This window comes from Marmota flaviventris, chromosome 5, assembly GCF_047511675.1.
Source record: "Marmota flaviventris isolate mMarFla1 chromosome 5, mMarFla1.hap1, whole genome shotgun sequence".
In the NCBI taxonomy this organism is placed as follows: Eukaryota; Metazoa; Chordata; class Mammalia; order Rodentia; family Sciuridae; genus Marmota; species Marmota flaviventris.
The window spans coordinates 18,975,364-19,119,542 of NC_092502.1; the positions used below are offsets into that span (position 1 = coordinate 18,975,364).

General features: G+C 35.2%; 1 protein-coding gene across 5 annotated transcripts; it reads right to left on the reverse strand.

Annotated features, from left to right (window-relative positions):
• Positions 1-5,827: 5,827 nt before the first annotated feature.
• Positions 5,828-94,224, reverse strand: Gabrg2 (gamma-aminobutyric acid type A receptor subunit gamma2). Of its 5 annotated transcripts, none has more exons than XM_034636345.2 (10): positions 94,118-94,224; positions 67,112-67,254; positions 65,523-65,590; positions 61,950-62,170; positions 58,792-58,874; positions 57,827-57,964; positions 14,853-15,005; positions 9,780-9,985; positions 7,497-7,520; positions 5,828-6,103 (listed from the first exon to the last, which is right to left on the reverse strand). In XM_034636345.2, exons 1-10 carry the CDS (start codon positions 94,222-94,224, stop codon positions 5,828-5,830), a joined length of 1,419 nt encoding a protein of 472 aa, XP_034492236.1. The 5 variants fall into 5 exon arrangements, with proteins under 5 accessions (XP_034492236.1, XP_034492235.1, XP_027794453.1 ...); XM_034636344.2 differs by having other exon boundaries at positions 14,853-15,002; positions 67,112-67,263; XM_027938652.2 differs by having other exon boundaries at positions 67,112-67,263.
• Positions 94,225-144,179: the final 49,955 nt, after the last annotated feature.

A 144,179-nucleotide genomic window follows, 5' to 3' on the forward strand; every position in this document is an offset into this window, starting at 1 on the left:
TGCAATAGCAGAGGAAAAATATGGGCTCAGAAGTTCCCCATATTCCTGAAGCAGCTCCAGGCTGCTTGGGCCTGTAAATCAGTGACTGCCTGGGCACTCTTGCTGTGGGACAAACCAAAGGGCCAAGACTATTAACCCACATTAACTCCCAGAATATAACTCCATAAAGGGCTTATAAAGCCAGTTGGAAAGATTTTCATGTTGAACATATTACCCAGCATAAAATATATGAGACTCTAATATTCTTTAAGTTACCTTTTTCACTCATGGGGGTAGGATTCCCACTTGAAAAACTTAGATTTCTCCTTTTTCTTCAGAATTCCTAATGACCAATCTGCAAATAAATAAACTTTCTTTTGTACCACATGTGCAAGTGTGTGGAGAATTTTGCTAGTACATTTCCATTAATTTCTCTAGATCCATTGTCCATTCCTCTTTATCATCTGTGCCCCACCAGAGGGTGACCTTTCTGGCCCATATTATTTGGATTTCCTTGCCCTTTACTTTCCATTTGCCTAGAACAATTTGGTATTTGTCGGGTAGAAGAAGAAAGAGTTCTGGGTGCTTAGTCCTCCCTTAATCCCAGGAGCTTATTCTGGGTGCTTACTCCTCCCTGATCAACAACTATTATTTTTACTGCTTTCTCTAAAGTACTGTAGCTTATCCTTTCTCTTTGTTTATATGATTAGGGTGATGTGCTAGGTAGAATGATGGCCCCCTAAAGATGTCCATAAACTAATCCATGTGAATGGTAAATAACTTATGTGGTAAAAGGAACATTGCAGATATGAATTAAGAATCTGGAGATGAGGAGATTATCCTGGATTATACAGTCTCAATGTAATTACAAGAGCCTACATAAATGGGAGGCAAGAGGTCAGAGCTAGAGATGGGATGAAGGAAACATTTGAGCGATGCAGTGGCTTGCTTTGAATTTGGAAGAAAGGTTTTAGCTGAGGAATACAGAGACCTATAGGACGTGGAAAAAAAAAAAAAGAAAAAAGAAAGCTCTGGGGGAAAAATTGCAGCCCTGCCTGCATCTTGACTGTATCCAGTGAGACTTTCAACCTTCAGATATGATAATTTGTATTGGTCTAAGGCAAAATACTAATGAAAATTTAGTACAGTAGCCATAAGGAAATTAGCTCAGGTGACGATGGCTTTCCAGTATTGGTAGGCACATAATACTGTACCATCCTTTTACTGGTGGACCTTAACCTGACCTACATTGTCATGAGTAATCCCCTCATTCATTGTTCTTCAATATCTTCTGGAATGTACCACCTGATTTCTGCCAGGATTCTAATATGCATATGCATTTTGGTATAGCAAAGCCTATATTTAGGGATGAATCTGTGGTAGCTATAGTTTCTGACAAAGACATTTACTGTAGCATTATTTATAACAACAAAAATAAGAAATAAAGCAGATTTTTAGAAGCAAAAGACTGGTTACCTAAATTATGGTAGAGCTGTATATTATAATAATAGACTTCTGGAAAATGTTTATGTTACATAGATTCATACAATTTGTGTAAAAATTAATCTACAAATCAAATATGTCCATATCCGTATCTATATTTGATTATATCTACCTATTTTATCTATGTGTTTAATATGTAGAGAAGAAAAAATGTTATATGATAGTTTTAGTGCTTAACTTTTGCTGATGGATTGACTAATATTTCTTCCTTGTATTTTTTTTCACATTTTATAAGTTTCTCACAAGTTTTTCATAGTAGTCATAAAGGAAACATTAAGAAAGTTATAGGACCTCTTCAAATATGGCAGAATGTTTTGCATTATATAAGAAACACTTTTCTGGTTTCACTTATGGTTAATGTAGTGCTTTCTTCCACCTAAAGCTATTATGTGCAGCCCCATTATAGTTACATGTATTTATTTTTGTATTTTATCATATCACAAACACTTTAAAGCAAAGAAGGCTTGAAATTGTTCTCTTTCTGCATCCACAGTGCCTTATTTGGAGCCCATGGTATGTTTACTGAAAGCTTTCTCTTGAATTAAATTTATAGGTGCTTAATCAAAATTTCTTTGATAAAGGACTTAACTCCAGACCCGTAATATGTACAAATAACAGAAAAAAAAATTGTGGTGCACATTTATTCAGCAGAGAGGCAGAATATAAACAGCCTGATTTAAAATGCAAATGGGCAGTGAATTATTTATATCATATTCTTGTCACAGCATTGTTCATTTAAAATTTGTTTACTAAGAGGATTGTACAAATGTTAAATACTCAGATGAGGTAAACATTAGGACTAGGCCACTCAAAAATCACATCAAATATTGAAAAAGAAAAAATAAAATGCATATTGTAATTCAGTAAAACCAGAAAAACCTCATGGACCAGGTACAGACTGTTGAGTCTATTGAGTAGGAAAAGAGACTCTAGGAATAGGACATATTTTTACAGAAGAACTTCTAGGTTGTCCCCTTTCTCCTACACATTTGACTCCAATCCACAATGACAAAGCATTAGAGATAGCAGGGTTTTTTTTTTGCATAATCCCTAAAGATCACATCATTTGGTTCATTTAATTAGACCTTCATCACAGACAAATGTTATTGCAACTAACAGAATAATATTGAGACCAAAAAAGGGATGAGGGCCATTCAATGAATCTACACTCAGCCAAAAATGAGGCATTAAATCAGACAGCAGGTAAAACCTAGGTGAAAACTATGTCTACATATCTAGAAAGTGAGAAATGGGTGTTTAAATCAGATATAGGAAACCACAAGGGGCCAAGAAATTGGCAGGTAGAGAACAGTTACAGTAGCTTTTCTAAAGAATTATTTTATTCTTGGGAGAATTTCAAAGGACTTCAGGAATCTACAACACTGTTGCTGAAGCAGGGATAATTAACTCCCTATATATCTGAGTTTCAGAAGGGAAATTCTTTGGGGTTATTTGAGCCTTAAAAATCACTAATCTGGGGGCTGGGTTTGTGGCTTAGTAGTAGAGCACTTGCCTAGCATGTGTGAGGCACTGGGTTTGATCCTCAGCACCACATAAAAATAAATAAGATAAAGGTATGTGTCCATCTACAAGTAAAAAAAAAATCAATCAATAAAAATAAAACCTAATGTGATGTGGAACATTTTTTTTCAACAATTGTTGAAAACTTACAGTTTAAAATAAGAGTTGCAAGGCAAATCTTCCTTTAAAATGAAATGCCATGAGGCAGGGTCACCTTAAGGCACATCTGTGACCACTGCTTCATTCTTTCAGTGGGGTTGATTTGTTGGAGGAAGAAGGAGATGGTCATTGGTGAGTGGACAATATTGGAAGAAGGGAGAGAGCATCTGTTAATTGTTACTTTATGGGGTGTCATTGTTACACCCAATTTATAGTTGGGAAAACAGAGATTCCTAAAGGCTGAGTTTGGGACCCCAACTTTGTCAAACATCAAACTCCCTATTCTTAACTGCATCAAAAATCTCAAGGCATGAGCCTGACCTTTACTAACTTCATCACATTTACACATTCCTTCTTCATCATATGCTCCAAATGCACCTTAAATCTTCTGAAGGCAACAGAATCACCATGTAAAACATCATCACATAGCTCACAATTAGAAAGGAAGTTAGGGAAATGAAACTAGAAAGGTCACAATCTTTAAGAAAAACAGTCCAACCAGACGAATGAGATGCTACCAGGATTAGAATGCAGCATTTTTATTGTAAAAGTCCACATTAGGCAATTCCTTTTGTGAAAAGGCTTTCAATTACAGAGACAGGGTGCAGCTGATAATTAAGAATTAGATTATATATACTATATATCCATGTTGCCAATACTATGCACACATTGGAAAGCTAGCTTTTTTTAGTGTCCCCATTACAGAACACGTTTCAAGTTGACAATAATAACATGTTTCTCACCATTGAAATTTGCCAACAACTCTCCCAAAGAGTCAACATTTAATATCTTGACGATTTAAAACAAGAAAATAATTCATTCTATTTACATTTGTTTGAGGTTAAATATGAGAGCACTGATATATTAAACGTTGCAAAATTGGCAGCTAAATGTATTTCAAGATTCATCCAGATGACTTTACATGGTTTTATATTCACAAAGTCTCTCTCTTCTTTCTACTTTTTTTCAGATTATCTATAAAGTTACACTAGCTATTATTAAACTCTGACTTAGAGCAATGATTGCATAAAGAAGAACCAACAAAAGGTACTATTTTAGAAAAATAAGGACTCAGGTAAGTATATAAATATAAGACTCAATTCATCACATTTGACGTCTGGGACAATCACTTCATTTCATTACAATATAGTCTCATGGGGCCACAATCATAGGCTCAATGACCTCCATGTGGGCCATTCATCTTTTCATTTGGTTTTTAGTTTAATCTCTGTATACTTTTTTCACAGAGCATAGAATTCTACATTCTGAATGACAGTCAGGTATGAATCTTGCTTTTGCCTTGCGTAAATTTGCAAATAGAATTTTCAAGGGGTCAGAATTGACTCACACCCAAACCTGGAAAAAAATAATATTATAAACTCTATGCCCTCTTAGTCATTTCTGTACACAAATATAGAACATAGATACTATTTTAAAAGGAGTGCAGACTTTACCTGAAACAAATTTTTGAAGATGAACGTACTAACCAAAGATCTTTGGATCCTCTGTGGTTATGTCTACAAAATCAAGCATCACTTGACAGTGCCAACATGAATGGATGAATCACTCGTTCCGGGGCAGCACGGAGAGATTCACCAGAAGTTTATGAAGGCAACACATCGCAAATCATATTTATTGAGCACTGACTGTATGTCAGATATTATGCAAGGTACTGAGGACCCAAAGAAGAAATGACAAGGATTCTGCCCACAAGGCACTAACAGTCACTAGAAGCAGATCTTGAGATGGAGAGTAAGTCTGCTATGATCTATCACCCTAACTGGAAGAAAAAATAGCGGCAAGCACATATGATTACTTTATAGCTTATTTGTGAAATTGGGCATATTTAGAGTTGGCAAATGTCAATTATTCAGCCTATATTTTACTCAAAGTGTTTTTTAATATGCCATACAAGAAATAAAAAAAACTGAGTCTTCATGCATGAGGGAGAAGGCAATGGAAATTCCTCCCTCCAATTCTAAACCCAAATCCTTATAATTACATTCATGATTCTCTTATAACTCAAAGACACAAAATAAAGGACAATACTTTATGATGATAACTTCAATCCATTTATTTTGGCTCTAAAGAGATGCATGCATTAAACTTGAAGCATTCTACATTATTGAAATATTTACATCATTGTACATGTGATGTGGAGGAAATTTTCTTCCTATCATGGAATGAAGGAATAAGAGATTTCTAGTCTAGGCTTGTGATTATTCTCAAATGAGGGAGTTCATTGTGTTCATTATGTCCAAATTTACCACAACTTGCCCCCAAGTGAACTTAGGATACGGTTTTGGACCTTGGTATCTAATTGTTTTATGAATCAAGTAAGGACTCTGGTCAATATAAACAGGAAGAGCTTTCACTATTTCAGTTGCTATAGATGAAAAATACCTTGCTTGTTTTCAATTCTTGCTCTAATTTTCCTTTGCCTTGCAGGTATGAAACACAGCAAACATTAAAGTTCAAATTATACTAACCAAAGGAGAGTTGGGCACAAACGATATGACATTGTACGATTTACCAGGTTAGGACATAGAAACAAATTCAGGTCATTATCAACCACACAGGGGATTTTTGAAGTGGACTTAGAAGAGACATCTTATTTCCATGAGATTCAGTGAATAAGATCCAGATCAATAAAACCCATACCTCCTCACAGGTAAAGATAAGAGACCCAATACACCAGATTGAACAAGCAGAAAGCCGTAGGGAAGAAGATGCGAGCATAGGAGTCCATCTTGGCGATGCGGATATGTATTCTCCCGTGTCTCCAGGCCCCTGTGCGGCAGTCTTCAAAGCAGCAGAAGAAGCTGGCACAGTCCTTGCCATCCAGACACTCGTACCCATACTCTTCATCCCTCTCTTGAAGGTGCGTGGCATTGTTCATTTGAATGGTAGCTGACCTTGGGCGGATATCAATGGTAGGGGCCTGAGACAAGGGTAGGGAAGGAGAGGAATCCAAGTTAGTTACACTTGAGAAATCCTGGACGATTTTTCCATAATGTCACCAATGTGATGATGAATCTGAAAATGGGTACTCAGGAAATTGCTATGACATCATGATCTACAATGGTAAAATTGAACTTAGAAAGAGAACACATTTGCATATTTCAAATATTGAGCTTAAGCAGTGCAGCTGAAAATAATATCACCAAGCTAATAGCTAGAGCAAGAATATTGAACACCAAAAGAACTCAAATTTGAAGATCTAAATCAAACTACATGGAATCTTATTCTATTAATTATTAGATATGAGGTTGGTTACATGAAGGCTAATGGTATTGCATGTGAGTGAAACAGAGAAATAAAAATGCATCTATTTTGAAATCAAATTTTAGGTCATGCTTATTTATAAGGCAAATAGGAAATCGTTACACAGAGCAAATATATTAAATGATGTTAATAGAAAATGCTAATATATATGTAAAAATAGAAGTTTCCTGATTTTATGCCACAGAGGGATAGTTTATGTTTTTAGAGAACTTTGTGTGACATTCACCAGTTAGAAGCTTAAAATTATCAGCAATATTGACCTACATCTGAATGAAAATTAAAAAAAAAAAAAAGACGTAACTGCCTGTTGAACGTTTAAGCATATGAGGAGGAACTAGTGCCAAATGACTACATGTTAATCTAACCTTTGCTGCAAGACCAATAATAAATTTGCTAAAGGACAAAAAGACTTATTTAATGTTAATTTGACTGACTTAGCTTTAGGATAATATAAACACAAATTCTAATGTGTCTAAATCAGATATTAGAGTTGAGTAGAAATCTCATTGCAGTATTTCTCAGAGCCAACAGCCCTGATAATTAACTACCCTAGAAAGAAAGTATCGATGTTTAAACTCAGCCTTTTAAAGGCAGTATTCTTCAAAAAAAAAATCAAAAGTATAGTTAAGGAAAACACAGATTATATATTAAAAAACACAATATTTTAGATTCCATTCTTAAAACTAAGGTTTATAGAGTTAAACTTTACTTTTAAAAGAGTCTGTATGTGGTAAAAGTAGCCAGTAGAATTGGATCCCAAGTGCATCCAAGGAAAGAGGATCAGATTTGTTTTTGATGTGTAAAAAGACCTTCTTTACATATGACATCTCTCATAGGTCTGATAGCTTTTGAGCTTGATATAAGATCAAAACCTATGAGAATTAGTGAATAGTTGTAGAATCAACTCTAGAAATCTACAAATATTTCTGTTATTTTTAGCAAAATGCTTAAATTTCTCCTTATAAAAACATAAATAAAACACCATGGAAGCGTTAATAGTTAAATTCAGCAGTGGCATGCAGTGAATTTCCATTCCAAAAACATTATACCTTGAAGGAAAACATCCGAAGAAGCTTTGGGTTTGTAGACAGAAAAGAGAATAGCATTTTTTTTTAATTAAAAGAAGGAAAGGGGAAAAGAAAAAAAAAGAGAGAGACAAAATAAGATAAATTAAAAATACATTTTGAAAACATAGTAAGTAAAAATGAACTGAAATTATAAACACAGAAGGAATCTTCTGAGCTTGGGATAAAGTATATGCCTAAAGTTGGAAAACAGAATTTTGTGATATTAGTGAAATTTTCAATAAATTAATCCAGTTATCTGACTGCAAATTCTAGTGTTGTTCAGCTGTGAGGAAACTTCCTGTTATCTAGTTTCCCCATATGGAAATACTATGTATTTATCTTCTCACTGTCACCAAGGAGACCTGATGTTAGTGTTGGTGAGTCCTGATACGATGAGCCAAGGGTATATCAAACAGAAGGATGAAATTTCGGCTGCTCACTCACCATGTAGCTTTGGTAAATTAACAAACTGGCTTAAAAGGAAAAAATGAATAAAATTACCTGTTTGTTTTCACTTTCTCAGGTTTTTAAATCCCCTGTCCTTTCTACCGTCTTTATTTCTTCTGTTATTTCCAAGACCCTGGTTAAAGGAATCCATCTGTGTCTAACTCAGCAACAAAATCCACTCTGAAGTGACACAGCTGATAGAGAAGGCCAAAGGACTTCTAAAGGGCTCTTCAGAATTCAGGTGAGAGCCAGCCCTCCCATCCTTGTGACTCTGGCAGGTAATAATTCTGAGTGTCAATGGAACCATCCTCTTGGGGGACAATGAAATGGAAAGTGAAGGAGGGAGAACAGACAAAAACCAAAAAAAAAAAAAAACACAACACAACAAGGAAATTAAAATCAGGAGAGGAAAAAAAAATGTAAAAGTAGAGAGTAGCAAAACAGCTAGGGAAGGAAAGACTGCATAAAGCATAATAACATTTTGAAAATTAAAAATAAGCATTTCCATTTTTGCTAATCATCTAGAATAATGTTGCTTCTTTCTTTACCTGCTACGCAGTCTCATGGTCAAGTAAACATGAGCCAGTTGCATAAATTCACCTGAGTTTTGGAGATGCATCAAGCTATGACCTATTTCAGTCAGATTCCCTCATAATTTAGCTCCCAAAGTCCATGAGTCAGATAGCCACTGTCATGGCCCTGGAGGCCCTCAGAGCAGAGGACCAGGAGAGGCTGTAAGTCAAGGAGGCAAGGGCCATTACCTCTGCCCTCTCTTGGAAGGGAATGGACTTTAATTCAAGCTTCTAAGAGCCAGATACTGCACTCAAGTGGGTTACCTACCCCTAACAAAGCATAACATCCACAATAAAAGAGAATTGTTTAGGCATTCATAATTTTGTCTAATGTTTAGTGCAAGTGGAAATCATCCTACCTGTTTCCAAATCACATTGACACTGAAAGAAATTCAGGCTGGTAACTGTATAGACCATTAAGAGCATATATCATTACCAGCTACTAACAAAGGATTTTCATGCACTTTTTGGTAATGTTTTTGTATTTCATTTGTTTACTTCCATTACCGTATTTATTTTTCAGAGCAGCACCAGAAGATTTATTTTGAATAATATTAAATTTATCTTCTATATGAGAAAAGAAGAGAAAAATAAAAATATGGAGGCTTAGTAACTAGCCCACACAATAGTGAGATATTTGTTTTAAAAACAAAGAGATGCATATTAAGTATGCAATCAGTAGAAGTCCTCAGCGGGCAATGTACATGTGCATGCTCAGGTACACAGACACACACACACACACACACCACACACACACACACCACACCCATATACACACACGCACGTACGCGCACACACACATTTTTTGCAAAACTGTTATGAATCTTGAAACTTCAAACCCTGTGACTTCTTAGTGGAATACCTTGGATGAAAGTTTTAACTTAAAACATCAGTAATTTAAAAATATTAAAGTTGGGCAAAAACGTGAAAACCAATAAAACCTAGAGAGTAATACTAATTAGAAAATAGTATATTACTCAGAAATGGATTTAATCCTCACAAAATGAAGAAATCAAGTAATTACATTTGCATAAGGAGTCTAAGAGAATCAGGGCTCTCTCAAGTAACTAGTGGCCATAAATGGATCTATTTATGATCTGGTCAAATTCACACATTCTGTTTTCATCTTGAAGCCCAAAGTGCTGAGCCTTAGCATGCAGATAAGGTAACAGAACCAAACTAAGACAAAACCAGGTAAACTTCCTGTATAAACATTTCTATGGTACCAATAGGACATGATACATACAGGATTTTTCTTCTTTTTGTCTTTGTCCTTGCTTGGTTTCCTATTGCTGACAAAATAATGCAGGGTGCCATACTCCACCAATGCAGAGAAGACAAAGATGAAGCAAACAGACACAAAGAGATCCATTGCTGTGACATAGGAGACCTTGGGGAGAGATTTGCGTGCAATGGTGCTGAGGGTGGTCATTGTCAGGACAGTCGTGATACCTAAAAAGAGGCACAGTAGAATTGATGGTGTTATAGTATCAGTACATTGAGTAACTATGTTACCAAGGAGACTAAACTTGGTTTGTGTCTTCTGATAGACAACTTCAGTGGTGGGAAAGGAGATATAACTGAACTTAATCCACTCTCGCCATGAATATTATTATTATATTTTCACTATGCAACAATTATTGTGACAAATACTGAATATATACTCGAACATTTTCCAAGCAAACCAGCCCATTCCACTAGTTGTTTTGTGACAGGGAACAAAATTAAGACAACCTGCTGCAACAACCACAAAAAGGTGACAGTTTCCTCTATAAAACCTGTGTCGTGAGTGGAAAAGGTAACACAGCTTCAGCATTCAAGTTGTTTCTAGCTCTTTCTGTAGAAACTTAGTTCACCATCTTAACCATCCAGGTATTGATTTTCCCATCATTTGAACTAGCTCCTTGAAAGCCCACCTTAGATTTTATCATTCTAGGATTCTAATTCTGCATATCTTGTAGTGACTGGAAGTGTCTTTAGGTTTTTCTAAAATAGTAGCTCTGTGTCTTTATTTTCTCCGGTTTTATGATTTTTCTCATGGGGGAAGAAAACCCACAAAGATTCCATCATTTATTGATGGCAGATAACAGTTATTGCTGCCCAGGAGACTTCAGAGGAAAGATCAAACTTTGGAAGAGGAGAAGAGTGATCAAGCAAACTGTGACTATAAATGTCATAGCCCTGGTATTACACTGCTCTTGAGTATTTAATAATCCACTTTTTTTCCATTTTCTATATTCTGTGACAATGGATATATCTCTTGATGGCCATTGTAACCCCATAGTAGAGCATAGTGCTGGGATTCAATAAATACTTGTTGAATGAAAAATGTGACATAATGTATCAATAGATACTATATATGTGAAAGACTCAAGAGGCTCAGCCTACATTTGAGAATAGTAATTCATATTCACAAAATGTAGGAGATAGTCAAATTTCTTTGGCAAGGTGCTATGTCAAGTGCTTTATATATTATTCAAGAAAATCTTCCTAATTTCCTATGATGTGTCCTATAACTATTACCTTTTAATTCATAATTGAAAAACACAAAGCACAGGAAGAATAAACACTTGTCCAGGCTGGTAAGTGGTAGAGATGAGATACAAACCTGGGCAGCCTGACTTCAAATGCTATGTTTTGAACCACCACTGTTTCATTTCCATGAACAAATGGAAATATATGAATGATATGCAGCATGAAGCATCAAAGTGTTTGGAGCCTGTGTTAGTGAATAATTCTTGATTGAGGAATTATTATAGGCCTGGGGGTCTTTCATGCTGTTGTGGAGAAATCTTAGGAAAGTTCGAGTTTCTCATCTACCAGCAGAGGATGGAAGGTGGGGAAGCAGTGGGAAATTTCATGAAGCTTTGGTTAAAATTAAATTAAATAATGTGCATAAAACGTGATACAGTTTGGATCTGTAAAATGTCCTTCAAAGGGCCTGGGCTTGATTTTTCAGCTTGGCTCAACTGGAAGATGGTGGAACCTTTAGTAGGTAGGATCCAGAAGAATGAAGTTAGGTCATTGAGGATGTGCCCTTGAAGAGCATATTGGACCACTGCCCCTCGGTGTCTTCGTCATTGGTTCCTGGCTGCTGTGAGGTGAGCAGGCCTCCTCTGCCATGGACTCCTGCCAGGGTGTACTGCGCTGCCACAACCAGAGCACGGGCTCTAGTGACCAGGGACTAAAATAAACCTTTCCTCCTCCGAAGTTGATTTTTCTTGGGTATTTGTTACAGTGTTAGAAAGCTTATCAACACAGAGTAGCAATATTTCGTAAAGTCTCAGTAAATGTTCGGTAAATTAAAAAAAATTAATTTTTTTAAATTAAAATTAAATTTTTAAATTTAATTTAATTTAAAAAATTAAACTAAATTAAATTTAGTTTAATTTTTTTAAACTAAAAAAAAAATTAGTTAGGTTATCTATGCATTCATTAAAGTTGAAATGCTTGATTATACCCAATTACAGCTCATCTTTTTTGGTAGAAAACTTAAAAATTAAATTGGAGCCTTGGCCTTCATTTCATGATCAGGCCTCAAGCTACACTTGACTTATGAAAAGTGAAAACCTCCGTGTTTGTGGTAGATACCAAAGATGAGTTCATTTTAGAAAACCTGGTGTGTGACAGTTTAAGCAAAACAATTCCAACATGCAGATTAAACACTGATCTTGCGCATTTGGAAGATACTATTTAGGTTACATGGAAGTCAATCAATCACAACCATTTAAGGTATAGTTTGAAGAATCACCATATGATAGTTTTAGAGAGCCACCTGAAGCCACAGGAAAGAAAGTGGCTATGACATCAAGAATGAGAAGTGATGACAGAGTAGGTTTCGTCTATTCACTCACTAACAGTAAGAAAGCATTTAAAATCCAGTTTTGCTAAACAATGACATAATTCTCTTACTGGAGGTAGATGGAAAATACCCATAGGTTTTACCAAGTCTTCCAGTCTTGGCATGAAGTATCCTTCTCAGGAATGTTAGCCCAGCTCAGATTACTTTGGTAAAAAATACCAATTGGCATTTTCCTCTTTTTGTGCATCATCATTGAAACATAATCGAACCTCATCAGCTACCAGCTGTGTAGCTACAGTCAAGTGTTATAAGCTCCAGGATGACCATTCCTTGTGTTCTGATGGTCTAGGCACAGAGAATAGCACATGTCTCTGAGCAATGTGAGCGTATTTATCTCACTCAATAAAGAACTTGGCTCTGACTGTTCTTTGGCAATAAGGTTAAAGTTAGCAGGTGTTCATGCTCATCTCATTTAACTCTCTATGATGAACACAGGAAAAGATAATGGAACTCAATGAAATCTAGAGCAATGTTCTAAAAGGTGACTTCACATTAAAATCGACTAATTTTTTTTTTTAATCCTAAGCCCCAGGCCATGCCCTTGACAATTTAAATAAACATCTTTGGGGACTATATTAAAGAATCTTACTTTTTAAAAGTGGTCCTAGTTATATAAATATGTAATTGAGTTTAAAAAGCAGTGATCTAGATGAGTGAGACAGCAAAGTTAAAAGAGCGATATTGGCTCAGGCTGGCTTCTCGACTTTACCATGACCAGCCTTCAGCAAAGCTGCCCACCCAGAGCAAATCTATGTTCCATTAGCCAAGGTGCAATTTTATTACCTATTGGCTGTGTGACTTTATATAAGCTGTTTAACCTTGCAGCATCTTTACTTCCTTAGCTTAGCTCTAAAAACTTTTATGATAACTTGTGTTGTTATCATTGCAACTTCTTGCAGTTGTTTCAAAGAGTAACGAAGGAATAAAGACCATATTAAACATGATTGACATATTCAAAAATGATCAAGAAATAGGAGTATGTATCAGTAACTTGCTGAAAAATCTGGTCTCCATTTCTTAACTCACACATCTTCATTCCTTCTGCTAATAAGCCAATGAACACATTTCATGAATGGTTGAAATGATTTATCTAAGGGGCCATAAAAGGGATTTTGACCAACAAGAGCCTGGGTTTCAAGAGGAGAGATTGACTGAAATATTTAGCTTAAAATATATTGGGGAAGAGGGTAAGTTAGAATCTATCAATGTATTTGTCCCATCAATTCAATGAGATATACATTAATTGAATGATCATTGAGGTACCAGCTATGTGCCAGATAGTACACTGGAGACACATGACATTTACATTCTGATTTGCAATGACATGTAAACATGTCATGTAACACCTTCTACTCAGTGACAAGTATTAGTCCTAATGTATTAGGCTCAGTGTATTCTGAGTATGTGTCAGCATGAAGCATGAGACGAGATATTTGAATTGTTGAATAGGACTTGAAACAAAAAGTACTGCATATAACAGGAAAAATCAAAATAACTTCATTTCGAAACAGATGGGAAACTAAATTAGGTTTGGAAGAGGGCAGATATGCAAATGTTGTCTTTCTTCCCAGTAATCACTTCTGCCCTCAGTTTAATAACCTAGTACAGATCATTTTGTCAGAAAATGACTACATAGTAGCTATCATTTCTGAGTCTTCACCCTGTTCCATGTGCTTTGTGCATAGAATACCTTACATAACCCAAAGAGAACCTGCAAATTAGGAATTGGAAATGATGCATGTTTTACATGTGAGGAAACTGATGTAGAGATGGAAGGGCATTCCAAGGTTATATAGTGTGTGTGACTGAAAGTCCAGATTTGACTTCAAATCCCCAGTTCTTACTTATCACTTGATATCACTTCTTTAGCCAGGGAGTTGGCAAAAGCTGTGGTTCTAGGTTTCACGTAGATGATGAATGATGAGAGGGTATTGTGGTTTTATAATGACATTTCCCTTGCTATATACTTAGTTAAGTCTTTATAGTTTCATTCATAAACCCAGACTCCAATGCTCCTGTGGTTTTGTTTTGATTTAGTCTATTTAACACTTCTTCTCCAGGTGAAGAAAAAGACATGGAGAATCTAAGGTAAATATCATCATATATAATATTTGGAGAAAACTTCAAATAATCTTAAAATTGGTCTTTTGTCCAAAATTTCACAGATAAATGTGTTTTTCAAAAAAATAATCTGTTCAGTGGATCTTCTGTAAAGAGCCAATTACTTCTAATGTCATTGCAATCACTGTAAAATGAACACTATTTTTAAAACCATTATTTAAAAATAATTGTAGATAAACATTATTTTTTAAAAAAATGTACTAACTTTCCAAAAGATGAAACAAATGGACTTGTATATAATTGCTGGCTGAATTTTGAGCAAATAAAGAGTAAATAAAGATTTCTTGCGTTGTGTATTTATCTTGGGACATCATAACGTAAAGAAATGTAACTCACCTAAAGATGTTCTGGCTGGAACAGCATCCTTGTTGATCCAGAAGGATACCCAGGACAGGACCACGATAAGCGTGCAGGGTATGTAGGTCTGTATGGTGAAATACCCCATTCTTCTGCTCAGGTCAAAGTAGACAGTCATGACCACGTAGTCTCCTGGAGAGAAAAGGAGAGATAGAAGTACCTATATCAAAAGCTGGAAACATTTAAATATGAGCAGACTATCTAACTCTCCGGAACACATTTAAATGGAGAGGATTTTTAAAAATATTTTATTTATTGTAATTTGTTATATATGACAGCAGAAGGCAATTAAATCATATTACACAAATAGTGCACAATTTTTTCATGTCTCTGGTTGTACACAAAGGAGAGTCACACCATTCATGTTTTCATACATGTTCTGAGGGTAATGATATCTGTCTTTTTCTACTGCCTTTCCTACCTCTATACCCTCTCCTTTCCCCTCACTTCTCTTTGCCCTATCTAAAGTTCATCTATTCCTCCCATGCTGCCCCCGCCCCCCCCCCCCGCCAATTCCCATTATGAATCAGCATCCTTATATCAGAGAAAACATTCGGCATTTGTTTTATTGGGATTGGCTTATTTCACTTAACATTATATGAGGGCTATGTTGAAAACTCTCTTCTAAACACTGGGTTAAAAAAAAATACAGTGGAAATTTGGGAAATTAACCCTGATTCTTTTAGAAGCCAAGTTAGCTACTAGGTGGAAGAAAACATTTTAAGGGCATTGATCATATTTTCTTCTCTCAGATGACTTTTGGTTTTTAATCTTGTTATCACATTTGAAACACAATGTATAAAATTTTTGTTTACTTACTATTCTTGTTTTTATGCTTTGCCTGTCTTGCCTGCAATATGGTATGTTCTAAGTTTTGTAACCTTTTCCTGCCTTTCTTAGACTTTTATCTGCAAAAACCAGAGAGGAATATCTAGGTGCTTCACAATAACAAATGAATCTTTTACTCAGAATTTATAGCCAAATTCTTATGGTGAGACATTTTCCTCATATTTTTACTGAATCATATGATTTTTTATTAGAAATTATTTTAATTTGCAATTGTTCATTCACTCGGAAGGTGAATGTTGCAATACCTGTCTTTCCTATTGCATGGTACCTGAAAAAGTTCATTAAAAGTACCCATTTTAGGGGCTGGGATTGTGGCTCAGTGGTAGAGTGCTTGCCCGGCATGCACGAGGCACTGGGTTCGATCCTCAGCACCACATAAATGTAAAATAAAGATATTGTGTCCACCTAAAAAACTTTAAAAATAAATATTTTTTTTAAAAAAGTACCCATTTTAGTTTACCATTGTACAATCTGTACTGGGCATCTTGCTTGACTCTAAACAGGTGCTCAGTAAAATTTGTTGGATAAATAAACAAATGAATGGATTCATTGATAAATTTAAAATTTAAAGAAGAAAATACAAAAAACATATCATGAAACTTTTGGGTTAAAATGGAATTTATGTAAATAACCCAGGACATACACTGCTTAGAAGTACTAAGGAACTGAAGAGTAACTACATAGCTATGCATGAGAATAACTTACTGTAAAACAATTTCAAGTCTCTTAACTTTATTAAATCATGATGTGTATATTGTTGTTTAAAATCCACATCCATCATTTTGTATCATTCCATGTAAAATTCTAAAGCATTTTGATTTTCAAAATTACAGAACATAACATGGAGTTACATCTCAGTTACAGTATATTTATATTTTCTATATATTGTATGAGAACATTAGTTTCAAAGACTGTATTTTGTGCTTATGACATGAGAGAAATACATGGGAACACTTTTCAAATTTTGCTTTCCTATTTTCTTTAATAAATTATATATTACATATATGTATGTATTTTTAAATATTTATTTTTTAGTTATAATTGGACACAATACCTTTGTTTTATTTATTTATTTCTATGTGGTGCTGAGGATCGAACCCAGGGCCTGGCACATGCTAGGGGAGCGCTCTATGCCTGAGCCACAACCCCAACCCAATAAATTATATTTTATCCTAAAATACCTAGATAATTAAATCCAAATCATTTGCCTGAGCATAATAACTAGGCATTGTGCCTATGTTGACTTAATCTGAAATCAGACACCCTAAGAAACTTCATGCAGAGGAGTTAACTTTGCAAGGTATCACTATGCAGTCTAGTTCTTTGCCATTTTCAAGCTTTACCTGCTAATCTTGCAAAGGGCTGGGATACAAAGCCCTTTAAGCCCTCTTTGAGGGATCAAAGCCTCTCCCTCGGCACTGCCTTTCAGTAGATTCATATCTCACTATGTGTTTAGGCTAAGCCTGGTTGATGCAGTAATCACTACCTGGAGCAGAGTGGGACACAAGGCTTCCTGAGGGACATCTGTACCCTCTCAAAGATCACTGAGTAATAACTATTTAGTTTAGCAATAACTATTTAGTTTATGCCTCAAAACTTGAAGGTAGAAATACTTGATTAATGATAAGTAGATTTTATCTGACTCCTTGAGATTATGCTTCTGTGTGCTAATATTTCTAATATATAGGTCAAGTTATAGCATTTCATAAATCAGTGTAGTCTTTGCTTTGTCCTAACTTCAAATAGAATAGACATGGGATATGATTGAGGAGTAAAAACATTTTATTTGAGATGGCCTCTATTAAGTCATCTTTCTCTTTTCATTTCTTTTATCAGAATACCAAAGGAAAATGCAAGGCCTCTTATTCTGTATGAAAAACACAAAGAAAGAAAGAGAAGGGGTTTTCTTTGTTGTTGTTGCTTGTTTGTAAATTTATTTATTTATTTTTAAAATGTCATATATGGGTACTTTTTTTTTTGCTATTTTCCAAGTTCTTGAGTTTCTCCACATTTTAAATATTTAAATTAAAATTTCAAAATTTTAATATTTTAAGTAAAGCCTCACAATGTTAGTACCTTCTTTTCTCCTTATCATGTACGGGAATGAGTGTCTGCACTTCTACCTTAATGATCTGACTCTTTAAAGGTGAACTTTAATCTTGTTCAATATTAGCAAGATAATTATCTCAATTCAATTCTCCAGTTCCCTTTAAGTCAGGGTCTAAACTTCCATAGTGCACTTATCTGTGAATTTCTATTATGAGGGAAGAGCTTCTGAGCACCTTTCATCTTTGCCAGCAAATCTAAAGCTTTTCTACCAGTGGATTATGGATTCAAACTTGGGAACAAGCTGTTTAAAAGCAAAGCAGTTTCACAGTGACAGCCCGATGCCTGTCTTATCTTCAAGGCCCTGGTGTTTTTTGTATTCTTAAAAACTCTTGGGCTGAGGAGCCTATAAAGTCAAATCCCCTTAAAGTGCTGCATCAGTGATTTCCCCAAACCCAAAAGGTTTAAATGGCCACCAAATCAAAGGTGTTTATTTTAGACACTTCAAATTTATTCTTCCCATTGATTTGTCCTAACATTTGGCTTTTAAATTTATAGTCTTTCATAAATTAGTTCCATCTCTACTTTGGTCAAGACTTAGACTGAGCATGTAGTAGACTTTGGTCTATTAAGCATGTAGACTTTGGTCTAGATTTAGTATGTACATACTTAGGTAGACCATGTTTGAGCTCAGGAGGCATAGCTCGGAATGCCCATGAATGTCCAACCATCTCTTTCCTTAATTTATTCAAGCTTCTTATGTCTAGTTTTATGAAGCAACTATCAATGTCAGTAACACATGAGACTTTAATTCCTTTTTTAGCTATAGTGTTAAAAAAAAAATCATAGGTACCTGAATCAGGAATGGTGGCACATAACTGTCATCGTAGGGACTTGAGTCACTGATGGAGAAAGATTGTGAGTTTGAAGCCAGTCTCAGCAATGTAGTGAGGGCCTAAGCAAACTGTCTTGAAATAAAGACTATGAAGAGCTGGGGATATGGCTTAGTAGTTAAGCACACCTGGATTCAACCCCTCTTCAGTACCAAAGATGAGAAAATAAAATAAAACTACATAATGAGAAAGCAATAAAATTCTGAACTTAATAGTGTGTTTAGCTTCTTTCATAGATGAAACCTCAAAAACTTAATGATTTTTACAGGAGATAATTATTTGTCTCCATTGGAACCCTGAAATAATAATAATTATTTTCTAATTACCAATAATGAGAACCTACTATATGCAGACACTGGGCTAAATGATTTGCATACATCATCTTAAAATGTCCTAAATACTTTGTCATGAAAATGAAAAAAAATAAGCCTAAGATTTACCTGTGTTTTGTTCTTCTTCCATCATTCTTAGTCTATTTTAAAATAATTAGAGCAGATCATATTCCACTCTGTTAACTTTACAAGGTGTTATAATGTATAGTCCTTTTTCTAGTTTCTTCTTTAAATCAACAATATTTTTAAGCAATGCTATTTGTATGGCACTCTGTTAGGTATATGGAGATTAAGACCTATGGGATCTAACAACTGATTCTAAACTAAATAGGTTAAATGGGAACAATATTGTTCTCTCTCTGGAACCCAGACAGAGATGTGAGACAATGCATCAGATCTATTCCATCATTCCTCATTAGACATCTGAATCTGAGTCATAATTCTGGGCAGTTGATTTTGACTACAGGCAAACAATAAATTTGGTTGGATTTTCATTTGAAGAAGTCATTTTCTCAAATTAGATTTATACCTCAACCTAACACACAAAATCAATTTAAGATGGACCAGAAATCCAAATTTATGAGCAAATATAAGTACTACATAAACATAGAATATCTTTACAATCTTTATGCATGAAAGGTTTTATCAAGCATAACATAAAATATAAAATTATGAAAAGGCTTAAGGTGTAAAACTCAGAAATTATGTTTCCTAAATAATTCTATACCTGGTTTTAAAAGGCAAAATACCACACTTCAATGAAATATTTTTAAAAAAATCAAAGGCTCATAATCACCGATACATAAAGAGTTCCCATTATTCACCAAGAAAAGAAACCGAAATTTTTAACTAAGCCGAAATAAAAAGTGAAGAATTCATGGATACTAAATGTACGGTGATATTTTTAACTTCAGTAGTGATCAGTGAAATTCAATGGAAAATAATATTTCATTTAAACTGTCAGAGTAAGGAGGAGGAGGGAAAAACTGACATGTAAAGTTCAGGCCCAATATGATGTGAACAAAGGGCAGAGCTACATATGTTTGGGGGTGGAGGGAGAACACAGAGATGGTACATACAGAGATGCAACTTTTTGAAAGAGAATCTGAAATTATTTATTTAAAAAAACACAGTTTACTCTTACATTTCTGCAGGATCTTAAGTACCTATGGGGAGGGGGTGGAAGAACTTTTATATATTGCTTTTCATTGGGTCCCAAGATTTTCTCAAGATCAACTGTGTGCCTAGAAGTTTGAGGAGGATTCTCAGTCCTTGGGCACAATCTCAGGCTTCGAGTTGAAGAGATCTAGAACATGATTAGGGAGGAAAGGCTTCCACATTAATCAGCTGCTAGCTTCTATGCATGTTGCCTCCAAGGAGTTTCAGCATCTGTCACCTATATCCACCTTCCCAGGGGTGGTTTAGCCTCTCACTAACTATTCTGCAATACACTCAGTGTTTTCGCAGAAACCAGACTATGAGAAGTCAAGGGAGGGCAAACAGAGCCGCGTTGTAGCCTTGCCTGTCATGGGATTCCTCAGGCTAAGAAAGCCATGTCAGTTTACCTTTCCTACACAATGGCACCAGAGCTCCAATAAAACAAACAGACATTAATTGATCTCACACCCCACCACGGAAGTTTCTGGCAAGCACCTTTCTGAAAGTTCTAACTAAATATTGCCAACCTTCCCAAAATTTAACCAGGTCCATTTTCTTTTCCAAAAAAAGAAAAAAAAATCCACTCTATATCCTGGCATCCAGGTAATCTATAATTTGACTCTTACCTATCTAACCTATGTCTTTCGGTTTTGTTTTTCCCTTCCTGTTCTCTAAACCTTAGCCAAAGGAAATTCATCATCTTCATTTCACGCTTCCGGTGACTCTTCTGCCTTTGTTTTTCCTGACTTCAGCTCTCTCCCAGATCCCTAAAAAACGTCACAGCCCTCTTCCCGTTCAAAGATTCTGGCCATCCACATCAAAACCACCAGCACCACTACACACACGAATTTCACAGTGTATCTAGGCCTGAGCTGTCTAAAATGATAGCCATCTTAAATAAAAATTAATATTAAATAAAATTTAAAACTTCACCTCCTCATTTGTGTAAACCAGATTTCAAGAGCTCAATACTACACATGCCTAGTGACTGGTACATTGGGGCAGTGGAGTGTAGTTCAACTGGACCACCTTGACTCAAAACCCTTCCTCGTAGAATACGGGTTTGTTCTGTGCCTTCCCTTCACATTTCTCATTATAAATGTACATCGCTCAACACATCTGGTGCATTTCACCACTACCCATACTGAACCATCACAACCTTATCACTCACCATTTATAATGTTCCCAGTTTATTTCCAGCCAACTGATTTACTTCCTGCCTCCCCAAAAGAGTACTTTTCTTTCTTTTGTTCTTCTTTGTCATATATTGCCCCCAACTTCTAGAATGTTCTCTGCCACTCTGGTCAAGTCATACACATACACATGCCTCCTATCCTTTCAGTTATTGACCATTTCAGACACTGAAATTCTTTAACTTGACCTGTAACACTTCATATGGTCTTTCCCCTAACTATATCTTCTGCCTCATTTAAAAAATTAATTTGTTTTAATTAGTTACACATGATAGAAGAAAAAGTAGGCCCAAATCTTCATCATGTCAGCCTAGGATCTGACTTCCTTAACAAGACTCCTAAAGTATAAGAAGTAAAATCAAGAATCAATAAATGGGATGGATTCAAATTAAAAAGCTTATTCTCATGGAAGGAAACAACCAATAATATGAGGAGAGAGCCTACAGATTGGGGAGAAAATCTTCACCACATGCACCTCTGATAAAGCATTAATCTCTAGGATATATAAAGAACTCAAAAAACTTAACACCAAAAACAAACAAATAAACCAAACAAATAACCCAATCAATAACTGGGCTAAGGAACTGAACAGACACTTCACAGAAGAAGAAATATAATTGATCAACAAATATATAAAAAAGTGTTCAATACCTCTAGCAATTAGAGAAATACAAATCAAAACTACACTAAGAATCATCTCACTTCTGCCTCATTTTTACTGGTGTTTCTTTGCTACTTGGCATTCTTACAGTTCCTTACATGCCCCACCCAAATCTACTACTTATTGTCTTTGGGACAAGGATATGCCTATACCTCTGACTGTAACTCTAATATTTTTATAGAACTCATACCTTTCATGTTTTAGATCAGTTCATTAATCCTAGCATTCAAAAAGTCATTACTGGGTCCAATGTCTTTGGTAAGATCTCATAGTAAGGCATCAGTAAAATCATAATCCAGGCTATATGAATGATGTAAATACTGGATCACACTCTGGATAATAATCCAGAGCTCCACCTGGGAAAGAGCTGAACTGCTTTTTTAAAAAATATTTTCAGGATCTAGTTACACAGAAGGAACAATGAATTCCTATAATGAATAATGCTTTATTTCAGAATGTCATGATGAAAATCTTGGATAAACTATACAGCGTCACTAATGCCAATGCAGAGATCAATATTAGTTTTTGAAATATTAGATTTTCATTTTATGAATTATTGCATTTGGAAGTTGTTTTTTGTTTGTTTGTTTGTTTGTTTTTTTCCTGGATACCTTGCTGAACTGAATCACTTGAAATGACAATGTAAGATCACGGCTTCTGTTAGCAATATTAACTTCTTGCCAAGTAGAAAAGAAGGGGAGGGAAATCAACTCTATCAGGCTGCATGATACTTAGTGAAGCATTCATTGGATATTTGGCTTCTCTGACAGATTCAGTTATTGAAAGAAAAGAACAAAGCGGCTTGGCTGTTGTGCAGGCCCTTCTCTGTCTTCATGTTAAGTCTAATGGATTTGTTTCCATTTAAAAAATTTCCTGTTTTTATTTTATCTGTTGTTCAAGTTCAAATATTGAAGAACAAAAACAAAAAGGAAATTGGGGAAAATAAAAGCTGTCATTCATGTAAAAGCGAAGCACCATGAATATGCCACAGCTTGCTGGGGAGAGCCTCCAGGAGATTCTGCAACAACCCATTGCAGTGTTGGTTCCACCTGGAGGCAAGGAGACTGGGGACTCATCTGTTTCTTGTGCATTGAGGTTGGCTGGTCTTAATCTCTTAGCTCAAATGGCTGCATTCTCTGGAGAAATGGACTACACTGAGCCATTAGCAGCCAACCCATTAACATCTAAAGGTGGATGTATGAGCTCAAGGACAGAGATAAGGTGGCTGGACGAAAATAGTGTCCACTACAAGGGCGGTCAGATCAGAATAGCTAGGTTCAACATTCCTAGTTGCATCACTAACTGTGTGATTTTAGGCAACTTCTCTAACTCTCCCAATCACATCATCCTTATCTGTAAAATAGGGATAGTAATAGAATCCACCTCACAGGGTTATTGTGAACATACCCAGAATTCACATATCAATCAACTAGACTTGGTGTACCTGCTAGCACATATAAAGTTTGTTCATTCAGTTATTACAAAGTAGAGTGATTGATGTCATACCATCAAGCACCATTCTGTCCCATAATAACCATAGGAGAAATGTTATTAAACATGCAGGAGAGAATCAGAGATGGAAAGGATCTTAGAATGTGTCCTTACCAAGGAATTCTATCCCCTTGAAGACTAAGTAATTAAGTTTCATCAAAGAAGGATACTTCACCCAAGACAGTTTTCTAGAGGCAGAACCAAGACTCTTCCTTCGTAAACCCACACACCTTCTGTAGAAAACAGCCTCTCATTTTGAACCAATGGTTAGGACCATGGAGATAAAGATGAAGAGAAAGTGAAAAGCAGTTATTGTTGAATGTAGTTAATACAGAAAGCTGGTTTGAATAACTGGGGTCCCCAACATCAAACAAATAATAACTTCATTTACTCTTGAACCTTGTGTAACAACACATAGTACCCTTTATAGGCTGGGAACTCATCTGGAAGAACAGCTTGGCAGAATTAACAACTATAAATTTTTCTTCTTGGAGAATAGCTTTGGATGCAAGGAAAATCAGATTTTGCAAATCCTTCAGAGTGTGCTTGTTCTGTAGGTTCACACTATAGGAATTTGCTAATATCAATTTTCTTGTACTCCTCTGTTCCATAATTCTCTTTATTAATCAGTATAGCAGCTTCTCTTCCTCAATCTCCAAAAAAGCCACCGCAGATGCCTAGCCCAGCGTGGACTTTTATAGTTTGATTCAAATTCTGAATCCACCATCAAATTCCAAAAATGCAGCAGGCAAAAAAAACTGAATTAATTCACCTTGGGATCTATATGAATAAAATAACTCTGGCTGAGAAGTCAGAAACTATCGATACAAATGAATATATTTTCCACTCTAATCCACCAAAAGGGAATGCAATTTCCCAGCATAATTAAGTCTAACTCCTGCAAACATCTGACTAGATATTAAAACATGTTTTACATAAGTGCAATGTGGTTCCCAGTAGCAGATTTAGAGCCAGAATTTAAGTACAAGGCATAGTGATAACAAAGGATAATGATAACAAGGTACCTGGACATGTCCACATCATTTAAATTCTCCCAGTAAAATAGTGAGAACAATATTATTGCTAACGCTGCTGTGAAAACCACATTTGCTAATGGTGAGGAAGGTGTTTTGTACTCTTTCAAGCACAGTATATACATAACGTATTACAATCAGCTTCCTGAAGATGGTTGTTTTGCAAAATAACTTCTACAACATTGGTAGGTAAGATTCCTGTTGAGGGGTATGTGTTTTTAACCTTTGTTAAAAGGCTGCAACTACCAGGAATGAGAGGAAAGCAGCTAATCTTATTCTTGTTTGTACCAATTTCATTGTATCTATGAATACTATTAATTCACTCCCAGTTTAATAGAGCTCACAGTTTTGTGCCAGTAAAATTATACTCTTTTGTTCAATTCAGACTCTGAAGTGCAGACTAATTACATATCAACATGGTTTGGTAGTCAAAGGTAACAAAATATTCTTTAATATGTAGTTACTCTTTGTGTAGAGTATTATGTGGCACTAACAGATCTAATTTACCTCTTTTGGAAGTCCCATTGCTGTAGAAATTTTAAAATATGAATTCATGTTTCACTCTTAGCTCTTACAGCTCTCAGACAATATTTTCAGTAGCTCAGAAGAAAGATGTCAATATGGAGCATGTGAAATAGCATGGGTGTTTCTGCTAACTTTGGTAAGAAAGTAAGTCTTCAATACTAGAAATGGAGTATAAAGACTGTCAGGGAAGATCTGCAAAGTCCCAAGAAATAGCGCAATCATTCACTTCTATATGCAGCTAGATAAGTTGAACCAGGGGAAGAACTTTGTGTTCATTTGAGTTCAAGATTATCATTAATTGGTCAGAGTTACAATCCCAGAACCACAGAGGAGGGGTCAATACATAACATTTGCATGCTGCCATAAAAGATTGCACTTCACTGGGCAAGTGAGTGGAATTCCTATCTGTGACTTATGGAAAGGAACAGAATTCCCAGTGGAAGACAGTCCTATAAACAGTCTCCAGCCATGGGCAGCCACACATCCATCTATTCTGAAAGGTGAAAGTTTGTTATTTGCAAAAGCCTTTTGGTACCTATTACTTCCTAGAAACAGGAAACTATTGATGGTGAGATCTGAGATCTTATCCCAAATTAGTCAGGTTCTAATTTGTGATGTTATGGAGTTATTTTAACTAATGAATCTGGGCCTCAGTTGCATTTTTATGTAAAATAGAGCTGACAAAAATTCACCATAGAAACCTCAGAGTTATTGCAATGATTTAATATTTCGTGTCCTAATGGTAGTCAAAGGTAACAAAATATTCTTTAATATATAGTTACTCTTTGTGTAGAGTATTATGTGGCACTAACAGATCTAATTTACAGATCTAATTAAATCACTACCTAAGACTTTATTACTACATGTCTCCCCAATTCTGTACTTGGCTATTATTGGACATATTTCAATAATTAGTATGCAAAGATTTCAAATTTGTGTTAATATTGTGAAAAATATTAAATCAAACTTTATTCCAAACCCCAGGCTTGATCATTATTTTCCATAGTTTAAGAAAAATAAAAGATGCAACAGGAGTAAAAAGGCAGTAAAAATCTTGGGGACATTTGAGTTATGAAATATGGGTTGTAATTTTAAATAGATACATGCTGCCTTATAGATTTGAAAATAAGTATTTGTTAATTCTTATTCTATGTAAATCTAATCTCTATAAATATTTTTCACATTATTTAAAAATTATTTTTATAAAGTTTGTTCCTTTTTCAGATCATAATTTGCTTTATGCAGCATTTAATATTTCTGGTAATGTTTGAAAGCATCTATACTTTAAGAATACACCCACTAAGGCCCATCCTACAACTGTTCACCAAGACTTGCTGTGGCGTGCACTCCTCTCCTGGGTTTTCTCCTGACCTCCTCATCCTTCATGTACCTTGTGTTAAAATAGATACACTTGGCTACTGAGGTATTTCCTTACTGGATGAATCTAGTATCTTCTTCCTTTTATGCTCTATTTGGTAAGTTCTCTTGTGTTAACAAAAGATCTAATGTTAAGAAGTTGCTTTCATGGTCTCAATCTATTCTGACTTTGAGTACTCAATAGGTACAAGCCTGCTAATTCTAAGCATGGCAAATCTTGCATACAAGGCCCTTCCCTGCATTGTTGACTAATGCCAAATTTCAGGCTTGGAGGAAAAATGGTAAGAATTCAAGCTATACTCAAAATCTAATACTAATACTACCACCAATAATGATGGTATTTGAATACTATCTGTCCTATTGATGACGATATCACACAAATGGTGCCAAAATATGGAAAGAATGATTAAAATGATATTAATTATTATAACACTAAACCCAGAAACCTTTTTTTTTGGAGAAATAGGCATGGTATCAGATTTAAAAACAAAACAAAACAAAAAAAAAAAAACTTCATGTTTTCACCCTTTTAATGAACCTGGTATAACTTTGCATTTGAAGCCAGACTTGATTAATCTAACCTAGGCCCTGACATTTTCTTAAAGAAAAAGCTCCATGGAGATTGTGGAACCTAATGTTATCAGAATACCACATTTCTGAAATGTCTTTGAAAGGAGCTGGAAAAAAAAAAAAAAAGAATGTTCAAATTCAGGCAACTGCAGGCAATGGTTGCAAAAGGTCAAATAACAAAATGTTCCGTGAGATGTCAAATCACTCCTGGGGATACTCTGCAAAATTACAGGCTTAAAAACTTGGCCTTACTTGCTCTTTATTCCTAAGCACACAATTTTCAAGTCCTTCCACCTACCCCATGGAATTCTTTCTTTCAGGAAATTTGGTGTTTTGTGATAGCCAAGGATATTTTAAAGATATCCTTGCTAAGATATTTTTAAAAATCATTGCTAGTATATATATATATATATATATATATATATATATATATATATATATATATATATAACTGTATATTATACCATACTTCAGAGTCACAAAGCTCAACTTCTCTCAGTTAGGAGACTTGATATTTTGCTGGGGGGAAACACAGGACTCAAAATTAGAAGAACGAGGTTCTAATTCCTATTTGAGTCTGATTTTGTTGTGTGATTCTGGGTAAATATCACTTCTAGTTCTCTTTTTTCTCCCCTCTATAAAATATAAAAGATTCAATTGGATGATGCATCTATACTATATAAATGTTAAATATGATTTTAGTACCCAATAATTTTAATAATATTGTTATTTAATAGTTCAAACATATTTCATGTTTCATGGATGATGCAGATACCACTAATGAGAGTTATCTAAAAGTTACTTCTAAAAATAAAGTAATAAGACATTTGATGAAAAGTGAAAAACAGCTCTTTCTTAGTTTAAATACTCATTTTTCCAAAACCTTGGGTAAGGTTTGTTCTGACATTTCCCACATGGAAAAATGGGGATGATAGTTGTCCTTTCCTCTTATGGAAAGGATATGTGATAACGATTAAATAAAATGATTCGTGTGGAGTTTTTAAAAAGGGATTGAGATATAGAAGGTGTTTAACAAAAACTACCGATTCATTATTATCCATTTTTTATTTATCTGATGGTTTCAAATAACTGAGAGGATCTTTTGATCTTGAGAATCAAGTTGGATGTTAGAGCTATTTGTCTGGGTTTATATTTACAGTAAGTATCTTTATATTCTTATACATCATGATGCAGGTCATTTTAGGAAGTTAAAACCTTAGTTCCATTTCTTCGTTTTCCATTTTGAAATCTAATCTTGCTATTGGTACACATCTGACCAGAAATCCTCTCTAGCAGTGCAATACGTACTTGGGGTCAAAGACAAGAAAACCAAACTAGCCGTCCTGTTCCACTGAGAAGACTCCATTCCAGACATAGAACTAGGGCCTCACCCCAGCCATGACACAATAAGGCTGTCAGAGGGAGGCAGTGCCCGTGCTCTGTGGGATGTTCACCATGAAATCTTTGCTGTGACTTGATTGTGAAATTAAGTGACATACTCTGAAGACGGGGAACAGCATGCATCCACATGCATTTTCAGATTATACTTGGATTTCAGACCTCTAGGTTGTCTTGGTTTTCAATTTACATGTCAAAGAATAAATTCTAGGGCAACCTGCTACATGGGTGGTGTGTCGTTTGCATTTTATAAAGGGCAGGGATTGGCACCAAGTTTGCTCTGTCCATAGAGAAAGTCTGGTGCAGAAAAAGGCTTTTGGGAAAAAACTGCTCTGAAGGAAGGGTCATGTAAACCAACGTATGTGGGCAACTGTCCTATGGCCGGCTTCTGCTGTTGTGGGATTCATACAAGGGATTATCAAAGCCCTCCAAGTCCACTGTTTTTTTTTTTTGAGTTGGCACTTAATATTTTTTCACAGATGGTATTCTGTGTCTAATCAGCATCGAGAACAATGGCATAATACTCATCTCCTAAAATGAACTGTCTCTGGCTACATTATATTGGGAGTTTTCATTCCCTCCATTGCTGAGTTAGAATTAGAATTTAACCCTGTGGGGTCAGAGCTGAAAGAAAATTTATAGGACATTTTCTTTGTATTATATGTTAGAAAGAAGAACCCTGAGAGGGAGCAGTCACTGCTCAGAGTATAAAACTTGCACCGAAAACCTGGTCACTCAGTCCATCCCTGAATGCTTTTGTTTGTTTTAATACTTTTATTTCAATAAATAAGCTAAGGGTTGTAAAATTTAACCACAGTTCATACATTAAAGATTGATAGTTTTTTTTCCCTCTTCTCCTTTTCCCTAAGTGCCTGAATAAATTTTGGAGTCAACCAATCCTTGATGTGGAAAAACTGCTTTTATAACTTACAAAGAAAAAGAAGGGAAAGCATAATAGCCCTTACTTTTAAAGAGCTCCATTATTTGTGCAGCACAAATGTTCTCAGCATAGTGACAACAACTTCCCAGTCAGCTGATCAAGACAGACTTCTAAAGGAGCATTTGATGTTGGTATTGATAAATGTAAAGCCTAATTGGAATCTGTTTTTGTAAATAACAAGTAAGTTGAAGTTGCTTCCTTTCCTTCTATAGCCATTCATTCAGGAGAAAAAAAATATCATTTCCTTTTTAGGCAGTTTCCATAGGTTGTACACTCTTAAATTTATACACATTAATATATAGCTTCTTCCTCCAACCAATTCCTAAACAACATATAGCATCCAATTGCAAGGGTAAAATAATTGGGATAGTTTGTAAAAACTGACTCACTAGGTAAAGAACATCAGAGAAAAGAAAATATCTGCTGTAAGTTAAATGTTTTCCAATAGTTGCTATGATTGAGAAAACACTCTTGGTGATGTTTTAAGACATATTCTTGGAAAAAAAAAAAGAGAGAGAGAGACAAACCATTCATTTCCTTGTGTGCTGTGTATCAGCTTCTGTGGACTGCTGTAATCTCCCCAAGTGTCAAATTCACCAAGCATACACAGCTCATCTTTTGCAGGAAGGCAAAGAAAATTCCGATGACGTAGACATTCCCCACACACTCTATAGCTTTCTGCTGGTTGGTTTATTGTTCTTGTTAAGAAAAGACATTGATCAATAAAACTCCCTTTATTTTTAGTTCTAAAATAATTTCTTCAAACCACTGTCACTTTAAGTTAAGTAGAAGACAGACCAAATGGAAAAGAGAAAGTATACAACTTAGACTGTTTATATGTAAAAAAAAGGAATCGAGAATTATCTAATTCATCTATTGGTAAAACTCAAGAGTTAAAATTGAACCACCAGGGTTGCACAATTACTTAGTACCAGATCTAAGATATATACAATTCCAGGAGCTTGAATCTGAATTTGCAATTTTCTCAGAGTGACATTTCATTAAAAGCACTTCATATATTTTTTGGTCCATACAACTAAACTAATAATGCAACGAACGATAACCACAGACATTGTGGTTTTAATATCAACTTGTTCAAATCTTTCATCTTAGAAATGAGAAAACTGAAGCCCCTTGTTTCCCATTCTGCCTCCTAGAGAATCAAAAATATTTGTGCTTCTTTGTCATAGGTTGTCAGGTGTAACATGGCAGAAGAGAACGAGTACAGGAGAGAAGGGGTTGGGCATCAGGGAAAATTGATTTTCCACCTGCTGAGAGCTGAGCTTAGAGAAAGCAGCACTTTTCAATACTTATGTTTCCCTCCTAGATGTCAGGAGAAGTGGAGCTAGGGCAATTTCTAACATTGTTCCTTGAAGAGCTGTGGCATCTGATTATGTAAAACAAACCCAGAGAAGGGAAGGGATGCCAGCAAAGAGTCTCAGCACACTTAGTCAACTGTCCTCTAGGGAGAGCCTGACAGTGTGTCTCCGCCTCTAGGAGGAAAAGAACATGACTTGCTGAATGTAGGTTGAATGATCCAGAAGAGAATCTTAGATGAAATCAATACACCCGCTCACTGTGTCTCAGCCCAGGAAGAGAACAAGAGAGAGACAGTTGGAAGAGATCCTCAGCTTGGCATCAGGCCAAGCTCTGTGCTCTCCAAGCAAGGAAAGACATTCAGGAAGTTGGAATGGCAGTTGTAAGAAAAGTGAGTTTTCTCTTTTCCTGGTTAATTTAGAAGACTTAAATAAAAGTATGATAAAGGATGAATTTTATGCTTCATTCTCCCCATTCCTCTGGTCTTGTGCTTCTGGTGCCCTCTGTCCCATGAAACAGAAGTTTCCTTTCCATCTCCTACCCAGTTTCACACAGGGCATCTGCCAGACCAGTTTGGCCTGAGCAACATGCTGCTCTCATCATGGAGACACCACCAGTCTGGATTTGCACCCTCACTCTGGTTCTTGTCAAGTGTTCTAAGTCACTTAACGGCTTGGAATGCCAGATTGTTTGTATCTACACTCAACTGCCTTCTATGTCACATGTCCTCCCTTCGGGATGACTGGGAAGGAAAGATGCATGGCAGAAAGTGTCTAATGATTGATTCCTAACTAGTTGTGGTTTAGAGAGGATTTCTAAAGGTAATGCTTCCAACTCAGCAGAGGAGATCTTGAAGAGTGGGTTTTTTGGTATCACAGTACCTAACAGAAATATATTTGGGAGCCCCCAAACAACACAAAAAATTACACTCTAATCCACCCCTAAGGCCAAATCTCACTATTGCTTATGTCTGGAAATGTGAACTTTCAGCTGTGGTTGGATTACATCATAATGACACTTTTTAAGTGTATGATCTTATCAAAATCTGAATTAGTGATTCCCTAAAGCAAATCATAAAGATGAGTAAATGGAGAACAGACCAAACCCAATATGAACCTCAAATGATCTTAATTTTTTTTTCTTGCATAGTTTAAATTTGGGGGAGGAGATCCAAATACTCCAAATATCTACAGTACAGGCAAAAGTGAAGAGATGACTTTCATGCAGAACAAGAAAAAAAAATGACATGCCTTCATACTCAACACACAAAAGTTTCCAGGTACAAAGATTTGATAACTTTGCTTAAAAAAATCCTTCACAAAATTAACAAGATTTAGGAAAGGATACTCTCTTAATCTTCATTACTTATGTGTCTGTCCTTAGGATTTGTTTCTTCTCTTTCTTTGCATCCTTTAAGAGGAGCACTGGTGAATTCTAATGACGATAGGTGTACAGAGGTTATGGAGCCTGGAAATTACCTCTGGAATTTTTTTGTAATTGTGAATTTTAAAAAAGTTCAAGCAAATCTGTTACTTCTGGTAACCAAACGGATTTATATCATCCAATGCTTATTGATCACTGCTCCCAGAGGTGGAAATTGGAGAGACAAGAGTAAACAAGAAAGTTTCAGCTCGTCATTCAAGTACAGTGAGAGACTTCAGGGAAACAGGCAATTCAAAGTGCTGTTATTAAGTGTGAAAGAGGAGAAATAAAGGGAGCCTAGGAGAGAACATTCTCAGAAGTTGCTGCCTCTCCACTGAACGACAAAGGAAAAATAGGAGCTGTCACATGAAGAATGTTGGGAAAACCCTCTGTACAGAGTAAGCCTGGTAGTTCTAGTGGTTGTAATGTTGAGGGTCAGTAATGGTGAAAGAGAAGGTAGAGAAAGATGAGCTGGGAGAAGCTATGGTGTTAGGGTAAGGTGCTTGGAATTAGTCCTGAGAGCAATGTGGAACATTTCTAAAGCTCTCTGCCGGAATTATCAGGAGTGACTAGGGAAATGTCATTCCAGGCTGCAGATGAAGTCACAGATAACTGTGCTCATAAATACCCAAAACAATTGTACTACACTAGCTACTTTGAGTCTACCATGTCTAACCTCAATCTAACCAGATCACGACTGCCTCAGTTTTTGAACATTTCAGCTCATAGCTCACTATTACACACTCTAGCATCTCTTTTGTATTCTTACAATGTTTAAAGATCACTGTATGATCTATGGAACTCTAACCTTTAAGTTCCTTGAATTCCTCTGGTATGATAGTACAATGATCTTGTCTTAACACAATTTTGTTCACCCTCTTGAATGGCATGACTAACAGTTTTATTTTTTAATTAACAATTGTGACTTTTCCATAATCTCTGTCTTTGAATCTAGTTATTATGTGACAAATATCTCTTATTTATTTCTAAATAACTCCTTCTGGTACTCTGGCCTGCAAAATCTTTTCATTTTACGGAAACTTAGAATCCATTGATTTCATGAACTCTTTATTCTCCTTCATCTCCTCAGGGTACTTTTCCTCCTTAACGCTGTGTAAATTGGATACAGTTCCATACATCTTAGCTCATGTTCATCTCTGTCTTGCAATCCATGATGACACAGTCACCCACAGAGGTTTTTCAAACATCAACAGACAGTTCAGTTTTCCCTGGACTAATAACTTCCAGTTATGCTACCTATGGGGATACTCACCATTGAATTTTAAGTATTTTCCTGAAAAAAAAAATCCAATTCTAGAAAGGATTATGAAGACAGTCTTCTGTTAAAACCTGAAGTGCCAAGTACTGTTTTTTTCCTCTGTATTATTCATTTAATCAAAATAAACTTTGAGATACTTATTATTTTATTAATTTTACAGATGAAGAAATTTCCATTTATAATGAGTAACATGAATGACACACTAAATTGGTAAATTATGGGTTTGTCATTTATTTCAACTACTGAGCCCATCTGTGCTATTCCCACGCTCATCTGAAGAATCACAGCCAGTTAGAAGTTAATGACTCTAAGATAACAAACTATTGTCTTTACTCAGGTGATTTACCCCTGGAGACCTGTGAGATTCCATAGTATTATTTGACCAAGGGGACACCACATCTTCATGAATGTCTTACTAACTTCAGTCAGATGTTTTACTCTGAGCAACTACTATAATCACACATTTATTTTTACATGCCTTCCATTTCTTACAAGAGAATAAGAGTTTCCTTAACATTTATTGCTATCTCTAGTTTAATTTCCTAAAAACAGTTAATTCAATATATTTTTTTTTTCAGGAGCTGTTCCAAGACTGTTGCTTGGGAAGCCCAGGTGGCAAACATTAACAATAAGGAAGGTAGTGCTAAATGCTCCAGGGGACCAAAGAGCATATCAAATATAATAAAGGAGACTTCAAATGACACCTCTGGAAATAGGAATGCAGAAGGCATCACACAGTGGCATGGGGGAAGAAACTTGTTTAGGTAAGACTGAATCACTCACTCAAGGGGAACTTAAAAGACCAGCTTTTCTTAATATCAGAGGAAGCACTTCTCAAAATTTTATTATGCCTGAGAATCATCTCAAGAGTCTTGTAGTATTAAATACTGATTCCAAGGTCACATCTCTAAAGATTCTAATATTCAAGCATTGGGGTGGGGCCTGGAAATCTGTACTTGGAGTTCATGGCAGGAGGATCTGAGGCTACTGTTTCATGAGGTCCTCTGAGTTCTGCGTGATGGAATTGCTGTCCCGTATTTTAACACTTATGAACACATTATAGTACTTGTCAAAAGTAAGGCTAAATAATTACTCCAAGTTAAAAATTCACTTTAGTTAAAGTTATTTTTAACTTTCCTAAAAGTTCTGGAATTCTTAAGTACAACATCCACATCTAAATTTGGATTTTAATATGTATTTGGTTGTTGAATTAAGGAATGGTATTTTTTTTTCCGCATTAGTATCACTCTTTATTATTTTCTCTTGCTTCTATATGGTTCTCATTTCAAATTTTATCCATAGTCAAAATCAAAAGATATGTGCCCAAGTAAATTCTAAGCAGGGCACTAGTACCCATATCCAGTATATATTGCAAAGAGGATTGCCATCAAGTGCAACCAGGTAAGAGAATAAAGGTTTAGGTGCAAGTCTTCTAGGCACTTAATCAATATCCTAGTTGCTGATCCCCAGTTATTTTTACCCCTAAATTACTCCCTGATTTATAAGGTACCACGATTGCATGTGACTGGGATTGGCATTAAATTTCCTGAGTTGCATTGATTTTTTTTTTCATAATAGCCATGTTAACCCATGGTACAATTGCTAAGTGTGGCTGAAAACTAGTAGATTTTTAGTGATATCAAATGCTAAGCCTTAATTTTTTCTCCTTCCCATTTGAGAAAGACCTCATTTTGAAAAGGACTGAAAGCCATAGTGTTGTCTCTGCTAGTTTTTACTAAAAATCCAAGGACACTAGATGCCAACATTGGCATCCAGAGGAGATGCTGGGCAGAAAGAATATCCTTCTTTTATATGACCTGTGGAATTGAGACAGAAAGATTACCAGTCAGGATACTTAGCCCATATTTCAGTCAACTATGAGATTTAGTTAATGGAACAAGGAGAGAACCTGGCCCTTTTGTCTATATTTACAATTTTTTTCTCTTTCCTGAGTTGACTTCCCACCCCTGAAATCTTAGAGCTCGTTAGTGGTAAGGGCATGGGAAACAATTTGGACAGCTCACTCACTCATGGATAGCTTCATACTCTAGCAGACCCTGCTGAGTGATTTTCATGAAGAAGATTCACAACTACCCAGGGTACTAACAAGTTCACAAAGAGCTTAGAAAGAGAGGATTTTTGATCACAGGGAGCTGAGGCAGGCCATTGTTTTTAAATATCTGATCCTTATATTATGTAACCACAAAATGAGCACCATATAGAAGGATAAATAAGTAGTCTTTCCTAAAATATATTATTGCAACTACTGGGGTTCTCAGGAAATTTGAAATGTTACCTGGATGAACTTTTAATGTTTTTTTTTAATGCATATTAAGAAAAATATAACCTTCCACTTTGAACCTGAACCCAAGGATTTATTCTTAGGAATCTTAACAGCAAAACCAAAGTGCAGGCACTCATCTAGACACTCTTCCAATAATCTTGATTTGATATTTATAAAATTCTATGAGAGTGTATGATTTGTCCCTCCTTACTTCATTTGAAGAAACTGAGGCATGTAAAGGATTGCTAACTTGCTTAAAGTCACTGGTGGATGGCTCCAGGCAGTTTGGCTCCAGATTCTACACGATTACACTCCACAGCAACATCACATTGTATTGTGGTAGCTCCTTGTTTGTTAAAAAAAAAGTTTATATAAAAATATTTAATATTTCTATCAAATATTTAAATAATAGTATAGACATCATTATACTGTAATGAGAGTGGAGAATTAAGATTTTGGTTAAGAGTATATTACCAATATGTTTGGTTTGGGTTTGGTTTACTTGATTCTTACAGGTACAATTTTGTAGCATAGCTCTGATTCTTACTAGGATACAGAACCTATGAATTGCATTTAAGTATTCAAATTCCTCCTGAAGTTTACTCAATGGGACTTTCTTTTATCTCTGAGTAACTCCAAACTACTTCAAGTTCTATGAGTATATATATTTTTTTCAGATTTTTAAAAAAGCCTGCGTATCAGTGTGTGTATGTGGTGTGTGTGTGTGTGTGTGTGTGTGTGTGTGTGTGTATGTGTGCATGTACCTAGTAGAATCAACAAAATATTTTAAACTAAAAACTAGGGGAATACAAAACAATATGTATAGAGAAGACAATGCTAAGTGAAGTTAGCCAATCCCCCGAAAACAAATGCTGAAAGTTTTCTTTGATATAAGGAGGCTGATTCATAGTGGGATAAGGAGCATGGGAGGAATAGATGAACTCTAGATAGGGCAGAGGGGTTGGAGGCGAAGGGAAGGGGCAAGGGGTTAGAAATGACGGTAGAATGTGATGATCATTATTATCCAAAGTATATGTATGAAGACATGAAATGGTGTGAATATACTTTGTATACAACCAGAGGTATGAAAAATTGTGCTCTATATATGTAATAAGAATTGTAATGAATTTGGTTGTCATATATAAATAAAAAATTTAAAAAAGAAACAATATGTATTATACTTACTCACTTATACAAATTCCCTTATGCTTCTTTATATAATTTAAAGAACTTGTAAAAATCTGACTTTTGCCTTCAGTGACACAAAAATATTGCTAACTTAGAGAACTAATTTATCCATGCAAGCAGTATAAATGATCCCATAGTTTTATAGTACTTTGCAATTATAAAGTTATTTTATTTTTTTTAATTTTTTATTGTTGGTTGTTCAAAACATTACATAGTTCTTGATATATCACATTTCACACTTTGATTCGAGCGGGTTATGAACTCCCATTTTTACCCCATATACAGATTGCAGAATCACATCAGTTACACATCCATTGATTTACATATTGCCATACTAGTGTCTGTTGTGTTCTGCTGCCTTTCCTATCCTCTACTATCCCCCCTCCCCTCCCTTCCCCTCCCCTCTCCTCTCTCTGCCCCCTCTACTGTCATTCATTTGTCCCCCTTGTATTATTTTTCCCTTTCCCCTCACTTCCTCTTGTATGTACTTTTGTATAACCCTGAGGGTCTCCTTCCATTTCCATGCAATTTCCCTTCTCTCTCCCTTTCCCTCCCACCTCTCATCCCTGTTTAATGTTAATCTTCTTCTCATGCTCTTCGTCCCTACTCTGTTCTTAGTTACTCTCCTTATATCAAAGAAGACATTTGGCATTTGTTTTTTAGGGATTGGCTAGCTTCACTTAGCATAATCTGCTCTAATGCCATCCATTTCCCTGCAAATTCTATGATTTTGTCATTTTTTAATGCAGAGTAATACTCCATTATGTATAAATGCCACATTTTTTTATCCATTCTTCTATTGAAGGGCATCTAGGTTGGTTCCAAAGTCTTGCTATTGTGAATTGTGCTGCTATGAACATCGATGTAGCAGTGTCCCTGTAGCATGCTCTTTTTAGGTCTTTAGGGAATAGACAGAGAAGGGGAATAGCTGGGTCAAATGGTGGCTCCATTCCCAGCTTTCCAAGAAATCTCCATACTGCTTTCCAAATTGGCTGCACCAATTTGCAGTCCCACCAGCAATGTACAAGTGTACCCTTTTCCCCACATCCTCGCCAGCACTTGTTGTTGTTTGACTTCATAATGGCTGCCAATCTTACTGGAGTGAGATGGTATCTTAGGGTGGTTTTGATTTGCATTTCTCTGACTGCTAGAGATGGTGAGCATTTTTTCATGTACTTATTGATTGATTGTATGTCCTCCTCTGAGAAGTGTCTGTTCAGGTCCTTGGCCCATTTGTTGATTGGGTTGTTTGTTCTCTTATTGTCTAATTTTTTTGAGTTCTTTGTATACTCTGGATATTAGGGCTCTATCTGAAGTGTGAGGAGTAAAGATTTGTTCCCAGGATGTAGGCTCCCTATTTACCTCTCTTATTGTTTCTTTTGCTGAGAAAAAACTTTTTAGTTTGAGTAAGTCCCATTTGTTGATTCTAGTTATTAACTTTTGTGCTATGGGTGTCCTATTGAGGAATTTGGAGCCCGACCCCACAGTATGTAGATCGTAGCCAACTTTTTCTTCTATCAGACAGCGTGTCTCTGATTTGATATCAAGCTCCTTGATCCATTTTGAATTAACTTTTGTGCATGGCGAGAGAAAGGGATTCAGTTTCATTTTGTTGCATATGGATTTCCAGTTTTCCCAGCACCATTTGTTGAAGATGCTATCCTTCCTCCATTGCATGCTTTTAGCCCCTTTATCAAATATAAGATAGTTGTAGTTTTGTGGATTGGTTTCTCTGTCCTCTATTCTGTACCATTGGTCCACCCGCCTGTTTTGGTACCAGTACCATGCTGTTTTTGTTACTATTGCTCTGTAGTATAGTTTGAAGTCTGGTATCGCTATACCGCCTGATTCACACTTCCTGCTTAGCATTGTTTTTGCTATTCTGGGTCTTTTATTTTTCTATATGAATTTCATGATTGCTTTCTCTATTTCTACAAGAAATGTCATTGGGATTTTGATTGGCATTGCATTAAACCTATAGAGAACTTTTGGTAATATCGCTATTTTGATGATGTTAGTTCTGCCTATCCATGAACAGGGTATATTTTTCCATCTTCTAAGATCTTCTTCTATTTCTCTCTTTAGGGTTCTGTAGTTTTCATTGTATAAGTCTTTCACCTCTTTTGTTAGGTTGATTCCCAAGTATTTTATTTTTTTTGAAGATATTGTGAATGGAGTGGTTGTCCTCATTTACATTTCAGAGGATTTGTCGCTGATAAAGAAAGAAAACTACAGACCAATATCTCTAATGAACCTAGATGCAAAAATCCTCAATAAAATTCTGGCGAATCGGATACAAAAACATATCAAAAAAAATTGTGCACCATGATCAAGTAGGATTCATCCCTGGGATGCAAGGCTGGTTCAATATACGGAAATCAATAAATGTTATTCACCACATCAATAGACTTAAAAATAAGAACCATATGATCATCTCGATAGATGCGGAAAAAGCATTCGACAAAGTACAGCATCCCTTTATGTTCAAAACTCTAGAAAAACTAGGGATAACAGGAACATACCTCAATATTGTAAAAGCAATCTATGCTAAGCCTCAGGCTAGCATCATTCTGAATGGAGAAAAATTGAAGGCATTCCCTCTAAAATCTGGAACAAGACAGGGATGCCCTCTCTCACCACTTCTGTTCAACATAGTTCTCGAAACACTGGCCAGAGCAATTAGACAGACGAAAGAAATTAAAGGCATACAAATTGGAAAAGAAGAACTTAAATTATCAATATTTGCAGGTGACATGATTCTATACCTAGCAGACCCAAAAGGGTCTACAAAGAAACTATTAGAGCTAATAAATGAAATCAGCAATGTGGCAGGCTATAAAATCAACACGCATAAATCAAAGGCATTCCTATAAAGTTATTTTATGTGTTTTAATCTCATTTAATTATTCAAAGATCCTATGTGGTTGGCAAAATAGAATGTTTTGATCCTTATTTATAGGCTTGGAAACTGAGACTCAAAAAATCTAGAAATTGGCTCAAGTTTATGGAGTTTGCAGGGATAATACAAGGAGGTAACTTAGCTAACTCTTCATCTAGAATTCTCCCAAATCCATTATATAGGCTAGAAAGATGCATTGCTCAAGCAAAATCACAGTAATGGAGTACCTACTGCAACTTCTTATATTTCCATTGAATGGAGAATCCAAGTGGGTAGAACCCTTGTTTAGACATACTATTGCAATTCTAGAGCAACGATCTCAAAAACTGTGATCTATTATCTCAGGCTTCATAAAAAACTCCCAAAGGACTGAGATTGAATGGAAAGTTGGGTTCAAATATCAAATAACTGTCACATCTAGAGTCGGGTCATATTTGTTTAGATGCAAAGCTCATGCCTGGTAATTCCGTGGGCCTCAAATTGAAAGTAAAAGACAGGGAAGACAAGTGAAGCCATTCAATATCAGCTGGCACAGTTATGGAAATACCTCTTTTGCTACTGTGTGATGTTTGAGCAAAGACCCCCAAGAGAACTCCATTTAGCAGAGTGCTGGCTGGCAGTTGGCTCTGTGGACACCTTTCTCTGGGGATCCACAGTGGGAGGCACCAGACATCCCAGGTAGGGATGTGAGAATCCCAGCTGTCAGGTAGAGGGGTGGGTGGGAGTCCCAACCTGCTAAAATGAGCCATTGGAGCCATCACAATTAAGAACTACAATAGCTCTCAAACAAGATAATGATTGTTCTGATACCTTCAAATTATATATCACCATATATGAGGGTATTTTAAGAATATAAGGTATTTTTAGGATAATGATTTCTTCATTCAGAAAGGTAAAAGTGAGAATGACATGCTTTTGAAGCACATGTGTATTGATTTTTTTTCTGGTAGAGTAAAAAATATGAATTTTTTCATATATGATGTTTTGTAGGCATATCTTATAAAGGTCTAAGTAAAAAATTTTGAAAATGCAGTTAGGTCCAGCTCATTATTATTCTGCTGGCTTATGATCTGGTCAAGGGAAATTTATCTTCATGAAACCTATTAGTGCTGTTTGGAGCATAGTAGGCATTGAATGAATAACCAATGAACTGGACTAAATTGACCCAGAGAAAGGAGCAAAACAGAACTTTTTGGTCACTTACTGATGGCCCTTCAGTGTTCCACAGGTGTGCAGTCTCCACATCTGAACTGAGTCTGAATCCCAGCTCTTCCACTTGCTAGCCATGTAGCCTTAGGGCAGTTTCTTCTCCTTTCTTAATCTCAGTCTTTCTGTTTATACACTGACTATATTAAAACCCACATGGAGTAATTGAGAGAACCAGGAACTAAAACTAGGACTTAGTTGTTATTTCATCAGGAAAGAAAACATTCCTTTTTGGATTTTTTTTTAACTTTTCCCCCAAAGTGTGGTACATTTCCTTTAAGGCAATGAAAATTCTGATCCGGTTAAGAGTGAAGAACCCACCTTCCTATCTGATGTGATTTAAATGGGTTCACCCACTGGTTCCCAGGAATCCCTAGTCTGTGTCAAGTCTCTGAATGTTCCCTGGCTTGGTGAATTTCCACAGTAAATAAGACTTTAAGAAATCAGGACACTGACTCATTCAGGTGCCTGTCAGATGATCTCTAAAATGTTCTTTTCATCAGTTAACATGGGGTGAGGAAACACAAGTGAGAAACGAAGTGGCCCTGTTGATCAGCCTTTGGCAAACTCTAGGGGCTGTTTGGCAAGTGCCCTTTGATACGTTGATCTGAATTTACATTGGTTTCTACAGTACATTTTTTTAGTGGCAGAATTATTTTTCTCTTCCTTCTCATCCCTTATCCCTATGTATACCCTTTGACCAGAGGCATTCTCACAAGAATGTTTAAGAACATGGGATTGTGGCACATTGAATCTCATTTAAAAGTCCCCATTCGTCTTATTAGTTATCCAATATCTTTGAGTTATAGTTTTCTTATCTCTAAAAAGAGGATAATAATCATAATTACTTTGAGGGTTTTATAGGGATTAAAAGAGATACATTTTATGAATTGCCTTAGACAGTTTGCTGCATATGTATTATCAATAAATAAAACATGTTATTAATTATTACAATATTGGGTAAATATGAATCCAGGAAATAAACAATTATTCTGAGATAAATATTTAACCAGGTTATCAGTTTGCAAGAAAAAAAATACGCCCTGTATCTCCCAGGCTCAGTCAGAATATAGACTAGCACTAATGCAGAGTTTTGTAATTTTTCTTGCATCCCACTTAGAGGCAGAAAAAGCATTGATTGTCTTGCAGTGAAAGGATTATTCTTTTCAGACCTGTTTCTGAGTCTCTATATGAGGTCTAATATCAAATTGCCTTCCAGCCTGCATTCTCCATCTGACAGTTTAAGTTTCCATGCCCAAGAGTTAAAGGACTGCATTTGACCTGGCCCAGCTCTTTCTCACACTCCTGGGGACTTCAAAAATGTCCGAGGCTAGAGGTCCTTTATTGGCTTTAGGTAGAAACACATTAATCCTAGGGGCCGTGCACATTCCACCTTCCCCTGTCTTTCTCCAAGTGTAATTCCCTTCATCCTTTCTCACCCACGTCTAGTCTTGACCTTTTCTTAGCAGTATGCCCCCTGGAATGGCAGAAAAAGTCAGAATTTTGCCTTTTGTGTTGCTTTAATGATATCCTTGGTTGTTATGGATTATAATCCTCCCTAAGTCCTGATGACAAAATCTGAGCTCAGGACCCCAGGAGTGAGAGACAGGGACTTGAGTCACTCAGCCTCAGTTCTTGAATTGTGACAAGTGATTCATTATTTCCTGTCTCAGTTTCCTTATTGGCACAAATGCCTATCTTTAGTCATAACTCTGAAGCATGAATTAAGAATATCAGACCTACAGGCCTTAGAGATAATTATTACAGCAAAGGTAATGATAATGCTGAGCATATGTGCTGCATTTATAAGATGTTATAACATTTTCACATCCATTATCTCATTTGATTCTCTCCACACATCTCTGAGAAAGAAGCCTGCTAATGTCATACACACCTTACTGATGAGAGGCTGAAGCACAAAGGGATAGAGGGATTTAACCAAGGTGACACAATACACTAAAGGCAGCCTAGGAATGGAACCTGAGATTAGAGATCTGACTTGAGTTTTCTTTCTAAATTCTATGATATTCCAACTAATAATTAATAACTACAAACACCATAAAAATTCCAAGCCCTTTGTAACTTATTCTTCATAAAGCATTCAATGTCAGAATCTTCCAGCAAATGAAGAAATAGGTCATGTTGTTTATGCGATCATTTTTCCTCTTTTAATTTTTATTGTTCTTTGTTCTGCTTTTCCTCCGCATTAGAGGCAAGAGAGAGGACGTGCCAAAGTAAACTTTTAAGTTCTCGAACTTACTAGGAAGGATTGAGAGAGGTCTGTTAGAATGAGATCTGGAAACCAGTTTTGATCTGCTGCATTTCCTGGGAAGCTCTCTGGCAGAATTTATGCAAGCTACTTTACTTTCCCATAGTTTAAAAAAAAAAAAAAAACAAAACTTTAATATGAAAAATAAAGGAATTTGACTCTGGAAGTCTAGGTTTTCATTCATATGCACACTTTTGTTTATTATATGACTATGGCATAGAGTATTGTTAATAACCTGGGATGGAAAATAATAAATTCTGACAGGAAATGAGTGTGTGTGTGTGTGTGTATGTGTGTGTGTATGCATGGGCACACTCACACATGCACATGCCTATGTTTGACAGCCGAAGCCAGTGACAGTAAATATACAAGTCAATGTAATATCACTCTCCCACATCCTCAGGCACTTTTCTTCCAGAGATACTTTATAGGAGAGCTATTAAAAGATTGTTCCCATATCCATCTTGTCTTTCCATGTAGTCTAAATGCAAGGTTAGAAAGCAAACGAGATCTGACTACTGCATCAATCCTTAGCTTCTACAGACTTTCAGTAAAGTATAAATCTTCTTTTCTTTCTTGGAGACATTCTATATGACTGGAATTTTCCAGCATTTTTTGCACATGCACATTTTTATTTCAGTGATTATATTAAGGGAAATATAATTATATTATGATGATATTGTCATCTGTTTTTCAAAGCTATTCATAATCTCCTATGCATTTTAAGACATCTACCTTAGTGAAGACTCACAGCAACTCTGACAGGGTCATTATAATTCTTCTACTTTACAGATAAGCAGACTGAGTGCCGAGATGTTATATGACTTGCCCTGATATATATATATGATATATATATTAAAAAGCTCAACTAGGACTTAAAGCCAGTTCTTCTCTCCCCTAGCCCAGTATTCTTTCCTTTCAAGTTTTAATAAAAAGTTAAATTTTGGTAGTATAGCACCCACATAATTATACCCAGACTGTTCTTTGAGTCATAGATAACAATTCAGTTCAAGGGAAGCATCTTAGCTACCCTTGATCAAGACACTTCTGTTCATACCTCATTGTTATCTTTGTAAAATGACAAGAACATCTGAGGTTAGTCAATTATCAGAACTATGAACTCCAAAGTTATTGCAGGTTTACATAATTTTAGTAAAGTGACTAGAATAACTCATTTGCTGTACTTGAGTTAATAATATGTACTGTGTTGATACAGCATGAAGTTTGTATGAAGTGTCTTGAAATCATGTATTTTTATTATATATGATAAACATATATGTGCACACACACAAACACACACATACACACACAGAGGAACCCCTGTTCATATATGAAGAATTTTTCCTTAATAAATCTACTATATTAAATATCCACTACCTACAAAGAGAACCAACACAAAATGCTGGGGACCCTTCTCAGACTGTGAGTTTAGTCCATGACTCTGGCACTTAACAGCTGTGTGATAATGAAAATAAAAAGGAGTTCTGCCTTCTAAAGTTGTTGCAGGTTTTTGTGAAGTACTTCCCATAGTGTATTTCACACATGCAATGCCCAAATAAACCTGGCATTAGTATCTGCGCTGGCATCTTCTCACCATATTACCACAATGTGTAATGGGTTTACACTAGCAGGTTTTTAGGACCAAGATATGGCTTAGAACTTATTTATTGTTAGCCAATAAATGGAAATTTCTTTTTATACTAATTTTGTCTAACCTAAATACTATGGAACAATTGTTTGGGGCCCCAAATTGTAGCTGATTCATTCCAGTCCTACTAATAACCAGTCACATGGTAATGTTTTAAATTATTAGTAGTGTTATAATTTATGAGTTTTGTCTGTAAACAGAGGAGCATAATTAATTTTAAAAGTGTTTCATAGAGGAAAAGTTTAAAATGGAACCTCCCTTTAAGATTAAATGCAAGAAAGTAATTTTACTTGAAGCTACTCTATTTAATGTTTCCTTCTTACTCAGGACTATTAAAGACAGTAAATATGTTTTCGTGCAAAAATAACAACAATCAAAACAGCCTAACCTTTTTGTTATTTTGTGACCATTCTTTATTAAATCATATTTAATTATTTCCTGCTACTAACAAGAAGATGATTCTGGGTTATTGTTTCTTAGAAATTACCACAGACTAATATCTGTGAAATTGAATTTAGCATAGTACAATATTTATGAACTTGTTTTCATTGTAATTAATAAAGCTGTCTCTGAAGTACAGCAAGAGAAAACCTGCCCATGTTTATAAGGTGGGACATTTCACATCACCCTACAATCATTTTTGTGTTAATATTGTATCTTTTCACTTGTTGCTTCTGAAAACAATTTTACAAAAATAAGAATCAGTAGCTGCAGTTCATTGACAAGGTGAAGTAGGCTTGACCTGTCTCTTCCAAAAGATGGTTCCCAGGCTGAGAAACAATTTCATATCTGGACTGTATTTTCTCTGTGAGTATGTGATCCTTTTCTTTTTCTAGGGTAACTTATCCTGGCATGTGACCAACAGCTTTGAAGACCAATAGAAACTGGAATTATGAACCACCATCCAAGGGCTTTGATCTTCCCCATGGAGTAAAGAATTTCTTTTACCATGGTAATACCAGATAGAGGGCACAGTGTCCTGCATGTACCATTGCTCCTAAAGAAGACTTCATGGGAGCCAATGACCAGGCCTTCTGACTTCATTTTCCTTCTTACATGGCCAGGGCAGGATGTCATTTATGGCACTAAGGATTATACTAATGCAATTTGGGGTTACATTTTTGTAGTTCAAATATTTCTGCCCTTTTTTCTCAATACCATCTCTACTGGGCCTTTCTTGGTGGTATTCTGTGCAAACAGAGTAGCATCTCATCCTATGAACATCAGGCTTGCCATTTGATTCAGCCAGTAGAATATAAACCAAAATGAATAATGTCTACCAAATGCAGACTTTAAAAATAATTTTTCTTTATATTCTTTCTCCTTTAGATGATGAGAATGCTGCATCAACAAATTACAAACATAGGAAGAAGAGCAACATAAATTTGTTGTTTAAGGCACTACAAATGTGAATGTTATTTGATATCATGGTATAGTCCTGCTTAAACTGATCAGTAAAATTGATTCTACCATACCTACAAATGAATAGTTTTAAATAAATAGATGATAGAAAATAGATAATTATAGAGATATAGAGATATGCTGTAATTATAACAGGAAAAATGCACAATAGATAAAGTGATAGGAACAAGGGCACATTTTTCTGAGAACAAATTCAGAAACAACCTTGGCTTTTGAATCATCACTGGATTTAAATCAGAATATCAGTAAGAAAACATGAGTGTCTCTTTAGTCATGTACTACATGATCTTGGACAAGGTCCTCAATCCTCTCTGGATATTTTTCTACAAGTTTGGTTGTACCTGATAATCTCACCTGGAAAATGAGTATTGCATTGTAGAATGACTATGAAAAGTGCATGAAATGAGGCATATAAGGGACTAATAAATACTAACACTGTTGTTATTATGATTACTCTTATTATAGAAGTGGTACTGCCGTGAATTTTTGAATGGACTTCTTATTCGCAGAACTATTTGGCATCCAGCCAAATTTACACAATTAAGTTATTAAAATAAAATATCAAGTAAATAAAGGAATGTCATTCCATGTGCTCTTGATTGCAGGTATCCTTTCTGCTTGAACATACTGAGTGCCTGTCCTTTCTTCACTCTGAAAGTCTTCCTATAGCCACTGGCCTACCTTCACTTCCACCCAATTTCTCACTCACTCTAAATTCAATTGGCAGCCCCCTCCCTCCTCCCACCCACAGTGGACCCATAGTGCTCATGCCAAATTCTCAATCAGACCTTAGCTGACTTACCAGTCCTCTCTGTGGCAATGCCCCCGCCCACCACATGCCACTGAAGAGCTTGGAAGGATAATGAACTTGGGGGGAGAAGAGACTTGACCTCAAGTCCTAGCTGAGCGTTTTACAATACATGCATATCAGGGCAAGTCATTTAACAAATACCTCTGTTAATTTCTGACAAAATAAGACAACATGAGTAAATTTCTATTAGAAACTCTTGGGAACATAGAAAATAGAACATAGAAAATCTCAATATCCAACAGAGTTTGCTAGATAACAGAGCTGCTAAATATAAGTTAATACAGTCCATCATTTTGAGATTAAAAGGCATCATTTTGAGATTAAAAGGGTCCTTCCAAATCAGTCTAGTCTGACTTTTTTGTGTTGAAGAAATTGTGGTCCTAAAGTGAAAAGGACTTGCTCAAGGTCATTCACCCATATGGTGATACAACTAAACGGGCAGCCCTTAAACAGGAGTGGTGCTACTTTATCCTATACCCAATTGTCTCATCTCATTATAGAAAATGAAGAACTGGATTTTGCTGCAGATCAATTGCTCTGTAGGTCTTCATAAAACTACAAAAGAACGAGATGTTAATTGGCAATGCAAGACTGCTAATCAGTAACTTACAGGAAAGTGGCAACAAAGCTTTCAGCTGTTTGATGTGTGAAAAAGAAACACAAAGAGAACTCTATAAGCAAAGCTATCCATATATAAAACAGCACAATATTACTTTTATTTAAAATCTGCCTTCCATGAAAGCATATAGTGAAGATTAACTGAATGAGCTTAAAATCAGTTTGCATTGCTTCTGCTAGCCATCTGAGATACAGCTGTGGCATGTAACAAGCAAGTCAGACCTTCATCAGGCAGGGCCTGGTACTTCTTTGCAACTCATTATCTGTTCTGAGACAAACCTTTCACATTCATAGAGTCTTGTTCTATGATAGACATTCTCTTTTCCTCTTAAAGATACATACGTGCTGTCATTTGAGGATTCATTGTCTCTCATCTCCCCCCCCCGCCCACATTTTCAGTAATGACATGCACAAATACTCTTCTCTATAACAATTAAGTAATAATTCAAGAAGAAAGCAAGTAGCCCTGAAAATGGGAGAAGGGGTGGCAGGAACTTTGGTAAGCTGCAAATTGCATACCCCATATGCTGAGACGGCTGACAACTCTACTCCTCACAAATGTTTTCACATGGGAATAGGGTGCAGATGTAAAGATGTTTAAGGATTTCCTATGAAATTTCTCAATTATTTAATGAGTTCAATAATTTCACTCTGTGCCTAAGGACCCAGGCTAGGTGGGAAATAGTTAGCTGGCTAGCAGTTCACACCCTCTCATATTACCTGTTTTGGATAATTTCCCTTTAAGTAAAATTACAGTTGCAAATGATCTTTAAGGTTTTTGTCATGTATTACTAAAAAGAACAAATAAAAAATTTTGAAAAAAAGATTTAAACCCAACTTTTTTTTTATGTTTGTGTCAATCTAATTTCACCCTTGATTACTGATGTAGTAACAAGAAATCACCAACTAAGGAAATGTGATCATTACATGGTTACACTAGGTGTCCATGATTGCATTATCTCTTTATCAAGGAGCTATTACACAACTCATGAATTACACACTGTCTTTTATATTATTTGGCTCTTCACCATTTAGCAGTGAACAATGGATATAAATGGTGCAAATCAAGGTGCGTGGTCCTATTAGTCGTGTGAGTATCGCCAGAAGAGAAATCATGTTTGGAAACTATTCCAGTGAACATCATTGTATAATTTGAATTTTTCAGCTTTAAGTCTTACCAGAAATACCACTTATTTCTTGAACTCCATTATTCAAAACTAAAAGTGTCATAGAGCTGGTACTGAAGTGCTTATAGGCAAAACAATTAGATAAGTGTTGAGCATTGGAGAAAAATTATGATTGTAAGAAAATGTTCCTTTTTAGTGTAACCTCCTTGTCATCACTCTGAAAGATAATGAATTGCAAGGAGCAGACAATATTGAAGTGGGTGATTAAAAAATGATGGTATGAAAAATTGGACATTTATGTTTAGGATTCTATATTAACTATAAAGCACTATTTCTTCAGCTGAGATATACAGTTATGGTTTGGATTTTAAGTGTCCTCCAAGGTCCATACACCAAAGTCTTGGTCACTAGCCTGTAGTGCTCTTCAGAGGTGGTGGAATCTTTAGGAGGTGGGGCCTAATGAGAGAAAGTTAGGACATTGGGTCCTGCCCTTGAAAGGAACATCGGGGCCCTGCCTACTTCCTTCTTTTCTTTGTTTCCCAGGTACCCTGAGGCTCTACAGATTTGATCCACGACATGCTCCCTGCCATGATGTTTCTGCCTCATCACAGATCCAAAAACTATGGAGTCAAGTGACCATGGAAAGCCCTGAAACTGTGAGCCAAGATGTCTTTTCTCCTTTTAAGTAGATGTTCTCAAGTATTTTGTTGCACCAATGAAAAGCTAATACTTATATACGAAAGTAAACCAAAAAATTACATTACAAATCATATTTCACATATTTGTCCCTCCTGTTCCCTGGGATTTTCTGATCTGTTTCTGCATGTACTTGTAAAAGTGGATGTTTCTTGACTTTCTAAATGAGAGATTACATGAGTAGCAGGTGAGAATTGTCAATAAAGTCTGGTAAGCCTCTCTAGTCTGTATGCCAGCAAAGTATTTTCTGGGCTGTTCTGTAATGGAATGTATAGTAATCTTTATTCATTATTTTCTGGACTGCTATCTGCTGCCTTTTCTCAGTCATTGATATATGTAAGTGTCTATATCTGTAATGTTAAATAGGATTATTTTCTGAAAATACAAAAATAAGATGAAGGAATCATTCAATTACATAAAACTGGGTAAAAAGTACCTGCCCTGAGTTTGTGTGAAGAACATGATCTCAGTTTGCTCACTCTCTATATTCTCACTCACATTTTCATTTGTTAGAAACAAACAAACAAAAACACCATATTTCATGTTTTAAACTAATTTTGGCACAGGAGTTGGATAGGTGCTATCTCTTAGTCATGTATGCTCTTGCTGATGTATCTTTTAAACATAGTGAGATATTCAAGTAAGTTAGGAAACAACAACAGGAAAAAAAATTGAATGCTTTCTTGACCTGGTTGCTTTTGATAGACTATCAAAATAAGAGATTGATTCTTGAACTTATTTTAAATAATATTCATGCAAATCTTTTATTATGTTTATACTCAAAGGATATTTTTCTTTAAGGGACAAATTTATACAAATATACTCCATCTAAGAGTTTCTTAATCAAGACCAGATAGAAATGGTGACCCCGAGGTCACCTTAAGTAGTAGGTGCTAACATTCCATAGACCTTACATATGTTTCTGAAAAATGAAAGGTTCTCATTATCAAGTTTCTGATTTTATTTTGTGCTCTATCTAAAGATAAATTCTATTTATACAATTTAACTTGTCAATGTATACATGTAGTTCTCGTATTAAATGCTAATACCACCTTGTTGAATGTCTCTGTAAAATTAGCTATTATCAAAATTAGGAATCATTTTTTTTCAAATTAATCTATCTCTTCATGAAAGATATAGGTTTGGGTTGTGGCTCACTGGTAGAGTGCTTACATAACATGTGTGAGGCACTGGGTTCAGTCCTCAGCACCAGATAAAAATAAATTTATAAAACAAAGGTATTGTGTCCATCTACAACTAAAAAAAATCAAAAAGAAATATGTTTATAAGTGGCAGGAGATCAAAAATATGAATGTGAATAAATAATGCCATTTCACTGAATACTTTTGAACCTATTACTTAGCCCATCTAAACTTCAGTTTCCTACTCTGTCAATCAAAAAAAAATGATAATACATTTCTCAGAGGCTTGGTGTGGAAATAAAATGGTATCACACATATTGCACAGATGCTAAAACATCAGAAAACCCATGGTCCCTTCCAAGCACAAAGCTACAGTTCCGAGCCCTATTTTGTCTCCATGGAAACATGCAATGCTTCCTTGCCAAGTGAACCTAAGTAGAAATGACAGGTGTCACCTTGAAACCAAACAATTTCTTTGATTTCACTACAAAATCTCTTTCTACCCCCTAAAACCTATTTGCTAAGAGGTAATATAGGGAAAATCTTAAAATTTAAAATTCAAATGTGTGATTTTTAAATGTAATATACAAATCTTCCATATTTGCAACTCAAATAAAGAAAATAAGTTGCCATTTTTGGTTAGCATTTTTTTCTGAAAGTATTTGTTAGGTCACTAAGGACCAAATAGATGGAGAATAAGTATTTTTTTGCCTTGAATTAAAAATCTAAACCTGAAGGAATTTCTTTTTTTTTTTTTTTTTTTTGCATTTGTCTTGCTTTGAAAACAATTAAAAACTTGAAGGAGAACCAGCCTAGGAAAATATTTACACATAGAGAAAGTAACTCTTACATTATGACATCTATGGCATAAACTTGGTTATCCTAGGGGTCAATGAAAAATGCTAAGGATGAGGACTCTAAGGAAGCACCTGATAAAGACGAATTATTTCTATAGATAAGGTACTTGCATGAAGAAAAGTGACTTCCTTGTGGCTGCTCCTTGCCCAGCTCCATTTACATAATCCATACAGTTTCCTCTCTTGAAACCAAAGTTAACTTTTCTAAATTGAAGCTCAAAAATAAAATACAAATTTATATTGTACCATGATCCAAACTCAAAGGATATTTATTTTAAGATATTGCATTATTCCAAGTAATTTGAAAATTTTGGTATTAATTAAAATAGGCTCACAACTCCCTGAAACTCAAAAATAACTAAACACTATGGAATTCATACTATAGTTGTTTAATTTTCCTTTATCATTTAGTGTTTTTTTTTCCCCTTTCAGCCACTTCAGTGAAAGTATACCATTAAATTGTGTCTTTTATCTCCCTCCCCCAAACAGCTCACCTCAAGAATGAGTCAGATAGAGCATTAATCTCCAGGATATATAAAGAACTCAAAAAACTTGACACCGAAATACAAACAACTGAATCAATAAATGGGCTAAAGGGCAGAAGAGACACTTCTCAGAAGATATATATTTGATCAACAATTATATGAAAAAATGTTCCACATCTCTAGTAGTTAGAGAAATGAACATCAAAATGTCAGTTATCAAGAATACAAACAACAGTAAGTGTTGGTGAGGATGTGGGGGGAAAGGCACACTCATACATTGCTGGTGGGACTGCAAATTGGAGCAACCACTCTGGAAAGCTGTATGGACAGTCCTTAGAAAACTTGGAATGGAAGCACCATTTGATCCAGCTAGCTATCCCAATTCCTCAATCTATACCCAGAGGACTTAAAATTAGCATACTGTAGTAACACAGCCACATCAATGTTTATAGCAGCTCAATTCACAGTAGCTAAACTGCAGAAGCAACATAAATGCCCTTCAATAGATGAATGGATAAAGAAACTGTGGTATAAATACACTAAGGAATATTACTCAGCATTAAAAGAGAATAAAACTATGGCATTTGCAGGTAAATGGATGGAGTTGAAGAATATCATGCTAAATGAAGTAAGTCAATCCTAAAAAACCAAGGCTGAATGTTCTCTCTGGTAAGTGTAAGCTGATCCATAATGGGGGGGGGGGGGGGCATGAGAAAAATGGAGAAACTTTGGTGGGGTAAAGTGGAGTGAGGGATGGGAAGGGGACATGGGGGTAGAAAAGATGTTGGAATGAGGTGGACATCATTACTCTAGGTACATGTCACATATGGTGCTACGCTATATTGTGTTCAACCATATAAATTTAAAGTTGTGCTGCAACTGTGTACAATGAATCAAAATGCATTCTGCTATCATATATCCCTAATTAAAGTAAAAAAGAATGAGTCTTCTTAGTTTCTAAATATATGTAAATTCAAACACAGTCTTAAAAGTGAGAATATTTTTTCTATTTTGAGTATTATTTCCCTGGGTGTATATGTTGATGCAGGCACAAAAGAGTGGACTTGAAGTTGGCATTGAATAATGGAATTAAAATGTGCAGAGACTGGAGTAGGTGTGCAACCTCTCTAGGAAATTGCAGGAAGGGAGATGGTAGAGTGGGAGAATGGCAAATAGTGTTTGAAGATAAGGAGTAGGTAGTAGATATTTTAAAAATCAGGCAAAGACCAGGGACTTCATCCTTGAAGCTGGCATTCCTAAAACTGTATTTGTATGCACTGGTGAAGGGGAAGATGAATTTAGTGATGCACAGAGGGTTTTTTTTTTAATTTTCATATGTTATATATTTCTTGTAGTAGAATTTAGGAAAATATGATTAACATATGGAATGTAAGTCCAAAATGTAGGTTAAATACAACAAGGGAAGAAAATAATAGCTAATATAGATGAGTATGATAAAAATTATAAAGCTGTTTCATGAAGCACAGGTGCTTTGGATGCATGGCTAAAGATAATATGGAAGCTTTATTCAAAAAATTGTCACATTTACTGGCCAAAAGGGTCAGAGATTGTGGAGTAAAATAAGTGCCCAAGTAACTGCAATTATGTTTAAAAGTTCATGTTCTTAGTAATAGTTCTGAACTGTTTTGCTGTTAAGATAAGTGAAGGACTCATTGCAGAGGTGTCATTAGGTCATAACAATAGGAAGGTATGGATGAATTAAAAAGTCACACAAGTGAGAGAGAGAGAAAAAAGAGTCATGATTAAATATGAGGATATTATTGGTCAGTTAAATTCAGGAAAATATTAATTAAAGTTCTGTCACATCTGGGAAAGTACAGGAAACAGTGCTGAAAAGTGATGAGCAGGTTCTTATGTATTAGAAATAAAAGCTTGTGTTTAATCCAACTTACTGTATTTTTGACATCTGATGAAAGTTGTACCCAGGGATTCATTGGACCCCGGGGTAGTGAAATCTAGAATGATTACATGATGTGTCTGAAAACAGATCACTGGATTTCATGCCCCAGACCTTGCACAAGATCCCTGCAAATAAATGGATCCCTGAAAGTCTCAATTTCCTCATCGATGATGAGACCATTGTGTTGATAATTGTAGGTATGGCTGGGTTTGAAAATTAAAGTAGGTCATTTTCACAAAGTGTTTTAGGATGCATGTAGTTAGTGAGCAGCAATGTGCTAGCCTTTGTGGTTACTGTGTAAGGCATGGACCTTAAAAGGAAGACTGACAGCAGGGACATAGCTTCATAAGCCTCTGACATAGTCCAGATGAGAACAAACAAAATTGTGAACTGGGACAGTGGCAGTAGCAACTGGAAAGAGGACAGTTACACAAGATTTTTCAGAGGCATAAGTGCCTTCATGATTCATTAGATGTGGGAGGCAGACACATGACTCTTTAGTGTTCACGCCTGGCTCGCTGGGGCAATGGTGCTGCTTTTGCCAGATATAGAATAGTCAGGGAGAGATGCTGGTTTGCAGGAGAAATCCTGGATCCAGAATTTGTTCTTATGTACTGACACTGAATTAAGGATCTTCTCATGGACTATCTGTCCACCCCCAAGGAAATATGTTTCTCAGGTGTAGTACAGATAAAACTGATAGTGAAGGAGGTGATCCAGGTGGTGAATGAAATGACTTTCAAGTAGCATTAAACTACCTGATGAGAAAATTGTTTCCTATGAAATGCTCCTTCTATCTTAATTATATCAAAGAGAATGTTTTACTTGGATACTAATTAGTTTGTGCTATATCTGTGATCTCTCTCTTTCTCTTACATTCAATATCTTTCATCTGGTCAACACAAATAGACACACTTGAAATTTGTCAGTTGGTTCTGGCTTTTCACTTATTGTCTTAATATAATAAAAAAGATTATTTTACTAAAACAATCAATGTAAAGAAAAAAGAAATGGCTAAATACAGAGATAAAGATAAACCTGACCATTGGTGCCTGGCCTTGTACCTGCCATGGTTGCCGGTAGCAACTCTGGTCTCTTTCCCCCCAGCATAGTTTCCCAGCATGCTATAAATAAACGCCATTACCTTCAGACATGGAGCTTTACCACCAGACTCTGGTGCTGTCAGCTCCAGGAATGTGTCTGATGTTCTTGACATTAGTTTGAGAGAAACCAGGTACATTCTGGCTTGGCTAACATCATTTCATCCTCACCATTCAATAAGCCCCTCCATCTGCCCCACATCACATGTAACCACTGGTCTTTCTGCTGCCCTTAGCCATTCTTCTGTCGGGAAGTCCCAAACAAATTATACCCTGTATAATTCTAGATCTGTCTTCCTCTTTGTTTGATCTCAGGACTCCTTGCAATCAGTTCGTTTACAACAGAGTCTTCTGATACACTAAGGAACAAGAAGTACAGTTACCACTTAGTGACTGGATTTTATTAAGCTTGAATGAATGAAAATCAGAAAACCCTGCAAAGAGCTATGTTGCATTTTAGGCAATATTTGTGTCCAGTTATAACAGAGGCTTCTTGAAGGGAGATACATTCTCTACAAGCCTAGAAGAAAATCACTTTATGATAATGACCTTTATTCAAAAGCATTATAACTTGGACTTCTGATAATTTCCACAAAACTTATAAATATGTATTCTTTATAGCTATTAACTAGTTATAGAGCACTAATGCAAAGTTAAAAATGGCATTAAAAATCAAACAAAATATCCAACAAAGACTCCCAGTGGTTACAAAATGAACTCTCATATGAGTCAATATCTGAGCTAGTTTTTAATTCATCCCTTTCTTTTTATAGTGGTCATTGAAATAGTGTACAAAATATAAACCAATAAGAACAAGGAGCGGCAAAAAAGAACAAATGTAGAGCCTACCGATAATAGTAAAATTCATAAAGAAGTTGATGAATTCTGGTAAGTGAAGATACTCAGTATCAAATCGAGTATGTTTTCAATACTGTTTCATTGTTATTTCCTCAGAAGGATGAACAGCCTTGTGGGAGCTTGGCAATTCTCTTTGCTAAACTTACAATAAGGGGATAATTTTTTCCTGGCATTATCTCCTAATTATCAGTAAATGTCCTCTATCACTCTCCATAGGAACATGGAGAGGAGAGTCACACTGAACCCTATGAAGTAAAGCCAACACTTCTGCTTCTGTCATTTGGTCTTAGTGCTACTCTGGGCCCCAAATGACTAAACAAAAAAACGTACTTGTCATGAGTTTGTGGGTTCTGTTTTAGGGTACTAGAATAATTATAGAAATACAAATATACAGCATTCTAGAAGCACAGAGGATTGGAGATTATTTTTGCACTTCCTTTCACAGATGGAAGACTACAGCTTTAAGGCAATCCTGAACCTCTTTTTTAATTTGTTTTTCTAAACCAAAGGAAAGATTGTTCTAGTACTTGATGGCCAGGATTTCCTGTGAATAAGGGAACAGAAGGCCACCTTTCAAAAATATACTCAAGCATTACTTGACCTTTCTGCTTCTTTTTTTTTTTTTTTTTTTTTTTTCAGAATAAGAGCCTTGAGAAGAAACTTGCAAATGCTGAAAACAGTGTCAGGACCAAAAAACTCTATGATTTATAGAATAGTATTTTTAAAAGCAGAATCTTGAATTTTTATCTTTATATAGGCCCTAAATTTTCTTTTCTTTATACAATAGACCAATGTCTATTCCAACTTAGCCCAAAAATATGTCCTGTGAATTCTAGAAAAAACAGGTATGTATGAACAAATCCATAGAAATCTGTTAACCTCATGGAAATATGTTTCTAATGACAAGCCTTAAGTAGACAATAATTTGAGAATACAATGTATTTGAAATCGTGACCTATTTAAATTTACATAAGCTTAAAAGGAATAATTGGAGTCATCTGCATGGAGGATACATTCAGTATTTTAGAGTTCCTACTAAACACACAGGAGAAAGTTCTTGTTTAGAAATACATTTAACCCACACCACTTGGCATTTCAAAACAAATAAATAATAACATTATAAATTATGAGATTTCATGTAAAAACATTGACTTTAGCTTCTATTGAAAAATCTAAAGTGCTGACCACATTATTCCTCATCCATACCTGATAAGCATAATTAGTTTTGGTAACACTTACTATTGATTGAATTCTAAGTGCCAGGTAGGTATTATTCCATTATTCTAAGCATTTCACTTTTTTTTTATACAGAGAATCCCTGAGAGTGGTTCTTTTTATCCACCTTTGATATTTGGGTACTTGGGAAAGTTGATCCCTTAGAAATTCAATAAATTTGCTCAGCATCTATAGCTCATAACTGATGGAGTTGGGATTTGAGACCAGACTTGATAATACCCAAAGCTTGGTTTATTTCCACTGATAAAGCCAGTTTGAAATATTAAATTATTGAATGGAGAATGAGTCTATATCCACTACAGTCATTTTTCTGCATTTGTGGAATGTACGTTATCTCTGTATGATTATTTCAAATATTCCTCTTTCAATATATTAGAAAACATATTTCCTAAAAGAAACAATAAATTTACACCTAATAAATATTTTCTTTTTAAAAATAATTGCTATTCACTTTTGCTTAAACAAATTAGTAAATAATTTACTAATCCAATTTGAATCCAATTTGCTTTAAATTGATAGAATACAGTTAGGTTTATCTATTCTACTAGAAAAGCAATTATAATTTTCTCTAGGAAATTAAAACACTTCATTAATTTTCTGAATATCATTTGTAGACAGACATTGAAAATACTTTCAAACCATATATATCAGAATTTTAACTCCAGAAGGGTCATTTAAAATTCTTTTCAAGTGGGTCTTACCAGAAGTTGTCTTCACTACTTCAGTGGTATTTCTCAATCCAACAAATGAAAACTGATAAAGCCTCCAGGATCTTGTGTCACCCACTTCCACAGAACTACGCTTCCACTGATAGACAATTTCTTCACGTGGGTAGCCATCTACCGTGAGATAGAAAAGCTCATGTTAAAAATGATGATAAATGATGATTAAATGAACATATGTAGCAACAACTGTCAATGAAAAAGGTTTTATAATGGAATTTTTTTGGTTTGGAGAGAGAATTTGTTGGGAGAGCTCTTGTCTATCATTTGCAAGGCCCTGGGTTTGATGTTCAGCACTATAAGTAAGTATACAAAAATTCATCCATAATCATTTTTTTATTATACCTAACATGTCTAACTGGCAGACCAAAAATGAGTAGTAGATAAGAGACCTAATATAGATACTGAACTAAAGTAAGTCAAACATTTAGGGAAACTGAGGTTTGCTTGCTTGGGTTTAGGTACCTGTGAAGTTTATGAAAACTTCATCTGGTTTAGGTTTGTTATGAAGCTTCGTGGAACTTTATTATCTGGTAAAAATAACAGTTAATAAGAAGTCATATTGAGTTTAACTGTGTCAGGGTGCATACTAAGCATTTTACCTATGTTATACCAATAAAACAGTAATTCTGTGTGGTAGGTCTTAACTAGCAATGTGCTGCAACATTCTTTTCCTGAGTCCCAGCAAACATTGCCAATTCATTAAAACTTTGAACTCTAGTGAAACCTATCTGTAGTTTCTGATAAAATAGATCAATTGTTTTTTAGAAACTGCCTAATTGAGACAAACTGGGATTAAACTAAAAGCCTGTCAAAATCTTCAAACTCAGAGGCATAGCGTCATGCCATTTTGCAATTCTTTGCAATTCTCCCATTTGATTGACATTGCAACCAGAAAAACTATACATGAGATGGGATACAGAATGCAGAAGGACTACACTTACAACTGGAGAACTCCAGGGGACAGGAGTGTTCATCCATCGGGAAATTGTGCAACTGTAACTGGCACTCAGCATCAATTGTCAGTCTAAACAGAAAGATATTAAAAATAAATAGAAAGATTTTTTAAATGCACATGAGCATGATTTCTAGAGTGTATCTCACATCCCGATCCATAACACAAAATGATCCATAACACTAAGTGCAGTCAAAAATTAAGAGACTAAATGTGTGTGCCATTTTGCAGACCAAAGCTTAGCCTCTCATTCGCCTCAACTCCATTTATTCAAAATTTGTGATCACTTAAGTTTTGTGTTTTGTTTATTTTTTTATTTTTTATTTTTGCAAATTAATTGCACACATGAGATTGCTCAGTGAATATATTTAACTTATTTAACAGAACAAACTGTTTTAAGAACTTAAGCTCATTTACTCTTTGCATATAAAAGAATGCTGAGAATTCTCAGATCTTATCTGCTAATTAAAACAGGATGTTCTGTTAGTAAGTGCTTGTCAGCTGTTAGCTTTAAATTGCTATAGGTAAGTTTAAAAATTACTGTGTTTCACAATGGACTTTTATGCATTTTTACAATAAAGCACTATGAATTCATTAAATAGGATGTTAAAAGAGAAGAGGAATATCAAATCATAACCAATCCATATTGAATACATATACACAGACATATTAGAAAAATGTTTGCCAGTGAGTATGAATTAGTTTGTATCTGGAGGGTCTATTAATGTATACAGACTTTTAGTCTAAAGTCCTAGACTGGGACTCCAGGAGGAAGAAGATTTAAAGGAGCCCAGATGTTTTGACCACCTTTTAAGAACTGTGAATATAATCTACAATTGTATTGGTGGTGGGCTGACAATTTTTAAAGTTTCATATTTATTAATTCTTTTATTTAAATATATATAAAAATCAATGTTTAAGTTGATGTTAATGTTTAAGTTATGTTTTTATAAAAATTATTTTAAATATTTCTCAAATTGCATAAATTTTAATTGGAGAGACTGATCATTCAGTGTTGTAATAGAGCAATTACTAATCTTTAAATATATTTGAAATTGTCTAAGAAGAGCTGGATAAAGTGAATTGTTTCCTCATTTGATAAATGTGCCTTAATTGCGCTTGAACTTGTCCAAAATCACATAACTAGTGACACGGTTAATATTTGGGCTTAGGTTTATCAGTCTTTAGAGATGGAGGTTTGAATCATTGCAACTCCATAATTACATGTCATTCAAATAAAAGACTGTTTTATTCATAATTGAATTTATTCTTAAATTTGATACTTTATTAGTATTATCTCTCCAAATTAAACCTGAATTATTAAAGTTGAAAATGATACAGATTGCAGATACACAGAAACAGACATATGCATGTGCACATACTCTCACCCCCTGCACACACAGCTCATTATAGATAAGCAACCAGAATAAAATCATTTCTATATATAGACTGGCAATGATGCAAGCCTTAATTGAATCTTATGAGTGACATATTGAGGCAGCTTTTATAATTAACTATTGTATGATTTCTCAAATTAATAAGTCAAAGAATTAGTATAATGTTATGAGAATGATAAAGAGACTTGAGACAGTGTGACTGACTTCATAGTTCAAAAGTTAGACTAAGTTCTAATTTATTGGACCAGGCTTTGATTTTCACTAGTTTCTAATTCCAGTTATTACCTTATCTTTAATTTAACAAAACCCATGATGAATGAATTTAAAATAGATACAATGAATTTCCTTTGCAGTTGTAGTCATTTTTCCTTGATTTGATCTAACTCAAAGCCTTTAGGCTTTGGAACTATTTTGAAGTATTCATTTTGTAAATTGAATATTACATAAGGCATAAAAATATGTATCACAAGTGACATGAATCATTTTGAAGTTAGATGTTCTAGGATACTAATATGTAAAAGAATCATATTGTTCCAGTTCTTTTACTGAAAGTATATATAAAAATATTTTAACATCTGCTGTATTTACTATTTATGACTCAATATTAAGCTTTTTATGTATTACCCCTCTTTATAACAATTCTGTAAGGTAAGAATATTTATCTGTACTTTATAGACAATCTGGAATGAAAGGTACAAGTTTGCACAACTGTAGCAGAGGTGGGGGTGGGGTAGCATAGTGCAGTGACTGCTGGTGGTCACAGTAACTTCCACCAGTTCTCACACAATTCATCTAAATAAAAGTGTAACCTAGTAAAAAAACATCTTGCTTACTCTGCACACAAATCTTTGAGATGTCTTCTAGAACCAAGAATCTTTTTATCATATAGGTATCTCCAAGTTCCCATAGATAGAATTTCTGAAGAGTTGCCCAGTTCAAACAGTAAACAAGACAGAGAGCCAGATCAATCTGACTCTTTAGTATATGTACTATTTTACTATTTAATAATGTACTCTCACTAGTGAGGAACTTCAGTGTAATAATATTTTAAATGCCTGTGAGTACAAAGTGAACTAAGATGATGACATAAAGTAATTTACATAGAAAACTTTCCAAATATTATGTAATCCTAAATTCAGAAGATATAAGATGGCTTCTTCAACTCTTCCAAAAGATGCCTAATCCTAAACTAGATAATAAATTATGTCACACAAACTTGGCAATGTCATAGGGAAGAGGGACAGATGGAAGATAATAAATTCTAAGTGCTTGCCATTGTTCAGCTAAAAGAAAAACAATGTGTGGAGGCTCCCACATCAAATCTTCTCCTTTAGCAATGATTTCCTTAGAAATGAGGACATATTCAAACACAAGAAGTGGTGGTCCCCAAGATAACTACTTTAGTTTCTATCTTCTAAATTAGCAGGACTCACATCCAAAACATCAAGAATGGTATAAAAGTCAGAAGATCTCATACAGGTAAGAGACATTTCATACCATTTCATACATTTCAGTTGTAAGAAAACAGTGTACTTACATTATTAACAGAAAATTAGTTCTGCCTATGATTAGAACCTTAATGAAGATTATTGATAACAGATAGAAAAACTTGGTGATGTTCTATGCTATTTTCATCAGATACCCCAACCCTCATATGGGCTGGAAATTTTATTTTTTCTTTCATTAAGATAGTGTGGTAGATTTTTGTTATATCCCTAGTGATTACTGGGCTTCTTTTCCAAAAGAATACCTTAGGGTGTAGAGCACTCGACCATCATTCCAAATTCTCAGCATCCTATTAGGAGTGGTTATCCAGTGTGCATCAGCTTTTTTGGAGTTTCTGAAGAAAGTATCTGGGATCCAGATTTTCCCCACCATGTTGCTATTCAATCGGAGGACTTTAATGGTACTGTTAAATTTCAGGCGTCTGTCATACCATGTTTGGGCAAAAAATATATCAATTGTATACTCCTGTTTTAAAGAGAAAGATAGATAACACAGAACATGTTAATATAATAAAATATATTTTGCATATTTTATTCTTGCACATATTGACAATATGAAGGAAAGTACTTGGCTTTGAATACTCCAAGAGAAAGCAAGAGCTTTGTTTACAAGGCCATTGCCTCGCTTATCTTTTGCAAGCAGTTTTATATTTTTATTTTTTAAAAAGACATTTATAAATATATTCTGACAAAAGTTCAGAGCCCTGACATCATTCCTTGCTTCCCATGTCTAGACGACAGAGTTTGCAGTGCCAGCTAATTCTTTGCTGTGGAAAACTGACCCATGCATCATAGTGTGTTTAGCAGCATTCTTTACTTTTATATTCTAGACAGCAGCAGCAACCCCTCCACTCCATTGTAACTCCAGCAAGTCATGACACCAAAAATGACCTCCAGACATCGCCAAATATCTCCTAAGAAACAAAACTTACTAGGTTCAGAATCATTATTGTAGAGTGAAACAAAGTCTAGAATATCCAAACAGTACTAAACTGGAGCTTCAGATACCTCATAATAAAATGGAGATTCTAAGAAATCTAATGAGTCAGGTCCTGTCAACATAGAAAAAGTTAATGCACATGAAGTGCTTCACACATGCATGGCAGACAGCAAACAATCAATAAAAAGTAACTCATTTTTTTTTCACTATTTATTATAGCTGCTTTTGCTTTTTCTAAAGAAGATGAAATTAATGAAATAAAAATCATTTCTAATATTGCACTAATCTCTATCACAAAGCCTATTCTTAAATGCCTATAATGATTCCCCTCAAGCATATGTCACTAAACCAGAAAAATCATTAACTTCAGTCAAAGAAAAACAAAGGTGCTGTGGAATTCAGACCATTAGGCCTGGAGTCACAATACTCAAGTTCCAGTGGGACTGTCACATTTAGTGGAAGTCTTTGTGGAAAACCCTTTACTCCCTGGGCCTCATTTCCCTCATTTTCACAAACTAGCAATCAATTCAATACATGCTTAGGCCCCTGCAGCTCTGTAATGCTATGATGCTGTACTTCTCAACTTTATCACCACCATTGCCACCATCCAGCCCTTAATCACAAGGCCGCTCTCCTTTTATTCTTGTTTTCTTGTTTATTCCATTGGGTACTTATTTGGTGTTAGTCCTCTGGCTAAATACTTTTCATGCAACATCTCATCTAATAAACTACCTATGTGTAAATACAACAAATAATAAACTATTATTACCATAAACTACAGATTGAATTATTTGATATTGGCATCATTCCCAATAATGAACCCTAATTAAGTCTCACAATTTTTTGTAACTTGATTTTAATTATGTCTATGATGGAAAAATTAAAGAAAGTAGAAACAGCTTAGTATTCTTAGACGGTCAGAGATAGGGAAATAAGTCACCCACATTCCCCAGCCCAGTCCCTAACACTCTGTTTTACGTTAAACACAATGAACCAGGGAAATCATTGATTTGTTAGAGAATATGCACTGCCAGATGTGCTTATTTTACAATATCTACACTGTTTTGTGTCTTTTCCTGTACCAAAATTTTGGATATATTTTGACCAAAATAGAAAACAAACCCCAAAATAAAAAAATCCCACAAAAAATCAAACAGAACTGAAAACATCTGAGTTTTAACACCAGCATTTTAGAAACTGTGACCTTGGGTCAGTTCTGGAGACTCTAATTCCTAAACAAAACAAAGATTCTAAGTTTAAATAAACTGCCTACACTGATACCTATAGATTCCCGTTATTAAATATTTAAAATTTATACCAGAAACTAAGGATTTTGAGAATTTTATTTGTAAAAAATGTAACATGTTAAAATGAATGGTTCATGGTGAAGTAAGCAATGGAATTTGTATGGGCTATGCAGGGGTGCCCTATAGTTTCATCACAGAATGTTGTTATTGCTAGCTTGGTAAACACTTTTTAAAATGTGCCAATATCACACTAGATTATATTATTATTTAAATAATATTACATATTATCATAACTTGTTGACCCCATTCTTTATACTATATACTCAGCATACTTTCTCATTTCAGATTTGGGTGGAAAATTTTATTGAAGAACAAAGGTACATTCATTATTATAACTAATGAACTATTTTCTCTGAAAAAGGTTTCTAATTTGATATAAACTCTGTCATCCCCACAACATCAATTTTCTAAAAAATAGTGGAATACTCTATTTTATTTTCTTGTAATTAGCAATTGTCAAGTATACATACAGTAGCTGAATTATAATATTGTAACATTTTATAAAAATTAATTTTCTATTACATTTAATTTTTATAACAAAAAGTCCTCAATATTTACCATCAAATTACAAGAGAAAAAAACAAATCTGAAAGATTTTATTTCTCTTCCAAAATGTTGAACTTAATCGTTGTAAAAAGTTTTTATTGGTGCGTTATAATTATACATAATTAGTTGGATTCATTATGCCAAAATTCACATATGCACATAATGTAATTTGATCAGCCTCATTCCACAGTAACTTAGCTTTCCTTCCCTCCTCGATCCCTCAGATCTCCTTTCTTTACTGATCTCCTTTTTCTTCTTCTTCTTCTTCTTCTTCTTCTTCTTCTTATTATTATTATTATTATTATTTTTTAATTAATGCATTTTCTATATATGGGTTTTTTGTGCTGTATTTTTGCATGTGCATAGCATAATTCTCTTCCCCAGTATTTCCTCATACCCCCTTACTCCCTATCTATCCCTGTCCTTTGTTCTATTATTTTCTCTTCAATTTTTTTTTTGACATTTCAACCTTCCTCCTTCTTTTTCCTTTCTTTCCCTCCCTTTTTCTAGCTTTCATATATGAAAGAAAATATTCAACTCTTGACTTTCTCAGTCTGACTTATTTCACTTTCTTTCATTATTTATATTTATAAATATGTGTGTGTATGTATGTATATATATATACACGTCATCCCCACAACATCAATTTTCTAAAAAATATGGAATACTCTATATGTATATGTATATATATACATACACACACATATATTGGTTGTAGATGGACACAATATCTTTATTTTATTTTTATGTGGTGGTGAAGTTTGAACCCAGTGCCTCACGTGTGGTAGGCAAATTGAACCCAGTGCCTCACGTGTGCTAGGCAAGCACTCTACCACTCAGCCACAACCCCAGCCCTTCACTCTCCTCTTGAGTTGAAATACATATCCTCTTTTCTGTTTGGCTTCCTCCATTTGTGTATTTAGAAATTCAATGAGACCATAACCCATTAAACCTAATCTTCTGTATTGACATGCTCCTTGTTACTTCCATGCTAACGAAATAGACAATTTTAATATGAAACTCACCATATTGATAGCATTCACTGGGCCAATGCTATTAACGTACATGTCTGTGTGAATTAATGTTGGTTTAACTGTAATGAGAAACACAGAGATATATACAGATGGAGAGGTACAAAATTTTATCATTTTAGTCTTTATTTTCTAGAATAGACTCATTTAGCTACATTAGAAGTATTTTATTCACAACTAATTTAGTACCAGTTACTAGTTCAATACCTTTGAATAACAACTATGTTTTCAAAGGAATATCTCCTTTTGTGGATGTAAATGCAATAAACAAGCATAGTAGAGTTTTGAAACTGATTATCCTTTTGATACTATATAAAAATGGAGAAATCAAAAGATACTGTTCAAAGCTTATTTTCATTTTTTTTCTCTCAGACAGGTTGAGTTTTTCCATCTTACCTTGAAGCTCTGTGATCTACTTTCATATCTTAACCTGACTTTACCCATGTAGAAAATAATTAGTTAGTAACTCAAGGAAAAAAAAAACTGCATTAGAAACATGAGGTAGATATAAAGAGCCACCAGTAATATGAATTGTTTTTGAAACATTTCTCCCTGCTGATTCATTTTATGACCACTTTATCCTCACACACCTCTAGCCAACCCCAAATCAATCTCCCTCAGTGAATTATCGCATGCTGTAACTACACAGAAAAGATGGGGAAACCATATGGAAGCCCATTATAAACCTATTTATCAGTGAAGACTGGTATAAAAATCTATAATATAATATCCATGACCAAATACGGGTGCTCCATTTTCATTTAGCATTTAATGAACAAAGATTCCTAATAGCATTCTGGGCTTTGATTCAACAAAGTACATTTTTTCTCATCTTTATTCATTTTCCCAGAAAAACTATGCCAGACTCCATAGTGGATGGAATTCCTCAGGCATATTGGTATGTGCAGTCTGACCTTCATCTCAGTGATGTTGTTCCTCTACCTCTAGATTCTTGACCAGCCTTGCTCTGGGTAATGATATATAGGCAAAAGTTTATTTGCCAGTTCTAAGCCTAAGCATTAAATATTGCGAGTTTCTCATTTGCTCTATTCTATTGCCTTGAAAAGGATTCTCCTAACTAGTATACTAGTTCCAAGAGTAGAATGAAAGATGCTTAGAGCACCTCTGCCCTCTGCCCCATATGAGCAGCCTCAGCCTGGTTTGGGCCAAGTTAGTTTATCCCTGGGTACAGTGTTAAAGAAATGCTTTCTGTCGTTGGCCAAGTAATTTGGTCCTTGTTTGTTACATAGCAGCAGGTTAACCAGTGTATCCTTTCTAATTTTTTCTTATTTTTTGATAGTATTTCATAAGAAGTTGTCACTATTTTTTTTTACAGCTTTTGTCCCGAATAACTAAGAAAATTTGAATTTCTGGTCCTCAAGCTTCACTTGAAAATCATATTTTTTTTTCGTGTAGAACTGATCAATACCCTTCCGACCCAGTCATGAATGCTATTTACATTCTCTATTTTTTATAACATAGAAGTATAATTTAAAATTTTCTGGCTCTTGAAATATGTCCCTGCTTTTCTTCTGATAAGGTGGACACATTCAGGTGGTCCTCTCAGAGAGGCTTCATCATACCTCCTATGTCAGGTCGAAGTTTGTTGTCATATCCTTCCAGCAGGTTGTTTAAGATGACAGTGACATCGCCTTCAGGAACTTTAGGGGTCAAGACCCAGGTTTTGTTAGAAGCATAGTCTTCATAGTCGTCATCGGATTTTTGACTGGTAAAGCTAAGTAAAAAAAAAAATATTGGTCAAGAAACAAATTAGGTGTGAGTTGACTTTTACCAAAAAATACTGATGGTGAAGGAAAAATGAAGCAAGTTTACAGGAATGTGGAAAACAAACACAAAATATCCACCTGATGTTGAATCCAACTGATCAAACTGTACAGATGGGGATTAAAATGTATTAAAGCATCTCTCCAGTTTTCCAGGGTGCCCTGCCCTACCATCTATGAATACACCATGAGTTATCATTTATTTCTGCCTTTCCCATGTTTGACGTTCTTCCTACCCACCTGCCCAGCCTCAGGAAGGACTTATTAAAAAAAAAAAATTTGTGAATGTGATGCTTAAATTATCATAATGTAGTCTAAGAATTCAAGCACAATGTCTACTTCCTCCTCTTTTAGAAGGAACCTATTCATGAAAGTAAGAGAGTGATAATTAGATCCACTCCCACAGACCGCCAGACATTCTCCCCTCTCAATTGAACTACTAGGGAGAACTTTGTCTTGCTGCGTCTTCTGCCCCCAGGATGTGTGCATTTGTATTTTCCCCCCTTGCTTGTACTGAAGGCATGGGAAGTTCATTCATCTTTGATTGTTAAGAACCTGGCACTATGAAGAAAAAATGCAGTTGCAGACTTTAAGTCACCATTAATTTCTGCAAACATTTCTGAGCTGGAATTTCAGACAGTGGTTGATGTAGTGCAATCATATAAATAAACACCTGTTTTGACTGATAGTCATATACTATTCCTGTAATTCAGTCTTAAATGACTAAAATCTGACAGAACTCCCGCAACCCTGCGTCACACACGTACACACTTGAGATAGAAGCTAAGTGTGGATTTGGAAGGTGAGTGGACTTCCCAGAGCTTACTTCTTCCCCTGCCCTAAGTTCCAACACCCACCTCTGCCACACATAAGATGATTATATTTGTCTAATCTAGGAAAAATAGGAACCCTTGTAAAAGCTGACATTTTGTTTTTAGGAGCACTCAGTGAATATTTTTTGGACAAAATTTAAAAAGAAAAAAAATACAAAATTTCCCACCCTATATCCAATTTCAGTTTATATTCCTGAATATGTGGATATGTGGTCTAGAGTAGGTTTTTTTTTTAATGTCAGATATCAAATTGCCACATTACCCTGAATACCTATATTCTCAAACCATATTTGTTATCTTTTCTCAATCACCCACAGTTTTAAAACATTCACACACACACAATATTTAGACTAATAAATGTTGGAGAAAATGGTGATTATGTGAATAATGTGGCTTGAGGATAAGGACTGAAGATGAAATTTTTAGAGCAATCACTAGTATATCTCAATTTATTAAGCAAGTACTGTAACCTCCTCTTTCATTGTGTTTTAAAGTTTTAGGAAGCATTATAAAAATACATGTGCAAAACGCCTAAAATAGTCAGCATTTTACATCTTACACTTCAGCGAGCACAGAAACTTTAAACAAGCATTAATTTCATAGTGTCCATAGTGGGTAGGATGGGCTGGGCAATGTTTCAACCAGCTCTCAAAGAGGAAGGCCTCTTGTGGGCATTGAGACCAGTCCTCTGCTAGGAAATCCCCTCTAAGGACTCAATTCTTCATTTTTCCAGGGCGTTGTTAAATTCTGTGTAATAGAACTATAATCCTGTGACCCAAATCTTACTAGCATAGGGGAGGAACAGCTCTCTGGCAAAGAAAATTTTAAGTTCTTTTAACTCAGAGGCCCATCTGCTGTCACCATGGTCTGCTTTCTGGATTCATTCATATGTCTGTCACTTACTGTTTAATGACCTGAGACAAGTTACTTTAGCCTTGATAAGCCTCAAAACTCTCATTTTTTAAAATGTAGGAAATACTAGTATTCAGCTCATAGTCTTATGTAAGATTAAGATAATGCTTATTAAGTATGTAGCACAACGCCTGACACAGCAATTAGGCCCAATATCGCTGTCATTATAGAGTGACCACTGCTGATTCATAACAACAGCTCTGGAATCTGATTCTAAAGATGCTACTTCAAGGCTTTTATATAATATGGTTCAGAAGAACTAAAAACAGATGTTTTTTCAGGAAGAAAAATAATGAGCCACTGTATTATAAATAAATGATGTTTTTCTTCTCTACGGCTCTCTCTCAGCTGAGAGCTAAATTAATGGGACTGGTGCGTAATCTGGAATTAGTTCCTAATTTGTCTTTAAAAAATATGGTCCTTTTTCAAGGCTGGCTGTTTCTTTCTATGGCCTCTGCTGGAGGTAAGAACCCCTGTGTTCACAGGTGGGCTATCTGGGGATAATGACCATTAGGTGAGACATTCTGGGGTATTGTCAACTCCTTGAGGATATCCCAGAAGAAAGAGACTAACAATGACTCAGGTCCATTTGACCCTTGTGTGGGATGAGAGTAAATACACATTTGAACTTCTAGTAAAAGGCACTTCTTTAAATGCAACAGCATTTAGAGATTATTACTCCTCCTGGTGCCCTTTAGTTTAAAATGATATTCTTAAAGAGGGAAAGAAGTGAAATTGAAATTACTCTCAAATTAAAAACCCATAATACAGAAAGGTTTTATTTTTGGTCATCTGAGTGATAATGTCTGAGTGTCAGTGCCAAGAAAAGCTTTTGGGCTTCTCATTTCTGGAAAGTTTCAAAACATTGTTACAAAGCCATCTGTCCAGAAGACTTGGACCACCAGCAACAGTATCCCCTGGGAGCTTTGTAGAAATGCAGAACCCTGGGATCCACCCAGATCCTCAAATCAGAATCTTTATTTTAACAAATTGTAGAAGAGATTCATATACATATTAAATATGAGAATGTTAGTCCTAGTGTATGTGTGCATGTGTGTGTGTGCATATGCGTGCTAGAATGAACTTTTAAAAATAGATTCCCAGATTCCTATCATAAAGGGTTATTTAAATCTGAGTCTCTATGTTGTAAATTGGATTATTCATTTTTTTATTTCTGTCTTTACAGTTTCACATATGATTATAAACATGAACTCATCTTCAAACTGATAAAACATTTTATCTAGGATTAAAAGAGGTGTATAAGAAGACAAAACTTGATTGACATTGTTCATTGAGAGTTCTTACAATTACATAGAAGATTCTGACTCTAAATTTTGGTACAGCTTGTGAATGTTTGTCACTGAGAAGATTAATCACACATTTTTCTGGAATTTTTACATTTTCATCTAAGGATTTCATATTCCCATAGACTTAATATAGCTTTAAGTTTGATAGGGGGAAAAGCCTAATTATTACACTCTTAAGATAGTAAAACTGAAAAAAAATTGATAAGAAATAAGTACAGTTGTCTTTTTTATTGATATATCTTTAAATTCGTTGATATTACATGCATCACAAAGACAATGTGTACCTTTCTGTAACATACATAGATGAGATCATTGAATTAAAAAAGTAAACAAAAGCTCATTTAGTTTTACACTTCAAGTATTTTTAAATCCCTAGTGTTTCACTCTTTCATAACACTAATTTCACCACTGTATTATTGATATGATTTTGGTTAACATTTATTTTATAGATATAGTGAATCATATGCACAGTATTTTTAAATGTCAATCTATATCTCCCAAGATATATGTTCCATAAAATGATAAATTTTAATCTTTTCTTTGAAAATATTTCTGTACATTTTGGCTTTTTGCTCCATTAATGTACCCTTTAAATTTTGAATACCCCCTGCTTATATCTCATAAATCTCCACTCTTTGCTTTAGCCACATTCCAGGGGTGTCCCCTGCTCCTCAGGCTCCTTGTGAGGCTATCCCATAGGAATTCCACACTCCAAAGCATCATTAACAAGGAAGATCTTCCTCCTCATACCGGCATGCTACCCTGGAGTTCCAGAAATCAGGCCCAACTGCATGGCTTTGTATATGCCGTCCTCTGCCTACAGTCCTCGCTTAATTCTCCCCTCTACCTAATACTCACCATAGCTTATTTCACCTTTTAAATTTCAATCCAAACATCATCTTCTCACCCTGGCCATGCCTGGATGACTTTTCTACATTAGTTGCTCTCTGCACTTTTTATATGCTATAAACAGGAAATTGATGGCTTCATAGTACTGATCACAATCTGCATTTTTTTGCTTTGCCTATTAATTGTCTCCATTACTAAACTATAAAATTCCTTGAGCATGTGTTTAATGAAAATTTGTAGAAATCATCATTTTTTTTTCTGGATAACTCATTTTCCCAGAGAAATAATAGCACCAAAATAACTGTTGTTAAATATTCATTGAGTTATAGAAGTAACTTGAGGGTTTAAATACTTCTCTGATTTAATCCTTAAAACACTGATATTCCTATAATTATCCTCCTATTGAGGATAAAGATACACAATTATAGTTACCAGTAGACGCTTGATATGCCAAAACAAAACATGTAACCATTATGCTAAAAGGCTTTGAAAAGAAATTGGGACCAAAGAGTCTGTTACTATGCATTCATCAAACAATAAAATCATACGAAATAAATGATTTCACCAGCTCATCTTCCCACAGGAGAATAAATTAGTTTATATCAGAGCCCAATAAAAGATACAGCACCTTCAGCACCAAGTTAATGATATTTAGGTTTCATAAACTAGCCTTTGCAGATACCAATGATTGGATCTTCCCACGGTGAGGAATAATAGCAAAGCTTGAAATTTAACTTAATGGATGGGATAAGCTGCCTCATTTGAACTTCTCCTGTATTTGGAAAGCAATACTTGAGCAGGAGCATGGCTGACATATAAGTCAGGTCATTTTGAAAGATGCCCTCCAGCCTGTGCGGGAGGAGAACTTTAGAAAGTGAAGTCACAAGTAGAATAAGGAAGTTTGCATCATCAGACAGCATAGAGAACTTTGCATCTGAAGATGAGATGCAGACATCACTGTGTACTTCCAGGAGAACCAGGAGTCTTAAAAGATATTGTGACAATACAATGATCTTGACATATCATACATTTGATTCAAATGGAGTATGAATTCTTATTTTTCCACGTGTATAGATTGCAGGATCACATTGGTTATACAGCCACGTTTATACATACAGCAATTAAAAAAAATATTGTGATGTTCCAGTTCCAACAGAACTGGAATACCAGTTTTTTTTTTTTTCTATAGAACACTTCAGGGGTAGAGGGCATTCTGTATTTCTCAGTAACAACCTGTCAGTGACCTATAAAGGACCTATTGAGGGGGCTGTTCCTCAATGTAGCAGGGTGTGCACATGAATGTGAATGTTCACACAGGAGAGTGAAACTTTCTGAAAGTAAATTGCCATACTTGGAATGACTTCCTTATCTCTCACCAAGTTCTATTCTTTGACATTAGTCTAACACCTTTTGATACATGTGTCTATTTGACTGAATCAATTATCAGAGATATAAATTCCAGTATGTAAAATTCAAACTTTATTTTATTAATAGTCATTAATGACTCATATAAAATAAATGTCTGTGACTTTTTAAAAAGTTTTGTTTTGCAGTGCTGAAGATCACACCTAGCACTGGTAAATGCTAGGCAAACACTCTATCACTAAACTGCATCCCCAGACCTGTCTGTCAGGATGAATTTTGATTGCAAGTTTCAGGAACATCTAAACCAAATTGGGAAGCCTTGGCACATCTAATTACAAAGACTGAGGTAAGATGCGCTTTAGCGTGCCTATTCACTCAAAAACTCAGATTTGTTCTCTCTCCTCCTCCATTCTCCATGGCATCAGCTTCATTCCAAACTTTACTTGACCATGTGGTCCTAAGTTGCTGGTGAAGACTCTGCATCACTATGATTCCTTGCTTATACTAATGAAGCAGAGATAAACTTTTCCAAGAGATCTCTCCAAAAGAGTGAGATCCTTGTTGTTTAAAGACCCTCAAAAATTCTCGTTTTATGTATCACTAGCCTGGAAGGAATCATATATAGAAAACTAGTATCCATAACTAGAGAATGAGGATATGCTGTATATTTTAGTTTTTCTCTTACCATTAATATCAAAGTGAGAATAGAGCTTCCCCGATACCACATGAAAATTGGGGCATTTGAGAAGGTTATGAGAAAAAAATGTGGAGAAGGAAAACACAGTGGTCACTGAGGAGATAAGGATATGATAGGGGGGAAAATCATCCCTGTGAGGTCATGTTCTAGTAAGTTCATTTTCTTTAGTTCCCTTATTATTTATTGTTGTTGTTCTTTTGTTTTAACCTTTCTCAAAGAAAAATGGGAGGTTATGGTGTGGCTAGGACTAATATACTGCTGGAAGAAAATTATTGAGACATTATCTGATAATGTTAACATCTCTATATATAATAGCCCCAAAATCCCATTCCTGGATTTATTCTGAAAATGCATGCTTATACATATCTACTAAATAACGTGTATAAGAAAGTTCAAAGTTGCATTATTGTCTTAGTACTTGACACAAATGGATATGGCCCAGATAAACAGTAGAATGTAAGAATAAATTATTACATATTTACATAATTAAATATTATACATCAGTAGATATCTATGAATTATGAATTATTGAATTTATAAATCATAATTATGAATTATTGTTACATACAGCAAAAATGAATTCAAGAAATAAAAAATATGAGCAAAAGATATTGTACATTCATTCATATATATACAAATATGTTATATTCCTGTTTATATAGAATTTACTGACAGGAAAGAATTAAGATGCTCAAAGAAAGGACAGCAGTTACTATGAAGTCAGAGAAAGAGTACAGAAACTGGGAAAATAATGAGGACTTTTCTAAGGTGTTGGCAATATTTAATTTCCACTCTCAGTTGGTGGTTATATTAGTTTTTATTTTAATATGTGATAACTCATTGAGCTGAATTTGTCTTATGCACTTTTATACATTTTTACTTCCCCAAAGAAAAAACAAAGGTTAAAATAATTAGATTTAAATGTCAAGGTTAGAAGCAGAACATTAGGCCCCACCAGACAAGAGCAACTTTTATGTTCAACAGTGTTTTTTTTTTTTTTTTTTTTTTTCCCAAAGCTTGCAAATGCCTGGCACCTGTTAATACGCCCAACAAATACTTTTCAAAATATTTACTGAATCAATGAGAGTATGGGTTATTTTTAAAGAAGACTGAATGTTTGCGAAAGTTAGTAAAATTCATCCCCTCTTTTTATATATGTGTCTATGGAACAATTGTAGCTAACACTCAGATGAGGAGCCTCTAGAACATGCAAATGCATAAAATCCTCTGTCTTCATTAAATGCTATTGATTCTCTTCATGTGAAAACTTAAATGACATACACTGAAAATATTTTTTGGATTAAAATGAAGTAAGTCAAGGCTAACCCATGAAATGTTTTCTGAAGTCATCTGAACTATCTATGGCTTTTGAACAGAATATATATAAAAGATTGGATGGTAAATTGCAGTTAGAAAGAAACATCAATGGGTAATTATTAAACTGTAGTATATCCTATTTATCTTTTTATAAAGAACTTTAATGTGGTTATTTACAAAAAATAATGAATATAATATTTTCAATTTTTCACTTGTACACCCTTTTCAATGAAATAGACGCTATAGGGACTTTGTTGCATTCAACACGATTTCATAACCTGTAAATGGGGTGGGTCATCCTGCACACTCTACACTAATGTGTAATTTTAAAAGCCTAAAGTGGGCTTTGTTTGTTTTGACTTTAATTAACTGTATCATGAAATAGGTCCATAAGTGTGTGGGTCTCAGGCAGTATCATTTTTCCTATAAGAAGGCAGATCTTACCAACTGCACTTGTATTGTATTTGGACTATAATGAAAACACGGTCACATGCTCAGCCAATGTGGGGGGTGCCTCTCCCTCACTCCAGAGACACAACTGGATTCTGCATTTCCTGCAATGTTCCAACTATAGAAGTTCAAGATCAATTTTAACCCCCAAAGATATGCAAACCTTAAAAGTTAATGCCAGAGAAGGATATAATGATTTACCAACAAGAAATAGTTCAAGAAGGAAATACTTTGCATTTCTTCATCTATATGATGCATATCAGGCATTTAGAAGGCACAATGTCCAGCACACACTTAATGTTTAAACAGGGTACAGAACAATCATTCTTAACCCTGGCTCCATGTTAAAACTACCTGAAGGACCTCATGAAAATGTCAATGCTGAAGGTCATCCTCTTAAAATACTAATGTAATTGGTCTAGGATGACACCAAGACACTGGATTCAACTAATTCTGAGAAAAGAATTAAGAGCTACTGAGAGAGTATATGACATAGCCCTTTGAATTTCCAATCTTTCTTTCCTTAGAATAAATAATCACTTTGGGAAACTGTTCTTAGGTAATTTAGATGTAACTTACTATAGTGTTTCAAGGTATACTGGAAATGCAAAATACCCTCATTCTCAATATTTATGTCCTGTTAAGTAGCTGTATTTGTCTCATTAAAAAATTGGGACACCTGCCACTAGAACACAAGACAATTCCAAGTGTCACATAGATCATTTTAAGTGTTGTCATAGTCATTAATTACCAAAACATGGCATACACAAGCTCTCAGAATTTAGCAACAACACGAATATATATATATATATATATATATATATATATATATATATATATATATATACACATAATTACAAAGTTTTTTCTTTTTAACTTTTTTTCAACATATCTTATGATATTGAGGTAAAAGTCTCAGATTATCTGCAATTAATCTTTAGCCACTACCCTTGATTTGCTAATCTAATTTTTTTAAAGAGAGAGAGAGAGAGAGAGAGAGAGAGAGAATTTTTTAATATTTATTTTTTAGTTTTCGGTGAACACAACATCTTTGTTTGTATGTGGTGCTGAGGACAGAACCTGGGCCGCACGCATGCCAGGTGAGCACGCTACTGTTTGAGCCACATCCCCAGCCCAACTAATCTAATTTTTGAAGAGATCAATAGCATATGGTAAACAAAAGTATCTTATAAAAAACTTGATAGCATTGTTTTGGTTTTATTGACTTTACTTTGCAGTTTCTTTCATTAGGAAAAAAATGTCACTAAATTTACAGATTTGTTTGTTTGTTTTGACTTTTATTAACTGTATCAAATAAAATAATTATATTAAAATATATAGTACTTTATTTTATGAAAAATATTCAGTAAATAAATGGCCATGTATCACGTAGATGTTGTAAAAATCCATAAAGGCAGTTAAATTTGGGAAATGATGCCTTACAGATTTAGATTTCCTAATCCTTAGCTAATCAGCTTATATTTGAGACTCTTTTATGCAGGAAACAGTTGCAGATGGAAAGAAGCACAAAGTACTATGCTGATATCAAAACACCTCCCATCTATTTAAGGAGACAAACAAATACCTGAACAGCTAGAAAAAGGCACACTTAAATAACAAGGCAAGACAATAATAAAACATTCTCATGTGACAGAGCATGACTAATCTGTCTGTCAGCACCTCCAACTTGACACAAGTTTACATCTATCAAAGTGCCTCTGTATTCACTTCCAAATTGCAATTTCTGTAAGAAAGACATTTTTTTCTAGAATACAAATTATTTTAAGGAACTAAAAAAAACTTTTGCTTTCTTTTCTAATAAAAAAAAGGCCATACATATATCATGCACAGACATATAAATATTTGTACAGGGCCCACAAACACAGCATACAACCTCTGTGCACTTTCAAATGGTATATGAACAGAAGATTAAACTTTTCTAGATCTTGGATTGTTTAAAGGTCACTAAGAGTAAGTGGATGAGAATGAAAGTCAGTTCTAATTCATATAATACTTGAGTGTTTTCAGATGCATAGTCAAGTATATCAAATTCAGTTGTATTGAAAAAGTGTTGAAAATTTGTATTGCTGCTTTATCTTCTACAGTGCAGTAACAGAAAATGAAAATTTCCAATTTTTACCTTATGTCCAGATGTCTGGAGCCATAGAGCTAATTTGTTCAGGTAACTGTATACACTTTCACTTTCAAGCGGGAATTTTATCAACCTGTTTACATACATCTGAGTGGCTATGATTCCAAGAATATTTCTTTCTCTTCTTGACTCTTTCTTTTCCAAAATTACGATATACCTTTGATCTTTAAGTTCAAGTCATAAAAATTCAAGGTCCATTCTTGTGGCCAAAGCCAATTCTAGAAGACTACCTTAAGTTTAAATTATTTGACTATTGATAAATTATTTTCTCAAAGTCAAGGTTTTATTGCTCACTTTTAAAAGTTAATGAGGTTTGTCTAAATTTATTTTTCTGTTTTGTTGCTAGCAATGTTTCTCTTCTTTAGTTTCTCTCCTCCATTAAATAGTCTATTTTATATTCATATAACATAAATTTATACAACTAGGAATAATAAATAATCCAGATAACAGAAATTTTATGTTCATCCACTCATTTAGTCACAGATTTCCAATGAGCTAAGCAGTAGTTTTAGCACCCGGAACTATTAATTTTTTAAAAAAGTTCTTTATTGAGAATGAGCACCAATTAGTGCTTTCTGAATACATTTGGAAAGTCCAAATGACTTTTGTTGCAAGAATTCTGGAATAATGTTAAAAAAGAGAAAAAAAAATTTTAAAAAGTCCTAGTGAAATCTGAAAGAATTCTAACTTCATCAACTTCATCTCAAGTTTAAACACGTTTTAAGTAAGCACTTTAGTTTCATATAATAGAAAAGGGATATTTGCATCTCTTACAGATTTCCAAACTTATATCCTTTATTATATAATGTGGCTAGAAAACTTGAATCATTCAGAATTTGCATTATGGAAAAGAGAGTTTCAAATAACAAGGTAAATTCAAATAAGTTTCAAATAACAAAGTTTCAAATAACAAGTTTTAAATAACAAGGTAACTTCCTGTTTTTATTGGTTATTATTTTTAAAACATTTAGAAAGCCTGAAATCCTAGTGCACAGATTATAAAATGAGGTCCCAATGGAATCCATGTTCCTCCCTTCCATCTTTCTTGTTATTATTTTCTCTCTGTTTCCACAATCCTCAGGTAGTCAAGTGTATCAAATTCAGTTGTACATAATACCTGTACATAATTCCTCAGGTACATAATACCTGTAATATCAAAGCAGAATACATAAGTTTGAAAGGTTCATGACCGGACTGGGGCTGTGGCTCAGTGGTAGAGTGCTTGCCTAGGACGTGTGAAGCACTGGGTTGGATCCTCAGCACCACATAAAAATAAATAAATCAAATAAATGTATTGTGTCCATCTACAACTAAAATTTTTTTAAAGCTCATGACTAACACAATTATATATATTCTCCAATAAAATAGAAGAAGTTTCTATTTCACCTAGGAAACTTAATGTGTTCATTTTTGTAAGCATTCCTAAAAAAATAATTTTAGCTAAAGAAATCACTGCTTTTGAAAAGCTATTATTCTGGAACATAAGTTTTTAATTATCCCATGTAAATATTTAGAAATCAGGTTGATGAGTAATACATTAGGTGTTTGATTTTTACCTTATAAAAGTTATCAAATTGTTCTCCAGGATAACTATATTGTTTTTTTTTTTTTTTCCCCACTAGCAATGTATGAGGGCCACAATTGTCCACATTCCTACTAACACTAGATCTTTCTGGTAGTGTTTTTATTTTATCCAGTCTAATGGGTTTGTAGTGATATCATATTATAGTATTAATTTGAATTTGCCTGATGACTAATGGCTCCGAATGTTAAACTGTTTCATGTGTTTATTTGTTACCTCAATAACGTAGATGAATCTTTAAGGTGAACTGTATGATACTATTTATCTGGTATTCTTGAAAGAACAATATTCAGTGATGAACACCAGGTTGGTTATTGCAAGGAGTTGAAGGTGGGGAGAAGTTGTGAGTGAAAAGGAGTTGGGTGAGGGAGTTTATTTTAGAGGGGAGCTAGCATTCATATAGGTGTACCCCAGAAATATCCTTTACTATAAGATACTTCTGAAATTTTCTGATATTAAATATGAAATAATGAAGCCTATTTTTTTTTAATTTCCTGAGGAAAGGGAAAATTTTGTTACTTAAATTGTACTATGGTTTCTTGTTAATTTGACACATATTTTACTTTTTTGATTTTTTTTTAAATTGTACCTGGCATTTTACTTTCCTCAGTAATTCTGGACACATATTAAATCAGCAAGAAAATTTATAGGCATGAATAAGTGTACTTTTATTAATTCTGCCTATGTGAATCCTTACATTTTTTAATCAATCAATTTATGGAAAAATTTGTTAATTTTTTGGAATATAGAGATAGTTTTTGCCATTTAACTCTCCAAATCTAAATCTATATAAACACATTTGTTCAATCTAGTGCAAAAATTTCATAACTGCCATAAAATAATTATTATTTTTAAAAGATCGGTATAATAATAGAATTGATAAGTGATTCTATGTCTCTCTTGGATGTAGGATGACACTAGATCCCGAGAAAGCTAAAAGTCAATAATTGAGTTATGTTGTCAGGCACCTGAAGATCAGTAGAAAAACTGCAGCCCTCACCATTCTTCTAATCACGTAGAAACACTTCTTCCTTAAAGACACGGGTGGTATGTATATATGAAGTAATTCCCCTGACCCACACCCTACCTGAAATACGATTCAAACGTTTTACTGTGGCTTCCAGGCCATCTGTTAGCAATAGCTTCTTGTTGGCAAATCCAGGGAATTGCCATCCCTGGTTCCTGTCCTTGAGTCATCTGGACCTTCATTCACGTCCCAAATTACACAAGACTCTTCTTCCTTTCAGGGTCCTGCACCTGCTATTCCCTGCCATCATTCTCATCCTAAGGGTGATAGCTGGCTTCTTTTCAACACCTTACAGTCTCAACTTCTCTTTTTTTAATTTTTTAGAAATTACTTCTGTTTTTATCCATTATTGATAATGCCCTTTCTTGACATCCTATGTAAAGTAAAATTCCCTGGATTTTCTTCATAACATCACATCTTAGTTATTTGTTCGACACTTACCCAAATTTAAGTTATTTTTTTGTTGTTTATTGTTCACTGTTTGCCTGCCCCCACTTTTTAGGGCACATGAGGATAAAGATATTTGTCTGTCTCCTTGTTTTATCCCCAGGATAAAACAGGCCAACAAAGCATTAGGAATTCAGTTAACAGTTATTGAAGGCAGGAAAAGATTTGTGTATATATATATATATATATATATATATATATATATATCCATTCTTTTTTGTTTCCATTCCACATTGAAAAACATTTCAGGGCTGGGGTTATGGCTCAGGGGTAGATAACTCACATGTGTGAGGCCCTGGGTTTAATCCTCAGTACCACATTAAAAAAATACAATAAAGGTTTGTGTCCAACTACAACTAAAAAATTAAAAAACAAACAAACAAACAAACAGGGCTTCCCTCAACAAGAGTCAAATAAGGTCCCATGTCAGTCTAGGGAAAAAAATGAACATGATCATGTGAATTTACATGTTTTAAAAATGAGTATAAAATATGTATCTACTTACACAAGTTCCTTAAATCGTAGTCAATAAGTGAAACAAATCAATTTATAGATACAACATTGTCTATAAGTAAGTTTATAAATACAGGCTTACAGTATATTATTATATTTAATACTTTATTGTGTCCAAAAAGCCATGTCTTTATTTTAGAATATGAGATCCACAGAGGAAGGGTGAGGCCTGCCTTGTTCAATGCTTCATCTTCAGCACCTGTTGGTCTCTGTTATCAACAGCAGATTTTGGAAGTAAATGGCATGTAACTTTTGAGATGTTATTTTAACGATTGTGGCTTCCATGTTTCTTGTTTCTTCTCCATATCTCCAAACCCACAAAGAGCCCTCAACATAAACAACTAGAGTTTCCTTTCAATGGCCACCTAGGAGCAAACTTGGAAGCATATTGTCCAGCATATTCAGATGTCTGCAGAACCCTGTTTCATAACTTGACTGCAAGCTCATGAGATGTCCTGAATCACAACCACTTAGCTAAGCCACTCCTATATTCCTTTCTCTCAGAAATTTTGAGATGAAAAGAATTTTTTCTTCTTCTACTCCTTTTTTTTTTATCCTACAGGTGCTTAGCCACCAAACCATATCCCCAGATCATTATTGTTAGTTATTTATTTTTACTTTGAGATTGAGTTTCCCTAAGTTGCTCATGGTCTCAGTAAGTTGCCAAGGCTAGTTTTGAATTTGTGATTCTCCTGCCTCAAACTCCCAAGCAAAGATATTATCAGATATGTAGCTATTACAAAGATAAATAATCTCTAAAGCTGTAAGAATTTAGAAAAACCTTAAGTCCATGTACTGGAAAACACTTTTGTTAATTTCTTATGTTAAAATATGCCTATTTCATGTCCCACTAACTTCATTAAGAGAAATTAAAATGTGTCCTCAAAAACATGTGCATAATAATGTTCATGGTAGCCTTATTCAATTAACCTCACACTGCAAGCACCAAGGAAATAATGGTCAATGCATTGTAACTCATACTATGCAATTGTAGAAATAAAAGAAGACCACATGATGTGTGCTACATTACTGTATGTCAAAAACATTATTTTGAACCAAAGAACCAGGCACACACAAAAAATACCTACATTCTTCATTTCATCAATATGAGGTTCACAAACAAGAAAAACTAACCTATGTTAAGTAAAAAGAGAAAATAGGGGAAAACCCATCTAGCTATTCATTAAATTATAAACAGTTTGTTGAATCTGAATTATGTCTTTATTTTAAGGAATAGTTGGGGAGAGAAATTCTCTCTGCTATGTTGGGAATGAGTTGGAAGTTAGCAAAATCGGTATCAGAAATTAGCAAAACTGGTATCAGAAAGGTATTTTGGGTGCTGAGGCAGTAACCTAGGTGATGGATGATTTTTCTTTAATTTTTAAATCTAAGAGGCACAAAGTAAAATGGAGAGTTAGTCATGACCTTGAATAACAAAATAGCAGCTTGGATGTTCTCCTTCCTCATTCCTCTCTGGCAGATTCAACAACCATGGCTTTCATTTCATGCTGATCAAAATAGACTTGTCCATCAAGATTAGCAACCCAAGTTTGCTCTGAATCATGAATTGAGTAATTTTGCTTAGCAACTCAATGTCAGTTGTTGCATACTATTTTGGGAAAAAAAATTTTCTTTACATGTAGTTAGGTAAGTTGTGTTAAGGAAGGAGTCTCATGCAATTGACTATTGCCCCTGTGAGGCATTAATCCATATTATTAGAAATATTACTAGTATCACTGAGGTCACATAAATGATATGCTTAAAATGAATAATACAGACATTTTAGAAACTTAGAGACATTGACACAATTCACTTTTTCATACAGGTTAAGCTGAAGGACTGAAAAATTCAAAAATTGCTCACATAATAGTAAAAGAATATAAATTGTTTTATAGGAAAGATCTTTATAATATTTGTCAAACTTTTCAAATGTTTGTATAGCCTAAAAATCCTCACTTCAATCAATGTATATACTAAAGAAAATAAAATTCTTTAATATTCTTGTTATCAGTTATAATGTATGACATTATTCTATATATTAATATGTACTGTACATGTTGAAGTATGTTCCCTCATTTTAGAGTTTAACAGGAGTAGAAGGGTTATTTGTGCCTGTAAGACTTTGCCTGGGAATTACATAAGGACATTATTGTAGAAACAGCAATAACCACAATAGGCACAATACTAGCACTGCATGAGGAATGTTTCTATATATGTGATCCTCGGAGTGTATCATGCCAGTTACAACTCAAGGTAAATTTGGGAAGAATTATAATCCTCCTGTTTTATACGAAGAGACTGAGCAAGTGCAGTTAAGTTGACTGGAAGTCACTGTGTAAATGGAAAGGCTGGAAGAGGGGGTCCTGGGCAGGTGATTTCCACAACTGTGCTCTTAGCCTCCACTCTGCACCTGAGGCCCTGTTTGCTTGTTCTGTTTTAGTTGACAGCCATATATGCTTGCTTTAAAGGAGATAAAGCAGATAAGATGAAAATATTTTTTTCCTCCCTTTTTCAAAAGAGGACAAATTTTAGAGAATACAAGGTGTAATTTTCTTAATTTAATTAAACAAGTAGTTGTTGATCATCTATGAGGAGCTAAACACCCTCTAAAAGCCTGAATTGTATTAGTGCAACAAAATAGCATCTCTTCTTTCATGGATCTTGGTTTAAAGCTAAGACAGAAAGTTAAAATACTAAACCAGCAGACAATAAAATAAAAATTTTCTAATTACTTACTGATGGTTTCAACTAAGTACTGAGGAAAAATATAATACCAAAGACACTGAGAGGAATTGGGGTATAGGCTAAAGGGCTGTTCATAATAGGGCTTTGAAAGATTAGTGTAGGTCTTATAGAGAAGGTGATGCCTAAGCAAACATTTGAAGAAAGTGGATATTTTGAAAAAATGCTTTGCCTATGAAGCACAATATTAAATAAGACTTTCCCTGTTATCATATGTGACATCTCAGACCTGAGAAAAACAGGTGACAAGTAGACTTTCACTGTCATTTGACATAAAGGTAGTACACTGTTAAGAAGAGGCAGAGCTTGCTACCAGACCACAAACCAGCTCTAGTTTCCCTTTCCTTTGCTGCTTTTCAACCAGATAATGGAAGTTCAGTGATTCAAAGAAAGAGGAGTTCTAGTAGAAGGTTATTAACCTAAGAGTAGAATGAACTGTGCAATTTCATAGTCCCTCTCCCCACGGTGGTGCTGGATACACCACCAGCTCAGGACAAGAGAAAAAGAATTGAGACAATGAAGACTAACAGGGAAATTCTTAACTCTACCCCAGAAAGAAAAACTCAAATACCTGTTCCCTAATGCTCTCTGAACAGCAGGTTGATAGAGGATTCTTTGGTAAATTTGGCGTACATTTTCTATAACATGAACAGACTGCTATAGCCTGTTTCTCTCCTGAAGAAACAGAAAGATTAGTTGTTGGCTTTGAACTTCCCCAATTATGAATCTGAGACAGAAAGAGCTTCACTTTTGCCTTTTTCCTATGAACTAAGTGGATGCTACAAAGATAGTCATGCAGGACCATTTTGAAAAGATTGCCCATTTGACAAACAATACTAGCAGAGACTCAGGACGAATTTATCTCTGGAATGGGGTTGAGGGAATGTCTCATACTGTCAGTCTTCATGAAGCATTACTCAGTCCACTCAATTCTGTGACGCTGAGGAACTCCAGGGGGACAGAGGAAGGGATTGTCTCCATAGAGCCTGTGAAACTCTCCCTCACCCACCAGTGAAAGATGATTCAGTCTTTCTGCATCTGTTAGGAGATAATAAAAATCTTTCTGCTTTGTTCACTCTCCTCCCTCCTCCCACCCTGATCCTAAAAAGCCAAAGGCAGCAGAATAAAGGGAAGGAAAAGCCTGAGGTTACAGAAACCTGAAAACAGCAAGAAGGATGATTTAAACTGAGCGAGACATTCAAGGATTCATTTAATGAGACTTTAATATCAGAAAATGAACTGATGGATTCTCAACCTTAAAGTTAATCAAGAAGCTTTGAGGTGTACCCAATACATTGTCCACAAGTGAAGGGGAGACTCAACAGGTGAGGTTTGAAGGAAAACACAACTTTTGGACCTATTCCCTTCCAAGTCCTGGCTGCAGAACACATCAGGTATGGGAAAATTCAGGCCAATTAAATATCATCTCAAAACAGAAAGCATAGCATTATATATATCTGGATTAATACTAATTCCTACAGGTGGCTACAATTCTATTATTGTCAGGTGTTTTTTGGTGGTGGTGGTGGTGGTAGTGTTTTTTATTTATTTATTTTTTGTACTAGGGATTGAACCCAGAAGTGCTACACCACTCAGCTACACCCCCTGTCCTTTTTTTGAGAGTTTTGCTAAGTTGCCAAGGGCCTCACCAAGTTGCTGAGGCTGGCCTCAAACTTGCAATGCTCATGCCTCAACCTCATAAATTGTTAAGATTACAGCCATGTACCACCAAGCCTAGCATTCATATTTTTAGAAGAGAATATCACACATTTCAGTACACAAACATCAAATATCTTCTATGTATAAAATAATTCTTGGTCGTAGGGTTAAGGAAGTCACCCAAGTTAATTTAAATTGTACATATTATCTGGGTATAGACTAAAAGTACTCAATTTTCAAGAATTTGTTCAAAAAATATTGGTTTATGAGGTTTATAAAGGAAGGATTTAAATAATATCTTACATTATTTTGAAATTGAACCAAAATTAATTCTAAATATACACATCTGAAAAAGTTCAAGAGGTATTTTACTAAACATAGCACAATTAAAAAAAAACATGAATATAGAGTTCTATCAGCAAAGAGGAACTTAAAAGGAGATGACTCAGTCAAAGGATAATTTTTACCTGGAAACATCTAAATATTGTTACAGATTCTAAAATTATCCTTTTGAATTTTCTTTACTAAGAAATAGCGGGGGGAAGCAGCTATTAAAAAAGGAGAAGTGAATCTGAATGTAGCCACAGTTTAAAAAGGTGTTTTGTTTTTGTTTTTGTTTGTTTCAATTTTTGGAGTCATTTAAGAGGAATACAAATGCACTCAATCTTTTTAATGTAGTTAAAATTCTACTATCTTACTGAAATGTTAAAATAGATCAATATTGGAAAATATCAAGGCACTAACATCTCCTTCCTTATGTATTTTTATTGGTACATAGTATATTTTTCACTTAATACTCAAAAATTCCAAAGAAATTCATGCATGTCTTAGTTCTAGTGTATCCAAGTAAACATGCCTTAATATTTATGAAGATAAATTCAGCTCACAAATGATATGTGCATTTAAAGTGGTCATGGTTTCTTCATTATCGTATTTGATATTCACATGGAATTACCACAGACTCAGAGAAGTTGTATCAGTGGAAGATAAAAGTAAGAAGTTAGTTCCATTTTCATGGAAATAGCTTGAAGATCTCTTTTTGTGTGTATATCTGTTGACTATTGTGTGAGAAGTTGCTGGAGTCAAAATGGATTAATCAGTTAATAATTAGTAAATTGAGTCTTTGTAAGGATAGTGTCATACCTCAGTGGTGCTTTTTAAAATTGTCCTTAATATAGATTTGTTTATTGCATAGATATTTTTTTTAAATTCTAAAGAAAACAAGTCTTCAGAACATTTCAGAAATCTATACTTCTCAAAAAAATTCCTTTTCAAATGAGAATGTCTGCAAAGGACAGCAACAAATCTGACATGAAAAATATCAGAATATTCCAACTATCAAGTTAATTGATTTTGTATGAATTTCTGCTAGTTTGGGAAGCTCAGATTCTCCTTCCTGTGCATTCATTACAATAAAACTCTATATTCTGCCAAGAAGACATGTCACTTTCCTGTATAGCATTTGCCTGAGTTAAAGCTTAATAATTTTTTGCACACCTTTTTGGTAATTACTTATCATCCCCTGTGTGAGAATGTAAACTCTATGATGGTACATACCATGGATTCTGCTGACCCCGAATTACACACACAGTCTCCAGAGAAGAATTGGCTTAAATTCTATTCCTTTAATAAATTGAGAAATTTGACATTTATTTATAATTTTATATATACATGTTTTTTCCAGTTATGTATATTCAAAAGCAGTTTATAAAAGGACTGATAACCAGTAAAAAATAACACTTTTGTGTCAATCATTTATTTTTTAGGCCAAAAATATATAATGAATTTGGATGTAGTACATTCAATTTGTTTGAGACATTTTACCTAAATATGCCTAAATAAATTAAAGAACTCACAGTATATTTGTCTTACTATATAGACTTTGGTTCTACAACTGATTTGAGATCATGGCAGGGTTTCAGTTATTACTAAGGATCATTGCTTTAAAAATTATCCCTTGTTTTCTTCAGTGCTATGTTACTTGGTATTCATATGGTTTTCTTTATGAATGGGTAGAGAGTATAAATAAGTGCTACTTATTTACATGGTACTTTATCTATGCAGAGTTATACAATGATTTTATAATAACATAGTATTATTACCATATTTTGTGTACTTATAGCATAATACTATAGGGATTAATATGATTTGGAGTTAAATATTTTATTTTTACCCTATGCCGCTAATGTGTAACTTAAAAAGAGCTTTTTATTCCTTTTCAAGGATATTTATCCTGTAGTATATGGAACAAATAAAAAGAATTAACCCTCCCAGTAAGAGAAACTGGAGAGTCCTTTTGCTTCTCAAAATAATCTAAGTTAGAAAAAGAGTGGCTATACTTGTGCAATGTGGCATGTGCACTAGGACTGCAACAGGATGTATCCTAATCCTTCCCTGAAGCTGAGAGTCAGAGTCTTGAACAAGTTCTTTAACTTCGTTGTATGTCACTTTTGACAATTCTCATGAGCAGAAAATATTTTTTATCTAACACAAGTCTATTGAGAAAAAACAGAATGGGGATATAGACATTCTTGTAAAAAACTAAAGTTCCATTCAACTTCTAGAAATGAAAATTTCTAATTCCTCTAGACTTTAAAACTTAAGTGTGTTAATATTGTTATCACAAAAAAGATAATTAAGCAGTTGCTTGTACTAAGATGATAAAAGTACATCATCCTTTAACATCTATGTATTACAAATATACATATCCAGACACTGAAGTGGTGATATTATTCATATTTTAATATTCAGTATAGTTTACTCAATTTTGTCTTGCATTTTTTCTAAAATGTTTGTTAAGTATTATGGTTTGGATGAGAGATGTCCCCTAAAAAGCTCATGCTAGGTAATGTAGAAATGATCATAGGTGAACTTATTAGATCATAAGAGCTGTGACCTAATTGATTCATTAGTTAATTTATAGATTAATAATTTTAGTGGATTTACTAGGTAGTAACTGTAGGCAGATGAGACATGGCTGGAGGAAGAAGGTCATGGGGACATATCCATAGGGATTATATTTTGTCCCTGGTACTTGCTTGACCCTCCCCCCACTTTCCTGCTGCTGCGAGCTGAGTTTTCCTCTGCCATACCCATCCACCATGATGTTCTGCCTCACCTCAGGCCCAGAGCTATGGAGCAGGCTTACCATAGACTGAACCCCAAACCATGATCCCAACATAAAATCTACCTATTCTAACTTGTTTTTATCAGGTATTTTGGTCACAGTTATGAAATGCTGACTAACATGGGAAGGAAACTGAAGAATATCATTGAACATGTTATCCTGCAAATTTGCTCACTGGATGGCAAGATCTCTTTATAGGTGAGATGTCATGCAGTAGTTAAGCTCCTGCATAATGAATGAATTGCAAATTAAATTATGCTTTACTTACATATACACAGTCATTTGGGGAAATAAATTTTCAAAATGTAATTCTGGTTTAGCAACTAAATATTGTCATTTAATATGTTCCTAAACTCATCAAAACAACAAATAGCAAGCTCCTCTTAAGTATTTCTATATAGAGCTTTTCAACAATATAATAAGATACAATTTAGTAATGGTGTAATTGGTGGAGACTGATTTTTCTCAAACCAGTGTCAGAATAGATTAAATTGAACTCTTTAATTTAGTCAATGGGCCAATGGCATCTACAGTATCTGTCCTAGACCCTGGTCATCTGAAAATAGACTCAGGATTATAAATATTAAAGTTGATGCAATACAATTAGCCTTTACTGGAATGACAGACTTGCAGTTCTACAAATTATTTTTGCCAAATTGATCACAGGAGATTGATTAAAAGTTGCAATTAAGGCAGTCTAGAAGTTAGATCACTATGGTGTATTCACAATGCAAGTGCTCTAAGATTCAAGATTTCAATCTGTATGGATATTCCAGATGGAACACTTTATTCTGGTAAATTCAAAGAGAGTACATCCTGATAGGGATGAAGGTCAGGGGTTCAGTGCCTGATTCACATGAGCAAAGTCCAGGTTCAGTCTGCAGAACCACATATGCACAGCACAAAACACCATTCTACTACTAGGTTAAAAGAGCTAAATGGCATTTTCAAATCCAGAAAATATTCATACTTTCAAACCGCCTTGTATCATGTATTTGTGTGTATATGCATATATATGTATATGTTTAACTATATATTTATATTAAAAATATGTATATACATATATATGTGTATACACACACACACACACACACACATGCACATTGACTCTTCACCATATTTTATATATATATATATATATATATATATATATATATATATATATGTATTATATATATAATGGTAACTGGTTATACTTTAGAGCTTTTAATAATTACCTTCTCTGTTTCTTTTATCAGTTTAAATTTCTTAATACTCTTTTCTTACAAGTGTAGTCACATGGCAAGGTCGTAAGATATTTACACTGACTTAAACTCTGAATAGTCTATCTTGGAAAGGCTGGGAATTGCAGCAGAGAGGTAGCCATGACCCTAGTAACACAGTATTTACAACAGTGATATTGTCACTAACATCAGTCTTAACTTCCTTCCCATTTGGGTGGAAATCTTTGGCATGAAACAAATTTTAAATTCTGTTTTAAATTAAATATTCTGTGACAGTTCTTTTGAGGAGATTGACTATTTAAAAATGAATCTAAGGGCTGGGAATGTGGCTCAAGCGGTAGCACGCTCGACTGGCATGCATGCAACTCCGGTTCGATCCTCAGCACCACATACAAAGATGTTGTGTCCACCGAAAACTGAAAAATAAATATTAAAATTCTCTCTTGGAGGGGAGGGGAGGGGGGGATATGGAGGGCAGCAGAATACAACTGACACTAGGATTGCTGTATGTATACACATGGATGTATGACCAATGTGATCCTGCAATCTGTACACTTGGAAAAATGAAAATTCATACCCTATATGAGTCAAATGTATGATATGTCAAGATCATTGTATTGTTTTGAACAACTAATAAAAAAAATTCTCTCTCTTTAAAAAAATGAATCTAATATATCAGAGAGACATTTATGAAGCTAATTGTTTAAATTAAAAGATAATTTTTAAACTCCAGCCTCCTGTCCTCATTTTGTTTAGATAGTGACTGGCAACTAAATTCTGGGAAACTCTGAGTCATTAATATTTCTTTCTTCTCCTTTTTTATTATTATTCAGGTGCTTATTTTAGTGTAGACTATTTTTTAAATATTATTTTTAGTTGCAGTTGGACAGAATACCTTTATTTTATTTATTTATTTTTATCTGGTGCTGAGGATTGAACCCAGGGCCTCGCACATGCTAAGTGAGCACTTTACCACTGAGCCACAATCCCAGCCTCACTGTAGACTATTTATAATACTATGCCTACCACTAAAGCAATTAAATATGCTGTGGAAATGTGATTTTCTCTATCTAAAACCAGGTGAAACATTTGGAAGTAAAGGAATTACAAAATTATCCCTAGAGAGTACTTACGTAAGTAAATAGAGTTTGTTTGTTTGAAAATTCACAATATTTTCTCTATGCGAATGGTCATAATTTATAGGTTAAAGTCTCTGTGAAATTAAATCATGGGATAAAGAGCAAACTTTAGGAGCTTTCAAAAATGTCACCTGAAGCATTTTTACTCAGCAACATCTAGGAAGATAAAATATTTATAAATCTTTAGTTCAACTTATCAAAAATTAAATAAAATTCATTTCTGCTCGATCTATCTTTGAAAACAATTCTTTGTCACCCTAACTCTATTATGAGATTTTATTATAGTAGAAATAAATGTCTTTCCTACTTAACATAAATAATTTTTGTTGTATTTTAATTATTTTTCTTTCTCTTATGATATTTTTACTGAGACAGAATCAAGTTGGATTAAAAAATTATAAAATTAGAATTACAAAATCATATGTAAAACTTATTTGTATCACTATGTGGATATAAATAAATAGAATTTATGAACATACTTAGGTACATATTTATACATGTATATATCTTTGGGGTTTTTTAGGCACTGTCTTTTTATATATTATGTGGGTTTATTGAAATTCTTTATAGTATTCATCATTTCTTTTGGTTTGTATAGTATACTTAATGATTTATATAAGAGTAAAACATGTCTGGATACAAAATTGATTCACTATGCCCATCTGAATAATAAATATCAAAAAGCAAAGTATTCATTCATAAATATTAAATGAGGTGATAAATAAACTTTTGGAAGTCAGAAAAGTATAGGCCTCTTCTGAATGAGTTCTAGGGTACTTTTAAAATGCATATTTCTGGACTCTACTTCAGGCACATGATTCAAAATCATTAGTGTATAGCATAGCAATCTCTAGTTTGGTTAAGTCTTGGGTGATTCTTATTTCAGCACTGCAAGCAAGATACATGACATTTCAGAAGATTTTGAGTTTTGAAAAGAACTACTTAATTGCTGAGAAAAGATATTGGTTATCAATCTGCTCACTCTAATGTTTTATTTTCTTATTTGTTTTATATTTATGTAGACACAATCTAATGAGTGTAGTCTTTTCATAAGGAGTGAAAGTTTTTTTCTAGAAATTTGTAAATTTAAAATGTCAATTAAATGTTTGTTTTATTTTACTTCAACTTTCTATATGATTCTACCACTAGTATTTAAACTCAAAGGCTCCTAGTTTCCAAGTTTTTATTTTATTTTTTTTTTTCAGCTCTTTCTCAGGGTAGCCTCATACATCAAAGCTTATGTTTGCATCCAGTCTTACTCAGCCATTCAAATTGCTTGTTTATGGGACTGCAGCAAACTGAAACTCTGATTACACTCTCTGCACCAAGCTGCAATGACTCCATTCTCGATTGCTACTGAGAAAATGTTTTTAAAAATCCTTCTATTGGAGATATTTTCATGACACATATTCTCATTTCTTGAAGCTCCTTTAAAAGCTCATTTGGGCTACTTCTGTTATAATTGAAAAATAAAGTATGTCATAAGGTATTGATTTTCATATGATATTAGAAAAAAAGTGGGACTGTTACAACAATGAGCCATCCTAAATACTGTAGTATTATAAATAACAATAAAATTAATTTTTGTTAAAAAATAACTGTTAGAAACTAAATATATAAGAATATAAACCCTTCTAATTATAAAATTATTTATTTGAAGTGAGTATGAAAGAAAGATGTATTCCCCCATATCTTGTCTAGGTTTTAATCCACAGGTTTCTTCAACTCTAGGAATATAGGAAAGATACTTTCTATTGGTAAGCAACTATGAACTCCCTAATTCTCTAAGAAAGATGAAGAACCATATATAGCATTAAACAGGAAAACGTGTGTGTGAATTTTGAATAGAAAAATTATTGTGCCAGGGTTCCACTAAAATGTATTTCACATAGAACCATTTTCAAAAAGGTCCTCTTCTTTTCTGAGTAAACTTCTTAATCTTACACTTTTAATGAAAGTGTATTCTATTTTATAGAAAAGGAATAAAATACAAAAAATACTGGAGGAGTTGAACAGATCTGTCTTTGTCAGCATCTACAAACTTATCCCTTTTCTCCTTGTTTTGCCTAAAACTCTTCTTTTTTCAGACATTTGCATGTTCCATCACCCATCCTAGAGAGCAGGGGACCAAAGCAGTTGACCAGATACACTTAGCAAAAGTAAAATGAAGCTTAACCCCCATTCCTTCCAGCTTCGTTACAACTACTATCTAAGAGTGCTAACTCCCAAGAGAACCTTTGGGTAGTCTGGATTTCTTCTATGGCTATTTGTTTTTCTTTTTAGGGGGTAGGGAGTAAGGCAATTTAGGGTAATTCTTATACAGTTTTATTTAAAAATAGCAAAATAGAGGAGTATAATTAATGTAAATAGTGGATCTCTAACCTGCCTTTGGTCCTGGTTGGAATTTGAGATATGGTAGAGGCTATTTATGTAGGTAGATGAGTGGTTTACTATACTACATGGAGGGTTATCCCTAATGCTCCAGCTTCAGGAAAGTTCCAAGAATTTAGATGCAAGACACTTTGTAGCACACTCATGCTCAGGATTTTTAGGACTCCCTCCCCCCTCCTCTTTTCTACTCAGTGCAGCTATGCTATAAAACGTTAATGCATACTTCAGAATTTTGGCCTCACATTCATTTGGTTCAGCATGCTTTCCAACACTGCAGCAAGGCCAACTCTTGCAGACATGTATTCCCCTGAGCATTCATTCAACTACATTCCCATCCACCACAGGGAGGGAGTAGCAATAACCAGTGCAGGGTCTCCAGGCTTTATTTTTGCTCCTTGGCTCCACGGGCCTTCTACCTGACTATAGGGATGTCCTGTGCAGATTCAGAGATGCTCTATCAGGTTTGACAAGCCGCCTTCCATCGGGCCCTGAGCAGGACCGCTGTCCTTGGTGCTGAACCATGTTTGCCCATCAGGAAGTCGGCTGCAGGGTCAATGGGGCTGGATAGAAAACCTGGCTAACTGAATAACCAGGTGCAGGAACAAGGGATACTTTGGTGTATAGAAACAGAGCTGCCCCCGCCCCCATCTTCCCTCACAACATCTCTCCTGTGTGCGCCAGGACCCGATTTGCAGTTTTCTCCCCCAGACCCCCACCCAAATGCCTTCAACATGGCCTCATCCTCAGGCGTGTGCAGCAAAAGCCCACCTCGACAAATCGCACTGCAGTAATAGAGAAAGGCTATTCCCCCAATACCAAGTCTAAAGGGATAGCTTTACCGCTCTCAAACAAAACCAAAATAAAATCCAATACATGAATAAATAAACGAACGTAACCTTCCTCTTTCATCCCTCCTGTTCCCGCCCCATATATTCACTCTGCCCCAGATTATAAAGCCCCAAATCCTAGACGAGTGTTTTAAATCTGGGTGGTCTTCCTAGTTCCACATCCCCACCCCTTCCCCCCACCTCTCCGGGGGAAAAAAAAACGACGCCTAAAAAGGCACATCTTACCCTGGGTAGAACGAGAGCAGGAGCAGAATCCACACCGTCATTTTCTGTGAAAATACAGGAGTCGAGTAGACAGAGCTTCCTGCGCTCCATATATTTGGCGAACTCATCGCTTTTTTTTTTTTTTTCCTCTCTCGTGTCTCTTGCCTCTGGTTGCAGAAGAATCCCTCCCCTTTGTATTATTATTATGCTTATGGTTTGATGGTGGCTCCCCCCACCTGCCTGTAGTAGGTCCCGTCACTGGGGAGATGTATTGCTACCAGCTTCGGGATTAATATTCAGGGGGCAGAAATAAGATCAGCACAAACGCTTGCAGATACCATCAAAGCGTCAGCTCAGGCAGCGGCTTCCAAGTCTGGGGGAATAATATAATTGAGGTAGGGGGAGGGCACAGGGAGAGATGCACAGTGAGACAAATAGAGAAAAGCACGCACATTCATGCTGCTCACACTCACGCGAACTCCCCCAGTTCCATCGTTTTAGGTTTTATTTATTTGCTTTGTTTTCTTTCTTTTCTTTTTTTATTTATTTATTTTTCCTTTTAATAAGGGCAGTGTGTGTGTGTGTGTGTGTGTGTTTAAAAGAAAGGAAAAAATCACTAGAAGCTCTGCGTGATTATCACGCAGATTAACTCAGAGGTCAAAGGGGAAATGATGCATGCTGCTGCAGCAGGAATTAACACATGAATGGCATCCTGCCACTGCTTTTTAACCCTTCTATGCATACAGACATGTAAGGATTGGCCTTCATGGAAAGAAGAGCTGCTTTAGCAAGTCCATAAACTACATCACTAATGACAGAAGGTTTGTCTTGTCACATCTGCCAAGAAGCCTTAATTTAAAATTGGGTAGTCTTAGAAATCAGGATTACATTGTTGGGGGTGGGGAAGCACTGGGGAAAGTGGCTGCTTTCCTATAAGCCATCCTGTAAGAAGATGGATTTGGTGAATTTAATTTGAGTGAAGGGAGAAAATGCAGATGGGATTACAAGACATGGGAACATTCTATGCTCCCAGGATTCTATTTCAACTGTTTCAGCTCTCCAACTCCAATGAAAACGTGAAGACATGAACTCCTTGAAGACTGAAGAAGACAATTTCATCCAGATAGCTGCTAGAGCAAAGAACATAGACCACACAATAGGGGCCTTCTTTTTTGCAGAGGGAATTCTGTTTCTTTTATGAGAATTGAAAATTTTGGGTCCTTTAGTAGCAATTCTAAACATTCCTGGGGTGGATGAGTGGTATTAGAATGTTTCCTTCTAGTGTAGAATGTTGCCATGGATACTGATAGAATGGAGATACCCTTTTTAATGCCAACCCAGATCATCCATCACAGAGGAAACCCCACTCACTCATCAAGGGGAAGAAGATGGAGGAATGTTGCCTGGTTCCCAGAGAGCCAACATGCCATAACCAAGGTGTTCATAAAGAGATTCAGAGGAATCGGACCTCTTCCTGGAAAGTATAAGGAAGTTGTCTCTAAAGTGGTACTTTTTCTTCAAGAAAAACTCTTCCAGAAATGAAATTTGAGTGGCAGGTCCAGGAGACAGGAACAGAACACAAGATGATCCGGTCCAAATTCCATCACTAACTCCAAAACATACCCCAAAACACAGAGAGAATTACTGGTGGCTGCTGCTCATGCCATAGTCCAAAGAGATGTATTCTGACAACAAACTTTGACAGATACACCTCAAAATCTGCATGGCTTTCAAACTTTGATTTAAGAAAAGTTACTTTTATACATTTGGAGGAAATATGAATAAAACATAGCAAAAGCAAAAGCATTCACATGTAGTGAAATTATTTCTTTCCACTGAGATTAAAATGGAGGCAGAACAATGTAAATCCCATTTCTCTGAAATTCTCCTGTTCCTTGCTGCAATGAGGAACATTGCCCCTCTCTGGTCAAAATTTGACTTTTTAAAAGAGCCCAGGTTGTTTATAATTATAGTGGTCTTAGTGAAGACAACTCATCATATTTTCATAAGGCCTAAATATATATACTTAGATGCTTATAAAAATCAAGCAAGTTTGAGAAATAAAAGAAGCAGGCTCATTATGAATTTGTAAAGTGGCAGAATCCATGCAAACTAGAGTGGTCATCTGAATGTAGTTACCACTGTCTGGTCCCAGAGTTCCCAGAAGAAATGTCAATGATAATTATTTTGTGAAATGTCCTAAGAAGGCCAAATCTAATAGGCCTTCAGGCTACTAATTTGCATATTTAATTATAGACTATATATAAATAAAACTACATATAAGAAATCTGTTTTCTACCATACAAGATATTCTCAATTTTCCACTGTAAACGTTTTCAGGTAAAACTGGATTCTGGAGAAAATGCAATTCCAGCCACTTTCCAGCCATTGGAAGGCTAAGGCAGGAGGATCACAAGTTCAAGACCAGAGTATGCAACTTAGTGAGACCCTCAGGTGAGTTTGTTTAGTAACAAGCATAATGATGCTGTGAGAATGAATGCTATCCTTCACAAAACTCACAGCCATAATGGAATATAATGCTCCCTTAACTTATGATCTATTTCAATAACAGAATAGCTTCCAGCCTGGTAAAAGATTTCATAGAAGAAATTTTACTATTTGTAGAATCTGGGCACAGTTTTAATTGTGCTGTTCATGCCTCGTTGGTCTCACTATGCCTCTGTGGATCTTTCTGATCTGTTGACTAGTCTCTGAAAAAAAGTTATTTTAATAAGTTTTCTAATATTTTGCATGTTACATTATTGGTATATTTAAGAGACATTGTCTTGTTTCTTTTGTAATCACCTTGTAGGTATATTTCTTCTTAACCACTCTGAAGAAAAGATTTATAATACATAAACATAACCATTATTTGGTAAACATAATGTATATATAGTCACTGAAATAGTACATATGTTTATGTATATATTTATTTACATACAATTTATTAAAATTTATAAAAAACATTGGGAAGTAGAAAGACAAAAACTACCACCTATGGCCTTTGATCTAAATGAGGCATTGGCATTATGCTAGAAAGTTATTTTGGATGTGAACGTTTATTTATTTATGTTGGTACTGGGAATGAACCCAGACTCACTTAACCACTGAGTCAGTTAAGTACCTAGCCCTTTTTATTTTGAGACATGTTCTCCCTAAGTTGCTTAGTGCGTCCACAAATTACTGATACTTACCTCAAACTTGCAATCTTCCTGCCTCCTGCTTCCTGAGTCACTGGGATTACAGGTGTCTGCCACCATACCCAGCTGAATTTTTATTTTTGAGTAAAGTCTTCATTTACTTTTAATTCCAATCTACAGTATCATAATTATTAACATTATGGCCACTACACTCAGAAACAAATTATGAGATTAAAATTGAACAAAGTACAAAATCTCTCATTATTTGAGAAATTAACCATTCTGTAGATAATAATTATAACTGTTGGAAAAATATTAAACATACAACAATGTTAAGTAGAAAATTACCAAAAGTGATTAGAAAGTGTGAAGAGGAAACAGAATTGGATGTGACTTAATGTTTTGTGGCATTTCTCATCAGGACACTTAAAGGGTGAAAACCTTTTTCTTCCTATTTCCCTGACATTGTCTTGTTTTTAGAATGAAGACTCCCACATCCCAGGAAACCCAGAAGTGTAAGAAGCCAGAAACAGCAGAAAGCAGCAATCTTACTGGATTGGAGTTTCAGAGGAGGGTAGGGACTGCAGAGCAGCATAATATGAGGACATCACTAGCAAAACAACAAGAGAAAGATAAGACTCCATATCTGAATATTCATTTGCCTCAAGTGTCTGTTTTGTGTGGAAAGGAGGAACAGATAGTAAGAAGCCAGGAAGAAGGCAACACTTGAAAATGTGTGAAGTCTGAGCCAATATTTCAGCTGCCACTCACTGCAGAAAGTGCAAAGTTTGGAACTTTAATTAAAGGATCATCATTACCATAAGAGATGTTCCTTTTGGATTTTGGAAGGACCACAACCTTTACCTGTCCTGGACTAAATACTTGCCCTAACAGTGAGGACTGAAGCTGATGAACTTGAAAACAGTGAGAAACTTGAAAACAGTTAGAAATTGGTTAGTAATTTAACTAACATTACAACAAAAACCGCCATTGTTCAGAAGAAAATAACTAATCAAGAATGTTATTAATATATTCCAGAAAATGTCAAGTACATGGTAAAAAATATTAGATATACATAATACAGTATGAGAAGGTATTAAAAATAATTTCAGTCAATAAAAGAGGTAAAATGTAATGTGACACAGTGTAAATCGCAGATGAGGACATTTAATCAAACATTAAAAACATTTAAAGCACTTAAAATATAAATCTGATCATGATGTTTGCATGAGCAAATCATCAAGCAGCATGAAATCTCAGCAGAAAAGGGAAAACTAGTAAATAAAAGCAAAGTGGAAATTCTAGAGCTTAAATTTTTAATGTTTGGGAAGAAAGATACACTGCATGCACCTTAATAGCAGAAACACACTTGTAGGAAGGCAGAACATAGGAACAGTAAACTTGAACACAGACCAATAAAAATGATCCAGTATAAAAAGTACAGAGAAAATATACTGAACACCAAAAATTAAAGGAATCCTTGGGAATGGTGAGCTAAAATCAAAAAATACTTATAAAATTTTATAGGAGAAGAAAAAAATTAAGCAGAGACACATTTAACTTAATAATGGACAAAATGACCCTGAATTTGTTCTGGAAAATATTAACATAGAGATCCAAGAAGCTCAGTGGATGCCATGCAGGTTAAACAATGAAAACTATGTCTAGGAACTTATATACAGGTCATGTGTCTACAAACTAAAGATAAAATGAAAAGTTTGAAAGTATCTTGAAAAAATGCAACATTATAATTGCAATTGCTGGTGGTCAATGATATAGTAATAGTTGACTTACCACAATAACTGTGGCCAGGAAAGTGGGTGAAAACATCTGTAAATCATCAAAATTAAATATATCCATAGAATTATGAATTTGGTAAATAAAACCTTCAAAATTAAAGCAAAATAAAAATATTTCCAATAAGTGAAGGCTGGGAGAATTTGTCACCAGTAAAGCTGAGCTAAAAATAATTCTAACAATTTTATGCTTAAAGAAATACCAGATGGAAACACAGATCCATATTAAGGAAGAATGCTGAAAAATGGTTAATATGTGAAAAAAACATTAAGCATCATATTATTTTAGCTTGATTTGTTTAAAAGACCCTAAGCTCCTTTGGTTTCTGTTTTAATTTTTAAAAATCTTTTTCCATTTTATTTTTGACACCCGGACTGTATAATGCTAAAAATTATAATACTGAATTCTGGAGTTCACAACACACACATATAAAAAATATGTTAGCAATAGTACAAGCACCCCAGAGATGGAGTTAAATAAACTCATACTATTACACATTTCCTGCATATCTTATGAATTGGTATCTGAGTAACCATAAATAGAATATGATAAATGAAACATGAAAATAGTAATCATTAAAACATGACAAAAACCCAACTAAATAACACTAAATTAAAATCTAATATTACAAATAATTTAGTAAGTACCGAGCAAGTAGAAAATACAGAAGAGAAGAGGAAAATAATTGGATAAATAATGGCACTTAGCAAAATGTTGGCTGAAAGTACATGTGGATATAAGGAGACAATGAGGCTTTATTTATAAAATAACAAAAAAAGTCAATTCATCAGAAAATTTTTAAAAATCAAAAAAGTTTGTATAACTGATAACAGAGCTTCAAAGTAATTGAAGCAAAAGCTAACAGGACATAAAAAATTCCTAACATCATCCTTGGAGATATTAAATGGAGTTCTCTATCTAGACAGTTGTAGAACACTGAACTGCTATTAAAGGAATTCTCAGTACATTTCACAATTCTGAAAGCTCACTGTAACAGAACTCATTCAGACATCAATAATAGAAAATCGTAAAAAAATCTTTAAATTGTATAACATACTTCTGAATAAAACAGGGGGATCAAAGAGAAACCATGAGGAAAATTAGAGAGCTTTCTCAATAAATAAAAATATCCAATATCAAATTTTGGTTTGAGGAACTAAAGCAGAACTTAGAGGAAAATGTATAGCTAAAGATACATAGAAATAAAAATAAAGAAATCAATGATCTAGATTTCCAACTTCAGAAACCAGAGGATAAAAGAGTAAATTATACTAAAAGTAAATATTAAGAAGGACAAATAATGAATGTTAAATGCTTTAGAGTGTATATGTGTATGGGGGGCTGTAGATCTGTTAGGGATAGAGTGAAAGATTATCAATCAGGTATGTAATAAAATTGAGAACTCACAAGCAGGACTTCATGGTCTCACTATAACCTCCTGCCTACTTTCAACTCTGTCTGTTTTCATAAATGCCTCCTATGCACTAGTCACACTGAAACCCCATTACCTAGGGCACTTTTATAATTTCCTTGCCCCTGGACCTGCACATAAGCTGTCATTTCTGCCTTTAAATGTTTTTTTTTTTTTTTTTCCGCTATTGATCTCCTATTAACTCCTATTTTAAACTTTTTTCTTCAGTTAAGATTCACCAGACACACAAACTAGGTAAATGTTCCAGCTTAAATAGGAGATATGGTTTCCTATCATCCTGAAATTTCTTCTTTTCCTTTACATTTCTTGGCAATTAGACCCAAGGCCTTCTGTATGTCATGAAAAGTGCTCTACCACTGAGCCACACACCCATCTCTATTCTGAATTTTCATTATTTGAAATATGGGTGATTGTAATTGCATAATTAATTCATTATTCATTTAACATTTGTCTCTCCACTGACAACATGTATTTCATGAAGGTGGATCCTCTGTCCAGTGTTGTTTGTATACTGGAATAAAACTATGATGACTGAGTATCTCTGCTGAAATCCTGTTGTTCATATTATACCACATTCCTTGGTTTTCTGTTTCTATGTGCACTTGAGAGAATCCTTGCATTGGTTGATTTAAAAGATAATGGCAAAAAATGACACATTCTTTGTGTTCTTAACATGAATTAAACTTAAAATATGAAAACAAGGGGCATGATATATTACATTGGAATTGTAACTTTTGTAATATAAGAATATGGAAAATAATTAGGAAAAGAGTTTCCTTTATATTAACTCCTCAATTAATATTAGTAAAGCAACTACTGACTTCATTGATTTATGAGGTTGATTATATCCGAGTCCAATTTCTAATAGAAAAACTTTTTAATCTTGTTTCTACAGAAAACTGGACAGACCAGTCAGCTTTCAAGTCAGTTATTCACTCTTTCATTGCACAATTACTATTAACTGCCACCTGAGGTGACAGGCACTGCCAAGTGTGGGGATACAGACAGAAGCAATCCATGATTTTTCCCTCATGATTTTCACAGATATATCAGGGAAGTAGCCTAGTGCTTCGTTTTCAAGGGCCCATATGTCTATTTTGGAAAAAAATGACTTAAAAAAGTAAAATATTCATGGAAATCTTAAGCATTTATTCGTGGCTACATGTGGGAATTTGATACTGAATAGAAGGGCAACTGAAACTTTTAAAAATTACCAGTTTGCTGGTGTAATGTTTATGAAATTAAATGATGTAATAACTTTGATACTTTCCCCACATATGCCTTAATCAACATCATATTAACTACTCATTCAAAATTATTGAATATTATTTCAGATTTGAAATGGGTCTTATAAAATGTTTGAGCTTCTCTTTGAGAAAGAGAGGGAGAGGAAGAAAGAGAAAAACAAGAAAAAGAGAGAGAGAGAGAGAGAGAGAGAGAGAGAGAGAGAGAAATTTGGCTCAGAGAGATTTGATGACTGATTCAAATTGCCCAGCTAATTAATGACAGTTTCCTAGACTAGCAGTCTTCATCTTCCCTATATCCCTGACAACAACTTCAATTTGTACTCTCATAGAAAGGTGAAGATATGACCATAGCTTGTGTTTCATTTCTTCTTATTGAGTGCTATGAAGTATATGGATTTGCTCCTTGTTTACTTAAGCCAGTCTTCAAAAGACGGTTTACTTTTTATTGATCCCTGATATTAAACTGTTCAACAATATGCCAGTACTCTAGTTATCAAACTTCACAATACTTGGTATGGAAGACAGGAGTACTTGTTATTATAGGGCAAGGTGGGCAGTGATGTCCATTTCCACAGTATTGGTCAACACAAGAGTTTAGTTTAATGGTAGAACTTAGATTGAACCATGGAGCTAATGACATTCTCAAACTTTTACTTTTTTCTTTAGAAAGATAGTTTTCTCTCATGGAATTTTGATCATATCCAGCTAGCTGCAAAACTGACAAACAGATATGTTTTATAAAGTGCTTGTATAATTATATCAAAATGGATTCTACTGTTATATATAACTAAAAATAATCAGTAAACCAATAAGTTAAAAAATAAAATTTTAAAAGTGCTTTATACAAGTGGAGTGTATGCAATTATTTTAAGTTCTATTTTTATTTGAGCAAAATATGTTAGTTTCATATAAAGCATTTAGTGTATGAGGAAGAAAGAAAGGAAGAATTTTTTTTTTTTTTTTTTTTTTTTTGGTGGTGCTGGGGATTGAATCCAAAGCCTTGTGCATATGAGGGAAGCATTCTACCAACTGAGCTAGATTCCCAACCCAAGAAAAACTTTTCTAATATAAAAATTCATGCCTTCAAACATTTCTTTTTTCCCTTCAAACCATATTAACATTGTAATCTCTTGCTGCCTAAGGAGGAATCATTTAGTCATTTATCATTTTCTTTTAGAATTTGAGCTTTGTTTAAAAGAATAAAAAATTCCTCAAAAATTCAAATTCCAATGTGATAAATAGCTATTTTAAGGGTTTTTTAGAAGTATAATTAGCTTATGAATACATAATTAAATTCAAGGCTACATTTAAATTGTTTATGAAATATTTTCACATAAAATGCCATGCTCAAGTTAACTTAGATAACTGTGAGATTGATTTCTGTTAAAGCACAGATTAAGTATAAAGAGAACAAAAATAGCACAATCTACTTTTGATGAAACAGGTACATAATGTCAAAAACAAGAGGAAATGCATATCATTAGTAGAATATAAAAGTATTTAATAGCATAGGAAATATTGGTGGTATATTGCTAAATAAGTAAACAAAGTTATAAAGTATTGACAGATGGATGGATGAACGAATAGATAGTAGCCAGACACCTACATGGAAAAGATTGTGGCCATCAGAATGAGACTGTTTGAAGACTGGCTGAAAATTCACCATTATAGTGGTGCTGGGGATTCAACTCAGGGCCTTGTGCATGCGAGGCAAGCCCTCTACCAATTAAGCTATATTTCCAGTCCTATATTATATTTTAATGCTTATTATTTAACCTCTCTGAGCCATAGTTTTCCCATCTGCAAAATATGGGTAGTAACTGGTAACTAGCTCAAAGATCATTTGCAAGAAAAATAAGATCATCTCAACCAAGTACTAATCATCACGTCACACACATATCTAGCCACATCACAGCAATAAGGAGTCCTATTATACTGCTGTTATGATATATTTATTATATTATTATATTATATTTTTATAAAATATGATTTTTTGTTTATATTTTGATATTATACATTTGCTTCTCATTGTAAACATATAACCTTTATTTTTTCTAGCAAGCATTTATTAGTTACCAACAATGTGTAGGTTTGAGTAAGATATGGACACATGCAAATGTCATTATGCTATTAAACATGGAAAAAGGCAAATCTGATCCAAGTGGGTGAAAGTTAAAAACAAGAGCTAAAAAGCAAAGATCAAGAAGAGAGTAGAATCCAGGTGACTCTTCCCTTGATGTCCACAATTGCTTCCAGGAGAAGGGAGATGAAGCAATAAATGAACTGCTTACTATTTTTTTATCTACCTCAATTTCCTACTTTCTGCTTACAATTTCAGCATCTTACTGGGTTTTCTGTGACTCTATGATTTAATAAAAGGAAGTTCATAGTCAACTTTGGTATTTTCAAGGTTATTTTAACCATTTTTAAGTTTTATCTTACATGAAACATTAAGAACCATTTCTCCATGATTCATAAAAATGAATTTTTAAAAATATATTATTGTTATTAAATAAAACTCTATACAATTTTTTTATTGAATAGGCTTCAGTGACAGAGAGTACAGTTCATTCTATTCATTTTATGAATAAATAATTCTGAAATAAAATTCTGAAAGTGCTAAATGGCTTGCCAAAGAACCAAAGAACACACAATAAATGTGTGATACAAGCAAGAACAGTCTTGATCTTCTATAACACCATTCTTTGAGTAACTCTTCAGGGGAACTATGCTGTCATTGTTTAAATGTTTTCGTCTTCTGGGATTTCATTTTATTATGGCAGATTATAATTCAGATTCCTGTGTCTATCTGTCTTTCTCTCATCTTCAACTGGAAGGGAAAAAAATAAATGTTTATTAAACTCTAAAGCAAATAATATTTGGTACATATTAACAATTCTCAGTGTATCAAATCTCTAAGAAGTAATATTAGCAATAGCCTTACACTGTTAGCTAATATTTAAAAATAATGTGCATCTGTGACAAGAAGATTGTTTGGATATATTTGTATATATATGTGCATAGGTGTGATAAATCTAAGCACACATAAAATGAAATGTTCAAAAGAATGCATCAATATATTTTCTCATACTTCCAAGGAAATCATAAACTCCTTAAAATTAGAAATTGTACTTTATGATTTTTAAAGGCTTTCTTCTCTTTGGGAGTCAAATAGAATTCTTTTCTTCTCTCATATCAATTCAATAATTTTGCTTGAGATGCACATATTGCTAGTCATGAGTAAATAGTTCAATATAATACCTGCCTCAGACCTTAATACTAAAGGCCTGTTTTCACAAGCAACTATTGCCAATTTACAGGGAAAATTAGGCCCAAAGAACCTGAAAGTAATTACATGATATTAACAAGTACAAATAATGACACTCATAAACAACTACTTATAAGAAGCAAGGATTCTCGGAGTGACCCTTCATATATGGCAAACTAAGGGATACAATGAAAATGACTGGTTACTCCTACTTTCCTTGGTAAAAAATCAGAGAAAAGGATAAGCTTGAGAATTCAAATTCTCAAGTGCCACATAAATAAATGGAAATTTCTCTTTGAGCCCTAAAGACACCCTCGTCTCCCATAGCTGCAAACCTGAGATCATTGAAAATTACGTGCACAATGTAATTTAGCAACTGGCACAAGTACAGCCCTTAAGAATATACCAACTCTCCAGCCTCATGTTATAATTCATTTGATGAGACTCTCCATCACTCTCCCCCTTCACAAGATACCAACATACTGGAGCCTTGCCTGCTTACTGAATTACCCACGATGGTGTTGGTCTTGAATGGAGAATGGAGCTCAGAACAGCAGAAGGATCTGGAAGACTTCCAGGCTACAGTGTGAGATTCTGTGTTGCTTGGGCTGCCAGTAAATCCAGGCCGACAGGGATGATGTTTTTACTGTTTGGGACAGGTCTTTATAAGTAAATCACAGCGCATGTTCTTAGGATTTTGAAAGCATGTAACTTATTTGGTTTCACAGGTTCATAGTTGGAGAGGAAATTGCTGCAGGATGAATGGTACTTGGAATCACACCCATCTCTGATTTAGAGAATATTTACATGAGACTTAGGAATTTAAGTTCTAGGACTGATGCAGAAATGAGGTAAGACTTTAGGGATTATTGGGATGGACTTTTTGCATGTAAGAAGGACTTGAATTTTAAGAGGTCAGGGATGGAATATTATAGACTAGTATACCCCTAAAATCCATATGTTGAAGTTTGACTCCCTGCTGCTTGCTGCAATGGTTTTAAGAGATGGAGCTTTTCTTTTTCTTTTTTTTTTTTTTTTGTTATTCTGCAATATGAAATTTAGATTGTATTTTTATATGTATATGGTGCAATAGACATATAATACACATTATCTTTCTTCTATTTCACTTCCTAACTTCATAGTCTTTATTTTCCACTTGAGTCCAAAAGGAAATGTGAATATTCACATAAGAATTGGAGCATTTCTTCACTTTTGTATTAGTTGAGATTCTTTTTGTTAAAACTCGTAGATCAAAATATTAGTAGTTTCGTAATACACATTATAGGCCCCAAAACTTGAACAAATAACAAGCTGGAAAGAAAAGGAAACAGTTCTGCTATGAAAATTCATAACCACCTCTAGAACCTGCCTTTAATGTTATTCCTCCAATGTCATCATGATCCTGTTTTCTCTGTTCTAAAAATCAAATGTCTGAGAGGAAGGATATTAGTATGTGCAAGACATATGCTCCGTTAAATCCCATTTGGTCAGAGGAGAAGGGCATATGGTACAGAAGCAGAGACAGGTCTGGACTGTTGATAATGCCGGCCTCAGAGAAGGAATTGGTGAATGCTTTGCAACAAACACTATGTTAGCTGGTTCATACTCATTATCTTATTTAATCTTTAGAGCAAATCCTTAATACTCTACATTTTGTTTATCAATTCATCTACTGAAGGGCAACTAGGTGGGTTCCACAATTTTGCTATTGTAAATTGTGCTGCTATAAACTTTGATGTGGCTATGTCACTGTAGTATGCTGTTTTTAAATCATTTGGATATAAACCAAGGAGTGGGATAGCTGGGTCAAATGGTGGTTACATTCCTAGTTTTCCAAGGATTCTTCATACTGCTTTTCATATTGTTGCACCAATTTGCAGTCCCACAGCAATCTGAGTGTGCCTTTTCCTCACATCTTGCCAACACTTATTGTTGTTTATATTCATAATAGCTGTTATTCTGACAGGAGTGATATGAAATCTTAGAGTAGTTTTGGTTTGCATTTCTCTAATTGCTAGAGATGTTGAACGTTTTTTCATATATTTGTTGATTGATTGTATATCATCTTCTGAGAAGTGTCTGTTCAGGTCTGTGGCCCATTTATTATTATTGATTGGGTTATTTGTGGGGTTTTTTGTGTTAAGATTTTTGAGTCTTTGTATATCTTAGAGATTAGTGCTCTATCTGATATGCATGTAATAAAAAATTTGCTCCCATTCTGTAGGCTCCCATTCACCTCATTGATTGTTTCTTTTGTTAAGAAGAAGCTTTTCAGTTTGAATCCATCCCATTTATTGATTCTTGATTTTATTTCTTGTGCAATAGGAGTCTTATTAAGAAAGTCAATTGTGTTTTATATGTGTATTATGAATGGAAATGCATTCTGCTGTTATATATAACAAATTTGAATAAATAAATAGGAACAAATCCTTGAAATAGGGAGGAATGTTTTGTCAATTTCACAGAAGAGCAGAAAGCTGAAGTAGAGAAGGTTTAACTTGTGTTGCCAAGACAATATAGGTAAAAAGTAGTAGAGCTTGGTTTGTAGGCCAGATCCCCTTGATGTCAGACTGTGTCCCTAAAACTACTACATTCTGTTCAAAGCAATTATTTCAGATCCTCTGCCAACTATGCTGTATTCCCCAATCTCTCTCCCTCCCCCACTCATTAGGTTGTGGCTAGAGATAGACCTTGATGAACATCAGGTCAAAAAAAAAATGACTCTGTTTCTAATTTAATCTAAGCATAACTTCCAGGCATTAAATAAATGGAAGCTGTAAGATTAAGGAGAATCATGAAGGAGTTTTTTATATGCTAATTATGTTTTAGTATTCTATGTCCTTTGCCTGAAAATCTATAGGAATACTTTAGAAAGACACCAATTTGCAAAATCTTTCAGTCAAATATTTTGGTACCCTACTCAATGTGGACTGCACAGTACATTAGTATATTATATTCTAACTCTTTAACCCCTAGAATTAAAAGATTTCTGAATATATGATCCCTCAAGTTTTAAGTTCTATTTCCTTTCTTAAAATTGCATATTTCATCATACTTTGTGTCCTTTTCAATGAAAAACACAAGGTCTATATTTGTGTAACTTCCTCTATGCTATTTTAGGACATTTAGCTCCATCCAGAGAGATTTAACAAGAGGCAGTGATTCTTGTTGCTTAAGTTCCTAAATAGTAGAAGTAAATACTAGGGAGAGATAATATTTCAAAGTAGGAATAAAAAAGAAATTGACTCTAGTTCTGATTAAAGGTTTAAGCCAGGAAATAAAAATAAAAAGGTAGAGGTTAGAGTACCACAACCCCTTAGAAGGCCTGCCCCAGTGATCTAAAGACCTCCAATTTAGACACCACTTTTCAAAATCCTCCACCATCTCCCAGTAGGGCCAACTTGGAAACTACACCCTTCACACATGAGCCTTTAGATGACATTCAACATTCAAAGTATAACATCCTATTACTTTAACTTGTGTCAATTTGTTAATTAAATACACTTTATCTAGTGTCTTCTGTGTAAAGGCAATGCTTTTACTTGTCCAGGGGATAAAGTAGGGAGGAAAGCAGGTGTGGTCCTTCTCTTCTGTGAGTTTATTTTCTAGATGAGATATTAAACAGAAAAACAAATGCACATTAGGCCATCAAAGTACATTAATAAATTTTAGTAAGTAGCATAGAAAAACTAAATACATTATAATAAGAAGCATTAACAGGGTTGAGGACATTTTTGTATTGAGGTTCAGCTCAGGGGAGGCTGTGTTGAATGTTTAACAAATCCTGCTTTCTAATCCTTCAGTTATTATTACTACATTTTTTAATGGGTTGAGTTATCAGGTGTGTCCTGAGAAGTTCATGTGTTAATGCAGGAATGTTCAGAGATTAGATGGTTAGATTATGGAAGCTGTGACTGTGTTGTGGATTAGTCCATTTGATGAATTAATAGCTTGAGCCTACAACTGGGTGGCAACTGTAGGCACTTGGGTATGGCTGGAGAAGTAGGTAACTGGGGACATGCTCTAGTGAATCATATTTTCTCATGAGCTCCTTTCTCTCTCTCTCTCTCTCTCCCCCATCCCTCCCTCCCCCTGCTTCCTGGTTGCCATGAGCTGAACATCCTTCCTCTGCCACACACTTCTCCCATTATGTTCTGCCTTACTTTAGGCCCAAAGTGATGGAACTGGCCTATCATGGACTCAAACTCTGAAAACATGAGCCAAAATAAGCTTTTCCTCCTCTAAGTGCTTGTCAGGTATTTTGGTCAGAGTGATCCAAAACTGACTAATGCATCATCATTGCTGAGGATTGAATCCAAGATCTTGCACATGGTGTGCAAACTCTTCACCACTGAGCTATACTTTCAGCTGATCATTGATTACATTTACAATTTTTTTTAAAAAAATCATTTTGGTTTTACTTTTTTTGGTTCTGGGAATTGAACCCAGGGGCACTCTACTACTGAGCTGCATCCCCAGCCTTGTTTATTTTTTATTTTTTTTTTTTTTTATTTTGAGACAGTGTCCTCAGTTTCATCTCAAACTTGTGTTCTTCCTGTCTTAGGCTCCTAAAATGTTGGAATTATAGGTGTGCACCGCCATGCCTGGCTGATCAATTATTATGATTAATATTTCCTAATGACAACTCCCCCTCCTTTTATTGTATTACTTTTATATCCAAAGAAATAATATCAGGGAATAAACAGATTAGATTTTATTTGCACTATTGCAGGAAAATATTTTTATAACTTAATAGTTTCTTAAACATCCAAAATCTATAACGGGAGAGGTAGGAAAAAAAATCTTGATGACAAGAGTAGACTCTAACATAAGTCAAAGTCTAGTTGTAGACCATGATTTTAAAAAAATGGATCCAGAAGGCTTTAATAGTATTCTTCAAAGAGCTCCTGCTAATTGATGAATGTTTATTCTGATAGAATGAAAAAGGGATATAGATTTTTAACAGAAGATGAATTACAAAAGCCAATAAATAAATGTGAAAAAAAATTAATCACATCAGTTATCAGGGAAATGCTTATTAAAACAATAATATGATGCCACTATGTCCATGAGATGGGTATATTCCCTTCCCTCAAGAGCAAAAATACCTATGACAGACATTGTTGGTTGCCTAACCACAATTAACTACCTAGTTGTTTCTAAAAGAAACCGATTTTGTGCAGCTCTGCATCCTTCTCAGAATACTCACACTTTTTAATTATATTTAGTTATTTGGGGGGAGTACGGACTGATCCTAGCAATTCTCTACCGTAGAGCTATACTCCCAGGCTTTTCTATTTGTTATTTTAATACAGGTTCCTGCTAAGTTGCCAATGCAGGCTTTGAATTTGCAATGCTCCTGCCTCAGCCTCCCAAGTTGCTGGTATACCTGTACACTTTAGAATATGCTGGCCATAGATCCAACTCCAAGGATGGATCCTGATGGGTCATACCTTTTCCCAGTACTTGGTATAAACATTGATCTTTTTGCTACATTTCAAGCCAATGAAATTGAAGAAGTTTGCTCTTCAAATTCTGCAAAAGATGTACATACTCCACATCCTCGCCAATACTTACTGTTGTTTGTCTTTATAATAGCTGCCATTCTGACTGGAATGACATGATATTGGTGCTCTATGTGATGTGTGAGGGGTCTCCAAATTGGTGCAGCCAATATGGAAAGCAGTATGGAGATTTCTTGGAAAGCTGGGAATGGAATCACCATTTGACACAGCTATCCCTCTCCTCGGACTATACCCAAAGGACTTAAAAACAGCATACTACAGGGACACAGCCACATCAATGTTTATAGCAGCACAATTCACAATAGCTAAACTGTGGAACCAACCTAGATGCCCGTCAGTGGATGAATGGATAAAAAAAAAAGAAATGTGACATATATACACAATGGAATTTTACTCAGCATTAAAAAAGAATAAAATCATGGTATTTGCAGGTAAATTAATGGCATTACAGAAGATAATGCTAAGTGAAGTTAGCCAATCCCCTCAAACAAATGCCGAATGTTTTCTCTGATATAAGAAGGATGACTCATAGTGATGTAGGGAGGGGGAGCATGGGAGGATTAGATAAATTGTAGATAGGGAAGAGGGGTGGTAGGGAATGGGAAGGGACAGGGGATTAGCAAGAATGGTGGAATGTGATGGACATCATTATCCAAAGTACATGTATGAAGACTCAAATTGGGTGTCAACATATTTTATATACAAACAGAGATATGAAAAATTGTGGTATATATGTGTGATAAGAATTGTAATGCAAAAAAAAGTATATGTATAAAGGCAAAATAAAATAAAATAAAATGATAATTTATTGGGGAAAAAGATTTGCATACTCTCAAAAAATAGGCCAAGAGGCCAATTTTAATCTCTGGATGGTTTTATATCTCAAATTAACAACTGGAGGATCCGTAGCATTCAATCTGTAGTCGCTAGGAAGAGTCACAAGGTGATAAGAAAGAAGAGGGAGTTGGCCTGAAAACTATCCTCTCACCTTCTGAATGTTCAACTTTGGGAGATGAAGCATTTTCTTAATGTTTCAATAAACTGAAATCAACACTTTCAATTTTTTGCATCCCAGCAGTAACCTGATTTTCTACCTCAAACATTGTCAGGGGTAATGAAGAGCATTGTAACATTTCTGGATAATTATCATTACATAAATATTTTAAGCTGACCCATTCTTTGAGTCAGCTACCAATACACTAGGAATCTTGGAAATATGTTCAGTTTAAATAAAGCATATGTGTATAAACATACATATGATCTATTTATTATGTCATATATATATATTTACACTCATATACACATATGTATATATACATATTATAAATAATATATGTATATATTTATACACTGCAATTTTACTTGTAAAAGCCAAAAGAACAAAAATAAAAACACAAAAAATCCTGAAAATAATATAATTTCCCTTAAATAGATTTATGACTGAATAAACTTAGTGAAATACCATGGAGTTCTGTGGAATACTATGCATTGTTTAAAACAGATAAGGTAAAGGTAAAATGTTTAACTTGGAAAGTCAATATTGATTTATGTACACATTTATACTGTAATTTCATTTTATAAAAGAGTCATGTGCTAGAAGAATTCAAAAGCATGTTCTTAGGCATAACAGGAAAGAAGTGTCGGAACTTTGAACTGTGCTCAGTCTGACCGAGATCTTAGAGATCATAGACTAAAACCTTCCAATTATGGAAATAGGTGCGCCACTACTTGCATATTTTACATTTTTGTTTTACTTACTGAATATATGCATCCAGGTAAAGCTGAATCAGCAGACTCAAGATCAGTCACTATTTGCTTCCATATTTGACCCAAAGATGAATAGCTGATTAATAACTAATAAAAGTGGTAAACTCTTCCCAAGATACAACCTAGATGTGTTTGCCATTTCCTAACTTTCTTGACATTACTGAAAGCAAGTTGTAACTAGAAAAGAAAATGATTATAGTAGAGCTCACTAGTGTTAGAACTGCAATCAGCTCTTAATGTTCACCAACTCTCTCACTTCATGAGGTGTTGTTTTGTGATTTTGTATAGGTTATCTAAATGTTCTGTGACTAGCTCATTTCTCATCACTATATAAAATTTAAAATAACAATCCTATATATTCACAGTCTTTATAAAGTCATAAAGTTGTGGTGTGTGTGAATTAGCTTTGAAAATTCTAAAAACCCGTAAGGCAATAATAACACTATAGGTTATTTTTTTCCCCCAGGTTCACACTTAAGGAAAACTTAGTTCCATATGGAGTGTTAAATTATTTTTAATTCCATTCCATTCAGAACCTTCACCTGACTGTTCTCACCTCTTGATCTTGTCCTTTTATAGGGACCAAGAATCTAAAAACAAACAAATAGGAAATGGGTGGCATGATATTTGCAGAGAAACTTGTGAGAGACAAACTTCTATATTTAAAGTGAAAGTTCTTTGGCCTGATTAAATAGAAGGAGAATGTATCCAAAGCCTGTTAGGTTTTTCTTTTCTTTCTTTCTTTCTTTTTTTTTTAACTCTAGATGCCAAATTAATTTGGTAGGATCCAAATTAAGAGGAAAACAAACCAAGAAAATATTAAAGGCAAATAATACCTTTAATAGCATTTAAAGAGATGAAAAAGGAAAATTATAATTAAAACACATTTTCCAATATTTGCATTAGAACTTCTGCATATTCAAAGTATCACTCTGCTTGCTTCTTTCTTAGTCTGTTTTGTGTTGCTATAATAGAATGCTCAGGATCGAGTAACTTGTAATAAATAGAAATTTACTGTATTGTCTCACAGTTCTGGAGCCTGTGGAATTCACAATTGTGGTACTGGCATGTGGCCGAGATTTTCTTGCTGTGAGATCCCACAGCAGAAGGTCAAGGGGCAAGAGGGACAGAGAAGACTGACCTTGATCTTTTATAACTCCACTATTTTATTCAGGAACACAGAGCCCTTGTGAAGCAAACACCTCCCATTAGGCCTGATCTGCCAATACCACCTCACTGTGGAATGAGTTCCCAATGCATGAATTTCTGGAGGACAGGTTCCAACAACAGCAGCCTCTCTGTCCATTCTGCAGCCCTATGGCACATTGTAATATCCTGCTAATATGTCTTAGATTATCTGGGGGAGTGGGGTGGGGAAGAAACATCATTATCTTGGATTTGAGAAACAATGTACACAATGTCACCACTTAGGGAAGGAATCAAAATTCAGTTTGATGTTTTACATCCTTTCAAATGACCAATAGGTAATAACCGTTAGCAATATATTCCCACAAATTGACCATAAACCATACAGTTTGGTCAAGTTAGTGTTAGGTAACATCAACTTTGTGGTGGTTAGTAAACTCAATGTGATTAAATCTTTAGCCTTGGCTAGACATGCATTGTGGAAGAAGCTATGAGGTAGACCATGGGCATAGGACACAATAATGTAGGAAGGGGCACCCTCTGTGAGAGGATTCCAATGCTGTCTATTTCTATTTTGGGCACAGATAGATTTGATTTTCCTTACAATAGACAATTCACAATGCAATAATAACAACACATCATCAAACTATCCCATTATATTTAATTCCCCAAACACATTACTACGAAAAGGAAAAGTAGTCTTTCCAACACATGAAGGTGTGGGACCAATGGCAATTTCCTTGAATTGCATGCATACAAACATGGGTGTGCATCTACCACTGAGGAAATGTGGACTAAAACATGGCTGGGAATATGGCCAAGGTCTATTCTATATGAATCAAAAATGATACCAAATGCTAGGTTTTTTGTTAAAAAAAAAAAAAACCTAGCATTTGCTAATAAAAACTCATCATTTTTTTATTATTAATTGTTCATGAACCTTTAATTAATTTATTTATATGTGGTGCTGAGAATTGAGCCCAGTGCCTCACACATGCTAGGAAACCACTCTGATACTGAGCCATAATCCCAGCCTTCTCTTAAGTTTTTTAAGTGCAAATAAAGATAGAGATAGGCCAAGACTTTATTTTCACTTCAGTCACACAATGGTGGCAAATAGATAAACATAGTAGGGAATGCTAATCTCAAATAATCCCATTTGTCTTCTGCTATTTATTTTCACATTTTGTTTGGGGTTTAACCTTTTTATTTTACCAGGATAAATACCTGCTTAAAAACATAAATATGACACAGTTGCTTCTCACATTGCATTACATGATTTTAAACAGAGTATTGACTAGATAAAAGAATATTTATAAAACTTAGGTAAATAGCAAAGAATAACGACAAGGTGATACCTGTGGGCAGAACCTTCAGTGTAAAGAAAAGATTGTTAACAAAACCTGAAGTTTTGTGTGCTCCCCATCTCCTTCTCTTCATTCTGCGAGTGCCACTATATTGATATTATTGTTCCTTTGTTTTTCTTCAGCCATACATGCTGGTATCACCATAAATTTCCTTTTTCATTTGAAATATATATGAACAAAATGACACTGTATATTCTTCAACTTTTCTTTTCACCTACTTAACTTCTTATGATTGATCCATTTTGCTTTGTGTAGGTTGTCTCTGCTCTAGTGCAGTCTGTAGAATTAATATCTCACACATATTACTCCATTCTCCGAATGTATGTGGTCATTCAGAATATGTGCTATTTTTGTAATTCAAAACTGTTTATTTATGTATATTCTTGGTTATATCTGTTGGGCCCATATTCAAGGATTCAGAATCTATAGACATACACTTTGGAATGAAACTGTTGGACCACTAGATGTGTAGGAATCTAATACTATAAGGCAATGCAGACTATTTTTCAAAGTCCTTTTACCAATTTTCCCTTTCACTGCCAAGTATTCCAGGGACTCAACACTTTTGCTGACATTTGAAGGTATCTACTTAGGATATTTTAAAAGATGTGTTAAGATTACCCTTTTATAGCCTCTAATTAGTGAGTAAGTATGTAATCTTTATAGTTCTTAATCAGTGATTAAGTACATAATCCTTATCTCTCTTCCTTTAGCAAACGTTTACTTCCATCAGCCCACATTAATGATTCAACCAGCTTGTATACGTAAAGAGATCACAATTCGATGACATTTTCATTTCCTTTTAAGACCTCTACATTCCATTATATTTTAAATGATCTTTAAAAAGGCAATAATTAACAAATTTATTTATATATTTCATAGTCAAATATATGTTTTTAAATGAATATATTTTTAAAATAATGTTTTTAAAAGTGATGGGTAAGCCTTGTGAATCAATGTAGTTTAGTGGTCTGCCAGCCAGCCTGCCTACCTACTGACCTGCTCCTTCTTTCCTTCCTTTCTTCTTTCCATTCTTCCCTACTTTTTTTGATTAAATGTAATAAATGGTGTACAAAATGATAAACAGCTTCTCTGATATATCTGAATTACCAACATCACTAATCTTATGTTTTGGAGTTGGGAGTAAGTAAAGTAAAAGTTGCTTGAACACAAGCACTGTGATCCCTCTATAATCAGTCTGGTAATCGAGAGGGCTACTAAGTGACTACTGAAAAAGGGTACTTACACAACTTGGATACACCTGACAAAGGGATGATTTCTGTCCCGGGTGAGATAGAGCAGGTTGACACAGATTTGTTCTCACTACGTGGAATGACCTGGCATTTAATACTTATGAATAGTTTACTTCCGGAATATTCTATTTAATATTTCTGGACCAAAGTTGAGTGTGGGTAACTAAACTACTAAGCAAAACTGTGACTAAAAGGGGACTACTCTATATTAATTTTAAGTGTAGAAACTCTCTATCCACATATAAAATTGAAATAAAAAATATTCCTATCTATTCATAAGTAAAATTGAAACAGAAACAAATATGCTATATTCTGCCTAACGGGAGCTGGTTTGATGGAAGACTTCAATCCATATGAGGTGAACAAGTAGAGAGTTAAACAACCATTACCATTTTCTATTATGATGACACATATGTTTGTCCTTCAAATTTCATGTTGACACTTACTTCCCCAAGTATTAAGAGATGAAACCTTAGATGGTGATTTGGCCATAAGGGATCTGAGTGCCTTTAAAAAGTCTTGAGAAGGTGAGTTCATTGCTTCTCTTCCTTGTCTCATGTGATATTATAAAATGCACAGCTAGTTGTACATTTTATATTACTTATAGTTGCTTTCTTATAATTATTTAAAAGGTTTTAATGATTTATTTTACCACTGGTTGTGTTTGAGATACTATACCAGACTACTTTGATCAAGTTAACAGAAAGTGTCCTTTTCTTAAGGTGCTATTCCAAAATCACAAATAAAACTGGGTCTTTTTGAATAAAGACAAAGGATTTATTCTGGCCAGGGCTGAAGAATCAGAAAGCAGAGAGTTCTGTAGCCCAAGACAAAGAATGAAGGTAGAGAGCGAGACTTAAAAACCAAAAATCCATAAAGGAGGGGGGCAGTAGGGGAAAGTACAATTACTAGACCCATTTCATAAAGTGTCATCAAGTTCTCAGAATTGTATCTCCTGTACTTAGGAATTAAGTTAGCACCAGCCCCATAGTTTAAAGACATTGTGGTCAGGATACAAGTGGGTGAGGGTGTCAGTTTCTATGCAAGTGGGCTCATACAGGAAGGGGGGCCAATATTGCATGGGTCAGATGTATGAACAGAATGGAGTCAGGCTAAATAACTTTCAAATTAGCCCATAACTCCTTAAAGCTTACTTAAAGAATAGATCATTCATAAATTTCCATAACTAGAAGTCAGAGAAAAATTAGTAGTTATTTCCCACAATAATAAAAATATTTAAGTAAACACATTAACTTTCTACTATACATCCAGAATTGAGATAATAGTGTCTTTGTTTCAACACTATTTTTAGTCACAGATTTTTTTATATTATTTTGTTTCTCTTTTCCTAAAACACACAAGGTTCACACTTTAGAACCATGACAAAATTTGTAGATTTCATAGTCATCAATTTATCTGATTGCTTGTGCCTCAATGGATATATTCTAGTGTGGATGTGCATGTTGTGGTGGGAGAGGGTTATTCGATGGGAGGGAAGTTTTCATATCAATGATGATGAGAGATTGAATTATTGTAGGAACTTCAGATAATTAAACAAGTTAACAGAAGTAATTTAGGAAAATAAAGTCACTTTGATTCTTAGGAAATTCTCAAGTGGAAAAGCATCACTAACACCCTTTCAAAGGTAGTATGTGGGGAAAAGATGAAATGTTAATTTTCCAAACAGTCTTCTGTAATGGACCTCACAAGAAAGCCTAGAGAAAGAAAGAGTACTGAACATCATGGAACACAAATTCAGGAAGTCATGACAAGTAACAAAAAGTTAACACAACAGGAATTAGCTTACCAGGTCTTGCATTCAGCAACAATTCAATAGTTCATTTGTCACCCGTAATAGTTGTGCTTTATTGAAGATGTTAAGTTTTGTTTTAGAAATTCTAGCTCTTTTCAAAGCCTTATATACAAGGCACGTGGCTCGGCCATGTTTAGAGAACAGGGCATAAGCTCAGGTAAAGTGAGATTCTTTGCACTAAATCTCCAGTAACACCTTGTCAAAGCCAATACAAAATAATTAAAGAAAGAAAAGAGAACAGATGCCTCTATTCTCATGTTTAGGGATTGCATCACTTCAATTAATAGGCAGCAAAAAAAAATGTGCTGCACCTTTGGGCTAATAAGAATATAAAAATTCTTAAAATACTAGTTTGCCCATTGATGAAACAATGTGTAACTGTGACTTACAATGCCATTTCAGAGTTTCAAAAGGCATTAGACACCTTGTCTTCAAAAAGAATAATATCAAAACATTCTCTTCAGTGTACCTTTTCTCCAATGGAAGACAAGTTAATTTCTTCTACATACTGAGTTTTTATTTAATGGTATCAGGTGCTATCAGGAAACATTATAAACAAAATTCAAAGGTTACATTATTTAAGTGATCAGACAATATACATAGTAGCATATTATGAAGGAGATATGAATTTTAGAATATAAAAAACATTTTTTGGCCTGAATTTTTTTCATTGCATTTAAGGTAAAATTTATGAAAATATTGCTTGTGCAAGTAGTGACAATTATTCATTAAAGGAAAACCCATGTGTTTGACATAGATTTTTTTGTTGCTGTGACCAAAAGACCCAACGAGAACAATTTAAAGGAGGAAAAGTGTATTTGAGGGCTCATGGTTTGAGGGGTCTCAGTCCATAGAAGGCCAGCTCCATTTTTTGGGACCCTGAGGTGAGGCAGAACATCACAACAGAAGGTTGTGTGGCAAAAGAGAAGAAATGGGAACATGGCATCAAGAAGCAGAGAGAGAGAGAGAGAGAGAGAGCTCTGGTCAACAAGGACAAATATATGTACCCCAAAGGCATGCCTCTAGGAACCTCTCTCCTCCACCCTCATCCTTCCTGCATACAGCTAGCATCCAGTTAATCCCTATCAGTGGGTTATGCTGTTATTAGGTTAAGACTTTCATATCCCAATCATTTCACCTCTAAAACTTTTTGCATTGTCTCACACATGAGCTTTTGGCGAACACCTCACATCTGAACCATAATACCATGATAGTGTCTAAAGAAGTATTTGACATTCTTACTACATTTCCTCTATTTGTCTGGTGGGTTTATGTTTTTCCTTACATACTCTAGAGACAATCATTCTTCTCTCACTTCCAATAGTGATCAACAAGACTTGCAATGGCAATAGTAGCCCTTTGAAAAGGTGAAGAACAAGGAGTGCATAAATAATCATTTTTCCCAATGACTTATACTACTATAGAAACCAATTATCTTTTCAAAATATGTTCTTACTATAAAGTAATAACTGTGATTTAAAAGAAGCATATTAGCGATACATTTCTGTGACTTTTTGACTAGAATCATTTTAAAGAAATGGAGAAAAAAATTAAATTTGACTTAACCAAAATCATGGCTTGACAAGGATGAAATCCATTCCTTAAAATGCTGATGATGTGCTGTGAATTTTATCCACTCCACTGTGACTTGCACTAAAAAGGTCTCCTCTGACCACTCTAGATAAATTGATCACACTTTTATAAATTTTATCTCTGTTCTATCACACCACAATTTTCATAGAACTTATCACTGATAGGAATTATCTTACTGTTTTGATTTCTTATAATGCTAGTGTCAATCTTCCTAATGGGAAAGAAGGTAGACCACCCATGGGCAGATAGGATAATAGCCTTGGAGAAGGGAAGGAGGAAACGAGTCCTCATCATCAGTGAAGGAAATATCAGGTCTGGAGAACATTCTGTCATTTCCCCGACAGCTTCAACGAAGATGGCTCATTCTTACCTGAATTCTGTTCCTATCTCTGACAGCTTCCTCTACAACAGCTCTTTCTCCCTAACCCTTCTGTTAGCACCAGCCAACCACAAAATATCTAAAGCACTTTTTTTGTGTGTGTGTGCAACACCCTGATGTTAAGAAAGGCTGGAAAACTCCTTTCCGCAGATTTGTTGAAGAAGACAAATAGAGTTAAATGACCCTTTTCTGAATCCTAATACTCTACCAATCACCTCGAGGGACAGATCAAACCCATAAAACCCCCTAGAAAACAGACACCCATTAGCAATCTTCTCTTGGGATCCCTCCTTCTTAGGGAGCTCTGCTTTCCTTCTATTGCTCTAATAAATCCAGTTACTTCACTCTCACTCTTTTGTCTGTGGATTTCATTCTTCAAATTTGCATGACAAAAACCCCACCTGACCTCCATACTTCGTGTTACACTAACTAAAATACAATTTTATCAAGATAAAGATTTTGTCAGTCTTGCTTTTAACTTCTAATGTCCAGGCATCTGCACTAATAAATAGTTACTAAATGAATGAATAAGTAACAAATGAGTGAACCAAAAATTAATGAAAATGAATTAAAGTGGCCTTGCCTCTCTGAGCTTGTAGATTAATTGACTAGTCTGAAAACCCACTAAATTAGTTTTTCATAAATGTCATATCCACGTGGAGGCGAAATGGCATTGAGATCCTGAGCTTTGGGTTCAGAGATACCTGCAGTAAACACGGAGTGGACACTGACTAATTCTCAGAATTATGGCAAATGCCTTCACCATCTAAGTCTCCTTTTCTTGTTTGGTGTACAACGTAAAATGAAGAGAACACTTTACAATAAACTGGGAAATGAAAAAAGACATAACCCATGTGAAATGTCTGGCATTGTTTTAAATGCTCATCAGTTGTAGCTCCTAGGATTTTTGTTAGAGATTCATGAGGCTCCTCTGGGACAAAGTGGGCTCATCTCTCCATAGTTCCTCATCACCACAAGGGGTAAGTAGAACTTTTATGACAGTTCAGCTTTTATGTTTATTTCTCATATCAAAGTTTATATTCAAAGGGGGAATATTCGTTAAATGACAAGACATTGCCACCATTCTTAAGGAGATTCTAAATACTATCTTCTCAAAGGCAATTCCACCACAGTTTTAGGATAATTTCAAAGTTTTCTCCAACATGAAAATAAGTGGAGCAGATACAGCAGGGAAAACTTCTATGTGACAATTTAGAGTTCTTTATTTCACACTGCATCCAGCTCATTGAAGGTGGTGTTTCCCTGTGACAGGTTCGTGATTTTACTAATGAAATACTGGTCAGTACAAATGAGTTAGCATTATTTTCAACTTCCACAAACTTTAGTTTAATACTAAGAGAAGGATATGAGCTGAATTAAGTTCAGAATTCAAATGCCTACATGACCTTGAAACATAATTGTTACCTCTAAATAAGTGTTTGGATAGTTCTCCCCATTATCTCTAGCTATTTAGGAAAAAAAAAATATATATATATATATATATATATATATATATATATATTATGCAAATATATTTTTTTTCCTTTCTTAGGGTTTTCAAAAAAAACTTTCCTTAAAGAATATAATTAGTAGTCTAAAAAATTTAAGTTCTGAATTAAAAACTTTATTAAGTAATTTTCATTCTTACGTAATGTTACTTAAGCTCTAGAACACACCTTTCTCAAGAGGCATTTTTTAATCAGGCACCTTTTTAGAAAAAAGATCAGGAGAATTCTACAGTGTCTACCAGTTTCATACCTCTTAATTATACTTGTTAATGGAAATTTAGAAGAGTTCAGAGAGTCTCAAACTTCAAGTATGCTTCTAATTATTTATATATTGCTCTGAGATATTTCTATATTGCTCTGATCAGAGTGTGTTAAATTGATGCTAATCAAATGCAAAAGGACTCAAACCAAATAAAAAAACTCTGAGCAAAAGGACCAGCTACAAACTTTAGTGCTTACTTTTTTGAGTCAGAAAGATAGTTTAGCTTCTCTGGTAGATATAAAACAACAGGCAAATGAAGATTCTTTCCCCCTCCTGTTATTTTTCTTTTACCTTTATTCTCACCCTCCCCTCTCTCTGATCTTCATGCCTCACATTTTCCTTTGAGATCATCAGAAGAAATTTAGCATGGCAGGGGAAGTGCCATCTAGAAGTGAGGTTTACCTTACCCTATAATTTAACTACAAAACTTCATTTGCAAATAGAAATGAGAGGTAAAGACCATTGGTTCTGACAAAGATGAATTAGGAGAGCATCAGATCATATTGCTATAAAACAAACACACACACACACACACACACACACACAAACACACAAACAAAAACTACTAAAAGACCTGGACAGAATAATTTTCTAAATTCTCCTGTTTCTTATTTTGTGTATTTGGGGTGATAGGTCAAATTATTAAAAGTAGTGATGCAGAAAATGTGAATTCAACTTTAAAAGTAGCTTTTGTCCTGACACAAGGAAACAGGCATCAGTAAACTATACTCTCCCTGTAAGAGTTTGTCAGACACTATTCTAAAATGTGTTTCAGGGAAGTAGTTTTCAGGTAAAGAACTGGGATCTCTGCTGATACAGGACATGTACTTGGAGTTGAGAATTTCCCAGACAGAGTGGAATTTGGGAAACCTGGTTCCAGAGAGGAAAAGGCAAGGGAGGAGCTCTAAAATTTTAAGTAAACACCTCTTCTTAAAATTCTTTTTTATTAATTAAATTATTCATTTTAATTAGGTATATATGACAGCAGAATGCATTTTGATTCACTGTACACAATTGCAGCACAAATTTTCATTTCTCTGGTTGTAATGATGTAGCATCACACATATGTGCAGTCATACATGTACCTATGGTAATGATTCCCATCTCATTCCACCATCTTTCCTGCCCTTATACCCCCTCCTCACCCCTCCTACTCTTTGCCCAAAGTTCCTCCATTTTTCCCATGAGAACCACCCCTCCCCCATTATGGATCAGCATCCACTCCTCAGAGGGAACATTTGGTCTTTGGATTTTGAGATTGGCTTACTTCACTTAGCATAATATTCTCCAACTCCATCCATTCATCTGCAAATGTCATAATTTTATTTTCTTTTAATGCTGAGTAATATTCCTTTGTGTGAGAATACCACAGTTTCTTTATCTATTCATCTACTGAAGGGCATATAGGTTGCTTCCACAGTTTAGCTATTGTGAATTAAGCTGCTATAAACTTTGATGTGGCTATGTTACTACAGTATACTGATTTTTAGTCCTTTTGATATAGACTGAGGAGTGTGACAGATGTTCCATTCCAAATTTTCTAAGAAATCTCCATAGTGCTTTGCAGATTGTTTGCATCAATTTGCAGTCCCATCATCAATGTATGAATGTTCCTTTTCCCTGCATCCTTCCCAACATTTATTGTTGTCTGTATTCTTAATAACTGCCATTTTGACTGGCATGAGATGAAATCTTAAAGTGGTTTTGATTTGCATTTCTATTATTACTGGAGATGGTGAACATTTCTTCATATATTTATTGATTGAATGTATATCTTATTCTGAGAAGTGTCTGTTCAGCTTCTTAGTCCATTTATTGATTGGACTGTTTTTGTTTTGTTTTATTTTGTTTGGTGTTAAGTTTTTTGAGTTCTTTATATATCCTGGAGATTAGTGCTCTATCTGATGTTCATGAGGCAAAAATTTGCTCCCAAAATATAGAATCTGTCTTCTCCTCATTGATTCTTTTGCTGAAAAAAAGCTTTTTAGTTTGAGTCCATCCTATTTATTAATTCTTGATTTGACTTCTTATGCATTAGGAGTCTGATTAATGAAGTCAGGGCCTAATCTGACATACAGATTCAATGTGATCCAATTAAAATCTCATCATCATTTCTTATAAGAATAGAAAAAGCAATCTTGAAATCCATTTGGAAAAATAAGAGATCCAGAATAACCAAAGCAATCCTTAGCAAGAAGAGCAAAGAAGGAGGCATCACAATATCATACCTTAAACTATACTGCAAGGCTACAGTAACAAAAACAGCATGGTATTGGCACTAAAATAGACATGTATACATGTTGACCAGTGGTACAAAAGACACAGAGACAAACCCACATAAATAGGGTTATCTCATACTAGACAAAGGCACCAAAAATATATATTGGAGAAAAGATAATCTCTTCAACAAATGGTGCTGGGAGAACTGGAAATTTATATGCAGCAAAATGAAAATAAATCCCCATCTCTTACCATGCACAAAACTCAAACTGGGTCAACAATCTAGGAACTAGACCAGAGACCCTGTGCATAATAGAGGAAAAAGTAAACTCCTCTTTGTGGTTGCTAAACATCCACAGAGAGAACTTGAGGTGGCCAAGAAGAGAGAGCCACAGGGAAGTGCAGAGCTGGGCAGGTGTTCCAGAGTTTGCACAGTGTAGTGGATACAGAAGCTGAAGCCTGTGCCCTGGATTTCAGTTGAGACTCTAGCAGAGAGAGAGCCTAGGAATGAGTATCATACCCTAGTATTAAGGAAACAATTGAAACTGATTCACTAAAAAGGCCTAAGAACAAAGGTTGATACAACTGAAGTGATTGCTTATAATTCACTACCTGACAGATACTATTGAATACTCTTTAGAAAATGGTAATCTAACATATATCTACCACATATCTTCTATGATGCTCAGTGCACATTTAAAAAAATGTGAGAAAGAGAGAAAAGTGGCAGATAATTGAAGGGAATGGAAGAGTCAGTGGAATCATAGCCAGAGATGAACTAGACACTGTATATAGAAGGAGCAGACCTCAGCATAAAAACAGTCACACGTGACAACACTGGAGCACAGACGGATAAAGAAGAAAATGGGAACATCAACAGAAGCAGAATCCATTTTCCAACATCAAATGACCATTTGAGGTTGAAAAAATACACCATCTAAACTTCAGAATTATTTCAGTGGCTTTAAGACCAGACTAGAGAAATAGAGAAGAAAAAGGGATTTATAATGTAAAAGAAAAATTAATAGAGAAGATCCAAGTTAGAATACAAAGAGAAAACTAGTTTAAAAACAGTACCCCAGGGAAATAGTGTCTGAGATACAGTCCAAATGCATGATTTATTTTTATTTTGAGATCCAGAAAAACAGAAGAGTAACACTAAGCATAAGTAATATTTGAAGAAATGTTATTTAATTTTTTCCCCAGTATAATGAAAACAAGAAGTACAGACTTAAACAATCCAGCAAATGTCACACAGATTAAATACAAAGAAATCACATCTAAGACACGAAAATAAAAAGCTTCATCTTAGTCACAGACTAAAGAAAAAAGATATTGAAAACAGAAAGAATGACACTGGACACTGAGGACGCCTGTAATCCCAGCATCTTGGGAAGCCGAGCAGGAGAATCGTGAGTTCAAAGCCAGCCTCAGCAACAGCAAGGTGCTAAGCAACTCAGTGAGACCCTGTCTCTAAATAAAATACAAAATAGGGCTGGGGATGTAGCTCAGTGGTCAAGCACCCCAAGTTCAATCCCTGGAATGAGAAATTGATGGCAATTTTTTTAGAAATAGCTATGAAAGTTCAAAGACGATCTTTAATGAAATAAAAGAAAAAAATACTACCAACTCAGACTTGTACGTAGATAAGGTATTCTTTAGTAATTGAGGTATACAAATTGTTAAGATAAAAAACTAACATTTATCAAAATTTTTTGCAAGTAGAGCTAAAATGCAAGAATGACTAAAAATATTTCTTTAGATAAGAGGAAAATGACCCCCAAATTAAAACTCAGAACTTAAGGGGGAAAAAAAAAGAAGGAGGAGGAGGAGGAGATGGAAGAAGATGAGGAAGAAGTAAACTAGAAAGGTAAGTATAAAGATAAATATGAATTAATACTTCTTATTCATTAAAAGTAATATGATGTCTTTTAAATTTTATTATGTTTTAAATGTTATATTTACCACAAAGAGTAAGAAGTGGCAAATGAGGATAAAATGTTATGTTTCTTGCATTCTTTGGGAACTGATAATAGTGCAATAAATCTAGGATATATAGTTTAATCTATAGAGTCACCACTAACCATATAAAATGAATAAAAAGTAAAGTGCGAATAAAGAGCTAATAAAGAAATAAAATAATAACTACCACAACGGATTATAATAATAGAGGAAAACATGACATGGGGAAATGCAAATTAAAAAGGAAAATGGTATACCAGTGTAACCATATTATCATTTTATCATAATAAATGAATACAGCAGGGAATTCCAATTTGAGCTCAAACACATAAACCTGGAAATTGTCACTCCCATCCTGGGAAGAAGAAAAATGAAGAGAAACTAAAAATCAATAACTTTTCTTGTAACCATCACAGAGGTAAGGTCACAGAACAAACAGGCAACTCTAAAGCAGCGAATCAATGCTGATATACGTTTGCCTGGAGGAGAAGTTACTGTAGTCATAAATATGTAGAAACAAGAGGCAAATTTGATAAATGGCTAGAGGCTGAATGTGCAGAAGCTAAACAGTGTGAAACTCCTGGTGGCTTCCATATTCCCAGACACAGCACAGTATAGTGAGTTTCCCCACTAGCAATATCAGGAGGTTCTCAGACTGAACAGCAAACCTCTCCTCATCCCTTTGACAGGCAGCACAGGAAAAAGCTTATGAAAGGTGCTCAGAAGTCCCTCTCACTATGTGCATTCAACACTGTACTGGAACTCCTATCCAATGCAAACTTGAAAAGCTTGGAAGTTCTACTTCTGGATTTCCAGAATTTATATAAAGTTGTAGTGATTAAGGCAATATGGCATTAGGGTGAGGTAAGGCAATTAGAATTGAATGGAAAGGAATTCCAGACTTATACCTGCAAATATACTCACTTGATTGTTCATAAATAAGTTAATATTATTTAATGGAAAAAGAAATCATTTTTTTCAAACAATGCTACTGGATTAAATTGTTTTTTAATGAGGAAATATAACCTTGATGTCCACTCCATACTATAAACAAAAGTAATCCATGAAGAAATGCATGTGAAAACTCTGGTTATAAAAATTCTAGAACAAAGGAAAGATAATATCTTTATTACTTTGAGAATACGATGATTTTTTGATACCTAGCATTACAGAAATAATAACTACACAAAATCAGAGAACAAAATGGCAAGCCACTTATTGCCAGGAAAGATACAAACTTAAAACCAAAATTGACTAATTAATTTTTTGGAAACAATACATTGTAAAAAAAATCGGCAAAGATTCAAAAAGCTTATCAACTCAAGATCCTCAATTGTTTGATAACAACAACAACAACAAAAAGTGAGTGATATTATTGATCACCAGAGAAAAACAAATCATTGACATAATGTCATAGAACTCTATACCCTAAAGAATGTGGTGGAGCAAAATGCAAACTTCAGTAGTTTAAGAGCTGACAGGCTGTGGTTTTGCATGCTGACACATAGTAGCTCTGCTTACAAATGTCTAGCCACAGAGGCTTGCAGCAGCTAACAGGTAACTGTAACAGATAACCCCAGTAACAGAAGTAGGAAAAAAAAAAGTAGCAGGGATAGAACAACCCCTTTGGGGCTTAATAGAGAAAAAAGTCTCTAATCTGTATGAGCTAAGAGTCAGTAGGCTGTTGACAAACTTGTATCCACATGAGGAATGTGGAATGCACCCTCCAATAGAATTAAACCAAGCCTTTTGCCTTGATATACCCCAAACTCACTTATGTACAAAATTAAAAGCCCTATTTATGATCAGGGCTCAGATTTTGGGAATTATTGCTCTGGGCCATGATGCCACTAATAAAGTTGCTTCCAGGTCTTGGTGTCCTGACCCTCATTTCCTTCTACAGAATGACTAATATTAACAAAACTGATAATGTCTAGTGTTGCCAATGTGCTGCCAGTTAAATTGCTAGTGAATTAATGTTACCACTTTGAAAAACAACTTGACAGTTTCTAAGAAAGCTGAACGTGTACATACTCTATGTCCCAGCAGGAGTACTAGTCAGTATAAATCCAGCAAAAGTTCTTTGTAAATCCACAAAAGCACATATATAACATTTTCAAGAGGCATTATTTTCTACAAAAAAATGGGTATTGATTAAATTGGAAATAGCCCAGCTACAATGACAGTAGAATGGATCTGTTCACTGTTTTTTATTTATTTAACAAATTGAAAAAAAATTATTAGAAATATAGACCAATTTCATAAACATTACCTATAGCAAAAGAAGTAAGACACAAAAAAGAGCATACTACCCAATTCTGTAAATATGAATTTATAAAGAGGTGAAACTAAGGTATTTCAACAGACATTAAAGCAATGTTTTCCTTTCAGCAGGGATACTGATTACAAGAGGATTAATACATTCTAATGGTGTCTTGAAAAATGTTCGAAATCTCTATCAGTCTAGTAATTAAAGGGGTCTATCCATACGTGTAAATTCTAGAGATATAGGTCTAATTTGTATACCCTTTTTATGTTACACCTTAATGTGAAGACAATAAGGAAAGCAGTAGAATATCTATTGCACTATAGGTAAACAGTGTGGTAATAATGATAAAGATTGAAATGGAAATAAATGTATATGTATATGCATACATACATATGTATGTATATCAATGTAGGTAAGTGAGTTGGCAATGATTCTCTATGTAAATCTTTACTTTCATTTCTGATAAATATTTTAGTACAGATAACAAGAAGGAGAATTAGAAGGGCAAATGATAAGTATGTGGTCAAATAATCAAACTTCTTATTTCGAGCTTTGAAATCAGAACATCAGAATTCTAACTCCAGTGGTGCTGTTGTGACTTTGGGTGAGTGCCTTTTCTCAGCTGCAGTTTTTCTCTGTTAAATGGAGACAACAGAGTTCTTTATTCATAAGGATCATTGGAAAAACTCATTTAATTAAGGCATTTGAAGTATTTAACACATAAGAAAGTTCCATGCATATTAGTTCAAATTGTAATTTGCTAAATAGAGATCATAATCATAAACTTTTGATGCAGTGAAATATCTGTTAATTGAATTATTGCTCTTATTTCTTTGTACAAAGTGAATATAAAACTATGCTTCTGAATGAATTTTTCACATTTTTGGCTTATCAAATATGCAGAAAAGGGACATTTTTTCTAACCCCCAATCCACCTTTATTTGAAGAATTATTTTTATTTGATAAATGTTGATACGTTTTTATTATTGGTGGATGTTTTGCTAAGTTATACATTACTTTATTTCTTTGCTTTTTGTAAAAAAAAATAAGCAATAGGCATTTTTTGGCTGTGATATAAAAATTGCATGTCCTGTATCACAGAAATCACTGTTTTAGCTAATCATCATGTGGATATTAGTTAACAGAGATGTAGGCAAATAGTTACATACAAATCAACCACTGAGAGAAATTTTATGATGAGAGATAACTATGTAACAGTATGAAATTTGTTAAGCATCATTCATATGTGGTAATAATAATAATAATATAATGCTGATAAAAGTCAGTGGGTGAAACTGTTTAATATTCTTTTTTTTTTTTTCTTTTTTTTTTTTTTTATTGGTTGTTCAAAACATTACACAGCTCATGACATATCATCTTCCATACATTTGATTCAAGTGGGTTATGAACTCCCATTTTTTACCCCAAATACAAGTTGCAGAATCACATCGGTTACACATCCACATTTTTACATAATACCATATTAGTGACTGTTGTATTCTGCTACCTTTCCTATCCCCTACTATCCCCCCTCCCCTTCCCTCTCATCTTCCCTCTCTATCCCATCTGCTGTTGTTTAATTCTCTCCCTTGTTTTTTTTTTTTTTTCCCCTTTCCCCTCACAAACTCTTATATGTAATTTTGTGTAACAATGAGGGTCTCCTTCCATTTCCATAGTTTCCCTTCTCTCTCCCTTTCTCTCCCCCCACTCGTCTCTGTTTAATGTTAATCTTTTCCTCATGCTCTTCTTCCCTGTTCTGATCTTAGTTGCTCTCTTTATATCAAGGAAGACATTTGGCATTTGTTTTTTAAGGATTGGCTAGCTTCACTTAGCATAATCTGCTCTAATGCCATCCATTTCCCTGCAAAATCCATGATTTTGTCATTTTTTAGTGCTGCGTAATACTCCATTGTGTATAAATGCCACAGTTTTTTAATCCATTCATCTATTGAAGGGCATCTGGGTTGATTCCAAAGTCTAGTTATTGTGAATTGTGCTGCCATGATCATTGATGTGGCAGTATCCCTATAGTATGCTCTTTTAAGGTCCTCAGGGAATAGACCGAGAAGGGCGATAGCTGGGTCAAATGGTGGTTCCATTCCCAGCTTTCCTAGGAATCTCCATACTGCTTTCCATATTGGCCGCACCAGTTTGCAGTTCCACCAGCAATGTACAAGTGTACCCTTTTCCCCACATCCTCGCCAGCACTTATTGTTGCTTGACTTCATAATGGCTGCCAATCTTACTGGAGTGAGATGGTATCTTAGGGTGGTTTTGATTTGCATTTCTCTGACTGCTAGAGATGGTGAGCATTTTTTCATGTACTTATTGATAGATTGTATGTCCTCCTCTGAGAAGTGTCTGTTCAGGTCCTTCGCCCATTTGTTGATAGGGTTGTTTGTTATCTTGTTGTTTAATTTTTTGAGTTCTTTGTATATTCTGGATATTAGGGCTCTATCTGAAGTGTGAGGAGTAAAGATTTGTTCCCAGGATGTAGGTTCCCTATTTACCTCTCTTATTGTTTCTCTTGCTGAGAGAAAACTTTTTAGTTTGAGTAAGTCCCATTTGTTGATTCTAGTTATTAACTTTTGTGCTATGGGCGTCCTATTAAGGAATTTGGAGCCCGACCCCACAATGTGTAGATTGAAGCCAACTTTTTCTTCTATCAGGTGCAGAGTCTCTGATTTGATATCTAGGTCCTTGATCCATTTTGAATTTACTTTTGTGCATGGCGAGAGAAAGGGGTTCAGCTTCATTTTGTTGCATATGGATTTCCAGTTTTCCCAGCACCATTTGTTGAAGATGCTATCCTTTCTCCATTGCATGCTTTTAGCCCCTTTATCAAATATAAGAAAGTTGTAATTTTGTGGATTGGTCTCTGTGTCCTCTATTCTGTACCATTGATCCACCTTCCTGTTTTGGTACCAGTACCATGCTGTTTTTGTTACTATTGCTCTGTAGTACAGTTTGAAATCTGGTATCGCTATACCTCCCGATTCACACTTCCTGCTTAGAATTGCTTTTGCTATTCTGGGTCTTTTGTTTTTCCATATGAATTTCATGATAGCTTTATCTATTTCTATCAGAAATGCCGTTGGGATTTTGATTGGCATTGCATTGAACCTGTAGAGAACTTTGGGTAATATCGCCATTTTGATGATGTTGGTTCTGCCTATCCATGAACAGGGTACATTTTTCCATCTTCTAAGATCTTCTTCTATCTCTCTCTTTAGGGTTCTGTAGTTTTCATTGTATAAATCTTTCACCTCTTTTGTTAGGTTGATTCCCAAGTATTTTATTTTTTTTGAGGATATTGTGAATGGGGTGGTTTTCCTCATTTCCATTTCAGAAGTTTTGTTACTGATATACAGGAATGCCTTTGATTTATGCGTGTTGATTTTATATCCTGCCACTTTGCTGAATTCATTTATCAGTTCTAGTAGTTTCTTTGTAGACCCTTTTGGGTCTTCTAAGTATAGGATCATATCGTCCGCAAATAGTGATATTTTAAGTTCTTCTTTTCCTATTTTTATGCCTTTAATTTCTCTTGTCTGTCTAATTGCTCTGGCTAGTATTTCAAGGACTAAATTAAATAGAAGAGGTGAGAGAGGGCATCCCTGTCTTGTTCCAGATTTTAGCGGGAATGCCTTCAGTTTTTCTCCATTTAGAATGATGCTAGCCTGAGGCTTAGCATATATAGCTTTTACAATGTTGAGGTAAGTTCCTGTTATCCCCAGTTTTTCTAGTGTTTTGAACATAAAAGGATGCTGTACTTTGTCGAATGCTTTTTCTGCATCTATCGAGACGATCATATGGTTCTTATCTTTAAGTCTATTGATGTGGTGAATAATATTTATTGATTTCCGTATATTGAACCAACCTTGCATCCCAGGGATGAATCCTACTTGATCATGGTGCACAATTTTTTTGATATGCTTTTGTATTCGATTCGCCAGCATTTTATTGAGAATTTTTGCATCTATGTTCATTAGAGATATTGGTCTATAGTTTTCTTTCTTTGAAGTGTCTTTGTCTGGTTTCGGGATCAGGGTGATGTTGGCCTCATAGAATGAATTTGGAAGAGCTCCTTCTTTTTCTATTTCTTGAAATAGCTTGAAAAGTATTGGTATTAATTCTTCTTTGAAGGTTTTGTAAAACTCCGCTGTATACCCATCTGGTCCAGGGCTTTTTTTGGTTGGTAGTCTTTTGATGGCTTCTTCTATTTCTTCCTTTGTTATTGGTCTGTTTAAATTGTGTGTGTCTTCCTGACTCAATCTGGGCAGCTCATATGACTTAAGAAATTTATCGATGTCTTCACTGTCTTCTATTTTATTAGAATATAGGGTTTCAAAATACTTTCTAATTATCTTCTGTATTTCTGTAGTGTCTGTTGTGATATTGCCTTTTTCATCCCGTATGTTAGTGATTTGAGTTTTCTCTCTTCTTCTCTTCGTTAGCATGGCTAAGGGTCTGTCGATCTTATTTATTTTTTCAAAGAACCAACTTTTAGTTTTATCAATTTTTTCAATGGTTTTTTTTGTTTCAATTTCGTTGATTTCCACTCTGATTTTAATTATTTCTTGTCTTCTGCTATATTTGCTGTTGTTTTGCTCTTCCTTTTCTAGGGTTTTGAGATGTAGTGTGAGTTCGTTTATTTGTTGGTTTTTTCTTTTTTTGAGGAATGAACTCCAGGAAATGAATTTCCCTCTTAAAACTGCTTTCATTGTGTCCCATAGATTCCGGTATGTTGTGTCTGAATTGTCGTTTATCTCTAAGAATTTTTTGATTTCCTCCTTTATGTCTTCTGTAACCCATTGATCATTCAGTAACATATTGTTTATTTTTCATGTGATGCAGGATTTTTCCTTCCTTCTTTTTTCATTGATTTCCAGTTTCATTCCATTATGATCAGATATGGTGCATGGTATTATCTCCACTCCTTTATATTTACTAAGAGTTGCCCTATGGCATAATATATGATCTATCTTTGAGTACGATCCATGTGCTGCTGAGAAGAACGTGTATCCACTTGATGATGGTTGATATATTCTATATATGTCAGTTAAGTCTAGGTTATTGATTGTGTCATTGAGTTCTATAGTTTCTTTATTCAGCTTTTGTCTGGAGGATCTGTCTAATGGCGAGAGCGGTGTGTTGAAGTCACCCATAATTATTGTGTTGTGGTCAATTTGACTCTTGAACTTGAGGAGAGTTTGTTTTATGAATGTTGCTGCACCATTATTTGGTGCATATAAATTGATAATTGTTATGTCTTGTTGGTGAATAGTTCCTTTTAACAGGATATAGTGTCCTTCTTTATCCCTTTTGATTAACTTAGGTTTGAAGTTGAGTTTATTCGATATGAGTATGGCCACTCCTGCTTGCTTCCGAGGGCCATGTGAGTGGTATGATTTTTCCCAACCTTTCACCTTCAGCCTGTGTATGTCTTTTCCTATCATATGAGTCTCCTGAAGGCAGCATATTGTTGGATTTGTTTTTTTGATCCAGGTTACCAGCCTGTGTCTCTTGATTGGTGAGTTTAGTCCATTAACATTTAAGGTTACAATTGAAATATGATTTGTACTTCCAGTCATGTTTATTTATTTATTTATTTTAGTTTGGCTAGTTTTTACTTTTTGGTTGTTTTCCTCCGCCTTTACTGAGATACCTCCCGCTGTTGGTTTTGGGCACTGTTTTTCCATTCCTCTTCTTGTAGAATTTTGCCCAAAATGCTTTGCAGTGCTGGTTTTCTGGCTGCGAAATCTTTTAGCTTTTGTTTATCGTGAAAGATTTTAATTTCATTGTCAAATCTGAAGCTTAATTTTGCTGGATACAGTATTCTTGGTTGGAATCCATTATTTTTCAGCGTTTGAAATACATTGTTCCAGGATCTTCTCGCTTTCAAAGTCTGTGATGAAAAATCAGCCGTTAACCTAATTGGTTTACCCCTGAATGTAATCTGCCTCCTTTCCCTCGTAGCTTTTAATATTCTCTCCTTGTTCTGTATGTTGGCTATCTTCATAATTATATGTCTTGGAGTTGGCCTATTACAGTTTTGGATGTTTGGGGTCCTGTAGGCTTCCAGGATTTGGCAATCCATTCCATCTTTCATCTCTGGGAAGTTTTCTAGGATTATTTCATTCAATAGATTGTCCATTCCTTTGGCTTGAATCTCTGTGCCTTCTTCTATCCCAATGACTCTCAAATTTGGTTTTTTGATGAAATCCCATATCTCTTGGATAGATTGCTCGTGAGATTTAAGCATCTTTTCAGTATTGACTATATTCTTTTCAAGTTGATAAACTTTGTCTTCATTATCTGATGTTCTGACTTCTACTTGATCTAGTCTATTTGTAATATTCTCGTTAGCATTTTTAATCTGGTTTATGGTTTCTTGCATTTCTAAAATCACTGTTTGGTTTTTTTTTAAGATCTCTATCTCCTGGTAAAGCTCGTTCTTTGCAGTTTGTATTTGTTTGTTTAGTTGGTTTTCAAAATATACTTTCAATTCTTGGATTTGCTGTCTCATGTCTTCTCTAAAATTCCGTTCCATCTGTGTTAGGTATGCCTTGATTTCTTTCCCTGTCCATGTTTCTGATGCTTCTAGGTCCTCCTGTAGATTTAAGTTGTCCTGCATTATCTGTACTCCTTTTTTCCCTGTTTTTTTCATGTTGTTCACGTTACTTTCCAGCTCTATTTGACTGCTTTGTAACTGCCTTCTCCTATACATTTGTTTTGGCTTTGTTTATATCTGTTGTTTCTCCTTTGTGGTGGGAGATTATGCCTATAGATGTTGGGCTTTATTGTACTTTAGAGCTGATTCATTCAATTTATAAAGGGCTTCCGGATTTTGTATGCATATAGTGATTTGTTTTTTGTTCTTAGGACTTTATGTTGGGTGCTATGAAGGTATACGGGTTAGTATGTCTTGGCTACTTTAGAAGATTGCTCTACTGAAGGGGGATGCTAACCGTCAATTGGATCAGGGTGTTGGTAGTAGCTAGGTATTTAGGAACACTATAGACGGCCTCGAAACATTCACCTGTTTGCATTTAGACAGTTACACGAAATGGAGGACGTAATGCTTGGGATGAAAGTTGGGGGGAAGGGAAAGGAAGGTGCTCTTGAAAAGTAAGAAGGAGGGGGAGTTAGATAGCATAGAGGAGAATGGAAAGAACAATAAAACTTGGAAGGGGAGAGAAAGAGGGAAAAAGGGAGAGAAAAGATAAAATAAAATAAGAAATAAAATTAGGTCTTAGAGATCCATTTTCTTCTCTTCCCGTAGGCAAAGCTGTGCCCTCCAGGCTGAGATTTGCCCTCAATGTGTCAACAGCAATCCCTGTAAGGCGGCTCCTGGGAGTCTCTCAATCCTGTTGGTCCAGAGCCGTTTCACTTCTACGGCCCCTCCTCCCCTTCCTCCTGCCAGCCAGCCAGGTCCTGTGCACCGGAGGAGGTTCTCCAAGGATTTGGTTACACTTTCAGCACCTCTGGGTGCTCTATTTCCCTAATGACTGAGCACTCTCTCTGTCATTCATCTAAGCCCCAGTGCTGTGGAGCTGTGTTCTGGGAGTCAATAGTTTAATTTTTCCTGACCCCTTTGGTGGGCACACCTTCGGAGTCTGGCGGCTAAGACCATTGGTGTCGCCACTGGTGGTAATGGGAGTTGGGGGTCGAGGATCCCATCTGCTTCCCTCAGCCCCTACAATCACGACCACTCCGCTAGCAGTAGGAGGAGTTGGGGGTCTGGAGTGTCCTCTGTTTCCCTCCGCCCCTACTGTCACGCCCTCTCAGTTGGCGGTTGGGGGAGTTGGGGGTGGGGAGTCTTCTCTGCTTCCCTCCGCCCCTACAGTCACGCCCACGTCACTGGCAGTATTGGGAGTTGGGGGTCGGGAGTCCCTTGGCCCTTACAGTCATGCCCACGGAGAGATTTTGAAGTTTCCCGGTTGTTTGTATCTGATGCGGGTGGGAGTCACACACCTGCCAAAGTAGATTCCGCTGGGAAGGAATCTCTTTGGCCGAACTTTGGTGACTTCCCCTCTCTGCAATGGCGGGCCCCTGCCTCCTTGCTGGAGTGTCCGAAGGGAGGGGTGGAACTGGCTTGTCTCTGGTCTGACCCAATCTCTGGTTTTAGTTCCCAGTTCGCTATTTCATAAAGGCTTGGTTAGATTTCCTTCACGCCGTCTCAGGAGGGGAGCCGTTTGCCGGGTGGGTGGGGCCGTTCGCAGTGGGGGCGGGGCCGTTAGCAGAGCTTGGAGGGCACAGGCCGTCTGCCGGGCAGGGACCCTTCTCGAAGCGCAGGGCCGCTGGGGGCCGACTGCAGAGCCTGGGGTGGTGGCCGCGGGCGGGGTGCCAGCAGAGCCCGGAGGGCGGGGGCCCCGTTTGCCGGGTGGGCGGGGCGTTAGCAGCGCCGGGAGGGCACAGGCCGTTTGCCAGGCCAGGCAGGGATCCTTCTTGCTGCGCGGGCCACCGGGGCCGCCTGCAGAGCCGAGCCTGCGCTGGCCGGGGGCGGGGCCGCCAACGGAGCAGGGAGGGCGGGTGGGGGGGGGCGTTTGCCGGGTGGGCGGGGCCGTTTGCCCGGCCAGGCGGGGACCCTTCTCGGCGCGCTGGCCGACGGGGGCCGCTTGTAGAACCCGGTAGGCAGTGGCCTCGTGGCTAAGAGCCGGGCGGGCGGGGTGGCCGATCACCGAGCGAGCGGGGCCGCCAGGAGAGCCAGGATGGCGGGAGCCGTCTCCTGGGCCAGGCGTGGACCCTTCTCACTGCCCCGGGCCGCCGGTGGCCACTTGCAGAGCCAGTTGGGCGGTGGCTGCAGGATTGGACCTCTGCGCCCGCGGCCGGCCAAGATTCACTTGTCTGGGGCCAACTGTCACCTCTAATATAACTTACTACTTCCTGGCAGGTCTCCTTTCAGCGGAATTTTGCTAGAAGTTCCTCAGTAGGTAGAATGTAGCTGTTTTAATGGGTGTTTCTGGTCCGGTTAATGTGGAGATACTGAAAGTGCTGCTTCCTTGCCGGCCGCCATGTTGGATCCCCTGTTTAATATTCTTTAAACCAATTTGTCACATGTAAGTGAGTACAAAAAGCTTTCTGTAATTAACATGTATGTCTTTTTAAAATTTGCCATAAGACATTCTTAAAAATAAACATAGCCAATGAAGTGATGCTTTCCTTAGAAAACACTTGATATGATCAGTTTTCTGACAATTTCAGGAAATAAGAAATGACGACCAGAAATTTTGCGATTTACCTTTACCTATTAACAAATACATTTTTCATTTAGCTTTTGGTAAAATAAAAGACTGGGAAGAGTTTTAATTCAGGTTGTTCATCTCCTTGAGGACAGTCTGAAACCTATTGAATCTTGAGGCATTAATATCAGGACATAGTCACCCTGTGTTAATTTAGACCCATTTTAATAGATGACTACTAAAATTAGAATTTTTCCTTTGGAAATGACACAAAGACAGCCTAAGTGACGTTTGATTCCTCTTGAGAAAATTCTAGGCACAAGATGCCATCTGGTAGGTGTTTGTACATATTTTGATGCATAAAAAACTCATTATGTCCTTTGGAGAATTACAAGTTCAAGATTTACACAACATATTGCACCTGACTATTGAATTTACATCAAATGTTTTTCCTAATATTTTCTAGAAGAGAGGGCAACAAGTTACAGAATATATTTTATAACATTCTAATCAATTTTGTGATAAATTTGAGTGAAGTCTGCATCCATCTTAAATGTTAAATGGAGTCTCTTAATAAGGATGTCTTCACAATCTTCCCAAATATGTTTAATTGACACTTTTTAAGAGAATATGATGAATAGTGATTGGTGCTTGACTTTTTAAAACATTTTTGTATATAAAAATAATTTAAATATTATTACCTTCCTTTCTTTCTTTTTCCCCATACCAGTGGGGATTGAACCCACGAGTGCTCTACCACTGAGTTACATCCCCAGTTTTATTATTATTATTTTTTTTTTGACACAAGGTTTTGCTAAATTGACCAGTTGGCTTCAAACTTGCAATCTTTTTGCCTCAGTCCCCCAAATAACTGGGATTACAGATCTGCAGGACTGCACAAGTCCAACTTCCTGTCTTCCTTGTACTTGGTCTCTAAAATATGCATAAAAATACATTTGCTGTTGTTACACTTTTGCCTTTTAAAGCAGGATAACTGGGATTACTCTTCAGAATTTCTTTTAGGAAGTATATAGAAGAGAAAAGATAAATGAAGGAGGACACAGCCTGCTTGATACTTATGAAAAGTTTTTACAGTGAGGCCTCTAATTACTGAAATATGTAGAAAATTCTGATATAAGGCTATAGAATATTGACTTGATAAAAAAACAAGCCCATTTGCTTTAATGATAAACATAGAAACTAAAATGAATTGAAAATAATTATCTCCTGCCAAATTAAATTTTAGTCTTTCTTCTTCCTTCTTGTTATTATTATTGTTAATATCTTAAACATAATTATATTATTAAATACATTATGTATATTAAATATATTATATGTAAGATATTGACAATAATATGCACCTATGTTTATGTTTGTATGTATATATATACATATATATATATACATACATATTATATTATATATATATATACATACATATTTACTTGCAAAATTTATACTGGTATTAGAAAGGAAATAAATAAAATATTGCATATTATGGTTTTTAAACTCTGAACATCTGTAAATTTAGCAAAGTTTTATAATTTCTGATAGTCTGATGACACTTGTTTATCTTGATATTTGGTTTTTTGGCTCTGCAGTTTTGATAAAGAAAAAAAAATGGATTGCTAGGCAGCCTCTAAGTTGGCCCCAGTGTTCTTTGTCTCTCCTGTGTGGTCTAGACTTTGAGATTCTCTTATAAGCAACAGACTACGGCAACAGTGATGGGTCATCCTAAGCAACCCTGAGCTCTGGAAGACACCTGAAGCTCACACAAGCTGCATAATGATAGGCTTACCTCATTGGCATGGGTTAGGGCCAGTCTCTCAGCTGCCTCTCTTCTCCATTTCCTTTTGAGCCTCTTCTTCCCACTTCTCAAACTGTTCAACAAAATGTGTTTCCATGAGGAAGAGTGTTGGCTGGTTCTTCAAGAAACTCACTTGAGCTAAATTAAAGGCAGTGAGGCTGGAGAGACCATAGAGTGGCTCACGTAGTCCTCAGAGGGTCCATCTGGTGGAACCTTAGTTCTCTAAACATGCATCCATCTTCCCTTGCTGATTTCCCACCCTGCAAACCTGAAGCACCAGTGTAAGAAATGAAGACAACAGCCAAGGGTTGTCTAACCATTCACACACTTGCACAGCATCAAATCCCCATAATATCCACACCCCCTCACACACACACAGCCAATAATTTTTAAAAAAATGATAAGTAAATTACAGAAATTATGGGAAGGAAAGAGAGGTGACCTTAGAGTATAATATCTACATTTATATATAGTTATTTCTAGTGTTTCTGTCTCTATAAATGAACTCTAGTACAAGTAAATTAACAAATGATCTCTGGTTAATTTCATGAAGTTCAGAAGATAGGAAAGTACATGAGAAAAATAGAAGCTCTAATAATAATATGAATAAAAAAGGCATAACTAAAGAAGTTGTAACTATTGAACATTCATAACAACAGGACATTATAAATAATTTGATATGCATACTTTGTCCATAATGATGGACAAAATATTTTAAATATCAGTTAGTAAACTCTATTCAAGAAGAATTAATTTACCTAAATTGTCATGCAAACCTTTGGCAAAATTAAATAGTGCAACACCTTCCCAGAATGAAAATTTTTGCCTCAAATAGCTTCACTGTTAACTTTCATGCAGTTTTTAAAAAGAAATATTTTCTGACTAAAATTTTCCAGGTTATATCACAGAATCATACCCTTAGCACATTTTGAACCCAGTGTATACATACATACATACATATGTATACATACACATACATGTAACCATATATGTATATATAATTATATTTTTATTAAGTCTTATATTGAAATTTTGTATTAATAACATGTTAGCATCATATGTGTATAGATTCACTCAGAGTTCCTTTATGAATTTGTTACTCTTCCATCACTATGACAAAATATCTGAGAAAATCAACTTGTAATTAGAAAAGGTTTATTTTGATTCATGGTTTCAGAGGTTTTGGTTAGAATCACTTGGCCGGTAACTTTGGACCTGTGTAGTAGCACAGTACACCATGACAGAAGCACTATAGAAAAGGAGGCCTATTTACCTTATGGTGGCCAGGAGGCAGAAAAGAGGGGAATTCCAATATCCCCTTCAAGGGTACACACCAGGTGACCTAACTTACTCATACCAGGTCCCACCCTCCTAATATTCCACCACCTCCAGAGAGCACCACAGGCTGGCAACTTCAACACATGAGCCTTCAGGGGACACTTCAGATCTAAACTATAACCATGTAATTTACCAATATTCTAACACATAGACATCAAACATAAATGGCTTAAAATAGATAATAAGGAATTTACAGGCATCACAGAAAGCAAGGGAGGTGATTGAACAGTAGAAAAGTAATTCAAGTAATCCACCAAATTAAGACATTAAAATGGACAATTCCTTGATGTCAATAGATTTAGAAAAGTTAGTTGACAAAATTCAGCATATATCATAATTGAAAAAAAAAAGACTGAACAAGGAAAGTCCTGACATAACCTATTTACAAAATTTTCATCAAACACTGCTTTCAAATAGAATATAGTTTCCACAGCTAAAGCACCTGTTTTATTATTTAAAAAAAAAAAAAAAAAAAAAAACTATCTGTCACTGGATCTCACTATGGATGCATGAAACAATGGAATTGCAAGATAGTAGAGTAGTAGAGCTTTCCAGAATCTTGGATGTGAGATTTGGATAGTCCATTCTTCTCTTGCCTCAGGGAAATGTAGGGCCAGCTGTGAAGTTCCAGACCCTCATGAAAATTAAAGATGTCCACTTTGAAGTAGTGGTTTGAAAGTTATGACTAAGGCACAATCAGAAAGTGGACATTGCAATTGAGAACACCTATGGGCACATGAAACATTTAACCCACCTTCTGTCATATGGAGTTATGAAATTCCTGCTTCACAGCCATCACATGAAACAAAGTGGAGTCTAACCCAGTACAGAGAGGCTCCCTCACTGTTAAAACACCCCAATATAAATGTATATTCTGAATGATGCTTTTTTTTGAGATGGATACTTTTTTCTTTTCTTAATTTTCATTTTTTCCATTATTCAAGATGAATCACAAATATAAATTTTACATTTCAGTAATGTGGTTTTATTTCATATTCTGTGGTCTTGCTTGAAATGAAGGAAGAGTAAGAAGGGAAGAAGATTGTGATGCTACCATAGAGTGAAAAGTCAACACACTTTAAAAAATTATTTTTATTTCCAAATCTTAAACTATTTTGGAACTTTTAATTTTTAAACTATACAAAATGCCTCAGGTAATTTGGTTTGAGTCAACCAAAATACTGACATTTTTCAGAGGATGCTTAGAAGGCTCCATAGCTGGAAATTTTAAAAATGAACCATCAATTTTAGTCTTGCTGTTGTTTCAGAGCAGCAATTAAACATGCCATATGTTGGCTAATCTGTAAATAATACATCTGTGATCTTTTGTGGAAATTCCCTCCTCCAGACTTCTATTCCAGGCTCCATGTAGTTAAGAAGCATCTTGTGAGTTATACTTCCCTTCCCTTCTATGGGCTGAAGATTTTGAAGACCTCCATGTGACAATATGTGATTCACATTTTACACGAGAGGAATTGGGTCATGGAGGAGAAGGAGGACCAGAGAAATTTTTATCACCTTTTCACCAAAATGCAAAAATAAAATAACTTTGCTTATGTGTCTGCAATTCACAAAATTGTTCTCAGAATGATCAGTATAATACATTGTTTTTCACTCAAAATTGTATTACACAATATTGAAGACAACAGAAAGATAACCCCAGGAATTATTATATTAAAATACTGCCTCGGGATTCCACCTCTTGGGTCCCCTTCTTCCTCTGGGAGAAGTCTTTTCTGCTGTCCTTTAATAAACTTCTAATTTCTACTCTGATCTTGCCTCGGCGTGCTCTCTGGTGTTATTCTTCAACATTGGGGAAGCAAGGACTCGTCACCGGTCAACAGCGGTAACATATTGGAGGTCCCATACCGAGATTTTTCTACACCGAGGTAAGCGCCTCTCTATGCACCCCATGTCTGTTTGAGGTGCATCTTTCTCTCTCTTTCTTTCTGGAGGGTAAGGTGGGCACCCGACGGCTACTTAAACGCAATTAGTGCAGCCGCCACTCTTCAAGACTCGGGTGAGAGGTTTCCCGGCCTAGACAGCTCTCAATCACCTGTTCTATACAGAGCAGGCATGTTGGGTTCTGCCAAAGCCGCTTCCAACTTTTCTGTCTGGGCCCGGAGAGCAATTGGCGTGAGTACACAGTGTCCCGAATCCCGATCTGCCTCGGATGCGTGGAGGTGGAGGAAAGAGTTTGGAACAACTGCGGAATTCCAGTCTGGGCTACACTCAGACGTATTCTTAAGGTTCCTTTCTCTTGAGCCCCCTCCCGACAGCCCTCAGGGGTATCTAGGGTGATCGGTAGATGAATGGCACTGAGGGAAAGCCCCAATCACATTTGCCTCCGTATGGGCCATGCAACACTCCCAACCCCGCATCCAATCCCTCCTGGATGCTCCCCTTCCTTCGTCGGTCAGAAACTTTAGCAATTCAGGTTGTAGGACTGAGAGAAAGGCATGGGATAATTAGTAAGATCTGCCCAGGTTCCCTAAGGTGCATAGGTAACTTTCACTAGCCTGTTTTACCACCCAAAGTTTAAAATGTGCTGCGTTCCTTAAGCTGCTAATAGAGGCATTTTTAGAATCAACTCCTCTGGTAATATGCTAGTCTACAGAGCAAAGGCGACAAAAGTGCATGATTTTCTTTTTCTGTGGATTTTAGTGGCCGGGAGGATAAGCAGTAAGGCCCTTAAGTCTGAATCCTCCCAGGGTCTCTGGCACAGGGCAAACTGAGACCCCAGCAGTTTGCTAAAGGGGACCAGAAACCCCTTGGCAAAAGCAAGGTGAGAGACGGGTTTTCTGGACCGTTTAGGAGGCTCAAACTTAGGGAGATCAACAGTTTTCTCTGGCGCGGGCGCCTGAGTTCTGTTTTTTTCTCTCCTTACTCAGATGAGAGCCTCACTCTCTAATACGTCAGGTACGCCACTTACCTGCGTATTGAAAAATTGGGATAAATTTGACCCTCAGACGCTCAAGAAAAAGCGCCTCATTTTCTTGGCCTGGCCTCAATACAAACTCTCTGATGGAGAAACCTGGCCACCAGAGGGAAATATCAATTTTAACACAATTTTACAGTTTGATAAAATTTACAAAAAAGGAAATGGTGTGAGGTGCTGTATGTTCAGATTTTCTTTGCTCTAAGGGAAAATCCTAAATTATGCCAACAGTGTAAAGTAGACTTAGCTGTGATATCTGCCATGAAGAGAAAAAATCTTGGACTCACTGAGGAAAAAGAATCAAGAAAAATTTGGGCCGATCAAAGTACATACCCCCTTCCCCCTTCAAGACCTAAGGCAGATAAAAACTGACTCTACTGGAAAGTTAAGAGATATGCCAGATTGCCTGGGATTGGATCTATCCAAAGGAGCTAATCCTGTAAGTAAAAGGGAAACTGAGGATTCCCAGCAGCTGCCAGAGCCATTTTCGCTTTGGGGAATTTCCTCATTCTTCCCTGCACTGTAAGGATTGCTCCATCTCTGTCCACTTAAAAAGAAGGGACACTGAATGCAGTAAAGTCAGTCACACTGAGACCCTTGATTTTACACCTCTGTGAAAACATCTGGTCCACTCATGGGGAAATCTATGGTGCCACTGATAGGAGTCATAATTAAATGGAAGTTAAAAACCTGGAGAGATTTTTCTCTTATCTGGTCTCTCTATTTTTATTATAGATTGTTTCTTGGGGATGATCTTGGCTAAATGTGTGTCTAAAAGATGATTTTTTATTGTAACAACCTGGTATCTAAATGAGTTTGAAGCACTGCATAATCTTGCAGTTAAAAGTTGGGGTTAGGTAATTGTTT

What these genes read in the sequence shown, in the direction of transcription:
- Gabrg2 (XM_027938652.2), bottom strand. Translation starts at nt 94,224, where the DNA reads ATGAGTTCGCCAAATATATGGAGCGCAGGAAGCTCTGTCTACTCGACT. An exon ending in CAGTGAATGCTATCAATATG is followed by an intron (nt 62,171 to 65,522) that starts GTGAGTTTCATA and finishes TCTTTAAAACAG; the next exon opens with GAGTATACAATTGATATATT. An exon ending in AGTAGTGAAGACAACTTCTG is followed by an intron (nt 15,006 to 57,826) that starts GTAAGACCCACT and finishes TTTTCTCTCCAG; the next exon opens with GAGACTACGTGGTCATGACT.